The sequence below is a fragment of the Periophthalmus magnuspinnatus genome, chromosome 1 (genome assembly GCF_009829125.3).
Source record: "Periophthalmus magnuspinnatus isolate fPerMag1 chromosome 1, fPerMag1.2.pri, whole genome shotgun sequence".
NCBI classification, from domain to species: domain Eukaryota; kingdom Metazoa; phylum Chordata; class Actinopteri; order Gobiiformes; family Gobiidae; genus Periophthalmus; species Periophthalmus magnuspinnatus.
The window spans coordinates 15,407,943-15,552,121 of record NC_047126.1 but is presented as its reverse complement, the minus strand read 5'-3'; the positions used below and the strand labels follow the sequence as shown (position 1 = coordinate 15,552,121).

Genomic DNA, 144,179 nt, shown 5'->3' with positions numbered 1-144,179 from the left:
TGGTTAAAAGCTTTGAGAAGTCGATTTTGCAAAATAGGTCTGCTTTAATGGTTAAAGCCAGGTGGTTGTTGCCACAAAAACATCTGTGTGGGTTTGTCAAAAAAAATTGCTAACCAGAAAATAATACAAAAATTAGTATCAAAACAAGCTACTCATTTGAGCAAGTACTGACACCGAAAAAATCCCATAAAAAGGACAAAATTTGATATTTCCTGAATAGTTTTTGAATCTTAAGTTTAAATCAGAGCTAATGTAAGACCACATGGTAATATTAACCGAATGGTGACAACACTACATCTATGCAGGTTTCTATTCAAATGTTAGATAATATTACAATTTATAATATAACAAATTTATGAATTTGTAGACAGAGATTCTACAGGAGTCAAACCACAATGCTAGTGAAACTATTGCGTAGGGCTTGTTAACAAAACAGATACACTACACATTTCTGTACGAGGAAAAAGTAACATATATGCTCATATCTTCCACTGTATAAGACAGCATGGCCTTAAACAACTATAGAGAAACAAACAAATAGCTGATAATATAGTATGAAGAAAGAATAATATCATGTAATGATAAAAAAAAAAACTAAACAACATAATCTAAAATCAATTCTAAATGCCACCAACTTGAACAACTATGAGACCTAACTTCAGATACAAAGTGATTTTTCTAAAAAGACAGAATATTTTGTCAAAAAAATTGCATCCTTTGCATTTTTATAACAACTCAGATTTGAACATATTGTGCAGGACTGTTCTACTATAAACAATGGCTTTTTCAGTTACATTTTCCTCACACCATGTTAACCATCATCAAATACACCTCACTGTAACTACATGTTGCTCCAACATGTGACTTACACGTCTTGGACTTTCCCCTAAGAACCACCTGACGTCCCACCGGTCTGCTCCTGATCTACTCCAAAACCCCTTAGCACCCCTACCCCACCCTCTCCTCTGGACTCTGATCCCCCCTTGTGTCCTGTACATGCATTCCTCCCTAACAAGCCCAAGCACATGTCAATACTAACTATACCCTCTAATTCTAGCCCACAGGCACACAGCACAAATCGGACTCAAATCTAATTTTGCCGGGGGGCACTTTGGGGGTCCTGATTTGTCAGCGCAGGCCAGCCATTCTCAGCTATTGCGCCCAGGTAATCTCCCTTGTATTGACATAATGGGTTCAGGCGCTGTAATAGAGGTCATTTAGTGCCATGGCAGAACATTACCGCGTAGAGTGGGGCTTACCAATCCTTACGTTACATTTTAGCAGCAATTTGGGGATTTTTACGCCTTTTCTGCCAATCCCAGTGGTCAGACCCTTTGCTGGACCCCCTGAAGTAGCACTCAAACAGCCCCCGGAGACAAGAGATTGGTGGGATCATCTTCTTGTGTTCAATGTGGGAGTGGAGCGAGTTTATGGACGGCCCGGAGCATCGCGTGGTTTGAGGATTTTTATTTGTAAGGATTTGACACACAGCAAATCTTTAGCTCTTTTAAGTCTCCCTCGTTTAGATGTCTTTTTTTTTTTTTTCTTTTTCATCTGGCACAAGGAAGTGATTAACGGACACTCAAAATCCCTGGATGGATTTTGTAGACAGAGAGCGGGGGGAGAGGGAGAGAGCGGTACAAGGCTGTCTCTGTGTTCTGAAGGTTAACACAGCCACTCGCAAACTAATTCTGTCCCAGAGAATTCGTAGATTGGTTTGGGAAATCTCTGCTCTACACTATTTCAGCTGCACTAATGCTTAAAGCTGCTAATACATATTAAACATTGAGGCTTGATTGAAATATTAACCGCTTGTGTCACAGCCAAAACACGTTGTAATCCTATGTCTTAATAAGCAGATTTTCATGTTTGTTTTGAAATGTCATGACAGAAAACAGATTAGCTGTTCAAATGGTCATATTTCTCTATAGTGAGAGTTTATATCGAGAGTGGGATTTGCACCACCAACCTTCAGATCAGTGGAAAAACACCACCTCTACCACCTGAGCTACTGCCGCCTCAATGTAAATCTATGAGCAATATTTTTCCATTCCTTATATTGCTTTGCTCCTTGTTCACACGTGGGGCACTGAAATGAAAAGAATATGTGAATATCAAAAACAAAAAAACACACATAAAAGCACTGTCACTCAAACGGAACTAGTAATATTTAAATCAATGTGATAATGATGTGTATATGGCTCATTTGCCTTCATGAGATTCAAAATCATCCTGGTTTATGTGGCATGTAGGCCTAATCTGAATAAAAATGTCCCATCAAAATGTATTTGCAAGCAATTATTTGCAAGCAATTATAAACATTCCATATGCTAATTATAGATAATACAGCGTGCAAGAATTACCAGACTCAAAATAACAGCCAAGTGACAAGCTGCTCCTTTTATCTTATGAAAATGCCAGAAATTCAATCAAACCAAAGTTATAGGACAAGAGAACATTTACAGTGACATGACAGCAGAAATATCTGTGTGAGACTCTGAGCTCCACATGAAACAAAACCAGACCCATCTCGACAGGATGTAAGAGCCATACATCAACTTCCTGTTGACATTTCTCCTCGTGACAACAGGAAGTCAATAATGGCTTCATTACTGTCCCCTGCTTTTACACGTCAATATCAGACACATCAGACACTGCACATCACATGACATGTTTACTGTCATCGCACCCCGCCAGCAACCGCAAAGGAAAGAAACTCACTATCTTATCTGGTCAACTCATGTTAGTCAAGACCTACAATCCCCAGTGAAAAAATGTCATCTTTACGTCAGCATTTTAGTTGTGTTAAAACTGCATAATGGCTCCAAATTGTTTAAAGGGCTCATATTACACTATTTTCTGATCTGTTATAATGTTGTTTCCTCATCACAAACGTACCTGGAGTTGTGTTTTGTTTCAATATGCAGGGTTTGTGTTAGACACACAAACCCTTGTGATGTCATGAGGTAATAAAGGAAGTGCTCCACTGTGTTTTTAAACTGCATATATACCTTATACCTTAGGCAAGACACTTCACCCACATTGCCTAGTATGAAAGTGGTGTGTGAGTGAATGATTGGTGGTGGTCGGAGGGGCCGATGGCACCACCAAGTGTGGAAGTGAATGAATAATGACTATAGTCTAGTGCTTTGAGAGGCTTTGACAAGCCTGTAAAGAGCATTAAAGTGTAAAGCATTATTATTCCTTCACCAGAATCCTGATTTCAGCCAAAATTATAACATGGCTGAAAAGTCACAAGAGTAAATTTTGTGTAATATAGAACCTTTAATGATCTTATAACATGGCTACAAACTAAAATGACTCACCTATGAATCTGTAAAGCCTGTTCACTCTCTGTAAATGTATGAAGTATTAGGCTGTGTCTGAATGTCCACCCTAGCCCCTAACCCCTCACTCACTACATAAGCCCGCACTCTTTAGTGCACTATTTAGTCCCTCATTCACAGAGCGATTCAGACACTCAGCGATCAAAAACTCTGATCAAATTAAATTTCTGTCATAAATAATGATCAAATTGGACTGCCACACAAGTATTTATGGACTAATAGTAACCATACAAGCTTTTTGTCAAGCTGGAGCCTACATTCTACTTAGAGCAGGCATCTGTTTACCCGCTGCTATGGTGATGTCATGGTGATGGTTGCAGACCAATAATACAGAATGTGCTTTAACTGTTACCGAAAGCCTTATGCATTATGCAGTATTAATGCATAATGCTGTTTGCCACTGGAATTCTCGCTGACCCTGGTATAAAGCTCATGATTCCACAGATAGGAGTCTAGAAGTCTTTTACTATTCTACAGTTGAAAAAGCAGTGAAAAAATAAGAAATACTTCTGGGTTATTATTGTTAGATTATATTGTATTGTATTATATATTGTATTATTGTTATTACATACAATATTCAATACATTTATATGAAACGCTATACAATGTATGGAATATGGATCTAAATGATTTTGTGTTTTTAAACTCCATCCACCTTCACTAGAATCATTTTGATAGTTTTAGTCCTGGAATTTCTAATCTCTATTAAATAAAAGGTAAAGGGTAGCTGTAACTTGAAAACTTCTGCTTCAGACTAATAATAAAGGATCACTCAAACATGTGTCAAGTCAGTTTTGTTTACTATAGGACCTTCAATGTACATAGACACTACAAAGGGGCAAGTGAACGTCAGGGATATGGTTTATAAGGAAAATGCTGCAAAGAGCTGATTGAAAAAGGAAATATAAATGGTACAAACTTATGTTATAACCTTTCCAACAAAAGTTTAAAGTAATATTTTTGGACTTTAATGGGTAATTCTATAGTCATTTGTCTGATACTAAAACCCCAACTAACTTTAGTTTCAACTCAAAGTTAAAAACAACCAAAACGCTTCACAAGATAAAATCCCTATCGCATTATCCAACATAGCTACTGCACGTGCGTGTCTTTCTAATCGGCAAAGGCTTCCTCTTGGGCTGAAGGCGGTGTCACATGTGTCAGTCCTCACAGATCAGATGTCCTCAGAGCTACACACATATCAAACCACACAATAGACCTCCTGCTACAGTCTGCACCAGCACTGTCCATCCCAAGAGCTTTTATTCCCCTTTGCGGGTTAATCCTACATCCCAAGAGAGACACGCGGGAGGTAAATGAATACAGCGCCAGGAAATGTGAGTCTGCAAGGTCCAAAGTGCTGCTCGCCAAAAAATACACACCTTGTTTAGCCACAATATACAGCCATTGTGAGAAGAGATGTAACCGTGCAGGGCAAAGGTTTAAAATAACAACAGGATAGAAATGTATGCTTTCTTTGTTAAGGATTTTTTCCCCAAATAAGATGAGAGCAAGAACAAAACAGTTAATTTTGTATCAAGATCCGTGAGTGATTCAAAAATGTTCTTATACACTTTATAATAACTACAGTTTTTATAGCCTTAAGAAAGCATGAGAAAAGATTTAAATCATAATGAACAAATAGTATATTAAGAATGATTCAGCTCCTTTACTAATGCCCTAACCTCTTAAGTAGTTCCTAGGTCTGAACCACTGTTAAATCATTAGGAATTAACGCATTTCATCATGTTCCGTTTGCATGACACCAGTTTTGTTCATTAAAATGTAGGGATGAAACTCTAACAGACACCGCAACAATATCTCAATATCTCTAAATCAAAAGTCAATAAAACAAATTGCAAGCTCCTTTGATCCTTGTCTTAAAGCAACAGTACGCAAAAAAAAGATTTACATAGACTGTGATGTTTTTCTTCTTAATACTGTCTCAAATAAAAAGGTACTGTTCTTAAAGATGCACTATGTAACTTTCCAGGTGGGATAGCCGTGGTTGTCTCAATGTAGAGGTTATTGCCTTGTCTGATGTGTTTCTGTGTATGCAACTAAATACATTTATTTAATTAGCTGTTTTCACTGGTAAAAAAATAAAGAGTTGACCTTTGTCACTGTGAATGCGGTTGCCTCTCCACAGATCTGACCTGTACTTAACCTGGTAGTGCCATCTACTTGTCTCCATGGAGATAAGTGAACTATGTAACCTTTCAGATGATTGACATATTATTGCTTTGCCTAAAAGGTTCCACAGTATGACATTAACTTGTGTACTTTTTGCACTGAGGGACATATCAAATTGCATTACGAGTAATTGATTTTCCTGTTTCTTTAATTCCTATTTGAAATTAGATAGTTCATGTCAGATTATAATGCGGATTTATCTCCACATTCAACGTCATTAAAACACCGCATAACCACAAAAACAGGATCTCTGCTTCGATAAGATCTGCAGTTACAAAAGACATTATAAAACAGACAGGGCTGGCCTATTTCCTTGCCATACACGCCTGTTTCATAACCTGTGCATATCGAAGTATTCACTGTATCAACAAACTCACCACAGCCTCATGTTTATGGGTGCACTGAGACAGAAAACTTGCACAAAAATATTTCAGCATGAAAATTAATGAAGGACTGGAAAAGTACTGGCAACGACTTGTTTACATCTAAAATCATTACTGCGAGTAGGCCTGCCACAGTAACACATTTTGAATTTCCATATAGAGTTATATATAGAAACGATAAACGATAATGTTGAAACTAATTTATGACAGTGACACAAAAACCCAAGAGCAGATTTAAACCACAAAAACTATTCTACATCTACAATATTGTCAAAATGAAACACTTCAGTACTTTGCTTGCATCTGTAATGAGTCATAGAAGTTACTGATCAACCTTTGGCGGTTTAAATCTAACATTATCATATAGCAAAAAAAGAACACAAAATTTCCCAGTGGTACAAAGAAAAAGTACACACAACAAATAATGACCGTAAAAAATATAGTTTGAAATACAGTGATAATGCACACAAAACTTTATTTTAACACTTACACCTGCACATAATGATTTTTTTATATTGGTTTGGACTGTAGGAAACATCATGTATTGGACATGGGGACATTTTATTGTATTTAATTATTAATGTTAATGATGTAATGAAATGTGTATTTTAATGTGTGCTCACCAACCCAAGGAGATAAACAAGATAAACAAAGATAAACAAATAAAACACTAGTATTAAATTTAAACAAATTAAATACTACTACCACTGCTACTGCTACTACTACTAATAATAATAAAATTCCTTCTGCCACAGCAAACCTTTTCCAATTCCCAGAGATGTCTTCAAAACGATGCAAAACCCGCTAAAGGAGCATGTTTACAAAATGGAAAGTAAAATTATACTCAAATATCTTTCCAAATAATGTACTTTTTAAAACCTTTTCCAACCAATCTTTTAAATAAGTTACATGACGCTTGCCCAAGATCACAACAACAGTGCGCACTTCAAGATGTAGGGTCACACTTGTTTTTACCAACAAATATTCGGTATTTAAAAGAAAAAAAAACTCCATCATTTCGTCATTATTCTTATATGATAATCACAAGATACTTTGACAATAAACATAAATGTGCTAAAACATGTCTTTAAATGTGTTAGCTGAGGTTTACACAAATGAAAAGGCTGCAAAACTACCCACAAAACTCCTGAAATATGACTTTATATATACAGGCAGGCCTAACCTTGTAAAATATAACCACAGAAGTTTTTTTTTATTTTATTTTCATAGTATAACCACACTTTTAACAATATTTTAGATAGATTTTATTAACAATATTGTAATGATGTGGTATTTTGTGTTTAGTTCAGAGTCGTTCTTGTTACTGTTTATGTGACACTTGGTTGCTATGCCGACAAGTTGATGTAAAGGTCCTATACGTCAGGTTTTTGGTTGGTTTTGGAGGCTGGCTCTAGTGCATTGAGACTGCTGTTGTTTTGCTCTTGTTTTGACATGGATTATGATCTACAGCAGCCCTTATGTTCAGAAAATAAACAACGAGAAGAAATATGCAGTGTTTTCTGGCATATCAACATTCACAATACTATACATAATGTGATAGTTTACCATCCTCCACCTTGTATCCTTCCACCTCTAAATATAGTCCCACTCTTTCTACGTCACTTAACAGTACCTGGTCACATCGCAGCACTAAACACATTAACAATTTGCTCACTGACCTAGATCTAAACCACTCCCCCTGATTTTCCCAAACCCTGTGATTTCACATTGAACCAGGATTTAACACTGCTCTTCACTTGTCATCTGTCTCATATCTGTTTGATGATATCATTGTGGTACTTTAACAGGAGGTGCACAGACAGAGACAGCCCTGGATATTTGACACATGAATACTTTTTTCCACAGCCCCAAACCTGTAATCAGTGACCATCATGTGTCTGATCGGAGATATAAATACCTCCATTACCGCGCTGTGGCAGATAGAAGGCTAAAGGACGTCTAAAATGGCCGCTGCCTCCGAAACTCCAGATGTCCTTAAAATAGAAGAGACGACGCACGCTCTGAGCCAATATATAGATCTGAAGTGTGGGGCTTTTAGGTCTAATGTAGGAGGTGTGTGTGAGCCAGGGTCCAAACAAATCAATTTCAAGAGCTGTTTTTAGGAGGATGTTTTAAATCAGCGTACATTAAAAGAGGGCTTTCTTCTTCTGTCATGTGAAGATATAAAACAGTACTGTAAAAATATAATATGAATTGAAAACATGAATTCATAAATGAAAAAAGAAGCCTGCTGTAACATTATGTACACGATGATTACTATATTGACTTTATCATGGGGACTTTCCTTTGTAAAAGTATTGACCTTTTTAGTATTTTTCTGGTCTATGGTAAGATTTGGCATGTGTAGGGTCGAAAAAAATAAAAAATAACTTCTATCATTCGTTATAAACAAACTAACTACCAACGTGCTTCATTCTGCTATTAATGTTTGTAGCTCATGTTTTTAGAATAGTTTTTGGGTATAATTCTGCTCTGGGGTTATTGTGTAAGTGGCAAAAATTAGTTTCCATATTATCGTTTGTCTATATCGTCTTCACTAATATACTGCACTTCAGAATTTCATACTGTGATGGGCCTAGCGTTATGAAACCATTTTCTTCCTGTAATTTCAGAAGAAGAAAGAAAAGCGGCAGAGATCATTAGCGTTTTTTTTTATTGTGTTGGTGGATTTTTCTTTATTCAAAATTATATGGTTAAATGTGTAGAGTTTAAATGAACAATCCATTTAAAAACTAAATAAATAGTTGAATTTAGATACCTCTTTTTATTAAACTTTGCAAAACGGTAGCTTCTTTCTAAAAAAAACAAAACAAAGTACTTTAGACATGTTTTTACAAATGTGATAAGCAATGAAAAAAGAAAAAAAAGGCCCGAAGCTCAACCAAAACAAAACGCAATCTACAACCACTTTAATCTATCAAAGTGACTATTACGGCAGCCTCAGGGGTCCAAAAATAATCTTATATTTCCTTGTTATTGCATCATTTATCTTGAAAGCTACGCATTTCACATAACATATGATATAGAACTATTGCAACACGGTATTTGAAGTCATTTTAATTAATTACCTCATTTCTTCAACTGTAAAAATACCAAATATTCTCCCTATTCTTCTTTGTTTTGCATTAGGGAAAAGATACTGTATTGTGTCCAGCTCCGGCGCAGACAGATGCCTCCTGACAGATGCCCTGGCTCCGATCAATAGGCCTCACTCTAGGTTTTAATTAGCTAATCAGTGAAACATAGGCTTTTAAGCGTACTGAGAGCGCGGCTAAAACCAGGAGTCAATACCTATTAAAAATGTGGTAGTGCGGGCAAGGCCAGCATTGACTCTGGGCCATTGTCTTTTATGGCATTGAAAGCAGCTTAATGCAGTAATGAAACCAGTACAGCTCAAAAGGGCAGGACTCAAGATCTGAACTGGTGTCAAAAGCCCACACCGGACCACTTTCACACACATGGTATCGGCAGAAGAGAGGTTTAACGATACACAGATCATTACAGGATTACTTCTTTGTTCAAGGATATAAAACTGGTGGTATAAGAAAACTGTACAGGAAATACAAGTTGACACTGGGGGTGGGTTAAGTGTCTTGCCTAAGGACACAATGGCAGGGTTAATGTATCTGACTGCTCAAACAATGACATTTATTTTGAGCGTGGGATTTGAACTGCCAGTGGACAAATGCTGTGCCAACTGAGCTACTGATTAGTAAGAAGAAAAAAATTATATTACAAAGATTTCAAACCAAAAAAATAAATAAAAAAATAAAAAAAAGTGATTGTTACTATGGCTTTAGGCTGGGCTTGAAGACACGGTAAATTACTTGCGAATAGTGTTGACTGTAAGTTGTCAAAAAATGTGACAAATGTATCCACTGAAAACTTCAGTGTATGTTTTCAGTTTGTGTTGAGTTTAGCAGATTAATCATACTTCAAAATGTGTTGACAGTGTTGTTGTTACAAGTAGATCAGCTCAAAGATTAGTGTCAATGGGAGGAGGATATCTGTTGACTTAAAAAGAGTCAAACTCCAACGTTTAAATCCTCCCAAAAGAAAACACAAGGGACATGGCCGAGACCTGAACTCGACACATGCTGAAAACACCAAAATGTTAAAACCAAGGATATGACAGTCATGAATAATAGTACTATGTGTATATGTATTGTGGCGTGACAAGAATACATTAAAAAAACTACATTATTACTGTGTCTGGTGTTGCCTCTCCACAGATATGACCTGTAACACTCATGTGGTGGTGTCTCCTACTTGTCTCTGTAGATAAATAAATGTTGGGCAAAGCAACAAAATCTCCAGTATTTCAGTATTAATATATAATATTGTCTCCTGCCAAGTCAGTCTTCAATAAATCTAAATGAAGTACTTAAAAGAAGTTCAAAGGTTGTACTATAAACACTAACTCAAACTTGTTGCTATAAAACACATTCTTCTCATCATTACTGGTAGCTCATATTTACACTGTACTTAGTGCATTGGTGTCATTCAGACAGTGCTGCGTCTGTTGCATGTTGCAGGTGTTGGGTTGCGTGTATTGAGGGGTTGGGATGACGCCAGAATGTCTTGACACGTATTTACAATGGGACAAGGTCATGAGCAGAGCAAACACACACAGCTTTGTTTCACTATTTGTTCATAGTTGTTGACACAGTGTAGCGTGACCTTTTCAGTACACATTTTATATATATATATATATATATATATATATATATATATATATATATATATATATATATATATATATATATTAATAGCATTAAAATACATACCCATTTGAATAATTATCAATACTTAAATAGTAAATTGATTTTTCTATCAGAGTCACTATAAATCCACATAAAAATACATTTAAAAATATATATTTTGTGTTGACAATTCTGTGTATTCTGGTAATAATTCTGTATTGAGAATCAATACTTTTCCCTAGACATTTTATTTGAAATTGTAATATAATAAAATAATTGATTAGAGTTTTAACCCTCAGGGCTGTACACAGGGGTTGGACCCTAACTCTAACCCTCACCCAATGGCTAAATCCTGAACAAATACAGACGTGAATTTCAAAAAGGTTGGTTCAAAAAATATGATGTAATTAAAGTACTTGCAATTTAAGAGGCATTAATTTACAAGAGAACATGATCTTATGTCAAGTTACATAACTGTTTAATAATACACCTGGAACAACAACGTGTGAGTCAGTGTTGTAACTTCTGTCATGTTATATGTAGCTCAGTGTCTCTTATCAGTAAAGAGCAGTGCTGTGGTATGTAATAAAGTAAAAGTAGTACAAATTTATACAAATTTGAGGTATTGGTAAGTACATTTTAAAGTGGATACTTTTTACTTTTCCTTTACAACATTTGAGAACAGGCGTCTGTACTTTCTACTCCTCTACAGTTTAGAACAGAACTGAAAAGTAAGTAGTAAGTATTTTTATTATTGTTTGAGACCAGCTAAAATGTCTGAAGGGTTCATAATTCATTGTTCATAATTTGAACAAACAAAAATATACAAATAAAAACGACTAGGAAAAATGACTGATACAATAATTGTTTCTGTTGAACAAAATTCAGCACAAATCTCTACCAAAATCACTACATTTAAAGCGTTATTAGATCTGAAAATTGCACAAAACACTTTTACTTTTTACTCTTTAAGTTTTTTAATTGATGCTTTAATACTTTTACTTAAGGAGATTTTTTTCATGTGATACTTTTACTTGAGTTTTGTTTTGCTCTGTACTTTTACTTTAACAAAACTGAATACTTCTTTCACCAGTAGTAAAGAGTAGTATATTGTTGCTTCCTATAATATCACAAATGTAGATAAGCCATTAACTAAAAATAAATATAAGAATTAAAATTAAAGCTGTCTTCACACTTGTCTGTTTGAGTCTAAGACAGCCTCAATAAATTAATAACATGATACATATCAGCCATAATAAATTAAAAAAAAAAAGTTCTGCTTGTCATGTCTTTTTTTTTCTGGGAATACCTTTTGCTCATACCCCCAAGAGGTGTTGCCAAACTGAAAATATCATCTTACTTTTCAAATGATATGTTGTAGAGAGTGATGAGTTGTATAGTAAAACCTGATTTACAGACCCCTGGATATTGCCGTTTTCTGCTGACGTCAGAAAGTGAAAGGTGAACTTGTTTTATTGAGACATTTGGCTTCCACTGTTTAGGACAAGTCCATAATTAGAGTTTGATTTAGCACCGCAGTGATAACACAGTTCTGAGTAAAAACAACACTCCTGGTGCAGCTCGGAGCACTTCTAACATAAAGTTTATGCTTCAGTGTGAATCCAGCGCAGCTCTCGAATAACACAACGTTTGCCTTTTGATACGCTCATATAATCTGTCACTTAAACTAGAACATGTTACGCAATAAGGCTTATGTAACACAGCAGTCAAATGAATACTCACTGCCCCATAACTGAACTGGCTTCACAACTATGTGCTTTTAGCCACAACAAGGGAGGGGACGAGGCTCAAAGACAGGATGAAAACAACATCATTCATAATAAAATACATGCATACATATTTACTGAACATTTTATATAAGGGATAGATTTTATTTACTTCTTTATAATGATTACACTGGACAGTCTAATGTTAGACACCTGTATAACTTATGGTGGCTGTTTGGTAGTAAAAAATAAACAGACAAACATTTTTCTACTGGGACAAGAAATCTTGATCCTGTCCTGTATCTAACTTTGTGATTCTGAAGGCACATAGAAACAGTTTTATTAACCACAAGGAATAACTTGTTGTTGGTACTCCATTTAATGAGCATTAACAAGGTGTTCATTAGACATGTATCGGTGGGCCAATATATCGGGCCGATTGAGCTTTTAACACATTGGCTATGGGCCTAAAGAATACACATAAAGCTTAATTTGAACATTTCAGTGTGAAAATATAACTGCACAACACGTGACTACAAGGGTCGCTTATAGATCTGAGGTACAAAAAAGGGCTGTGGGTGAATTAAATTAATTTGGGAAAATAATCTAAATCAGCCCCACATATCAGTCCATAAATATCGGCAGAGTTTATCATCGGTTCTTCTGCATCGCCCATGAAAAAACCTATATCGGTCGCTCTCTTCACATAATGCCATGATAACAGTCAGTTAAATAAAGCATTGACAGTATTTGAGGTGTACAAACTTAGGCCTAAATAAAACATTTGTAATCCTCCAATAAGGATAGAATAACAAGATTTAAGAGCAACAGTACGTCATAATAACAGACTCTTCCAACTACACACTTATTTGAACGAGTTTATACTATTACTGAAAAAAAAAACCCCCAAAAAACCAACCCATAAATCAGACTGTGCCTTTCCTGAGTAGTTTTCGAATGGTCTTTGTATCAGACCAAGTATAAAACAGCATATCAGTCAAGAAACTACTCTAATTTGTGTTGACAATTATATCCTGTTATCTGAGAAAAACGTTTTTTTTGATTTATAATCACAGTGTAATTGAGCCGTTTCAAAATCAAGCTGGAAATTGTTTGTATCGTGACTCATATAGTGCACCTCATCTGTCATCTGAGCTGAATAAAGCTGAAGTCCAGGAGGGGCCACAGAAGGGAGGGGTATTGACAGATTTCAAACAAACAAATCCTGTCAAAAAGAACCCAGAAATGAAACCTCCAAACGTCCAAACCTTATCACGTGCTGGAGCAATAACTGCCTCTGGGGCTGACACATGGAACGTAGCCTGGGTTTTATTAAAATCTTTCATTTTCAGTTTTTTACTCTAAGGGTTCACCAAAGCCATTCACCTGTATCTCTCTTATCTCATATGTGTGGGTGTAAGCCAGATGCCCTAACTCAGTGGTTCCCATTCCCAACATATTTTCCTTGAAGTCCCACCTGCTTGTGCCAGAGCCTGGCTGGCCAACAAATGCACTGCATGATAAAATAAATATTCTCAGACACATTAACAGCATAGGTCCCAGAACCATGGATTTTGCTCTGATACTCTCTTTCAAAGCATTACTTTGAGATTTGAACTCATATATGACATATACATTAAAGGAAATAGTTGTGTACATGTCTTTGTCTTTTACACTGTATCTTAAGAAGACTCGCTCCATTTGTCTCATTTCAAGACAGAATAATTTTGGCTTGTCTGATCACAGATGTATTTTGAACGTCTTTCAAATGCTTTAAATCTTCTCTAGAGCTTGAGCACAAAACTAAATCACAAGTTGCTATGTCAACGAGCACAGCTGTGTTTGTGGCAAAAAGGGGAAAATGTTTCTCATTTCATTCCAACATTATGATTTTTTCAACTAAAAGATAAGATCTCTGAGAGTGGAGCCATTTTAAGAGACCTGAGGGGTTTTGTTATCAACGAAAGCTTCAGCATTATGCCCACAAAACTCATACACAGAAAACAGGGACTTTAGGGGCCTAAAGATTAGCATCTGTTTACTTGAAATTTAACATACAAAACCTTTGATAAATCTGTCCATGGGTTTCAGAGTGATGAAAAATTTGCACTGTTGCTATAGCGATTGAGGAGGCACAGATGCAGCTTTTTCAGTTCCTATACCGATATCAATACTTGGACTTTAAGTATCTGCCAATACCCAATATTAACCAATACCAGTGTAGGGATGGCATGTTCAAACCTTATGAGATGTTCTAGGCCAGAATCAGCCTGTAAATATTTGTATTACATCCAATTAAAGGTCCAACCACGATAAAGATATTTATTGATGATATGAATAAATGTAGAGGCTGGGTTGAGACCCCCCTCTTTCTCTATAGATGGAGGTCTTCAGGCTGAAAGATGAACAAGAGAAACGGGGTGTGAGGGAGGGGTCGACAGAGCAGAGACAGGCGGTGTTGCCGGGATAGGCTTGTATAAATAGGGCTTCTGGGTAATTAGAGGTGTGGTTGAGGTGAGCTGTGGTTCGCTGGAGAGAAGCAGGAGGAGGCTGAGGCGTGGTCCTGCTCCTGAATCTCAGTTAATCACATTAACTCCATTTATGCAAACCGTACCTGATCCGACCAATTGTTCTGTATCAGTGCAGATATTCAAAGCTAGTGTCAGTATCGGTGTAGCCCTAATAGCGTTTAACAGTTCAGAAATATTTTATCTTTTAAGTGGTCAAATGTCCTCAAAATGGAGCTTATAAACAGGACGCTGGAACCCATGAACAGACATTATGAAACATACACAATGGATCTAATTTTCTGTTTCTAAAGATTTATAATATCTTGTATCACTATTTTTACTGCAATATTAAAGAAGTAAATTAGTCCTATATAGCGTTAATTTTCCATTTATATGCCCCATTTTAAACTCCATTCCCATTACTACCATTGTGCATTACTGTTACCCGATATCAGTTGTGCCCTTGAATAACTTTTTGTTTCCTCATTGTAAATAATCGTTCCTTTATAAAGAAATCCAGAGCAGATTTAAACCCTGTACAGTATATATTCTCGCAGAGTCGAAATGTTTAGCTTTGAGTCATCCTCCACCTGCCACAGTGAATGAGATCACCACATTACCGCTTTTATGAGGAGCCTGGCAGACAACCCACGGGAATTAAAAGAGACTCACAAATCTGGCACAAAAGGAGAGAATACAAAATTGAAATGAGAGCTATAAAAACATAGATTTTTTTGACAAGTATTTGGAGAATTTTGAAATGTTACCACACACGCATGTCAGATAAAGTGTAGCTTAACCTTAATCATGTTCGTAGGGGTCTCAACAGGAAAACATAGCAGATTTTAAATATAAACACCCACGGGTCTGTCAGTATTAATACAAAACTGAATTGAAATTTTCGAGTAAATATATACATGTAAATATTTAAAACACATTCAGGAGCAACAGCATTTGAGAGAAGTGATATAAACAGCCGAACCGATGGAAAAACACAAGCTTTTCTAAACCAAATTAACTTATTTTTCATACACGAACCAAATTAGGGCTATTTTTTTTATTTTTTTTGCAGAGGACAGAGAGTTTTACTCAACATCTGGCCAATTGCAACATTTCAATTTTCTCTTTCAATTCAAATGCAGCTAATCTTTCAGCCTTACTACAAAAGTGTCAATTTCACAAAAAAAGCCAAGCAGGTGAATCCTAAGGGACTTGCACGGAGCAGAGGGGGTGTGTAGAGGAGAATAAGTCAGGTTTAATATGATGACACCAGACAGACGCCATTATAAACCCTGTCGACGGCGTGAACCCAGAGACCGCCACGAGCCCATCCCCACTTTAATAAAGAGCCCCTCTCCTTCATCTGATTACAAATATCATTTCCTCATGCCTGTCTCCTCCATTGAACGGGTGGGAGCTGGGCGAAACTGTGTAATAAACTAGAGGGAAGAGGTTGTGAAGAGAGGTGAGGGTAAATGTAGTGAAGCCTGTATGTAAAGTTAAATAGTTTCTTTAACTCAATAATCCACACTGCGAGAGTTAGACTTCAATGCACTTTAACTGCAGCTCTCAAGCTCAAGCGGTCAGCCCCCAGTCAGCAGTTATAGGTGCAGCCACAATATTAAGATGAAAATGCCAATATACTTAAAAGGCATGCAAAATAAATACTGTACATCACCTGTTAACGTCATGGTTGCGGATCTGCTATCACAAAAAGTACAGAAAAACCTTTTTACACCCTTGTTTGAAAGATGACACTGCAAACTGTTATATTTTTACTAAAAGAACACATATTATGCTTGAGCTTTTATAATCTATGACACCCGTAGATCATTATGTTATAATTTGCATGTTTTAAAAGGCAATATTTGTCTAAAATGCCTTAATAAAAGAAACATATCCGCTAGAAAACTGAAGTGCCAGTGGGAGCTGATGTTGCCTTAAACGTGATCACAACAAAGAGCTGATGGAAAGCTGCAGATCACACTAGCAAGTAGCAGATTTTTCATTTATTTGTGCCTAAATGACTACATGACACTGCCGAATCCTACGCATATACCGCCAATTAAGAAAAATGGGTGAAAACGGGCAATATGACGGGTTGACTGGCAATATGGCATCTTGAAAGTGATTAAGGATTGCTCAAACATGCACAAATCACTCCAAAAACAACTTTAAGAGGCTAAATGAGAAGGGGAAACAACTAAAACATGATTAAAATCGCTGAAAAGTCAGTTCTTTTTGCTGTGTTTTTATATACACCAGCCTGTTTTAATACCCAGTCATAACAAATATCCTTTGTTTAATAGTCATGTCAGTGGAATTTCTGCTACACTTAGAAAAAGTCCATATAAAAAAAGAAGTTTCGTCAGTCAGTCCCAGGGCATTTGTAGCAATAGAAGTCGCACCACCGCGCCGTGAGTGAATGAATAATGTGAATGTTGCTCATGAATGTTGCTCGTGAACATGTGATCATGCCAAACCGCCTTTTCACACATCCTTAAATAGGTCGGGGCTGAGAGACACTAGACATTCATAATACACTAGAGAAATGAGAGCTGGGGATAGTGAGGTGATAGACAGAAATGCCAGTGCAGTGGTGGCATAGACTAGAGATCAGTGAGCGCTTTCATCTGAACGGGCCACTGTAATCTGCCTCTTCAGAAAACCCACACACGAGGAGCAGGTGACCCAGATAAATGATCATTACCGGCTCCATCTCGAGGCATTAGCTCTGTTTGTGTGGCTCTTACGGAGATGACGGATGCATTCAATTCCTCTGTGATTGTTGCTGTCAATTAGCTGCTTTATACTAGTCTGTGAGGCTTGTCATTATGTCCTTCCTCGTGTGTTTATTTACCCTCTGAAGTGAACAGATAAAAATGTGCGTTATTAAAAGCATATGCCTGCTCCTGCGTGCATCATCACATTGTGGAAAGATATGGCCACATTGGAAGCACTTGTAGTATTTCACAACCAAACGAGGTATAGTGTGTGAGAAGAGAAAGAGATGGTTATGATGTGAACAGCACTGGGTTTGCATAATATATACTGCAAATAAAAGATACTCATTGCAACTGATGAGCAATTTTACATTATCAAATGCTATTGTTATTTATGACTTCAAGATCTCCTAATCTGTAATATAGATAATCTGGTCATTGAAGGAGTTTTACAATGGTTTTGGTCATCGTAAATCACAATATTGACTTAAAACAGCTTCTGAGATTCTGCAGAATAACCTTTTCAGGCTTTTAATCATGTTATAGATGTCTCCCCTCACCATTTACCCTCTTCTATTTGGAGTGATTCGTGTATGTTTGAGTTATCTTTAATCACAAATTTTCAAGATGCCATATGGCCGATCAATCCCCGTGTTCTTCGATTTTATTTTAATTTAAAAGTCTTATCTGCAGCTATCCACAGGAGCTACACGGCTCTTTGTTGTGATGGCATTTATGGCGATGTAAGCTCCCGTTGAGCAATGCAGTTTTCTAAAGCGGAAGTGAACGGACATGACTCTTTTAAGCTGAATACTGCAATTTAAAATGTGCAAATGATAACATAATCCATGGGTGTCATAGATCAGAGCTGTAGAGCAGACACAAGCAGAATTGGCTCTTTAATAATAGAAACTGATCCATTGCCTTCCTGTTAAAAAATGCAGAATAGGCCCCACAGGATTTCACTGTGACAAGCAGTAGTTTATATAGTGGAAAATGGATATGTGACATTTTTTATCTCTATGTATAAACTAGAGTTCAATTTTTTTAACAAATGCAAGTAAGTACAAAGCAGCAGGTGGAGATAGGTGTAAACTGTGCAGGACAACACAGGATTATTCAAACATGTATGAACCTATTTGGATAGATTCATACATGTTTTAATAATCCTGTAGAAGCTGTCCATTGTGATCAAATCATGATCAAAAGTAAAATCTAGATTATTTTTTCACAATAATGATGGCCTACTGACAGAAAATACAGTTACACTTAGGTTCTATTATAATGAAATAAAATCAAATGTATGATGTTATTGAAGGACCAAACCTTTTTATAATATGAAAGGATAATTTACTATGTCTTTTGGTGTTAACGTTCAAAAGACATATTCACATATTTGAAGTCAGTATTCATCAAATATCCCCACTTTGTATTTCTCCAGCATGCTCACTTCAACTCACCAGAGACTCTCTTCTCTCTCTCTGGACCCTGTGGCCAAACCGGCATCTGCTGCACAGGCTGATGTCATCTGGAGGTAATAACAGGGCCCAGCATGGCACCAGGCCATAGGCAGCCTCAGACCCCCTCCGCACTGCATGGCTGTCCCAATCTGGCAACCGGTCTCTGTGGGGGGTAGTGTGGACCTGGCAACCCACAGCTGGAGGTGGTCGGGATGTCCAGGAGGTGAAGAGGTGGGGGCGACATGCAGAGAAGCACCGCTGGGCTATAAACAACAGACAACAGTGATGTTTCAGTGTAGGAATAAGCACTTTAATCCAGACAAATGGTATTTATTTATCCATCTTTATTTATACAGGGAGAGACTCAGACAGAGAAAAATAAACAAAACAAATAATTACCACATAAGTCGAGTTAAAACATTAAAAGGTGTGAGTATAAATGGTGCTACAAATGCAATTTAATAATCTGGTGACAAATAATGCATCCAGTTTTGCATGCCCTTGAAATATATTACATTTTTTGGCAAAACACTGCACTTCAGAAGGCAAAAATAAATTAAGCAAAAGGAAAAAGCTATTTGAATTTAAGATATTTAGTATTAACAAAGCCAATCATTTCTGAGTACACGATCATTACCGTTAAAGCTGAGCTACCCGATATTCAAAATTGTGTTTTATTTTAAGATCGCATGATTTATTGTCACTCAGGCCAAGCTTTGTCATTGTGTCGTTAAGCAAGACACTTCCCCACCATGCGTGAGTGAAGTGAATGTGATGTATGTGAGATTAACTGCCGGTGGTCGGAGGCGTCAGTAGTGTAGATTGCCCACATTGTTTTCGTCAAGCTTCCTCAGGGCAGTTTGACTACAATAGTGCTAACGCCTTATGGACAGAATGAATAATGTCTACAATGTTTTTGGGCAAATGCTGGACTACAAAGTAAAGTCATTATGGGGAGGGTAAAACTACATTTAATCCTTTACAAGAGAAATATTTGCTGAGGCATCTTTGCTTCCTGATTCCACACAGGTCACAGACAGATTGAGGCGGACATCTTGCCACTTGCAATACTGTCCATCCACCATCTGTAGCACCATCTTGTGTCAGGCGCGAGTCACATGAGCTGCACACTGCCACGCAACACCACAGACATCCCAGCACTGAAAATAACACACTAAACTAGCCATTTATGATTTACTACTGGCATACATAATCTAATAATCCAGTCACAATGGGGGCTCATAATCCCATTCCCAAAACCTCAAAAGGGGAAGAGGTTGCATTATTATATCACACAGCGCACTTGAAAGAAAATTCCAAACTCAATTTCAATAGGACAAGGTTTGATGCCAATTCAACTACAATAATGATGATGAAAATATACACGGAATAACAGCACTTTCTATTTAATTACCATGTGATACTAGTTCAGTTATACATAGATCAAGAGCCATGTAAAACTATTCAGGAAAGGTTCAAATGTGACTATTTTTTAGGTATTATTTTAAAAGAATACTAGGCCTGTCATGATAAATACTGTATCGACTTATCAATCAACACATGACAGATGGGACAATCATTTCTGGGGGGTCAGTATTTATCCTGGGGACATTTTATTTGTACTAGTCTGGAAATTTTTATCATTTTTCGTACTACAATGAGATTTGCACCGTACATGGTTGAATTAATAACGTCTATGATTCATTATAGACACAAACTAACTACTTATGTGTTGCAACCTGTTATTTCCTTATTGCAGTTCATATTTATTTATTTATTTTACAATTTTGTACATTTACAATAGTTTTTGGGTATAATTCTGCTTTATGGTTTGGTTTAAGTATTATCGTTTATCGTCTATATTTACTTCAGCAATATATCGCAGTATCAATTAGTATCTGGGTATTGACTTCAATGGCAAATCTAGTAACTACAATGTTTAAATCCAGGCTCAAAAAGGTTCTGTTTCGCTGTGAATATGACTGAAAGCTTTTTATTCTGCACTCTTCTCTTTTAATGTTAATTTTATGATGATTATTGTGATTACTTTGACTTTTCTATTATTTCTTATTCTGTAAAGCACTTTGCGTACAAATAGTGTTATACAAATAAATTCCCTTGCCTTGCCTGGCCTTGCCTTAAGAGAATATTTAATTTCAAATATCATTCTCACTTCAAAACACGATAAAACTGCATAAAAACAACTAATTGGATATTCTGAATGAATAATAAACAGGGGTCAAGATATTACATTTAAAATAGCCTGTTACCATTGGCCTTTTAACACAACAATCTCTGTGAATGTATTATTTATGTTAAGTGTATTGATGTGGGCTCATTTAAATACATGCCCCAAAGCTGAGTGTCCAACTGGCCTTTTGTACTTTCCTTTTAACACAGCACCAGCTTCTCTTATACACAGAAAAAACATCAATGTATTTCACCTGTTTTTGTTGCAAAATAGTGAATCTTTTTTACATTTTTATCTGAATAAAAATGTGTTCAGAAAATGTAATTCTTAAAAAGGCGGCTAATATATTGTCTAAAAGAAAAATATATACATTAAGAGAGATAAAAAAAAAAGTACCAATATATTACGTTTCACTATTGTCCACCTCTAACTCTTAATCCTAATCTGCTTCCAGGGATAATTTGGTTTATTTCAATTTTTATGTTTCAAATCACATGTTTATTTCATTTTACCATGCATCGACTACACACTACACAATCCAGTGAGATATAAAGGACATTTATTTTATTGGAGGTCATAATAAAAGCATTTTGACAGTGTAATTTCCTGTCAAATGAAGCTTTCTTTTGTTGTTGTTCAAATAGTGTCCAGCCCTCTCCTCGCCCACCAGAGCAGCAGTCCAGTCCATAACCCACATAATGTACAGTGCCCACACAGCTCCCACAGACATTACTCCACCACAAGGTCGACAGCACTACCCATAATTCACCTTTGCGCTCCTCTGTGGCTTTGTAAATCTATCTGTGCGCGGGAGCAAAAGGCTAAGAGCTGCATGTGTGCGATCTCTGCGACCTGCGGAAAGAGGCTGAAAGGAGAGACTAGAAACCCCAGAATTGAGTTACTTTGGTCGGGGTGGCTCTGTGTGTCATCGCCCACTGAACTGCGGTCCATTATGGCGGCCATTAAAGGAGCTAACAGGCGTCAATCAGCCCATTTGGACAGAGCTGAGTGGGCGGACTACATTAAGTGACTCCTCCATTGTCTTTGCCTTTTCTCAGACTCAAGTAGTATTTCAGATGTTTAGTTTAGATTCTTTGCTGTTGCCTTTCCTTTCTGATTTTATTTCACTGTTAAAGATTTGGCTTGAGTTTTAGCGGGTCTATGGCAATCCTATAACAAATATTTACCTGCATTTAAATTGGTATATGATATTTCTTATTGCGATTTAGTCTCATGTGTATGGGGAATATAGACAAGACTTAAGTAGATTGACCTAACTAACATCACTATAAATCTGTAAGCTAAAGCGCACATTTTACAGAACTGGTTTAGACTCAACGCATCCATGAGGTTTGGAAGGGTCTGTGCAGTCAGATTTTGTTATTTTCTGCCACACAAACCAGATTTTCTGTATCAGAGACACTGGATAATGTGTGAAAATATGCAGAGTTCGGTCCATCTGAAAATGAGTGGGATTCCTTAGTAGCTTCTTTTGATTTCTACCATCTGCAGCTGCACAGTCAAACTATAAGAACAGACATCTGGGAAGTATAATTTAAAGTGTTCAAAATATATACGTTAAAATAAGTTAAGTGTTGTTCTTTTATGTCTAGGAATGCACAGAAAAACTAATACTGCACTTACTACAGCCCCCACACTCCCATAAATGGCATTAGACTTCTCTTCGACTTTTATGTCAAATTCTCATCTTAATTCGTCTCTGGCATGTCTCTATTAGCCCCGATATCATAAATCCAATCTTGCCCTGTCTGTTCCCTTCTCTCTGCCTCTAAAACCTGCTCATATCCCCGCTGCTGGAGCCTGTGCAGTCTGTGGAAGCCTTGAAGACTGAGAAATCAAATTGTCTGCTAGCATCTAATTCCCCCCGACATGCACTTGAGCCTGGCTGTCTTCTACATCCTGAGGAAAAGTAGAAGGAGGGGAGAGAGGGAAAGAGGGGGAGGCGGTAACAGAGAGGGAGGGGGGCAGAGGTGAGGATAGGCACCTGAATGCGTGGGGGGTTTTGCTGCGGGCGCTTTCCGACTTTCTTGGTGCTCCTTGTCAGATCGGGCGTAGATCAACCGAAGGCTCAGACCTCGACACGGCTCTGGATTTACAGCAGCTACAAAAGACAGGAGCAGAGGGAGATGCAGAGAACAGGCTCACATCAGACAGAGGAACATCCACAAGACTAGAGCAGCACAGGGAATCGAGAATCATTCAAACTGTAATTACATTTGCACCACTGTCACAACTTAGTCCTGTTTATTTGCGTTCACTTGTTATTTGTAGGTTACCTGTATTTAGACCACTACTATACAAACTATCACAGTATTACAGTCCATTACACCCATTTCAATTTGGCAAACATGGGACTTTTTAGAGATTATAATTTAAAATGTACACATAGAATATTGTGGACTTTTGAGTAACAGTTTATGTTTTCTGATAGAAAGCTGTAATGTATGTACAAGCAGGTGGCCAAACTATGAGATACAGTAGTACACATGTGCCAAACTCAAGGCCCACGGGCAAAATGTGGCCCGCCATGTAATTTTATGTGGCCCACAACAAGTCAGTTAAATGTATGACTGTCTTAAAATGTCAGTTTATCAGGAGATGGTAAGTTATGCAGCCATATTTTCACATATATGGAAATGCATATAAAAGATTGGTAAATTGAATAAGTAATAAATATGTACAGTTTATGAACAAGTTAAAAACCTAGTTACATTTATTTTACATTACATCAGGCCCTTTGAGAGCGACTATTTTCCTGATGTGGCCCTCAGTGAAAATGTGTTTGACACCTCTGCAGTAGTATATAATGCATTTAATAAATTACAAGTGTTTTACTGCATTAAAAAATATAAAAACAAATAAATAAATAAAAATACTGAGAAGGTTTTGTGTCTCTATAAAAAAACCTACATAGCGCACCATTATTTCATTTAAAATAATAGGCAAAAGCTCCATTTTATTTCACAGTGCAAATTCATTTAAAGTGTTTCCACCCAGCCAGCCTTGAAAATACACTTTTAAGAAGAAGCAGCAAGACTAGGCCTGGTTGAAGTCGTTCTTGTGCTTAAAAGGAGAAAAAGCTACTGTTTTTCTAAGTGGTGCCAGTAGAGTTACCGTATATAAATATCTGCTAAATGACATGACCACTTCTTTCATTGTGGCAGTGCGCACAGCCCAACAACACTTAGTCGACTCACTGCTGGGGATTAAAAGCACTGAATATTCAAGTTCATGTAAAAGTCAAGCTCTTGGAGGTCTGTCGGTATCCATGGAAACACTGACTCATTCTGAGGCACTTATTTGAAAACTCGGTTGAACTAAATGCCTTATATCTCTCTACTACAGCAACTATGACCACAGAGACTGAACACATGCACTCTTATATTATGTATAGAGCTGGATACCCTATAGATGATCCCAAACATGTTTTTATGTGTTCTGCAGTTCATTTTTCAATCTCTTATCAGATGTTACTGCTCCTGGATGTGTTTAAAATGTGCACTATACCTAAACTATACCTATAAACTACAATTATACTAATCAATAGTAACACTAGACACTTAGAAAACATATTGATGCTGAAGAAAATCACATAAATAGGACAAAATGGAACCTTTCCTTACTAGTTACGATATGGTCTTGATAAATACCATAATATGACAACTTCAGAGAAAACAATACTATTTTGTGTTGAACATTACATTCTATTGTCAAAATAGTTCTATTGTCAATTTTTTTTTTTTTCACTGAAACCAGTCTATATTTTTTCTTAGTATCAAGTTTGAAATTTAAATATCGTGACAAAACAACTAACAGAATTTTAGATTAGTTTTACAAATATTGCAAATCAAATCTACTCGCAACAATAGAAAGTAACCCAGAGACCAACGCTGTGTGTGCCCAAACCCATCCCTCCAACTCACTCACTATAATGTGCGGTTTGTGCAAATGACGTCATTATCTTGGCTTTTCAATGGTTACTGCGGGTGACGGCAGGTCGGGTAATAGATGGAGCTTATTCCTGTAGCGTCTCTGTTTATAGACCAGAGCGCTCCAGACCGGCACATTATCACTGCAGTCGCGAAGGGCACTAAACTGAGTGATTATTATTGGACATTACCTCCACGTTACAGCTCATGTTTTTACAGGGCCATAAAAAGACCGCTCTGCCTGCACCAAAGAGGAATTCAGTGTTTCATACCTCTTTAGAATAACTACACCTTAATTAGCCTTAATAAAGCATGAACAAAGACCTACTCTATAGTGAACACACTGTTTACTTAGAAGGATTCAGGTTTAGGTACCAACGTTAGGGTTATGAGTTGGGGTTTGGCAGTGGTGGATGAAGTACACAATTTTGTTACTTAAGTAAAAGTACAGATACAGGGGCAAAAAGTTACTTAAGTGAAAGTAAAAGTATCACATGAAAAAATCTAGTTAAGAAAAATTATTAAAGTTACTGTTTAAAAATGCATTTAAAGAGCAAAAAGTAAAAGTATTTCACAAGTGCCATTAAATTGTATGTAGCGATATTTATAAAAAAATAAGAATAAGAAAAAAATAAGAAATAAGAAAAAGATGCATATTTTGGTCAACAGTAACAATACAAATCAATTTCTTCATTTTTCTTATGAATTTTGTGTATTTATTCTTGTTTGCTCAAAGCTGAAGCTTGAACTGGAAAACTTTAGTTAGAATGTTACCACGAACATGGTCAAAATAACCCCTAAAAACATATGAAGTACTTTTTACTTTGCAGTGCAGTTAAAAAATGTAGTGGAGTAGAAAGTAAAAAGTATCCACTTTAAAATGTACTTAAGCAGAATTAGTAGGTATCTGTATTTTACTTAAGTACAGTAATTTGCTACTTTTACTTTGTTAGCTTCCACCACTGGGGTTAGGGTATTAATTTAGTAGTTACTGTCCTCGTTATATACTCTGTCTTTGTTATAAATAAATAAATACATAAATAAACAAAGCCAGAATCATTCTTAGTAAACTATGTGTTGATTATATGTTAAGCCTTTGTTCATGATGTATTATAGCTATTAAAAGTGTAATTTACTTTTGATAGATTATTTTCTCAGACCAAGGCTTAATTTGTTTTTTCATACCTGACAGTCGTCCAGCCTCCACCGGTAGGAAAACCACGCCAAAACCTGTATAAATCAGCTGAGCGGATACGTCACAGCAACATTACGTGCCACTCTGAGAAAGACTGCAATAAAAACTGTCAGGGATGAAAACAAACTAAACCTTGGTCTGAAAAAATAATCTATTAAAATGAATTAACGTAAGACCAGACGAACCTCATGAACCTTATTGGACTAAAAGTGTAGTTGTTATGCTAACTTTTTAATAATTACAAGGGTAAAAAAATATACTACACTTTTGCGTTCATTAAATTTCAAACATTCCTTCACCAATTTGGCATTAACTCACCATTTTTCTATATACTGTTATTATTATTTTATATGTGCCTTGAGCCAGTATTTCCTTAGTTCCTATTTACAAACATGCATAAATGATCTACGCTTCACTTGTGTTGAGTGCTGTGTTGCTCTGTGTGCTCTGGCTGTGACCCTGGCTTTGTGCATCCTCGACCCCCTCTGACCCCTGCACACAAAGACCCCCTCTCAGTGCGGCCTTGGCTCTAACACTCACGCGGAGAATGGAGGGGGCAAAGGAACGCCGGGGGAGGGATGCATGATGGGAGTCCTGATGTCGCAAATATTCTGTCCAAAAATACATCTCATTCAAACTGTCTTTTTCCTTGTAGATTTTCAAAGCCTATGTTGAAAACTGGTCAGGCGTATCAGTGTTTCCCGTTAATAGAGAGGATTGTGGTGGATTTGTATTATGTAATCCACCCCAACCCCTCTATAGTTTAAAAAAAAATAAAACAAAAATGCCATTCTTCTTGCGTAATCATAAACATATAACATTACTGTTCAAAATTAAGGCAGTCACACACAAAATATGTAATAAATGATTGCCAGTATTGATAGTCTCTTCGGGGGAGGAGCAACATGTACTCCTTTACCTTGTTTTTAACAGGCTGAGCAGTAAAAATACAGGATATCTGGGTCCCATTAGAGTTAACTATATTTACCAAATATTTGACATGTTTCAGCAGTCAGACTTCCACCTTCGTCACACCACCAGTTGCATAGTTTATATTCAATTTACCCTACAGTACAGATTCTTCTCACAAAAGACGAAGTTAAATCTGTCAACTGGACAAATAGTTGTAGGAGTGAAGATGTTTAGCTGCTCATCCAAGCCGCTTCTTGAGTTCTGGTCAGATTACTGGTGGACACTGCCTTAAATCTGTCTGAAGGGAGAGGCTAACTACATAGAAACTGTAAACAGGTATTGTTTACAGTTACAGTCTTAACAGCCCTTTTCAATGTTAAAATGTTGTTTCCACCTCACAAAAATACCTGTAGTTGTGTTTCGTTTCATTCACATATGTTTAACGCGCAAACCCTGCATGTTTGGGCTGAGTTCTTCATGCAAAAGGAAAACACTCTGTTCCACCTTGTGATGTCATGTGGTGATACAGGAAGTGCTCCACTACGTTTTTAAATGCCATAGACCTTCACTAGAATCATTTGGATAATTTCAGCCCTCTACTCTACTCTCTACTGAACAAAAGGTAAAAAGTAGCTGTTAATTTGAATACAACCACTTCATGACATCACAAGGTGGAGTAAAGTATTTTGAGCTTTGTAGATGTGGACAGATACATAATAAAGGATTACTCAAACATGTGTGAGTGAAACAAAACACAACTCCAGGTATGTTTTTGAGGAGGTAAAAACATTATAACATGGCTTAAAGCTCACAAGAGTCAACTTTGTGTAATATAGCTGGATATCTAACTCTTGTAGCTAAATTATGACTTATACAGGTTTCACGTTGAATGCCCTTCTTGTTACAAACTTCTGTATTTTTGATTGTCCAGGTGTATAATGTATGTACAATTTTTAAATATAAATGCTCTTAATTCTCACAGTTTTGAGATGCAGTATTTAAAGCAGCAGATAAACTATAGCCTGCATATTGCTGTCACCATCTGCCCCGTCTCTCACCAGGGTTGAGCTTATTATTAGACAAACACAAACGCCAATAATGTAGGTCTAAGTGCACGTTCTCTTATGAAACACGCAGGTTGACAAGTATGTTGATAGTGCAGCCGTGTTGTGTTGACCGAGTTCTCATGACGACATAATCTGAGCTGCTGGTACAAAGATAAAGCCCAAGTCAAGGTGAGCCCTTTCTCTGTGCTGGAGGGGGAGGAGTCACTAGGGCTGTGCAATATATCGCAATCGAACTGAAATCATAATTCTGTTTTCTGGTCTGTTAGCTGGATTTCTAACTCGGGAAGCTTAACATTTGAGTTATTGTTGTATATTGTCTCTCTCACTTTCTTTTATTAGTGACTTGTTGTCCATTGATTTGTGTCTTCTGTGTTTTTGAGGATTGAATGAACTGATGTGGTGTTACAAATGATTGCTTTTGGGGATTAATAAAGTTTTCTGAAATCACAAAGGCTGCAATTAGTTGGATAACAGAATGTCCTCTGCAAAGAACAATCTGTCTTTTTAAAGTAAAATCTTGTTATTCCTATACTTTTAGACCTCTACAAACATGTTCTGAAATGTATGGGATTCTTAAATGTTGTTTGTGCTCGTGTCTGCTATATAGCTATAATCTATGACACCCGTGGATCATTATGTTCTAATTTGCACATTTTAAATTTCAATATTCATCTAAAATGACTTGAAAAGAAACAAGTTTGCTGACTTCCGCGATAGAAAACCACGGTGCTCAATGGGAGCCGGCGTCGGCGTAAACGTCATCACAACAAAAGGTCGGCACCTCTGATGGATAGCTGTCGTAACGGTCCTAGAGGAGAGGGGGTGAGGTGAGGCCACACTCACATGTAGGTTGGGTGCTCCGGTCTGATGTTATAGCCCTCACAGCTCCAGGTCATGTGGCGGTCAGGGCAAACCAGCTGGAGAGTGAGAAAAAAACAAGATTATCAGATTAGTAGCAAAAGTGAACTTAAAAGCAGGTTTAATAGAGCACACATCATGTATTAATATAGTAAGGCTGCATGATATGATAAAAACAGTCATTCAGTACTGCTTCATGCACTCCTCTGATTGGTCAGCTTTGTGTGAATGACAGGTGGAGTCAACCAATTACAGTGAAGTAAGGCTGAACAAGTGATAAAACTGAATTTGAGGTTCAATCATTTCTAATCATCAATACTATGCTTGGGTCTTTTAAATAGTTTTACAGCCAATTCTCTGTGAGTAAAAGCATGAGGATTGTTTTTCTTTACATACCAATAATTAAAATTACTTATTGATTATTGATTAAGATGGAGAAAAAAGGGATAAGAGGTGGGTTTTCAATCTAGTCTTCAACTATATTAAATATCTGACAGATAGAGGGCGCTGTTCCATAGTCTGGGCGCTGCCACAGAAAAGGCTCTGTCACCTCTGGTCTTGAGTCTGGCTTTGGGCACAGCAGGAGCTCAGCTGACCTCAGGGCTGTGTGTGAAGTGTAGGGCCACAGTAACTCGCTCAAATAAAGAGAACCCATAGAGTGCACACATTTAAACACAATCAGTAACATTTTGAAACAGGAGTCAGTGCAGGCTGCACAGCACAGGCCTTAGGTAGGAGGCAGTGCTCTCATCTAGTTTTAGTCTTAGTTTTTGTCAGCAGAGAAGCTGGACATTCTGTAGGAGCTGGTCCAGAATCACTGGATAACAACAAATTCATGGATTGCTTTTTCAAAATCCTGTAGAAGGTGGAACTTTACTTTATTAAGGAGCCTCAACTAAAAGGAGCTAAACTTTATTGAGAGAGCCAATCCAGTTTGAACATAGAATCCACAATCACCCCATAAATAAATAATTAATTAGAATAGCATAAAAAAAATGTAATACATGTAAGGATGAAAATAAGAATAAGAAGAAAAGTGACAAAGTTCATGAATGCTAAATACAGTGTCATATCAGCATCATCTGCTTCAGGGGAGGAACAAGCTGGTTGGTTTCTGTAATATAAAAATACCAATCATTACTCGACTAGAATTACAGGCTGGTTCTTACATATAATTAAACACTCTTTAGTCTTAGTTTACAATGCTACATACGGGCTTTATTTAGGTTTACTTGATAGTTATAAAATATAAATTAATCGGTTCATTAATATTGCACCAACTGTACATAACTTACTTACATTTACACTATTTTGATAATGTATGGAGAATGCAATCATGATAGACCCACAGTGTTTTATGTGCACCTGAAAAAAATACTAAAACAGAACAATTAAGCTGTAAACATCTTGAAATTCGGATTATTGTGGTTGAGAATGTATTTTTTTGCCTTACATTTTAGTGAAAGTGACAATTAAATACCTAAAGAGGTATTATTTGGCAGCGCTTTAAACTTGAGTACAAAATCGTTTATCGAAACATTGTTGAGAAAAGATAAAATCTAAAAATAAAAAGAGAAAGTGAAACACACATGGCCTGGATGAGTATAACAGCAAAATAAAGACTATTCTGCTGAACACCCAATGTGCCAACCTCAAACCCTCACACACTAGACCAAGGAATAGCGCCTGCAAACACAACAGCAAAGTGCCTGGCTGTTATAGCCTGTATATGTTACTTCATTTTATCATTTTCCCAAAACAGACATTTCTTTGGAACAGGGGAAGCTGCTCAAACATCACCCACATACAAGTACAACGCACCAGACAATACTGCAGTCATAGTGAAACATACAAAAAGCCAAACACACAAATCATTTCCTCCGTTTGCTCTCCAGTTCATCATTTATAAGTTTCACAAAAACAGGTACAAACAAGTCCCTGTACCGATTATGCTCGCACAGTAAAGTTCTGTATCTCATTCCTGAGTGCATAAGCGTGTAATCAGAGAGTAGGCTGTGCATACTGTCCATGCGCATGTAATCCTTCCCCCTCTCTCCCTGTCACTGTCGATAATTCGAGCTGACAACACACAATCACTGAAGGAGTTTCCCAGCAACAACAATAATGACTGCCGGTTTGGCGAAGAAGAGGAACAAAATATGAATGTCTTTTAAAGGTGCACTATGTAACTTTTCTAGTGGGGGCTTCGCTATCTGCCTTTCTCCAGGGTTTTTGCTTTGCCAGGAATATTCCACACTCTGCAGTGTGGGATTAAATTTATCAAACATTTATTAACTTGTGGGTGTTGGAACATACATTCTTACTGTGAAGGGGGGTTGCTTTTCCACCACGAGTGTGCAAAAATATCAAAATGTCGTATTGTTTAACTTGGCCAATATGTCCACATATGGCCAAGAATATTTTTTGTATGTTTTACCAAATTATTTTGTGAAAGTGTCATGATTTTGTTGCTTGTTTAAAGAAAAGAAACTCTTTTATGCAACAATTTTGTCATTTTTACTGTGTATTTAATTTCATCTTTGCACAGATAGTGGTTTAACAAAGACTATTAGTATGACAGCTATAATTTAGAAGTGACGTGATGAGCCTTTAGAGCAGTTAAACTGCATGTGTCAACTTGGTAAAAGTACATTCGTATAAGCTATGACCAATGTAACAGTTTGATGGATTCTTCCAGTGAGTATCATGCACTAAAGAAAACACATGTTTTTATGATGAAAATGAGGTTTATCATTAAAGCGCCGAAAGCCTTTATTTTTTTACAATTGATTTGAAATATATTGCATCGAATTGTATTGAACTGAACGTGCACTGTATCACGATACACATCATATCGTGGCCAGTGTATCGAGGTATATATTATATCAGCAATTTCTTAATGATACCCAGCCCAATTCTTGTCAGATCTAACCTGTAACTTGGTTTTACGGTATCACCTGCTTGTTTCCATGGAGACTGATATGCTAAATGCCATACTGTGGAGCATTCCAGGCAAAGCAATAACATCTCCATGGAGACAAGGAGGTGTCAGACCCTCCACGAGAGTGCACCTTTAAGAAACTAATTTGTCAGGATTAGAAAAAAAGCTTCGAATGTGGACAGTAATAATCATGTTAAGTCAAATATATGGAAAAAATGCAGCACAGATGAGGCATGATTCTGTGGAGCCGTCTCAGAGAGACACAGTGAAAAGACTGTGGGGAGGAGAGCCGGAGGAGAGCCAAATAAGAGCCAAATAAGAGCCTGACAACCGTAAAATGCGCGGAGGTCAGAAATATGAGAGAGGAGTTTCCTTTCATCTGTCTCTGCTCATCTTCGTCTCAGCACGAACAATGTGGTCCTCCTCCAACAACCACTCCCTGCAGCGCATCGCGTCTCTCTGCTGCCCCCATGCGGTAGAACGACCATGTGGCTCTTTGTGTTTTATGACCAAGAGCAGATATTGTACATAAAAAATAAAGAAAAAAGTTTTCAAACACTGGACACACTCACATCATGGGGACCTGCTTCCCTTAATGTCATAAATCATTTATTATTAAATAAACATTAAGCTTTAAAGTTCATACTTGGCTTCAAAATAGTTAAGGTTAAGGTTTAGATTAGGGTTAGACAAGTATTATAAGATTAGACTCCAGGAAATTAATGCAAGTCAATGTAATAATGTCTCCAGGAATCATGGAAACCCAACATGTGCGAACGCAGCCTTAAACTCTGTGCCTAAAGGCCAATACTGTAAAAAAAAAAAAAAAAAAAAAGAATATATCTTACGTATTCTTCTCGGGGTTGACAGGATATCTCTGGAACAGGCCCGGGCGTCTTTTGAGCCACTCCAATAAAGCCGAACAGGTGCGTTACAAAAGTGCTCCACAGTGCACCCAGGCCTGCGGAGCTCTGTCACTGTGCGCCAAAGGGCTAAACGCGAACAGCTTTGGGTTACAGACATTCTCGTGCAAACTTACATAACGCCATTAGGGGAAATCTTAGCTGACATTCCCCCGCTTTCAACAAACTCAAGACCTGGTGAAATCTTTTGGTCAGAGTTGATTTTAAAACTTAAACTCTACTATCAGTCAGAACATTTTCAAGCATCGTGTAGTCTACAGGTGCATGTTCAAACATAGGCCTAAACCCATTCGTAGCCTGTGCACGTGCTTTGTGATTACGCATGCGCACTCAGCTGTAGCTGTAGCAGTGGTCAGGTTGTTGAACAGTATTATTTTTATAATTATGTTATGTAACATTGATAGTGAACACTAAACAGAGCAGAGGATAATCATTACAGTGAGTAGGACTATTGATGTTTTAAATGACAGGTTTGCCTTACACTTAACATAGTCAATGCCTTTGCTGTTGAGACTCTTTTGTTTACCGGTATAACAGACTCCCCTATTTGTCATAGGAGAAGTTGTTGTCTGGTTATGGTCCATAACGCCAGTGGTGTGGAAATGCACTGTCTAAAAAAAGAAACTGCTGCCACATGATAAACACATTATTTTAATGCATGTTATGTACCTTTGTATAAAGTGTTAAGACAGTGCTACATTGTGCTGCTGTAAATATAAAAAGAGAAGAAGCAGCAGTCAGCTGGTAATGCTGAAATATCCAAAAACGGTAGAGAAAATCTTAGATGTGTTACACATTTAAGCTTGTCACTCTATAGTGATGTAACATTATGTTATATACCATGTCACAAGTATCATAGATACATACTGCACTTTACAAACATGTTGTAAATCCTATTCTAAAAACTAATAAATATTTTCCTTTTGGTCCCTGCTTTGAGTTCACCATAGGTCAGGCTCCACCCACACAATCTTCTTCTGCTCCTCCCAGATGACAGTGCGCAGGTGGGTCAGCAGGGAGCTGTAGTCGCACCAGGAGTCTGGGGCCATGCTGTGGTACAGACAGGGCAGTTTGTCCAGAAGAGGCTCTTCACTGCGAGAACAGGCCAACAGCTGCTCCTCGGAGTGTCCGTGTCTGTGCAGTTTGGACCTGTCACACATTTACAGTCAGAAACAAGGGCGGAGCTGTCCTCTTGTTCTAGTATGTCAGACAACCTGCTCATCCAGATACCAGCACAACAGAGCATTAGACTAGCACAATAAAAAGATGTGCGCTAATTCTCTATTAAGTGCGTGACATAGCTAAGTTAAAATAGCATCATTTAATTAAACAATTACAGGAATTTTTATTGCACTCCAAGTGTTCAAGTAGGTAATCTAAAAGCATTTTAATTAGTAGATACCACTAATAGATACTAGACACATGATACATCTGAAGAGAATATAGAGTTGAGTTTTATACTTGAGCTTGTGAGCACTGCGGGAACTTTGTCCAATGAAGATGATGATTGGGTAAATGTCGGCTCTGTGCAGTCTCCGCACACAGTCCAGACCCAAGGGCAGCACACAGTGAATGCCCTGTGGAGAAAAAAATGCAAATGAAGTAGTTAGTGGAAGTGAAATGGTTAATTTTTGTATTGGATCAAAGTAAGAAAGTCATAGGAAAGTTTTTGAGTACTACTGAGGGTTTTGTCTGAGCCATCCAACCCCCTCCCACCAATCTAAAGCTTTCTGAGTTTGTGAACCTTATAAGTAGGTATATCCTGTCAGGTATGTAAATCCTATCTTATTAGAACAACATCATGATTTAAAGTTCACAAAATAGGTTAAGGTTTAGGGTTTAAGGTTAGACAAGTGGTGATTATGGCCAAGGTAGGATCAGTCTCCAGAAATTGAATGTAAGTCGATGAAATAAGGCACAAGACATGTAAAACTGACTTCTGTGAGAGTGAGTTTTGTGAAAGTCTATCTCCTTCTCTCCATGGGTACACATTATTAGGCTGGAGTAAAGGGTTAAGTGCGCATAGTAAAGTAGGCAAAGTGAGACAAAAACCCAGGTACCTTTTTCATAATTTTCTCAACACTCTGGGTGGTATAGTATGAGTTTTCTGGTTGTTCACACTCCTCCAGTATTTCAGACTTCTGTAGTCGGGCGGCATGCTCACTTGGGCTCAGTATCTCTGAAAAACAAACAGTGGAAACAATGAAATGAGGGCAGTAAACACTATGACGTCATACAAGAAAAGATAAATGTGCTAACAAAACACACATGCTAAATTTAATACATTTGATTTATTTAACGCTTTTGTAAACACTGAAAGCCACTGATAAATGTATGTACACACTTGGTTGTCTGATATTTTTCTCTTTTTTCCGTGTTATTAGTATAAAAATAGCCCATACTAGATAAGCACTAGGAGCAATGACAATGTTTGCTCTATCAATAGGTCCTTTCCTTTCTGTAGCTGATTTATTTCCCGGTAAAGCCATAAATGTTTAACAATCTGCAATGTGTTTACAATGGTAGGAAAACATCCTTTTATAATAGAGAGGAGTTGGACGGAAAACCAATATAAAACATTTACCACATTTGAAGCAATATGACATTTTTGTGTTTATATCAATGGGTTAAAATGAGAATTATAAAAAAGACAAGAACAACTTAAGTTCAAAACCAGGACTAATGATGGATTTAACTATTTTTAACTGAGAATATAATAAACATTTAAAAAGCACTATGTGAAACGAATGTATTTCAGGTATTACTAATAACACGTTTAGTCATTTAGGGTGAGTTCACACTTGCACATAGACTATCAGGACTAAACTGAGACTAAACCCGGGACGAATCATGGACTAGAACCGGAATACTAAATCAAGACTAGACTAGGATCAAACCAGGACTAAACTGGGCACAAACCAGGACTGAATCACGACAAATGACCCTTACTTTTGTAGATTTGGTTTGGTCCAAGTTTAGTTCCGGGTTTAGTCCCATTTTTGTCAATGTGACAATGCATTTAATCCACTACCACGCCAAGAATAAAAGAGGCCTTAAATTGCTTCTAAATTAGTCTTACCAGGCTTCAGAAGCTGAAACCCCTCCCATCCAATCAGCTTCTTTTCCAGGACACGCCCGAAAATGGAGGGCAGGAGTAGTATGGGTCTGCACACAGGAGGGAAGTGTGGAGTGACCAGGGTGTAGGGCATGAGGGTAACACAACCTTTGGCTGTAGTGTCACCTAGGAGCACAGAAAATATATGATAAGTCTGGAAAATGCAAGCGTAATTCTTTTGTATGTTTAAACGTGCTGTGCCTGATTTCTATGATTTCTAGTGTCTTAAAAGCGTGAAAAACAGAACTAGTTCACATTCAACAATTTGCATTGGTTCAAAGTTCCAAGCCACTTTCTAATTAGATACAGATAGGACGCAACTGATTTTTACCCCAAGAGCTCCTTATACAATATCTTTACTGGGGCAAGACGCATTTTGCTTAAGTACATCGGAAAAAATCTGGTACATGCCCATAAATATTTTATCACACACCAGATTCTGGGCCCCCTTCGTTTTCAAAGCTGACCCACAGAGGATTCCTCCCCTGGTGACCAGTGCTGACAATTCGGACACTTGGTTTCTGGGGCACTGCACGTCCAGACTAGAACACAAAATATGGATTATAGATGATGGTCACTTGTAAAGAAGTAATGGTGATTCAAGATGTTACCTTTTGAGACTTGGTTTGGAAAGTCATATCCTCAAGTGCCCGGATCAAAAGTCCTTGTGCTCTGTGTGCCAAAAAAAATTAGAATTTATTATTAAGAAATTTACTTTTATTAGATGTGCTGTCTAAATATAAAAGTATATAATATAATGGAAAGAAAGGAATACAACATGGTGAATCAAGCATGGTTATGATTGCATTTTAAAAACAACCATGGCAGAAGAGCAGGAGAAACCCAGAGCAGGGTTTTCAACATTTTCAACACTTTTTCAACTTTTTTTTTTTAATTGAAAATAACTGATATAGGGTCATATGTTATCACCCCATAGCAGATTAGCCTGGACAGTGCCTTTAAATCATTAAAAGCACTTGGAATTATTCAGAAAGTTGAAAAGATATTTTAGTCTCATCCTGTTTACGTTTACCAACCTGAAGTAGTTTGGGACGGTCCCGCTGTGGAGGTGCAGCAGCTGACAGGGGTGCACCTGACTGGCCTCCCAGGAGTCAGGAGCACCTGTCGGCCATGTGTTTGTGACATGGAGGATGTCGTTACATGACACAGCCAGAGTCCCGCCGCAGCCCGAGGACAGGGACATGTTCACGCGCACGTAGAAGGAGTCTCCAGAGGAAATCTCATTGCTCTGGAGCTGCTGGACTAAGGCCTGGTAGTCTGAAGAGAAGGAGAGACCTATTAGGTACTGTGTGTTAATATAATACACAATATTCATGGTGGGTTAAGTGTCTTGCCCAAGGACACAATGAAAGTAATCATCTGTAGGATTACACTGCCAACCTGTAGGTCAATGCATCTGACTCAGCCAGTGAAGTTTATGTCAAGAGTGCGATATGAACTGACAACCTTCGGATCAGTGGACAAACACTCCGAATGAGCTTCTGTCGATATTAAACCGTTTTAGATCAATATTATGGTTTGCAATGAACAAAAGGTAAATTAAGGATTTATATTTAATACTAAACGCATCCAAAACCATAATCTATCTTCTTAAACTACTAAATTATACAAAACAATAGTCAACAAAATGCAGAAACTTTGTTGGAAATGTGTACACAGTAATTATTTTAAAATATTTCTACAAAACCAGTTCTAATTATATTATCCTTTCTCTTTGCATTCTCTTTTACTAAATCAATTGTATTTTTCTTTAGTGTTGTTTTCATGTGTGGTTTGAAGGACCAAAAATGCAGTCATAAACCCCGACATGCCTCCACTCCCATGAACAGTGTGCTGGAGTTGGCATGCAAGCCAACTGCTAGTGCCAAAAAAATGGATTTATGACAAGTGTAAACACATCAATCATATGAATCCAGCTTTTGTTTGAAGAAGTCTGTGTGAAAGTACATTTTGTTCAAGAGGAATGGAGGTAATACTGCAGTTTTGTCACTAGAGTAAAACTTATCTGAATTATTTTATGTTGAGTTACTACCATATAGTACACAAATAATCTAAGACTTTATTTACAGAGCACATGTCATAAATAAGAACCCGGGCAGTGGATATGCTTTAAGAAAGTAGTAAAGGTAAATGGGGGTACCATCTGGCCTGGGACGCAGAGAGAGGTGGCAGAAGCCTGTGACTTGACCCAGGGCCCAAACCGCCTCCTCTAAAGTGGAATCCTCCAAGACCATTTTCAAGGCCTTTTCCTTCTGCTCATATTTCACCTGGAAAACATGAAAGAATATTTAGAGACTGCGGTGTAATGATTTCTCACTTGTGTTCACAGCACTACAACAACAGGGGTCAACTTGTAGCTTGGGAGCTACCATTAGCTCTCCACCCACTTACAGGTAATTCGCCAGGGGATTTCTGAATTATATGTATTGTGCTGAATAACTCAGATTTGATGAATTACCATCATACATGTATCATTTTGATGTTTGACTTTCTGAACTAATAAATGGATAATGGTTTATGTTTTATAGAATCTAACTATCCCCATCTAAGGCTTGCCGTGGCTCTTGTATAATCTCAACTTTTTCTGACTGAAATAAGCAGCTCTCTGACATTTCCAATTTGTAAGTTCACGGGAGGAAAAAGGTGAGACCCCTGGAATACAATGTCATAATTTAAGAAAGATGAGTGTTTTAAATAACACTAATATTAAAATTATATTTTGTTGTTGGGGATTAGGTCCATTAGTCCACCTTTAAATAAAAATGAACTTTATGTCAAATTTTGTTTCATGTGGACAGATATAGAAATTAACTATAATTCAGTTAAACAGCAAATTTTACCATATGATTCTCACCAGCCCCCACATTCATTTTGAAATATTTGCAGTTAAGAAATCCATTCCCACGTGTTTATACAGTCCTACCTCTACTATCTGAGCTCCAGGGTTGATCCCGACCATGTGAGCGGGGCTGTCCTCGGTCACCTGGTGCACAAACACTCCGGTCTTGTTCCCGCCCACCACAGACAGCTGCTGCAGCAGAGTCTCTCCCTGGAACGAGATGGTCAGGACACGGCCGTTGATGCGGATGGCTTTGGGACGAGAGCGCAAGAGGAACGGAGGGGCCGAAGTCTGAGAGGGACTGGAGAAAAAAAAATGTTTCGTTTAGTGGCTTTGAACAGTGCATTGATTTATTTAATTAAAACTATAATGATTTCCGCAAGCAATGGTTATGTCCAATAACCTCATCATGTAGTTTTTTGGTTTCTCTGCATCTTGTTTTAGTATCACTGAGTATCTGGGTATTGAGTTTTTATTACCCTAGTGGGGACAGGCCATTGCAGTGATTTGTATTGTGATTACACAGGGTATGTACTGGCATTAAGGCCGGCAAAGTGGCTCCATCTTGTCTAATACACCAGGCTCACACAAGTCTAGCAGGGTGGTAGCAGCAGTAAGAGGATAATAATAATAATTGTATTGGATTACATGTTTACAGTCAGTCATTAGAGGGCATACCTGTCATCGCTGGTGCCATCCTGAGAGGAATTCTTACACCTCTGCTTGCCCTCGGGGTCAGCTAAACAAGAGACAGCCTGTTTAATCATTTAGCAACACGTTATCATACACGGGAATTTACGGATAAATGTCTGACTTAAAAACTTTGGCCAAGTATCAAGTATTTTCCAAAGCTAAAAATGGTAAGGAAGATATTGCGACACCCTTCACTCAGATAACCATTTTAAAGTGATAATGCAAACACAAACTGCACACATGACAAAAAGTAAGGAAAGAAAATACATGCTTTTGTATCTATAATATCTGAAACACATCTAAAAATATCTGGCTTGGTAACTGTATTCTCTTAAAAAGTATACTGTCTCTTTATTAAATACTTACTGGAAGGCAGGAAAACAAAGTCCTCAAAAAGAGAATCAGTTTCAGCATTTTCCAGGCTATGGGGATCAAAAAAAACAAAAGTCGTTGGAGATTTAAACACAATAGTTGTCATAACTCTTTTAATCTTTAACATCTTTCCACATTTCAGTAATCAGATGATGATTAGATTTTTGGTGTCCATGTAAACACAGACATTGGTGTATTTGGGACCAGTTTCCTGAATATTTTGTTATCTAAACACAAGTAAGACAGTAAATATTTGAGTCTGGCTGAGCAAATGATGTTTAGACATGAAGACTGACCTGTTGTCCAGGTGAAGTTCCTCCTCCCTTCGACGAAGAGACTCTGAACAGGGGGGCTCTGGATTTCGAGAGCGAACACTGGACGCTGCCAAATCTTCACCCTTTAAACATAATCACATAACACATAACATCATACATACAATTTCAATGACCCCACAATGGTTGGTCCCATATCCCACCTCGGCTGCATTTGTACTCACATACCTCAGAAATGGGAGAGCTCATAGAGATTGGAATTATTGCATCCATGCGCCGCAGTGGTCTGCGTCGACCTAAAGATGGAGAATCCTCACTGGATGACAGATTTCCCCAGCTCCCCAAATCCTGGAGATGAATAGTAAATAGAGTAGGTAACAATGTTTTACAACATGGACAGTAAGAAGTATGAAATGAGGGAAGAGACATAAGGAACTGCTGCTGGAAACCACTTTCAAATAAAACTGGGTGATTATTGTTATTATTATTGTTATTATTATTATAAAATATATATATATATATATATATATATATATATATATATATATATATATATATATATATATATATATATATATATATATATATATAATTTGACAATGCATCAGGAAAGCGCTCAAATCTGTTTGCAAATATATTGGTTGAAAAAATGGAATGGATGTGTATGGAAGTGTAAAATTAATCAGCTCTTTTTCCTGTATTTTTAAATCATTTTAATTATAGACGATATATTCAATATTCTAATTTTGCAGATCCCCAGAGCAACAACTACAATATCCATTTTTAAATATCAGTGATGGAAGGTAACAAAGTAAAAGTATTAAAGTACTATACTTAAGTAAAGCATTTTAGTTTCATTTTAGTTTCATGTAATACTTTTATGTAAGTAGAATTTTTTTTATGATACTTACTTTTTACATAGTATTTGTTTTTGTTTTTTTACACAGGTATCTGTATTTTTACTTAAGTAACAAATGTGAATGCTTCTTCTACCACAATATATCTCCCACCTCTACTCTCACAAAGGTGATACCTGCACAGAGCCTTGCTCATGTATGGAGTGCCTGATTGACAGAAATATTATAATGCAATTATCTCAATAAGAACACTTCACAGTGCCCACTCTCTAACCCACACACTCACAATATCACACACGTATACAACCTCTCATCTCAGCAGTGCTGTTAATGTTCACATAAACATTACATACACCGGAGCTCTTTCTCCTCTCTCTGGAGACATGCACGGCCTTCATAGACAACAGTCTCTCCTGCAGCTCGACCAACTGTGACCTGAGGCCGTCCTTCTCCATCAGGATACGAGTGATCATGGCCTGGGCCTCGTCTCTCGACTGGTATGCCTGAAAACACATAAGGCACAATGTCAGTGTAATCCTTCAGTCGTCAAGGTGTGATCCATAGAGGAAGAAAAATTGAATTTCCTCAACTGAACAAAAAGTTTGAAATAACTTTTACAATAAAATTAGAATATAAAATTAGAATGTAACTTTTTATTCCGTTAAGAGCATTTCATTTTTCTTTTACCATACGGCATAATGTTAACGTTATAGAGCTATTTCCTCATCACAGACAGACCTGGAGTTGTGTTTTGTTTCCTTCACACATGTTTAACACATAAACCCTGCATATTTAGGCTCAGTTCTTTTCTCAAACAGAAAACTCGCTATTCCACCTTGTGATACAGAACGTGCTCCACTGTGTTTTTAAACTCCATACACCTTCACTAGAATCATTTGGATGATTTTGGGCCTGGAAATGCCAGTTTCTGCTTAACAAAAGATACAGGTAGCTAACGTGAAAACTACTGTTTCATGACACAAAGTGGAACAGAGCATTTTGAGCTTTGACGACATGGACAGACTAATAATGCAGGATTACTCAAACCTGTATGAATGAAACATAACACAACTTTGGGTATGTTTTTGATGAGGTAACAACTCAATATAACATGGCTTAAAGGTCAAGTATCAATTGTGTGGCACTATTGCAATGGTCCTAATTACTCATTATTCTGAAAACTAGAACGTGCCACATTAATTCATATGACCGAGGCTACTTTTCCTAGCCACAGAAATGCAACATTGAAAAAGGATGTGGGGTTGCTGTACAAAATAGCTATTATGGGCAGTGATAGGTTTCTCAAAATGCATTATAAATATGCAACTGTTTGTTTTTTTTTTGTGTCAAACTGTGAAATTCATTACTCCCAAGCTTGATCACATTCTTTGGTATTGCAATAATGTGAAAATTATTTGTGGACCCTAAACTGCTCACAATGTTAAAACTCGCTGAAATTGTAAGAAAATAATAATTATAAATCCAGAACAGCCTTATTGTTGTAACTTGTAAACTGCATAGTAAATGTATGTAAGTAAATACTGCAGATGTAAAGATTTGACCCTTTTCAAAGTTAGCAATTTTCTCCACACTAACACAACAAAGACCTGAGGTGTGGGAGTCGTGCAGGGGAACATGTGAAACCCGACGCGTGAGGGTAGGCTAGAGGAAAAAATGGGTGTATGCTAAAGTGACGTAGAGGAGAACCTGCTGTCGCTCTTCCTGTAGCTCTCTCATCTGTTCCTGTATCACCGCAGCCTTCTGCTCGTGCATGGAACAATCCAGACTCAGCTGCTCTACTTGCAGACCCAGGGACTCCTTCTGCTCCAACAGCTAAGGACAAAAAATGCATAGAATATCAGCAATAGTGTTATCAAAATCCAACAGCAAAGTCAAGCGTTTAAAAGTTCAATGTCAAAAAGCTAAATTTGCAAAAGCTAAATGTGGAGTTCTCTTTTTCAGACGAAATTTGCATTGATAAAGCTATTTCTTGTGATAGAACAGGGCTGCCAGATCCTAAGCTTAAAACCAGTTAAGAATATACTGAGAGTGATAAGGCAAAGTCTTTATGTCTTGACTCCTGAAAATGACACAGTTTAAGGCAACACTGAATGCTTTTATTTCACAAATTTAGTCATTTCCACTATGATTAATCTATAGCCTCATAGTTCTCATAAAACTGCCAGGTTCAAAATGCCAGAAGACTCAGCAATGACCTCCATTTAGACCTACAACATCACAAGGCTACAAATGTGAAGCCATAGATCTCTATATCACACCGTTTGGTTTTCTTGATGAAGCTGCTCGTTGTCCTCTCTGTAGCTCTGGAGCTGCTGGGCCAGTTCTGCCTGACTCCCAATGGCTTCAGCTAAGTCCTGGGCCAAGATGTCATTACGGGCCTTACACAAACATTCACAACATTAGTAATAAAAATAACATTAACAATGATATTCTTTCATTTCATGATTTCTCACTGGGTCTAGTTTCTCTGCCTTCTCCAGCTGACAGCGCAGACTCCGCACCTCCTCTTGTAGCTGGGGGGTGTTTAGCGATGACATGCACCTTAGCGAGCACCTCCTCTGGTATTCATTCTCACTTTGAGCTTTCTGCAACTCTGTTTGAAGTTGGTACATCTGCAAGAACATGTGACCAGCAATGTGAAAATCATATGTTATTGTTATTATTATTATCATTATTATTATTATCATTATTGCCATTATTGTTATTATTATCATTATCATTATTATTACTATTATTATTATTATTATTATTATTGGGTCATACTACAGTAGAGGCTATTTGTATTCACTTCAATATGATGCACAATTGGGGTAACTTAATCTTGAGACTGTGGCCATAGTTAATTAACATATCAAAACAGTGAAAAGTCCTCAACATTGTGTCTTTATCAACAAAAGGTCCATCCACTAAATACTACAGTGTGTGTTGGGTGTTATGTAATATGTACAGGTCCCACAGAAATGAGAAATACACTTGTAATGTGATTTCTGAACTACTTGATTTGTCTTTTGTATGTATGAAAATTGCTAATGGAAAAATGTCTGACTTGATTGAGATACTGAGGTAAGTGATGAGTTTCCAGACACAAGGTTGAAATTACACGCCACTAGATTGTATCGTAAGTGTTTCAAGAATAATCTTTTGAATATAACCCAAGGGATATTCATCTTTGTGTTTACTGCAGGGAGGAGACAGATTATTGTTGTATTATATTGCATTGTCCATAGAAGGTTCACCTGCAGAGTCAAGTCATGGAGGCGCATGTTGAGAGCAGACTTCTCCTCTATTGCAGACGTGTATCGTACATAAAAATCACATTTTTCATCTTTCATTTTGGTGATCTCTCGTTGTAAGGTCCTTATCTGCCTCTGCATGCGTTCATTTTCTGTCTGGAGGTATCTGGTCTTCTCCTCCTGCTCCATGATTTCTTTGATTTCTCCTTCCAGAGAGGTGCATCGTGCGGTCATGCGGCTGGCCTCTGAACGCGCCTCTGTGAGCTCCTTCTGCATCCCAGTCATGGCCCGGACAAGGTACTCTGTCAGCTCTGAGTACTTGATCAGACCTGTGTAGATATAAGAAAAAGCTCATAAAAGGTTTTTGTTCCATAGTACAAAAACATAATACTAGTGAGGTTGGATCAAGAAATTCATGCGTGCCAAATCACTGTGCCTGACTGAAGATAGTAGCTTTTCTTTCTTTTGGATAACTTTAATTTATCAAAATAAGGTACGACTTGTTGCCCCTTTTATCATTTATTAGAAATTAGGGCTTCAAAACAAACAACTGCATCTCACTTTGAATGGTGGCAATTTCCAAAAATCACTGAGCCTCATTATAAACTTATAAACGCAGAGCAGGACAAAGGACAGCAATAGTTGTAGTTCAACAATATTTCAGTTGTTGTGGATAAAAGTTGTGCGTAAGCGTATGTGACGTAAGTAGTTTGTATATGTTCCATCATAAACATGTGACCGTGTTATAAATTAATGTTATATCGCAGGAGGTGATGGGGTCATTGCAGGTTTATGTAAATCATCATAAAATACAGTTAAATATTTGCTGATGACGTCGCTGATTTAAAGCCAGTTTACCGGCAAAAGTTAATTATGTAACATGTCTTTAAAGGCACACTATAGAACTTTTCAGGTTGCGAGCACTGCCACAATGGAGATGTTATTCTTTTGCTTGGAATGTTCCACAGTATGGCATTAAACTATAAATATTTTTTTTCATTCACAATAGTTTTTATTGTTAAAATATCTTGAAAAACATACATTCTTACTGTGCATGGGGTCAGCTCCGCACAGATATGATTGGTGGTGTCAACTGCTTGTGTTGATGGAGACAGAGAAGTTTAATGCCATTTTGTGGTACATTCCAGACGAAGCAATAACATCTCCATGGAGACAAGTTGGAGCAGCAGTTACATAGTGCACCTTTAATGCCAGTCTTGTTAGTTGCTCTTGTTAGTGTCAAAAGTGCACTGTGACACATGCCTTTAAAGCATGCAGAAAAAATTAAAAAGTCATATAAATAAGACAAACCACTGAAGCGTGAGGGCTCGATGCTGGGTTTGTGTCCGGTCACTTGGGTATACAGAGTGGGATAGTGGATCATCAAACAGTCCAGTAATGCCACCGCTCCATTTCGGCCCTGGGTCCGCAGCAGGTCCAGCATGTAGCCTGGACAGAAGACAGAGTATGACTATTGACCCTGTGTAGGTACAATAGAGGTACACTGTGGTGCAGTGGCATGAGTGTTTACCTATCAACAAAACACTAAATGAACAATAAGCTTTTAAGCTTTTGTTCTTCTGGTAACTGTTTTTGTGTTGTTGTTGTTAATATAATTTCTTTTTATGTAACATTTGGCTGCTATACCGATACATTGATGTGAAGGTTCTATTAGTCAGTTACTGTTTTTTTGGGAGGCTGGCTCTAGTGAGTTGAAAATGCTCTTGTGTTTGGAAAATAAACAACCAGAAGAAATTCGGAGAGTTTTCTTACACCAAAACACTACAATATTTTTATATGTAAAGCAGCAGCTACAGTGTACTAATGTATAAAAATAGAGCATGGCTGCTGCAAGCGAACATGCATGTCTGAACTGGTATTATTTATATAACCTATAAAAATACATGCAGCTGACATTTTGTTTTGTATTGCACAACTGGAAGATGTTGTATCTAATTGCTATAATTGTTGTTGTTGTAACTAACTACAGTATGAGCTGGACAGTGTGGTTGTCAGGGGAACAAGACATTTCCTAAAACTAAGGTCACGCATGGCAGACATTTCCTTTTGTGTAGGCGTAAACAAACTGGAGTAGACCAGGCCACAACACAACTTCTCACTTTTTTTCCCAGCTACAACCACAGCAAATTTGCTTTCCGTTATGATACAAGAAAGATAACACAGTTTGCTGTTAGTATAGAGATCCCAGTAGTGTCCCCTTGTAGTTTTACTTTCTCCCCTATGGCTAAAAAGGGGAGAAAGTACAAAAAGTACAAAATAAATAAGCTGGTTCAAAATTCTTTATTATCATTTATGTGTGTGGACACCCAGGGAGGCCAAAACACCATTTCTGTCCCTCTTAATCAGTCTCAAAACCATCATAAAAGCTTGCATATATAAAAAATTGAAAAAAAAAGGATCTAAAAATATGATGCTGTCTAAGTATTACAGATTACCATTGTGATAAGTTGCCTATTCAAACTCTGCAGCCTGGCAGAGCGAGACAAAGATAAGTTGTTTAGAAAGTACCAAGTTGTGGTTTGTAGTAAATTTGGAAATCTGCCAGGATCAGTCAGGCTTTGTCCTGTGAGACATGGTTTATTTTTAGTTCCAGATTTAGTATCAATTTAGACCTAATTTAGACTTGCAAACTCTTTAGACCTGGTTTAACACAAGCCTTCAGTCACTGATGCAGAACTTCTTAATGTCACAGCTAATTTTACGTGTTTAATCATTAATAAAAAAACCTGAAATAAATTAGGTGTGCAATGTAAATGAAGTAAAAAAATATTATTATGGGACAACACAAGGTCTTGTCATAAAGTAAACATACAACATAATATGAACTTTGAAAGACCACCAGACGCCACTGGATAACGCTCATAAAATAGTAAACAAAATGATGGTATGAAAAATGGTATGAACACTGTAATATGAGTCTTACTTGTTCTCATTGAGCGATTGGAGAGTTTGTGGCATGACAGAATCTCATCTTCATCCATTTCGGTCAGCACCCTCGCCTGCCTCAGATACGGGATCACACGGCATGGGTGCACATCCAAAGAAATCTTGTGCCTGTTGTCATTGATAAGTTCCCATAGCTGTTCCACTGTCATGTCCTTCAAATCCCGTCTCTCTGGTGCGCACTCCCCCGACATACTTGGTCTGTGTTAAGCCAGCAGGACACGGCCGCAAACTCACTCTCACCTTCTCATCCCTGGAAGTAGACTGGCTGAGAGTTGAAAGAGGTACAATAAAAAAGTTGTTCAGTTGTTTCCACACCTTCTGTGGGTGTTTACATGGCTATGTTTATGTGTGGGCGTGCTGGGAAACCTGTCTGGTAAGAAGCAAGACAATAAGAGAGTGAGTGAATGAATATGAAAGGTAAACACACGAGCTTAAATACATTGTACATTAATCAAATAACAGCTGCTCCTTTCATACCCTGACCCCCATTGGAACGACTGTTTGACTCCACTGATTGTTTAAGAGCAGATTACATCATAAAACAGCTGCCTGGTGTCAATCAATAATATAAATTGTTTGCTCAGTGTAGTTCAGTAGCAGCCAAGATGTATTAATTAACAAATATAAAAAATAAAAAATAAAGTTTGTCTAGATAATTAAACTACAGACAACATACATACCGGACCAGTGACGTGAGCCAGCAGAAAAGTGCAACGAGTGCAAAGTCCTCCGTGAGTAGCAGGAAATAAGAACATGTGAGTTGCTAAGGGGAAGGAGTTTTTTGTACTCAGTGGTTAACTTATTATGTGTGTGTGTGCGTGTGTGGGTGTGTGTCTGCGTGTGTATGTGTGTGCGCAGACAGGTATTTATCACATTGTGGGGATTAGTGCTGCACTCCATTAGTTGTTTTGTGTTTTGTTTGTCAGTCGATGTGTAATACAAGACAAATCGTTTTATTTCAGTTATAAGGATTTTTATGGGGCAGCAGCAGAAAGGAGAAATTAAGGAGTGAGTGATCTGACAATTTGGTATCTATTCGTAAAAAAAAAAAGCAGATTCAACTCATAAGTTTATATAAATACATTGTTTCCTGGTATAAAATCAAAAAATCTGGTTCCTATCAGGTCCTCTATTGTTCAGATAAGGATTCAGATAAGGGTTAGTGTAAGTTCAGGGTTTTAGGCAAATAGTTACTATGGTTAAAGTCTCTATAAAATTCATTATAATGTTCCCAAGAAGCATGTAAACCCAAATGTGTGTGTGTGTGGCTTTGTGTTTGCTGCAGTGTAAGGGCTCTACACAAACTGTAAATGACATAACAGTGCGGCGATGCCCAGGGGATGTGCGTAGACACTAGAAAGGAAAAACATGACATTGAGTTTACAATAAAAAAAAAAAAAGATATATTTATAGGAACTATGTCACTTGTCTGGAGGTGGCTTGTTGCTGTGTATATGTCTGTGTTTTTTTTAACCTGCATTAAAGTGTTCCAATTTGCATTCATTCCTTTCACACATGGTTGACCCTGGTCTCCATGGAGATACTAGATAAGTTTAATGCTATACTATGGAACGTTACATGCAAAACAATGGCATCTACCTGCGACAAGGAGGTGGTGCGTCCTAGAAAAGTTACTAAGTTAATTACAAACAAATATATTAATAAAAGACTTGCAAATTTGATTAAGAGTTTGGATACTCTGTAGTGTATTTTGCCTTTCATCCCTGTGTCAGTGGACTACTCCAGTGGTCCCCAACCTTTTTACCACCGTGGACCGGTCAACGCTTGAAAATTTTACCGTGGACCGGGGGGAAGGGGGCTAATGCTAGGGCTAATGCTAATGCTAATGCTAATGCTTACACATGATACAAATCTGACCCACAATTAAGTTAATAGCAGAATAAACCACGCTTACCGATCAGGAACAGCATCCAGTCCATCAAAACATCAGGTCCTCTGCTCCTGACTCCATCATGAGATCTTCACTCGGTTCCACGAACCGCTCCGGGTCCGAGATGCCTCTAGTTTAACTTGTACAAACATCCACAGTGTCCTCGGTCGCGTACTTCCTTTGTTTTGTCCGTTTCGTCATGTTTAAAACACAAAACTGCTGCGTAAAATTACGCAATACGCGCGCGTAATTTCTTTATAGATCTTTATATCCAGTCTCGTGTTTTTACGCGGAGAAGTGACGGAACAGATTTCACTTTCCTGCAGCAGATTGGACATGGAGGCTCTAACTTCCTTTGTGGACATAATTTCTTGAATGGATTATATTCTCTGGACCTTTACGGAACGAACGAGACCAACTTTGTGTGAATATGTTGATGTTTGACAGAACCAGAGCGCTCAATGGTAAGTGAAGTCCAAATCCACATTTCTGACTTCTCTGTAAAAACGGCTTTCCTGTCAGCACTGTGGTGATTAGAGGTGTAAATGGTTTACATATTCAGAAAGATGAATGCCGTAGCTTTCATTTGATGTGTAGATTGTTTGTGTGGGTGACGCAGAAATACACGTACATTGCTGTAAAGTTGTAACGCGGGCGGGCCGTCGGAACGCTAAGTGGTTACGTTGTCGGCGCTCAAGTGACGGAAATGTAACCGAGAGAATCCGGTCATTTTTCAAAATAAAAGATTTTTCAGACTCAGATAATAAATACAACGGAAATAATAAATTATTTCTTGGACGGCCGGTGGCCCGGTACCAATTGATCCACGGACCGGTACCGGTCCACGGCCCGGTGGTTGGGGACCACTGGACTACTCCATCCTGAGTATGGGGAATGTCTGTGTCTGGATTACCTGCTGTTTAAAAAAGAAAATGAAACCTCACCGAGACCTCACCGAGACCTCACCGAGACCTCACCCAGACCTCACCCAGACCTCACCCAGACCTCACTCAGACCTCACCCAGACCTCACTCAGACCTCACCCAGACCTCACCAACACCTCACTCAGACCTCACTCAGACCTCACTCAGACCTCACCAACACCTCACTCAGACCTCACTCAGACCTCACTCAGACCTCACTCAGACAGCACCCGGTCCATCTGCGATTCCTGTGTCTGACCGGCTGTCTGTGTAACTAAATCAGTCCGACACACGGGTTGCAGATGGAAGGTCTGAGTCAGGAGGAGGACGGCCTATAAACCAGCTAAGCCGAGGGCGAACCCCTACCTACTGTTCCTGTTGATTTATTTTCTTGAATGTGTGCAGTCGACCCTTGGCTGACTGTATTCCGCAGCATTGTCAAAGGGGCCATGATGCTGCTCTGAGGTGGGTCAGAGGAGGAGACGAGTGAGGGCCGGACGCACAGAGGAGAGAATGGAACCAGGTAATCCGGAGTATGGTGTACAGATCAGCTAAGTGAAGGGAGGAGACTTGGCTACTGTTGATGTGGTGTTTGTGTTTGGTGTATGCTGTCTATCGACCCACTGCTGATGTCTAGAGCTCCTCTGAGACTTGCCGTGCCGTGGCTCAGCCGAGTAGGCAGATGTGAAAGCACACAGGCGAGAGGACGAGTGACTCACAGGGAGGATGAATGCAGCTCCCAGAACAGCTAAGTGAAGGGCTGACTCAAGTCTGTTTGGTTTACAATGTCATGATCCAGTTGCCATTGGCTGTGCTTGTTTTCTAGCTTCAGCTTCACTGTGGAGGCTGCAAAGTCCAGCCTATTGGACCCAATGTGCAGCAGAGGATTGTGGTCGAGGTGCATAGAGCAGGCTGGTGACATCCTCTTTGGCTTTGGAAGGGATTTTTAGAAATGCCTTTTAGTAAGTTATCGTCACATCTATGTGGGGCCCCACTAGTTTCCCTGCACTGTCTTTGTTTCTTCTCTAATGTGACCGCTCTCACCAGTTGAATAAGCTCACTCAGCTCTGAGGTCTCTGATTGTTTAGTATGTGGCATGTGAGTATAGGTGCAATGAACCAAGCCTTCAATGTCATTTGCTTTAATGGCACAAGCAGGGGCCATTTCAATGTGTGGAGTGAAGTGTTCTTCTCCAGTTTTATCTTTTGTTGCACAGACAGAAACATATACAACTGTTAGCTCAGCAGAGTAGAGGTTAGCTTAACTGAAACTTCATTGAGGCTCATCACTTCTGGCATCAGTGTAGAGTTCTATTGTAAGGAAATACACAAACTTTCTTTTGGTTGTTAATTTCCTGAAGAGAACAAGAAAACAAGGGCAAAACAGCAGTAGAGTCAACTCACTCCAAATCAGACCAGCAACTGACAAATAAAGCTTTCACATCAACTAACATGTCATAACAACCAAGTAAGTTCCATTAACAACAACACATAAACTGTCACAAGAACAACAAAAGGTGTCAACTCTAAGCTAAACACAAAATATCAGATTCTATTCTAAAATAGTGGGCTTATAGTAGAACTAGATCATTTTGAAAGTACTTTAAGTCACTTCTAAGTTTATATCTTTACATAATTATAGCAGGTTACATGTGCATGAAGACTGGTTTACCAAACGCATACAATGTCATTGTAAACAGTATCACAAGGAAAGGGAAACCACACCAGCAGGTTCTTTGCCATTTGCAAACTACAGTTGTTATAAATAGACTGCACTTTGTCTTGTGTGTGTACATTATGTTTAAATGTGATTGTGATTTGACTATATATACCCTCCTAAGAGCCGACTCTTGCATGAAAAGCTTTATTAATTTCTCTTTGTTATTTAGGCTGATTGGGACTTGATGAGTGTAAAAATAAACAATTATCTTTTCACATTATGTAATTTCTGAGAAAAGTGATGTAAAACAGATATCCTCATCTGTGGACATTTTAATCATTTTGATAAAACATTTGAATAATGATTTGCAAAAACTATTTATTTAAGTGCCTCAACACAACAACATTTGTCCTGAATGTAAAAACTAAATGAGAAACAACAATTGTGCCTCTTTGAAAAATGTGTCTCACGTGAAGTGACATTTTTACATTGTTGCTGTTCTTGTATGTTGTTCTTCTTCTAAAAAATTGTGGCCTAGACAACCCAAAATGTGTTGTCCACATATGTGGATGCCAGGTCCTAGGAGGTTAAATGGGGTTTAGTTGACTAAAGACATGCCCAATGCAGCAATTTGTGCACTAAAATGGGTGAGGTGTGGCACTAAAAATACCTTTCAAAACAACCAATTATCTTAATCACCTGAGTGCGTATCTGACCCAGACTGAACAATAAACAAGCTCACAAGCTCTGAGAGGTTTATGCTATAACAACAGAGAAACACTAAAAACTGTCCCTTTATATGTGTAAAAAAACAAAAAAAAAAAAAACAAAACTAAAAACTTTGAAGTTCTTACTCCATGTCTTCTCCTTACTGCTATGGTCCACAACTTCTGATAAACCTAATATCAAACACCAAAATGAAACCCAAAACACAGTCAAAGCATTACATTGGAATTTCAAAAGTTTATTTAGGTTTTGATTCAAGAACCTGGCAGCAGAAAATTCTATGCAAGCTATGTTGTCATAGGTTAATGTGTAAGCAGTGTGTGGTTTATAATAGAAGTCATGTAGATGTCAAATGGAGGAAATGACAATGAATATATGTCTCACACAGTGTTGGAGGAGGCCACACTGAAGCTGGTTCTACAGCTTTGTAAACCAGCCACACCAACACCTCCTGATGTCACATTAGAAATAAATGTACTGTGCTTAGCCTTGGTGTGTCCCGAAAATAACTCATAATTAGTTTTAAAAGTGTTATATAACTAATAATTAGGTTTAAAAGTGTTATATAACTAATAATTAAGTCACATGAAAAGCAAATATTCTAAATCTGGTAAAATATTTCACAGGCACAAAGTCATAATAAAGGAGTTAAAACATGCCTTGCACAGACAAAAGGGAGGTGGTTGTGTTGGTGGTAGCTTGAGGTAAATAGTAACCATTAGAACTTCACCAGTCAATGTCAACTATTTTAATGAAAGCCTTCGTTAAAAATACAGCATTGATCAGTGAGTCATTATAGGAACAAAAGTTAAATACACACTACAAATATAACAGCGTAATCCACCCACTGACACTATCTTACCTTGAAGATGGGTGTGTGAAGAAACTCTATTAATTGCATCTTATTAAGAAAAGACTCCACAGTTCTGATACCAAAGCGTAATTCATGTTTTCCATTGGTTCTCTTGTCCATTACTCCCAGTCAGCACACCTCTAGATCAGGGACTTTTTCCTGTAATTGGGTGGACAGGGCCAGAGTCAGCCTCCGCATTGCTCCCTGGTGTTGGGGGAAGTCGTCACACATGCGCTGCAGGATGGTGTTGGTCATGTGCACTTTCTCTACCTGACTGTGGAGGGCTGCTCTGATGGACTCGCTGTTGGACAAAGGTTTGTACCTATTGTCCTTCACGCTCTGCAGCTTCTTGGACCTGCTCTGGAGGACCACTAGCTGGAACAAGTTCTGCCCACAAATGATGACAAGTTTACTGAGGGTGTGGTGTAAAAGAATCATGGCAGTTGTTTTTATTAATACATTTTAGAAACACAGACGAAGAGAGAACTTTATATTGAAAGACTGCTTCATTTTAAAAAGAGGACTGGCTGTATCACATTTATTTGTATATATTAAAATCCCATAGTCTTTACCTTTTCCTTACTGTCCTGGAGATTGGCTGTGTCCTGCTCCAAGGCAAAGCTGTTCCCGCTGAGGTCAATGATCTGCTGCTTCTGCTGAGAGAGGCGGTGGCCCACACTCACCCGGCTCTCCTGCAGCTCCCTGATCACCTGCTCACTCTCCGTCACTTGCTTTAGACAAAGATCACAGAGAATACGATTTCAGTCTTTTAGTTCAAATACAGATTCTATAAGTTAGGGCTGCCCAAATATATAGCAATCGAATTAAAATCACATTCTATTCTAACATTTAAGTGAACTTATATAAGTTATTCGTCGTAAATTTAGTCCAGAGGTGTAGCTGAGGGCCCGGCTCTGCAGACCTCATCACCTTCTGCTGTGGGTAATGGCACGTCCCCCTGTCTGTGGTGATCGGTCTGTGGGCATCACTGAGCATGGCTGAAGCAGTTTGTTTAAACTGTCAGCTTGAGAATGAAATACTTCAACCAGCTATACATTAATGTCACTTAATTCTCAGGTTACAGGGTTTGAATTAGCGATCTCCTGGAGTGTATTCTGCTGTTTTGCTTTCACCTTTTTGTTCAGTCTTGCCTTAATATCAAACTGAACTTTAAAATGTACATTTTCTGATGGAATGGCTGGACAGTAATTGTAACCTGTGAATATAAAGAACCAAACTGTTCTAGTGAGTGAAATTAGACTGGTCCTTTTATAGTGAATGAAATTATAGCAATCAGAAGTTCTAACTCAAGCTTTATGTAATTTAAAATAAATGACACTATTTAAACTGGAGCTCACTTGCCTCCATCACCTGTGGACCTGTGTTCCTTTTGCATTAGTTTAGTTTGTTTAGTTTATTTATCCACATTAAACCTGGTGGTGTTGCTGGTTATTATAATTTAGTTTTATTTACTTTTGCCACCCACTCATAATGCCACAAAAAGAACAAAATGGCCTGTCCTGTAGGAAAAAAGTAGATTACACCTCTACAAACTTTTTCTGAAATGTATGGGATTCTTGTGTTTGTTTTATCAGTTCATATTTTAGTCTTTCTGAAATGCTTAAGGCCCTATATCAGAGATGTCCAAACTGTGGCCTGGGAGCTAAATGCAGTCCTTAGACCAATTTTTCTTGGCCCTCAAGCTTCCAGGTGAATTGGCCCATATTACCTTAAACAGTCCTCTCTGTACATTTCCGAAAATCTACTTACTGCCAATACCCAATATTTAATGTGTCCCATTGAGGATGTAATCATGAATGGTCTAGTGGTTCAGTCTAACTTGGAATAGTAACACAGATTTGAAGTATCCATTGTATTGGCGACCAGTCTGTGGCCCTCAGTTGCCCCTCAGCTTTGTCTGTGTTTTTATATGTGGCCCTTAATGAGAAAAGTTTGGACACCCCTGCCCTATATTATTGAAAATTGACTCTTTAAGCCATGTAATAATGCTGTTACATCCTCAAAAACATACCCGAAGTTGTGTTTTATTTCATTCACACTTGTTTGAGTAACCCTTTATTATTCTAAGCTCAAAATGCTCTATTGCACCTTTTAATGTCATGAAGCAGTTGCTTTCGAGTTAAGAGCTAACTTTTACCCTGTTCAGTAGAAATTGGCAATTTCAGGGCTGAAATGATCTAGTGAAAGTGTATTTCATATTTTATTTCATGTATTACCACTTAATGACATCAAAATGTGGAGTGTTTTCTGTTTCTGAGAGGAGAACTCAGCCTAAATATGTAACAACAAAGAAAACAACATTATAACATAGATCAGAAAATATGGCTCAGGGCCCTTTAATGCTCCTGGAGTTTAGATTTAGATTTCTTTCCAAAATGGTGCAGACCTACTATGCACCCACAAATGGAGTACCTTGTGTGTGTTGTTTATTTTGCGCTGCAGACTCTGGATCAGCCTCTGCAGCTCTCCCTTGGTGCTCTGTTTATTTGGTGAACTATGGAGGATAGATTCTCGCCGTAACACGATGGTCTCACGTCGAGCCACTGTCGCCTCACTCTCTCTCAGCAACCTCTCCCGCTCCTTCATCAGCTGAGTCAGACGCACCTGGGGACACACATATAAGACAGTGCATTTTCATTTCCACTGTAAAAAGGTCAAGATGAAGCTAGGGGTACAAATTTACCCCTTACAGTTCCTATTTTTCCTAAAACACCTGATTAAAATAACCAAGTAACTCAAGTTTGACTCTTCAAATTCTGTGTCTGAACCCTCTGGAGTACAGACAAATGGCTGGTTTCTTTGTGAAGCTGAGACTCTGTGCTTAGCTTGTGCCCCCTTATAATGAGAGTAAATCAGAAAGCAGAGGCCTAAACTACAAAGGAGCATCAGATTTCAAATCCCACCTACATTTTTAGGTAATTTTAGGGACTGGTATAGTTGGTGTCTGGAGGGATTGAAAGTAAGTAAAGCATTTGTCAATTTTATTTACCTAAATGTTTTTTGTTTTTTTAAACTTATTACTTGTATAATGTATATTTTTAACACAATTTTAGCATCAGGATTGCTGTGCAATATATGCAGAATTGTGCTTTCTACTTTTCCACACCTATTAAATTATCTATTATATTTTATAAAAGTGGTGCGAAATATCCTGGTTGTTGCAGTCAGTGGCAATTATGTCCACTAAAACACACTTGTGGTCTGAATAACCAACTGGTAAATAATCCCCAAATATAATGTTACCTCCATACGGTGAATCTCTGCCTTTAACCTCTGAATGTCGGCCTGCTCTTCCTCCCCTTGCACTGCGGAGTACGTCTCTTTAACTATCTGAATCTTTTTCTCCCACAGCATGATTTGCCGTCTATCAATAATAAAATAAGTATCAACAACATCCATAAGAGTAGTGTTATTAAACATGTGTGAGAAACAAAGATGATATTGAGAAAATACAAACTCTGCTTCAACAAGACAGTTGAAAAGTCTTTCTTTTTCTTCTGCTGTTTTTTCCCATTTCATTCTCATCTTGATGGACTCTAGCTCCTCATTCTGAAAACATTAAACCACAGTTAATTATTCATATTTAAATCCATGCAATGACACGTAATTAATATTATCAAATGAATACAGTAGAGCCATGCCTGTAGTATTTTGGTGAAGTCCGTCTGCATCAGTGCATTATCCTGCTCCAGTATCTGGCTCAGCTGTATGTTCTTACTCAGGAAAGTGTTCAGTCTGGTTAAATCTCTTCTCAGCACCCTAGTATTCTTCTGCATGTTCTGCTCATCTCTGTGTTCTCCTTCAATCAAATCTGCGAGAGGGCAGTGAACCACAGCAAAATATAAGTGGATGTAATAATATTCAAACCAGTATGTTTAGCTGCTTATAATACCAGCCATGCATGGAGAGAGGCAAGCAAACTTACAGGATGCCTTTAAAATATATCCTTTGAAGACACATTCTGTCTTCATGATGATGAAGTAACACTAATGTATTATGCAAATAATAAGAAAACATGTATAAAAATGTTTTGCTTTTTCTCTTTTCTTTACCAATTTGGTTACACTTTATAGTAACAACACCCCAATGGGCATTATTAACTCATGAAGAAGACTTGATTCATAATAAACAAACTATTTATGACTCTATTTTAGTAACTACTTAACTCAGGGGTTGTGGTATTAATTAAGCAGATAATGAATTATTAATAATAAGTAAGTGCTATTATTATTATTATTATTATTATTATTATTATTATTATTATTATTATTATTATTATTATTATTTCAACCCCTAACAACTATTGTGAGTGGTCTTAGTGATGCCTGTACAATGCAGAGTACACTTACTTTCTATTCGTACCCTCTCCTGCTGCAGGCATGTGTATTCAGTCTCTAGTTGGAGGATGTTCTTGCTGGTTTTCTCCAGCTCCTGGGTCAGTCCTACCAGAGTGACTTGTTTCTGGATCCAAAGTCGGTGGTCACGGTTTTTGTTTGTCTCCAGTTCCTCTATCTGCGCCTTCATTGCATCTGCTTTGATTTGCATTGGGCTAAGATCCTCAGTCTGGGAGTAAAATCACAGAAATTATTATAGAAATGATTACCAACCAAAGTAAAAATGACTTTGCAATGTCTTACCCCGGTAACAGCTGCAATCTGATCTATCTTTTTCTTGATTTTTGTGATAATACTTTGCTTCTGACCAATTGAAAACATCAATGAAGATATCTTGCTCATTTGGTCAGAAAGCAATTTGTCCATTTTAGCCGATTCTTCATTCAGTTTCTTCTGGGTGAACTCCAAGTTGTCCAAATTTTGATCAATTTCAGTGCTTTCCAAATCAGCGGCTGCAATTTCATTCTCCAGCTGCCACAACTGAGTAATCTAAAGGGATGAATAAACATGTAATTAAAATAAAAAAAGAAATACAAATCACCAAAGAGCTTAGTTCTTATATATATAATTCAATGATTTCCTAATTTCAGACGGAGGTCGAGACCCTGCATAAGTTTGTAGGAGTACTGATCAGTGTTTAACCTTATTCATTAGATATTGGCTCCACAAACCTGTAATATTCATAGTCATAACTTGCCTTATTTTCATTTTACTAATACATTATCATAGTTTAAAGTTCTTTCAACTGACAAGAATCATGTCTTTGTGCTTAAATAATGGAACCATTTCTGAAGCTATTGTGAAAAAGATGTTTTACTTTTGCTCATGGTTAGTTTCAGTAATAACAGAGGTATTAACTATTCCACCATCTAATTCTGATCTGGCCTCCAGCTCAGTGTTAAACTACAGGGATTGTAGAATGTTGTAATATCACATTAACCCAACCAACATAAGCCTTCTCGTATAGAGTTGAGGAACATTGATTAGTTTTTACCTTTTCCTTCTTGAGTGCAAATAGCTTCTCGGAGAGCTTCTGGGAGCACTTGGCGGCCTTGTTGTGAGTGAGCTTCTGCTGTAGGGCACTCACGATCTTGTCCTCTAACTCTAGACGGAGAGCACTCTCTTTCTCCATCTGCCTCCTCTGGTCTTTCACTTCAGCTTCAAGTTTACTGGTTTCCTAAATAAAAAATAAAAAAATCTAATTGCAAAATGATTCAAGCATATTTACAAGTAGTTCTGCACTCAAAAACATTATCAACATTATTGACAATTCATATTTATATAGTATAAAATGTATTCTTTTATATAATATGTTAATAATATGAAGTTACATATGAGGTTTTTCTGATTGCTTGTGTATATGTATAAGTATATCTGTTACTTAAAGGAAATATGCAATATAAATACATTTTCTACTTCTTGATAGTTCCATCTCTTACATTCATTCAGCTGGGAAATTGTGAACAAACCTTGGTTAACTGTGCCAGATTGCGCTCTGTCTCTTGCAGCGTTCGCAGGATGGTGCTATAGTGAGTCTGCATAGCCTCTTCCTGGGCTTGTTTCTGATTTATGAGCGATTTGGTGGTAGCATTGTCCATCTGCGCCCTGTTCAGCTGCATCGTAAGTATCTCATTTTGCTCCTGCTCCCCTGTGATGGTTTTCTTATAGCCTTTAATATCCCTGTCCAGTGAAAGTAACTGGTGCTCAAGCAAGCTGCAGGGGTAAAGAGCACGTGTTGGACAAATGTAATAAATATCCACATAGCTTTAACGTTATTGAGTTATAGAGTAATAAATGTACCGCTCAGTCTCCTGCATCGCTGTGAATGCCTCCCCTCTTCTTCTCATCCCGACCAGACTGCTGTTCCACTGCTGCAACAGCTGCTTATGGTCCATTAACAACGAGGCCATTTCCATCTCAGCCTGTGCACAAAATAATAGATTGAATTCAAAAGTGTAAAATGATTATTCTATTATTAATAAATAATTGTCACATAAAAGTAAAATTATTGTGCATTTGACATGTTTACATGTTTTTGTAATGAATGCCTTATTTGATGGGATAGTACCTGTGGTAAATATTTGTTATAGTTTCACATATGTTAAGTTGAGAAGAAAAGTACAAAAAACCAGGAAGGAGCAGTGACTAAATTGGAATACCCCTTACCTACGTATGCCACCAACATCAAAAACTCCATCCAGAAAGTGTTCATTTATTTTTAGTGCCTTAATACTATTATTTCTATTATTGCAAATCATAATTATTTTGGAATTTAAACAAATTTTGGCCCTTATGATTATGATTCCTAGGAAATATTTATTAAATTGAAACATATGCTGCCCTTGTCAAACCAAGAAGTAAAATTATAAAATTATAAGATCTTTTGGAAAAATAAAAGATGTCAACCATGTTTTAGTGAAATGAATAGCCTAACCTGTCATGTACACTTTAGTTTAAACCAGTTACCTCTGAAAGGGCCTCTTTAGCGGCCTGCGTCTCATCTGCCTGGGCACTCGTCTGAGCGTTGTACAAAGCCACCTGCTCTGTCAGTCTCTCCATTTCTTTGGTCAGACGTTCCACATATAAATCCTACAGGAAACTACACTGTGAGTAAAACCCGTAGTACTTTTTAAAATATTGTTGTTACTTTGAAATCACCACATTGTGCACCTGCTTTAGTTTCTGTTCCTCAGCCTGGAACTTCTCAGCTTCTGCTTTATGTGTGGCAATTCTCATTGCTTTTACATTGGAGTGAAGTTCGTTACTGACGTCTTGAGTGAAGGTAAGATTACGCATCAGACTGTCCATCTCTGACTGGAGCCGGGACACTACAAGAAATTAAAAAATAATTTTGATATATTTTGATTCACGATTTCTCTATTTAACTCAGCTGTATCCTCAAACATCAACCCTTTTTTCCACCCATCCACTCTCCAGTTGATTGACCTCGGTAAGTGTGAAAATAAAAGGCAACAGAAAAATACAAAGTGTATATAAATTGTGATAAAATAAAATAAAAAAACAGTAAGTGATTTTTTTGCCACATTATCCACCCCTACCTCATCATTATTATTATTATTATTATTTTTACAAATTTCACACAGCCTCACCATTGGACTTCATTTGCTTGTGCTGGTTTGTAGAGCTGGAGAACTGGCACTTTTTGGACTCCAGCTGCTTGAGTGTCTGGTGGTGTTTATTTGCAGCCTCGGCTTTGGTCTGGTGAAGATCCTCTAATTTGTATTGTAGCCTGACCAGATTCTCATTGACTCTGTAAATCTCCATTGAGCCATCGTCAATCTCAGACTCATAAGTTTTATCCAAGGCAAGCTGCCAATGACAGAATACTGTGATTATTTCTCAACAAATATATATAGACATTCTTGAGTCAGTGGCACCACCTACTGGACAAATATGTTTAGGTTTGAAAATGATAAAAAGAATGGATTGTAGGCAGAAAAGAAGAAAAACAAATACCTTCTCTTTCAGTGCAGAGTTAATTCTCTCCAGCTCCTTCATGAGCTGAACATTGAGAGCTACTTGATGCCTTTTCACCAGTTCCTAAGGAAAGATGGGACATAATTACAAATGAATACAGTAATTGATGGTGTTTCATTAGCTACCACATGATGGATTCTAGGTGCATACGTGATCTGGGCCAAGAACAACAAATTCTTTCTCCTCTTCCTCCTCATCACCATCATAATTGTTCACTGGGAGCCTTTGATCCTGCATCGTTTCCAGGGTGTCTGATGGGTCAGGAGACACAGGGACATGGGTATCATTCTCTTGAACTGAGGAAAAACGAAAAAAATAAAATAAAATAAAAATCACACACTAATCACTTATATTCCATGCGTTACAAATAGTATGTAGCCAAATTACCATATTTCTGGGCTGTAGACTCCTCCTGCCATCTCCCCTTGTCCTCTCGCCCTGTTAGGTCCACAGGCTCTGAGTCTGACTGCTGTCCCGCAGACCTACGTTCAGTTGTATGAACACCCTGGGTGAGCCAGTCCTCTGCAGTTTCATCCAGTGAGTGTGAGCTAGTCTCCTCATGACTTCCCTCAAGCTCCTCTGCCTCAACGGGGCTCTCCATTTCACCTGAAAATGTATTAGTAAAAGGAAAATAAGGCAACCCACACTACCTACCCACACTAAATAGTATTCTGAAAGATCAGACGTTTACAGTCAAATATAAGTGTAATAATATTTGGCTGTAAATATAATTTTATATACATTAAACAGCTTGCTAAAGCAAACAAGCCTGTTAGCTTGATAAATTAGCCCTAGAAAACATAATAAGGTGACAGAAAAGACATTAAAATATAAAATACTAAGTGTAGAGTACGCATATCATACATACCATGAACGCACCCTGTAAAAAATTCTTTAAATTATTAAAATTAAGAGAACTTCCCAGCGCTGAATTACCGACAGAGGCGTTGCTAAGCAACCAACAAACTTCCGGTGTGGGAGGGATACATTTTGACGCATTTATTTAAAAAAACAAAACAAAAAAACATTACGATGGACTCCACCCCACACTGAATGTAGCGGTACTATAAACTGCACAAGCAAGCATATGCCTTTTAAGAACAGTTGTGTATCTACGTTTTTTACATACATGCCTAAAACATGGAAGAAAAAAATAAATAAAAATAAACGAAATACACTTTATTGACCAATGTTTATTGAGCTATAAATAAGGCAACTGCACATATAATAATCACCATTTTGGCCATAAAATTACGTACACATTTTAAAAAATAATTCACAAATATAAAATCATTACATCTTCTTCATATATCCTTAAATGATTTTCTTTTCATTGTTTATTACAAGAAGAGGACAAAAACACAAATACAATCTTTCTTGTATGATTACTGAACATAATTTTTTACACATTACAGTTCAAGAAGGTCAAAGGGAACTTGTATTATTGTAAACAAAAGGTTGATGTGTGAATTAAACATTTGCATTAACAAATGAAACACTGGATATGTACCTTGAAAAACAAACAATGACTAATTTTGTCTAGCTCAGACATTACACTATTGGAAACTATAACAACAGAACTTGAACCTACACTTCATATAAATTCAAGTGCCTTCAATTACATTATAGCAAGTAATAGTTCTTTTTCCTTTTTGAAAATGTATATAGTGAAAAACTGATTTTAGAGCAAAAAAATACCACCTGTTACTCAAACACACCGGCATTAAATACAGTATAATAAAGTTTTTTTTGTTGTGCAAACCGATTGCATACCCCAGACCAAAACAAGGTTTCTTTGTACCATAAATCGCATACATTCAGCAGCTGTATTAAGAAGTACTGTACTCCTCATCAAGCATACACATAGCATATTATTATAAAGATACGCTTACATACTTTTTTATCATCCTATAAGCTAATTACATTTTTAGTCATTGCACTTTTTAGAGTGAGCGTGACAGAGGTTTAAATGACACTTGTCTTATGGGCATCAGTGGCATATTAAGGGGTTATTGGAAAAATAAAGAGGTTCAGGCCTCAAGGTGTGATCACAGCACAAACGAATACTGTTCAGTTAACACCTGATCAGCTTACAAAGATGCAGAATTTTATAGTCAAGTATTATAGCTTTATCGGTAGAATTAAATAGGAGTAAATAATAGTTACTTTAAGCTGAAACTCAGTTAATAAGAGACTTTTGTGCTTTATCATAATGTACCTTGGCATAAACTAGTCACATGTTGGCTGTAAGGTTATCTGGTGAATGCTGCAATGTTAATAGGTTCAGAAATTGCACCTGCTACCTACTACCTCAAAACTTTCAATTTGGAAAAATATTACCCAATCCAAGTCTTTCTAAAATTATTTTAACCATTATACACCTCTATTTAGTGTTACCTCCACTATTACAAAGTTAATATGCTCTTCTGGTGGCTTTGTGAGAAAACACCCACTAAAGGAATGTATTTGACAAAAGTAACATGTGGCCGATCCGGTTCCAGTTCACATTGTGACTTTTCATAACCTACAGGAATACTGTAAACAAACTTCACTGCTAACTCTCACTGGCTGGGTCTGAAGTTTCTGAGTCTTCCACTGGGCCAGCTCCTGCAGTGCGCTGGTCCATGGCAGAGTGCATGATCGTCAGCCACACGTCATCCATATTTGGCATTACAAAGATTTTCTGAAAGAAAAATAAAAAAATGGTGAGTTACTAATATTACTATCAAAAAGTAAACATTAAATGTCTGCTCATACTTGAAATTCCTGGTCTAGTTTTTTCTCTATCCAGTCTGTCACATGGGCTAGAGTCACCACTCGCTCACCCAGTTTGGGCCGAGCTTTCAGTTCAAGGTGAGGTGGTGTTCTAAACCCATACCTGTACAGAAGCAGAAAAGAATTTGTTTTACGCAGAGCACAAAATGAAAACTATCATCTGAGAGAGCTATAGACAGACATAATAATGCACACTTAAGAGCTCACCATATCCTGTCTGTAGGAGGAGGGGGGATATTGACTGCCAGTCTTCCCCTGACTTCCTGTAGTTCCACTGTGAGAAGGAGGGGTGTGTTAGAAACCTCCTCCATCTTCTTTTTAATAAACTCTGTCTCTGTTGCTTTCTGGAAGTACTTGGACTTGGCAATCTTGTCCACGAATCGCATTATTTTACTTGGTCTATGGCCACCAACCAAACTGCAATTCACAAAAAAAATATTCAAATTAAAATTCGGCATGTTCAAGATAGTTATGATTAGCCAGTAGTAAGAAAGAAGAACAAGAAAGTAAAGTAAGTTGGTAATTCTCTATATTAACTACACTATTTACAGCCTAAATTAACCCCTCAATTAAGTACATCGCTCAATGTCTCAAATTAATCATTTGTTTATGACTTAGGTCTTTCTTCATGTTTTATTATGGCTAATTAAAGTGTATGCATTTAATTTCTCTGTCTCTCTCTCACCCTTCAGCTCCAGTGCAGTCATTTGACAGTTCTGAGGTGTCCTCTTCATCTGATGAACCAGCACTAGATGATTCCTCGTCACTGTCAGCCAAGCAGTAAGTCCGAGGTCTGTATCTAAACACACAAATCAGAAAAAAAGTTAAATTACTTCAAATTCTACAGGAGATGTGACCAAAAGAATGAACAGTGGATGATGATGGAAAAACGTCTATAAATAATGTAGAAGGAGAGATGAGTATTTCCAGAGATGACTCATGCATGTTTTTTCCATGAAGTATCATTTAGAAAGTCTTCTTCTTAAATAAAGACTTTCAATTCATGTTGACTTTTGTATTTTCTCCTCTTGTAAAAATTCAGTTATACAATGATGAACTCTTTGATAGAATATGTACATACGACAGAAAATATTTTCATAATTGTCAAGGAGCAGACAAAGAAAAAAATGTTTGTCTTAATCGTTTTTTAGTACTATTATTGGAAATATATAGCTTATAGTTTAACATGGCACATGGAGAATGATGATGATTGTAGAGAAAAGGTGAATTTGATAAGAAAAGAGCCACTCACCAGAAAAAGACCCAAGATCCACAATAAGAAAAATCCAGAGGCAAAAAATACAAAAGACAAAAGAAAAACAAGTAAATGACAGAAAGTAGGGCAGACTTCAGAGAGAGAAATATACATATCACACAAAGCAGAGAGGGAGAGAGAGAGATAGAGAAAGAGAGAGAGAGGCCTTAGAATCAGGGGGCCTTACCCATCTTTGCCTGGCTCCCCGAAGCGTAGACTCTCCTCCTCTTTCCCCAAACGAATCAGGTTCATCTTTGTTTCTAGGGTCATCAGGAAGGAGCCGCTGTAGGAGACATCCAGATCAAACCACAGACCTGGAGGCACACAGGGACAAAGGATGTTTACCAAACACAATAGTAAATCTATTCTCTCATATGTCACAATAGGTTGTATAGAACATTTGCACTGGTATTTCAAATATAATACCATTATTAGTAAGAAGGTGTAGAATTCATTCCTCCCAATATCAAGATTCTCTTGTTGTAATTGTGTTGTCTCTGTTTGCAGTGCTTTTTTCCTCTGCTTTGATACTAGATATTAGGTATATCAATACAAATTTAACCTTAGCAGTTTTAGAATGACTGAGAGCTAAATTAGAATTTGTATAAGACCGTAAGGTAACACAAAGAACTATTATTTTGTGTTGAAAATATAAATCTGTTGTCTAAAAGAGCATGTTTTTAGGCATCGGAGCCTATTCCCTAGTAGAGTCAATATCAAGTTTGAAACATTTGTATTGTGACAACACTACTTTTAAATCCATGATTCTCTGGATTGTATAAACAAGACCTGAACGGACCTACATCCATTTTCTTGCCCATAAATGTTTTGCATTCACACCACTAGGAGGCAGAAAATCCTCAATGGTAGAAAAGATTAATCTTTCACTAAAAGGCACAATTTTGAAAAATATTTATCTTCCATTGACCTCACTGAGTACATACGACTTAAACCCCATTACCAACTGTAAATGGTCGGCAAAGGACCTGATCTGTGCTTAATTAGGGAAGTATTACATTAAATGTAACATCTTTAATGCAATTAAACTTGACAGTTTATTTCATTTCTTTATTTGTGTATTGTGGTAAAAAAAAAGGACAAAAATCCTTCCTAATTAAAATGGATGCACATGGTGAAAAGACTGGGGTGTGTGTCCAACCTGTTAATAAGAAATGCACTGACATGGACTAAGCAGAAAATATATTTGAGAAAAATACTGTATGAAAGTAGACCAGTGGTTATGAAAAATAGAAAATACATTTTAAGACAACTGCTCTCAGTGGGAACGCTTCATTGATCCACTGCACTCTGCATGGGTGTACCAGGAAACAGCAGCATGAGGCAAGGTCAGACTGAGCCCAAGAAGCCCCGAGGTTACACTCACAGAAACACAAGTTCAATTGTTTTACAGAGTAGAGATACAGAAAGTGTAATTTCATATACATTTTCATTAACATTTTATTTAATTTTTATCTTACGTTATTTGGGACCGCTAGTGGCCAGTTCTGCACAAGCTGATCATAACATACTCTTTAGTGCCCTTCAATGCCTATGGAATAAATGTAGATGGATGCTGTTTGTGCAATCCCTCAGTCGTCCAGGTCTGATCCATAGTAAAAACTGAAGTTTAATCTGTCAACTGGTGGACACTGCCTTACATCATATATAAGGCAGTGTCCACCAGCAATCTGACCAGAACTGAAGAAGCAGCTTAGATGAGCAGCAAAATGTCCTCGCTCCTACAACGATTTGTCCAGTTGACAGATTTAACTTCAGCTTTTACTGTAGATGGATGCTTTTAAACTTTCCAAAATCAGCAGAAAATGTCTATGCATTTCACTGTGGTCTTTAGAAGTATTTTTGCAAGAAACTGTGTCAGGAAATGCAGCTTCCGTCACAGTTGGAGGTGCAATCAATCCCTGCTCTCATTATGGCGCTATGTGAGAGTGATAGCAACAAGACTGTGACTCACTGAATGGAGCAAAGCGAAGCAAAGAGTGAGGAGAGAAAACAGCAGTAACACATGTGAACAAAAGTGAAAGTGTAAAATCGCAACATTTCAAATTTCTTACAATAGCAATAAAGCTAAAGAGGGCATATTTATAGTTATAATATATGAACCCCGTGGATCATAAGGTTATATTATGGTTTAAATATTCAACTAAATCTATATTAACTTCAATTATAATCAATATTGATCTAAAACAATGTAATTAAAAGAAACAAGTAAGCAGACTTCTGGGTTGAAAAATTGCTTCATGGTACGTCGCTGTAAAGGTCATCACAACAAAGTGCTGCATGCGGTCAGCCCCTCCTATGGCGAGCTGCAGATAACGCAAAAATGGCTAAGCCCATGTGTATCACGATTAAGAAAATAAAATTGCTGAACAAAGAAAGTAAAGAGCAGTGGGCGTGTATCATAGTAGTGAAAACAGATCAGAACAATGACGTCCTGAATACAGATATTATTATTATTATTATTATTATTATTATTATTATTATTATTATTATTATTATTATTATTATTATTATTATTATTATTATTATTATTATTATTATTATAGATTTGAATGCTGGGAATGAATCGAGACTACGGAGGTCTGGTGGGAGTGATTTCCGGAGCAGTCAGTCACCCTGATTCCCATGGTGACGAGGCGGGCAAGAGCTGGAGAATGAAGGAGCACCGAAGGGAGTGGGAGTGTGTGGTGATATGGAGTAGATCACAGACAGGTGGAGGCCAGATATTATGAACTCAAACATGCACAAATCACTCTAATATAACTTTGAGTGGCTACATGAAAAGGGGAAATCATTATAACATGCTAACATTAAGGTTAAATAGTTAAAATAAGAATCTAAAAAAGTTAAAATAAAAATCTAAAGCAGGGTAGGCTATAAGTTGTTGAAGTTGTGCAAGATAGTTAAGGCTGATCCTCAGATAACCTCGTAATGAGCTTATTTTCACAAACCAGTGCATGTTAGCTGGCTCCACACGCAACAATGCATTTACTGTTCTATGCTAGTTATGGAAAAACACATTTGGGGTTAAAGCGGGTCACAGATGCATGTGTAGTTCCTACTTGGGTTGGGACATATTGACAAAAGGAAATATCTTAAAGAACACATATCATACATTCTTGTGTCTTTAACTCCCTTTTAAACATGCTTTTGGTCACCTTGGGATAAGTATTTCACGTTTTCTAAATAATGTCTGCATTTGAAAAATATACTCTCTCTGTCGTCTGCAAAGGGAATGAAGAATGCCAAAATAAACAAATTAAAACTTAATCCCTTGTGAATGTTATGCTAATAGAGCCATGTGTTTGTTGTGAGCATAATTTGACCCCAGAATGAGTCAGGCGTTTGTTTATGGTCTTAAAAACTGAGCAGAAGAAGTTCGGAGTTTTAACTATAATGCAACAAAATGGGAAAAAATGCAGAACATTTTTGAGTGATAAGACGAGATGACTTTGAATTGGACTGTAATGTGCTAAGCCGTGCAGGTAAATGTCTTGATTCCAGTAAAAGCGAATAGTGAATTATTATATTATAAACAATATCAGCATATCTCCAAAAACAATTGCGATATTATCAAATTTTCAACTCTAGTTCCTAGCCTACGCTGCTTAGCCCTTAACTCTCAGACATGTCTTGCTATCCCCAGGGGTACCACCGCCTTGCAATCTCAGTAGGAGTAAGTGTGTTTTCTAGCCTGATCGACAGCAAATCTTATTTTGGCCCTACTCTGTGAAAATGAGGATATAGTTTCAGCTCCTGACCAAGTAAAAACGATGCCTTTGCTTATGCATTTTCATTTTAAATTGTGGTTACTTGTTAACATGCATTACAAAAATGTTCTATCAACTATGTGCTAACTATTGTATTTGAAGTTACAACACAAGGAACAGCCTGATAAGAGGGTTTATCTTTCTTATCGCTAATGTGGACAGGGCTGACCAGTACAGGGAAGATTGCTCAGGGTTTGTGTGTTCTTTCTCTTACCTTTGTAATCGATGTAGGGTTTGGAACCGCTGAGGATTCTGGGAGTGGACGAGCCCATGTCCAGTTCTGTCAGGGTGAGCTCATTCATGAAGTAAGGCAACTAAAAGAGATTATGGGCAGTAAAGATGACAGTTGAGGTATGAGCTATGAGAAGCATATGAGAAAATATTTAAGATTTAAAAAAAAGTTTCAAATTTAAAGCAGCACAAATGATTTCACACCAAATACCAACTGAGAAGACCTGGCTTTCAGCATGCCAGCAGATTTAAAGCAGGTCTATAATAGTACTATCCTAAGTCTAGATTAAGACTAAATGAAGTAAAATATGATCATGCCATTGACAGGATATTTCTCAAAGGAAGGCAAAAAGATTATAGGATATAATAGACTCTTAATTAGAAAAACATCTGAACATCTGACTTAAAGAAATAAACTCACTCGTATTTTACTAAGCTTCATCTGGATCTTCTTTGAGACCATGTCAGCCCAGTATGGCTCCCTTAAGAAGTCCCAGAAGATGCGTCCAAGGGCAGCGTTGAGCCAGGCGACAGGGTCCTCCTCATCCCCCGTGTTCTGCTCCGGAGGGGAGGGGCTGGAACAGGGGAGCTAAACACAGAGGAAAAGTAGTGCTACATGTGTATGAATAAATACATGTCCCCACAGCAGGTACAGGGTGTTCTCTTTCTCCTCAGGGCACACTGTGTACTTGTCTGCTTAGCTAAACACTGTTATAAAAGGAGTATCTCAATGTCGATGTTTGAACGAGATTGTAATTAAAATGCTGAGTGTGTCACTAATGGAAGAGGTGTTGAAAAGGGAACACTCCGGGATACACAGTTTTCACAGAACACAATCAAATAATAATCAAATGTAGTATTCCCAACTTTTACACTAGATAATACACTAATAATTCAATAATTTCAAGGCCTAATTCATGGATTCATTATAATTTTAGTAATAAAGTGTTTTTCTAGAGTTCTAGGTACTGATATTCCTTCTTATACTACATAACTGTTAAACACATACCATACCAAAAGTAGATTTCTACAGAATTTGAAAGACCTGAATAGTGACAAAAAGTGGAATGTAACAAATTACTGACTATTTTTTGGAGGAAATTATACTTTTAGAGTAGATTTTTAAATGGGGTTTTGTACAAAAGACTGATCTAAAATGCCACTAATAGGATATTTTCCATGTGTACTTTATCCTGGCATTTAAGTACAAAATAATTAATTAGAAATTAGACAATTGGGACAATGCATGCTAATGAACAGACATGATACAACATGAATGTAAACACACTGCATTATAGCCAAAGGCTAATTTCCATCAGTTGTCCCAAGGGCTGTGGTTACAAAAGGGCCAAAATTGCACAGTTACCATTATTGCACCATACAAAATATTGCTCATTCCATTCATTGGCCAACCATTCAAGACAATTACATTTTATACTCACCCCCTTCATATTTTTCCCATACATGCAAATATGTCTGTATAGAAAAGTTAAAATCACATTGCCACTATAGATGAGTGCATGTTTGGTTTGACCATTTAAACACAACTTATAATTGTGCATAATTCTAGTCATGCAACTTTGATTGAGTACAAATTTTCAATACTCTTTCCCACACTGGATTTTGACCACATACAATTCTTTTCTCCTTGTGAACACACTGTGAATGATGTAACATGACAATATTGTACCTTCTTGTCTGCCCCTGGACTGCTCATGGGGCTCTGGAGGGAGGAGCAGACAGATGGGGGGCTGTGGGCCTCTTGGTTTGGCAGGAGGTTGGCCATGTACAAACTGTAGTCGAGCAGAGGGGAGGGTTTGGCACTGCCCGCTGTCGATGTGGAACCATCTTTAGGCCTTGACTGAGTCAACAGAGCCTCATCCAGACTGCTGCGGCTACCACTGCGACTGTGACCGCCCCCAACTATGTTTAACAAAGATTGAAACATTGAATAAACAAAAGAAAATCAAGAATTAAAATGCCTAAATATATATATAACAGTTTCAGTTCAGAGTACAATTTTTAAACAAGACTTGGAGCTATTTGGCGGAAGTGCATTTGATAAACTGCTAAACTCATGCAAGAATCCACATTTCAGAGCATCATTGCAAAGGTATTAACTACAGGGTGAGTCAGTTTTATGCATAATAAGACAGCAGAGTTTACTAGGAGATTCCTGTACACTTCTGTACCAGTTGTGACTATTAAAACTACAACTTGTTGATTCAATTGTTATTAATCTTGCAGCCCTACTATGAGACAAAAGCCAAACAACAACGTACTTTTAAGGACAGTAGCACTTGCAGACTTCTTCATGTCAACTTTGTGCTTGGAGGCCTCCAAAAAGCGCTGGAACCAGTCCTCCTTCTCTCGCCCCGTTCGTCCAAACAGATACAGAGTCACACTTTGGGACAAGGTCGCATTTCCTGTACTTACTGTCCCGTCTGTTTTATCTTTTGTTAGTGACCCCTCGATGGACTCCCACTTGTCCCCTTGGGTCCTGGACATAAAGTCATCCTGCTTTCCAAGTTCAATACATATGGGATATTTTTTGTTCCAAATTCTCTTTCTGGCCAGGCCTTCAGGCACTAGATGTATCTGTAGATTGAACAAAACCATCAGAAATCACACTACTATATACCAATATTTCCACTTTCATAACTACAGAATATGGAGTATTGGCCTTACTTTACTATAGGCAAGGTCATAGATTTTCTGGCTGACAAAGGTGACATCAGGTTTGAGGTCGTTGTGCGCGGCTCTCCTAGAGATGTTGTGGTTGGGTTTGGACAGGCGAATGGTGGAGCCCTCTAAGCGGACATACACTGAGTGGGTCAGAGTGGCATGGTACGTCTCTGGATCATAGTTTGAGATCTCATTCATCCACCCCTACGAAAGATGGGCAAATGTTTGTTTACATTTTTTTGTTTTACTGAACTTTTAGGCATTTCCTTATTATTAAGATAAAAAAGCTGTTCTATTTACACATGAAACTAAGAATATTGACAAATGGTTCCTGTGCTGTAGTCCTTAAATATTCAACATGAGGGACATTTTAAACTAAATTTCTGTTATCTTTTAAAGGGTTGGCAAATACGTAGTAAGTACTCTTAGCAAATATTTTAATGTGAAGGTTTGTAGCCTGTGCTCATAGTGATGGTTCATAGTTTTATGTTTGAGTCCATGGATAAAATTGAAACTGGCAACCCAAATAAGCATTACAATAGCAATATTTGATTTTAACATGTTTACCTGAACTTTACCTGTCTTAAATACTATCCTTTTAAAATACTATTATGAGCGCCTTATTGACATCTTCTTTGTGTCTTATTTTAGAAGCTTTAACAGCTATAAACCATCCACAACATAAAATGTTTTATAAAAAGAAAAGGAAAAAAAAAATTGTGATATGGCATTTTAAACACACAAATATTATTCTTACTTTGTAAATTTCCGGTTGTTTAATGTCCAACTTCCGCACCTTGAAATATCTATAACCACTGGATGACTTTGGCCCTGTGAGCCAGACAACTCCAATGGCCAGAAGAAAACCCAGTCCAGTTCCCAGCAGCATTCCCCCAACATATGTGGGCCAAGGCAATATAAAGTACCCATACACCAGCAATGTCAAAAAAATTAAAGTATAATATGGAACATTCTGTGCAGGTTCAAAATATTCAGACTCATCGTCACTTCCTGGTTCAGTGCTACCACTCTGGGGCACTTGCGTCTCTTCAGTTTGGTCCCCTCCATCTCCCTCTGTGTCTGTGCAAGTCTCAAAATCTTCATTGGTTAAAATACAAAATTCTTCGTCTTCCTGTTTTGCCAAAGTGGACATAGACAGGTAAGACGTTTTAGTCGGACTTTTAGTATCACGAGATGAAGAAACAGGAGATTCAGCTAAAATGGTGGGTTCGCTATTAGGATTATCAGCTTCCAATTCCCCACTCTCCTCTTTGATGCAGTAGTTGTTGTTACTTTCAAGTTGACCGTTGAGTGAAGAAAGATTTGAGAGTTCAGAGGCACTAGTAGAGATAACTTTTGGACGATAAATACCGCCGGTACCTTTGCTACCACTCTTTTCATCAATCATTTTCGTCAAAAGTTGAAGGGGTTCAGCTATAGCCTCCGAAAAGCGCCGTTTGGTGTCCTCAATTCGTGCCTCTACTTCTGCGACTTTGAAGAAGCTACGGTTTTCGGGGGAGGTCATGGGGGAGGTGGGGGCGGTTTTTGAGTCTCCTACTGTGGACAGAGAGGCACTCGGTAATCGCGACTGAGTGAACTGCCTGAAAAGTTGAAGATTGAGGCGAGATTCGGGAAGGCGGGAGGTAGAAGAGGAAGGTTGGTCTTGGGATGAAGTATCAGAGGAAAAGGATTTAACCAGGTTTTTTAAGTGTCTGTGTCTAATTGAAGAAGAGGAGGAGGCAGAACCATCTTTAGATTCAATATCAGAAGATAAGGACTTGACCAGGCTCAGGAACGGTTTGTCGCTGGAGGGAAAGCTCAGAGATTTTGAAGGTGAAGTGGTGTTTTTTTCTGTATGAGATGCTGCAGGAGTAGTTAGTTTAGACTCTGCTGAACATCCAGTTGTTTCAGGACTGACGTGACTCCCTGTTGAAAACTCCTGGAAGGCATCTTCAAACATCTCCTCGCTGGCCTCCAAACCTGTCACTATACTTGAGTCATCCTGAGGGGCTGAGGTAGTAGATGTATTTGTCATGGTGATTTCCCCATCCTCCTCTTCTTCATCCTTCCTCTGGGCAGAGAAATGGATGGTGACGGTCTCTCTAGAGGGGGGCCGAGGCAGCTGGAACTTGGGGGCCACAGTGAGCAGTGGTCTGGTTGTGGACTGAGCGCTCTCTGCATGGCTAGGGGGCTGGCTAGTCATCGCAGTCAGATGACCTCTGCAAAAAAGGGAAAGAGGAGAAGTGGTTACATAAGCAGCATATGGTCGAAACAAATCAATTACAGTAAAAAATATTTCATAAAGTTGCTTCTTTTTTTCCCTTTTTTTCTCTATGGGAAAAAGTACAAATTATAAAATGTCCAATAGTGCATTAAGTAACTATTCTGATAGAGCAGGTCTAGTACTTGGAGATGCTATTGACCTTAAACATATCTATAATAACATTTTTTTTCAGGTAATCATTATATTACACTTAATTTCTACAAACAGGGAAGACGTTGAACTTCAGTCAGGCAAAACCTAAACATTTTGATTGTATAAAAGGCAAATTCCCCCAGAAGTCTTAGCTCTTAGTCCTCTCCCTTGTTTTTAAATACAGGCTCTTTAGAATGCCATGACTTCACAATGAACCCAACCTATTGATTGTGGTAAAATAGACTGAGCAATTTACAGCAATCAATAAACCAAAAATAACCCACTACAAGTTCACAGTCAGGACCAGAGACATGATTAAGATTATTTCTTGGTAACAGCAACGGCTTGAATGTGAAAGATTCTTGTGGGCTGTATGTTCTCACATCGCTACATAAGCCTTGAGCAATCAGGAGTCTAATCACTACTTACACACATAACGTGATTAGAAGCCGGAAGCCTCCACCACCTGCTGACAGGCCATAAACACCTCCCACAAAACATGTTAAAATATGCACAAATCAGGAAGCTATGTCAAAAACAATTAAAGGTAATGTCAACTGTAACAACTGTGGTTACATACAGTAAATTGCAACCTACTGTACATTACATCATCAGCTGTAGCAAAGGCTAATCCCATTTTCATGTGAGATGTTTTAATGTGTGAATATATATTTTTATTGTACAAGCTAGCAGTACAAAGAGGTGGGTGCAGTGTCAATGTTTGCAATTTCTTCTTTTGGTTATTTGTTTTGTTAGAACTACTGTCATAATGCAGCCATATTTTAGGTCTATAGTCTTTGTTTAGACCTGGAATAATCTTGTGGGGGGGGTGGCAACAGTTCTTAGGTGAAATTCGGTGTAAAATGCTCGAGAATCAACAGGTTAGAGAAGAGATTCAGAAAACAGAATATGCCTAAATGTGGGTTGCAACTATATACAACAGCAGAGACTAATTAATGCTTTACTAAGATTTCTAATGCTATTTTCGAAGTCAGTTTAATAGTACTAATTTTGCAGTGCAATTTAGTAACTTCATTCTCTGTGACATTTAAGTTCTTTAGTAAACAACAGAAGTCAGGACCTCCAGCTGCTTCTAAGACATTTAAGATGTAATTATCAACTTAACGGGAACAAACACCTTCAGGTTTTAGCTTGGCACACAAAATTATGCAAAACATTTTCAGTTATGCAAAGTTCAGGGTTAGTGTGGGCTCAGAACTGGCATTGGCAGAACAGTAAAAAGACTTTCTTTAACTAAAACAAACCCAAAACTTTTACAAACAGCAAAAGGAGTTTTAATTCAGAGGCACAAGTCTGGATAACAATATTTAACAATATTTGTGCAGTAAATTTTATATACATGCATCATATATAATGGGTCTACAACTGTTAGCTTATTTTTAGACTATGAGGGACCACCACTCTAATAGGATTGTCAAAAAACTGAAAACTAGACTCTGAAACTAGATATGTCAATACTAACATTAGCCTAGGATTTTAACTTCTTCATAATGCCAAAGTTGGTCAGATCATTGTGGTATTAAGGAGTCTTTTCCTTAAAAGATGTACTATGGGGTATTCCATCAAAGTCGGTTAACAAGTCCAGGCTTATTCTGAAATCCTGAGCTGAAACTAGCTCCATCTCCAGCTTAAGCCTGAAGTTGTTACACGAAAGAAATAAACCTGGGTCTAACCAAAGCTGATTCAGGCCTCAAGTTTAAGCTGTGCTTTGTGCGCGCTCCCAGTGACTCTGAGATGGCCAGATCAATGGAGCAACAACATCAGTGAGAATGGGCTCAAAGTGTAATGTTTTTTATGATCTGACAAAAGGAGAGAGGAGCCAGAGCTCGCATGGACAATAGTTTGATTTAGGACACAGAACTTCCTTGTTCATTCTGCTCTGAGGAGCGAGAGAAAAGACGCAACACCCCCTTCCTTCTGTTTGCACACCCAGTGTCTGTGTCTATGCACAAAAGCTGCACTGCCCCTCACAACAGCCACATGTGCAAGATCATTTTAATGAAAAAAAATGGCCATTCGATTTTATATTATTTGTGCCTTTTTGAAGAGTGCAGTGTCCACACACGTGTGCCCAGTGTGTAGAAGGATGGGGCTGGTGGTCATTGAAAGTCTCAGGCAACACGCCTGTCATTTTTAAACTGTATTCAGACAGAGACAAGTGGATTTAACACAGATGGGGGAGTGCATGTGCTGAAACTTTTGACTGAAGTGTTTTTTAGACATTCTTGGAGACAAAGCTAAAATAATCTTGACAGTTAACCTGGACGCGACCACATTTGGACCCGGGTGCTTGTTACTATGCCAAATCAGCGTCAGCTCTAGTTAGCCAGTTTGATGGAACAGAACTAAGGATTTCACAAGCCTGGATTGCCCAAATAAGCTAGGCTTTCACTTTAGCTCGCTTCATAGATTACCCCCTTTGTGACTTGTTGAGGTTTTGCCAAATGCTTGTCTTCATATTAGGTTTTGCCTAAAATGTTTCAGTGTATCGCATTAACAGTGATTTTACTGTCAAAAAATGCCTATGAAAAACATGAAATGTTACTTTGACAATAGACACCTCTTCAATATGTGGGTTTGCCCAATTTACAGTAGTTAATTTTATACACTTTGGATGATTTCTTGTTTAGAACTTCACTTGAAGTGATGTGGTCCACTTTTATACCTGATTTAGCCCTAGATGGAATGGTCTTTTTATATACTTTGTTAAGGTCTGATGGTACTGTTCACACCAAGTACCACAAAAGAAAGATTTAGCTTGCAAAGTTTGATAAAGGTTTTTTATATTTAGTTGGCTCTGTTTTGTTCAGCTGATATCTTCATGCGACAGCAACAAATGTGACATGAGGTCATACAGCTGAACGCAGACTCATGATGTCAAATGGGTCATGGGTCACACTGCCCCCTCTGTGACACCTAGCCCATAACCTCTCCCCCACTCATGAGAACAACCACAATCAAGTCCTTTCTGTTGAGGCTATATTATGACAATGATTTCCAATCCAAGTCTCTAATGGATCAAGTGTTGTTTTGAATAGAGACAGAAGGATTGTATAAGTAGCAGACGCCACATGCTTTTGGCTGTCCATCAAAGAGAATATACATGCATACAATGCACCCACTGTTTCTCATGACCCAGAGCCTCATAAAGACACACACATTAAGGAGAAAATGCAATGACCATGAATCCCATAAAGTCAATTATAGAAGGCGCCATGTTGTATGTTGTGCAGTCATTAATAAAGACATGTTCACAGCTTGTTTCTTCTCAATAAAAGAACATGTTGTCTAAGGAACACAGTGCATTCAAGATATATTATTAAAAACATTCTATTCTATATGACAATGTTGTCTTGCATGGGATCCAGAATACACACTTCAATACTTCAATACCACAAATATGTGAATTTGGTCACCGGTCTCTAAGATCTGATGGGCGTGATTGAGAGGTGGATGAAACAATTAGGGACACACACGGTCTGTCCTTCCCTATCAAAACAAATACGGCTGCTTACGAGGAAAAAAGAAAGAAAAACACAACAAGGGATGGAAAAACATTGCGGATTTGAGCAGAATCAATGAGTGAAGCACTAAACTGTTAATCTGATGGATAAAAATACAAATTTACAATACAGTTTAACAAGTTATTTCTTTCTACTTTAGCTACACATTACCAAGTCTTTTTGATTTAAATTACAATACAATTCCTGTAACTTAACTCCCATATTTGAGCAATATGGTTCTTCCAAAACTGTGTTGATTTGTTCATCTATGACCTAAGCAGCCACATGTCCACTGACCGTGTCACTGGGAGAAAGGAAATGGTGACGCAAGACCAAAGGGAAACAACTTTCTATAGAGTTCATTGTCCCTTTTTAATTTATCAATTATATTATTTTAATTTTTTTTATATTAGTTTATCAGCCAGATCTTATTTTTTTCCTCAAAACGTTGGAGAAATACTTTAAAAACTGGCAAAATAACATTGTCTTAGGTTTCTCACATGCATTTAATTTAATCTTATTCATTCCTATGGGTCATTCACCTTAATTAAAACTATAATACTCAAACAAAGCAAATGTTTAAGTGGGGATTGGGGGATGAAGTCAGCATCATTTAATAAGTGATCATCGTCATGATCACATGTTAAAATATGAGCAGACCGTTTCCTGTTTCACATTTACAGCTCATTCACCACAGCGCAGTTATTTTTGCAAGTCATCCTGCTTTTTGCTTCTAACCATTTTGCGAGCACATCCCCAAAGAGTGTCAGATTTCATCTACTGTACTGCTTTAGATCAATGCCATTAAAAAGATCCCACTTTATATTCATATGAAACACAACATTCACAAACAGGTCTTCTTATATGTTCCCAATGGAAGAAATGCAACAGTCCCCCAGCTATTCGCCTCATCTGTTGCCTGGTAAGGGATTACAACAAGCCCACTCCATAATATCCTGTTGTTTATTTGCTCTAATAATGGCCCTCTCTGTGCTTGCGCTCACAGTTCAGCTAAAGGAAATATACTAATAAATATACTAATAAAGAAAGCCATACATTTGACTCATCTACTTTTCATATTCCAGATGCCAAAATATATACCAGCCATAGCACATAGTCAGTGTTTTTTTTGTCATCCTGTTATATGGTGTCATTTTGATGATGGTTAATCCTCTCTCCAATATTCCCTTGGCAAATAGTGTAGCAGTAGGCACACAAACCAAGGTTAAATGTGAGTGCTGTCTCTAAGGTAAGAGGGTGATGTCCTTGTAGGCTTGAGCTTGTGGGACAATAACAACCAAAACAAAACAAAAGCACAACTGTTGTGAAGAATGCAGACAAACTGGTGAGACAGCGGGCATGGCAAAGCTGTGAGATCATTGTGTGCCAATTCTCTCTACAACCAAACTGGATAAGACAACTCAGCAATATATTGTTTTTATGACAAATTCGGTCCATCAGGTGACTAACTATGTGGGATCTTTGAGCTATGAGGCTTTGCTTGATGAACTGGGTGAGGCTAATATACTATCACCACATAACTGTATTGTAAAAGCTGCTGTATGCAACTTTTCAGAGGGTCTGACAGATGTTTGTTTCCACAGAGAAGCTATTATTTTTACTGGATTGTTTCACAGTCTGGCAGTAAACTTATACATCACCATAATAACAAGCAGGTCATGTTTCAGGTGGAACAGCAAGAAATCATGTTTTTTGAGGTATTTTAGAACAATAAAAACACTGGAAGCTATACAAATTTAATATCATACTGTGGAACATCCCTGGCAAAGCAAAAACCAATATGCATGGAGACAGGTGGCGTACCCTGTAACAGAAAAGTTACATAGTGCGCCTTCAAGTTCTCTCTCAAATAAACTAACAGACAAACAACAGACTGCAACACAATGGAATATTGTTGTCTTTTTTTTTTTTTACATGGAAAATGATTATGAGAAAAAACCATCTGTCGTCAAATAGAACAGAGACATTACCCAGAGAGTCAGCACGCATGATAAGAACACGGCTTTCTATAGCTTTGCTGATAGAGCTCTATCTGCATTTAAAACAGGATCCATGTAAATTTTCAACTGATACCAAATGAGAGTACCTGCACTCGAGGGTCAACCAGGGCCAGTGTCCATGTCCATATGGCTCATAACTTGTTACATTTATTATCAATCACAATCCAATACCCATGTCATTTTCTCAGTTTCATTTTTACATGTTTTTCCTGGAATGAGTTTATTTCAATTTAATGCCATCAGTATGGAATAACATCCAATAGTTACACATATTTTCTAAAGCTAGTGATTCACCGATATGACACTGGTTTCGAATATCGTCCCTGATACTGAAACATTTGCTGGATTTTGTATTGGTTCCATTTTTGTATATAAACTGGTGGTTTTCATATTCTACAATGTGATGATGCCATACTCCGAGATGGGGGCCAAAAGCCGTTTTTCCCTACTTACATTGTACTTTTTGTTGAAAAATCTAAAAAGCAAATTCACAAATGTTGAACCTGATCATTTCTATGAGTGACTGGACCCTAAATTTTGCTATGTTACAACAAAAATCAGCATTTTAACTATATAAATTTGACCTGTCCCATCTGTATTAAATATGGTAGGGCTTTATAATGAAACACAGCAATTGGTGCAAGACAGTCTAGTGATCCAGGGCGAGTCTTAAGGATTAATATAGTTATATATTTACAGAGCTGTTTTGCAGTAACTTTAAACGATAAATAACAAAACCCATTCAGATCTGTTTTGCTTTGTATTATATATAAATAAATTATATTTTCAGCCTCCACCTTGTATCGGCTGATATCAGGTATCGACACAGGTATCCAGAAAAACCTGTACATTCCTATCTAAAACTAAAATTAAACCTAAGCACCAGTAAATATGTTTATAGCTCATCTTCCCTAAGGCTATTCTTGTACTCAAAAAGACAGCCATTTTAATTTGACTCTATACTGGCTATAATCAATACAGAGTAATAAATAAGACCTAAAAATAAAATAAAATAAATAAGAAGATAAGATGCATTACTTGCTTACTAAACCTTATTCGCCCTATTTTCCAGACAAACAGAATAGATATTGCCAATATTATAGTTGTGTTTCTTCATCTTGTGAGGGCTGCCTAAGCTGTTCTGGATTACAACAGTGAGAGCACAGTGGCTCGTGGGAAGCATATGACTGAGCAAACTGACACAAGGAAGTAAAATAATAAGAGCTCCAAAGCGACCTGACATTTATTGTACTTGATGCCAATAAAGTTTTTTATTCAAACAACAAAGGGCCCTGTTAAACTTAAGGCTAGGCTAAGGCACTGTCACAGACTTCCACAGCAAATAATGCAGCCTCATTTCACCACTTAACCTTATCTACTGCTGTGACAAACTCTGATACAAATCAAATTCTGCCTCACTGTTTACGCTCACAAGTTGTAAAATTAAAACTAACATTAATATCGTTCTGCTTTTCTAGAACCTTTTATGCAATTAAAATATGTCCCTTTTCTGGAGAAAGGTACACCACTTATTTCCCTTGGGGAGATGATATTGCTTTGTGTAGAATGATCCACAGTATGGCATCTCCATGGTGATGGATAAGTTTAATGCCATATTGTGGATAGTTCCAGGCAAAGCCATAACATCTCCAGAGACAAGTGGCACACCTTCCACCAGAAAGGTTCAACAGATCATGTATGAAACCAAATAAAAAACGAAGACACACTGTTTAATATATGTGTTTCAAAAGGTTCTTTTGGTTGTCAGTGTTTTTACCTTCTTGACAAATTTCAGTTAAATCATCGGAGGCTTCACACTAGATATGATTAGATTTAAATATAGCCTAGAGTTGATTTGAATGTATTTTTAGCAACATCATGTCATTGTAAAAAGAGTAAAAAGTGGGCTTGGTAGCAATCATAAAAGCATGGCCTGTCCCTATATCTTAAGGCCTTCGGGGAATGTGACTTCACCTGGGGTTGACCTGATATTTTTGGAGACAAAGACTGAATCTCCAGATGTTGCTCACCATGGCAACCATTTCCATCAATAATTTTGAATTCTCACCTGCTATTCAACAGCAAGGCTACTTTATGTTATGTCCACCAGATGTTATGTCCACTTACTGCCAAATGGTTTTGCTAAAACATATTAAACCAAAATGAAAAAGGCAACAAAAATAGTGAAAGTTTGTGTTGTCAAACTTCCTTCTCAACCAGGCTATGACATGAAATCATTATGGCAAAAGACTATTGCAACCCCTGAGTCTGCTTCATGGGAAAAACACACATACACATCTATTCCAGTGAATACTGAATGATAGGATTCAATCCCTTTATCTCAGTGTGCTACTGAATCAATTTACAAATTGTGTTTTGCAAAAAGTCAGCCTCTACTTGATGTACCCGTGAAACTATTATTTATAGTTGTGCTATATTTACCTCTGCTCCTCCCACCTGATGTGTATTTGAGGCTTTGGGTCGCGGTGGAGAAATGAACACACTGACAGAACTAAAGTCTGAAGTAGGAGGCATGTGGCACCTGTGACAGCTCAAATTGGTCATTATTTCAGTAGGTTGGACAGGGGCACCTGGCCACAGACACAAGAATCACACACACACAGGAGGACAATATTTTCCAGTAAAACAACAGCAGCTCATACTTGAACATTTATAAACTATTTATTCATAAATTCAGTAGAATCAGTAACAAAATACAAAAACTAGGAATTTCAATTGAATCTACTTTAAAAACAAAGAAAACTAATGTTAACAACTAAACTAAAATGAGGTTTATCTGGGTGTTTATGTCACATTAACTTTACTTTACAATACAGAACAGGTGATTTCACAAAGCTGGTCATAAGAGGAGTTATGATCCATTAGACAGCATGCAAGTGTAAAGGGTATGAAATGTTTGATTATAGGGTTAATAATCATGAAGAAATAACTGCAAAATCTTTTGGACTTGATCAAATGGTTAAATGACAATAAGTAATAAATACATAAACAACAAAAATCAAATGACTTATCCGTCTCATCTTTTGCACTTGAACGCAACTTGAACATAAACCATACATTTACAAGTTTTTAAAGCATTTATAATTAGTGGCCTGGATGTGTCCATCAGTGAGCTCAGAGCCTTGATAATCACCCACTCATGTGATAGAGGCTGCTCTTTCACATTAAACTGTGTTAAATTAGGACAAAACCAGTAACATCAAGAAGATTCAATAATCTGCAAAGTTTGTGTGTGAACTGGGGTTGTCAAAAATATCATACCAATTAATCAATAAAACAAGGGCTATTGATTGAATTTGAATCAAGATCAAGATTCAGTAATTTGTCAATAAGTCTCCAGTCTCTCCTCAGTAAAAGTGTGGTTTTAAACATAGATCAGACTTTGGAGGAAGACATTTGTGTTGAATGGCAACTATTAAAAGTCTGTATTATTTAGTTTTAGTAATAGTTTTTAATTCAAATGAAATATAATACAATTGAAAATAGTCATGCCTCAATATGAGAAAAAAAAAAAGATTTCTTCCCAGCCCTAATTGAAAAAAATACTGAAAAAAAATTTAAAAAGGGGAAAAAGTTGGACCTTTCCTAAAACATCACATGTGAACTAATGTCTTTTTGGTTGAAAAGTAGCATCTGTTGTATAAAAAGATGACTATTTTTAACATAATTGTGGTATTAAAATCTGTATCAAGTATGGAGTTTTTCTTTGAAATGTTAACATTGTGACTAGACTGTGGACTAACAGTTGATTGAGCGTGAATTGGAAACCCCTGCAGCTCGAACCACAGTTACATAATTCAATCCAAAAGCACTTTGAAGAGAGAAAGGCTAGTTTTGCATTACATCAATGGCTCAAAAAAGCCTGTATTCACCAAGCCCAACACTAGACTATGCTCCACTAAAAGGTTCTTTTTCAATGTGCGGAGCAAAGTTTCATTTATTTTTGTCTCCCTGCCAACAAAGGATGTTATTTAAAATCCAGACTGGTGAGATTTTATGGAGGCATTGTGAAAGACGCGGGTCGGTGTGAAAGCACAGTACTCAGTTAATGCTTCTGTCAACAAACTCACACTGTCATGTTATTAATCATGTTTTGACAATTTGACTGCTAAAGACCTCGTATATTCTCTGGCTTGGTACAATAATTTTTTACTACTTTCAAAATAATCTTACTTGCTCCAATTTTCTACCAATTGGAAAATAGGAATTGGACGAATCAAAATAAGAATACATACACTGAAAACTGCATAAATGCCTTCAGACAAACAACTGATCAAACATGTGCTTCAATTGGTCAAGAACTGCAATAAAATCACAACTGAACATGTATAAATATAGAAAACGCTTTTAAAAAATCTAAACTGGTTTTAGTTGTAGTGTCTAGCTTCTCAGTGTGAGAAGCTCATTCTGCTTTATAAAACTGGGTCATCTTAGACATAGACAAGTACACATTTCATTACCAACAGAAAATCCAATGTAATACCTTCAACAGATAGATTAGAGCTACCAATATATTGTGATCGAAACAAAATCAAAATTTAAGTTGGTGCAAAAATTGAAAAGGCTGCATTTATTTTAATGATAGAATGTCCTCTACAAATGTTATCTTTTTTATACAAACATTGTTGCACTTGTAGTCTAGACCACAACAAACATTTAATTCTTGTATTAGTTTATCAGTTCATATTTCAGTCTTTTCTCACATTTTAGCACTTCTGGAGTTTAAAATGGGCTCTCTGAACACATTTGTAAAGAAATAGCAAAACTAACTGAAATCACAAAATGTGTGAGAAAAATTGAAATTCTTTTCATTTTTCATAATTGTGCAATCTTAATGGAGATAATCTTTGCAGGGTACCAATCCTTTTTCATCCATACAGCAATAAAGAAAGAGGAGTCTGTAGATGAGTCAGGTATAATTATTCATGTATGTACAGTAATCTTTGAGCAAACACGAGTGATAAAAATAGGTCAGTCATAGAGGGAACTTGGACACAGCCGAAGTGACTCAATGCTCAGTGCTATGAGCAGGTGGACAGCCAACAGGGTGTAGGCAAAGTAAGATGATAAGCTAGGAAATCATGACAAACATGTAAAGGAGGAAATTACTTTTACCAGTTTCACTGCATTGCAAAAACATGCTCTAATACAACTGAAGACTATGCACTAGGATAGGAAGTAGGAAAAACTTAAAGATGCTGGGTGATATAAAAGTGAACCACAATTTTCTTTCTCATATCGGTGAATCATGATTCATTTGTCCATAAAATGAAATAAAAATGTATTTGAAATATAATTTCCAAACCTTTTACCTTTGCCATCATTCCTTCCTGCCATTTCTTCCTTCAAACCAACTGCTTTAACCAATAGACGACACTCCATTAAAAAGACCATTGACAACTAGATTTGACTGAATCTGAATGAAATCTTGATTAAAAATTCCTTAATTTTGTTGTTTGTTTTCTGTTTGTGTCCATGGCAAGTGCTTTGCCTGGAATATCCCACAGTACTTCATTAAACTTGAAGAAAAACACTAAGCAGGTGGTGCCACTAAGTTAAGTTCGGTGGAGAGGTGAGAAAGCATAGTTTTTCAAGGTATTTTTGGTAACAATACAACCACTTAAACATAGATTAATAGCTTTAATGGCATGTTGAGGAAAATTCCAGGTAAAGCAATAACATCTCCATGGAGACATATAGGAGATGGAGCCCCCATCATAAATTTACATAGTATACCTTTAAAACTGAGTGCACTGCAAATTTTTACACATACGAAGGCTTCAGTTATTTTAGATTTGCCCTACCCCCTCAGTCAACTGACATGTGACACCTTTTTTCATCAACTGCTCCCTCCCTGCCTCTTCCTCTTGGAGCAGGTGTCAGAAAAGGTTTCTGCACCCAGCTCCCTCAAGGTACATGAAGGCTGCTTAAATGTCACAAAGAACAGAGCTCACAACTGTAAGAAGTCTATAATATTCACTGCATAGACAAATATGACACCTGATTTTTAACCTCTAGCAATTAAGTCTATTTTGGAGAATAGGTCTGCTATAAGAGTTTTCAGATTTTAACCATGTTAGTTGTTTCCCCTTCTTATGTACCCTATTTGAGATGTTTTTGAAGTAATTCGTGTTTGACCAATCTTTAATCACCTATTTTCAAGACACTATATTGCAACTCTGCTACTCGCTAGCAGGATCTGCTGCTCTCCATAGGAGGGGCCGACAGGGGGCCAACACAGCTCTTTGATGTGATGATGTTTACGGTGACATCTGCTCCCATTGGGCACTGAATTTTTTTGTTGTTGTTTTAGATAAACATTGCAATTTAAAATGGGGAAATTATAACATAATGATCCACGGGTGACATAGGTCTTCTTTAAATAAGAATGGTCACTACAAGCATCCTAAATGTGCAGTGAGTGAGATTTGTGAAGGTGGTTTTGGGGTGTGACGCTGTCCTGGTGTAGTAATTGGTTCCAAAAATAGAGCTTCAGTAAGTTCTATTTTATACTTGTATGGGAAGTAAATAAACAATATCTATCTACCATTGTCAAGAAAATATTCTTTTAAGAAAAATTTGGTCTGTTGCCATAGCAATTTTATTCAACCAAAATATAATATATTTTTTCAAATGGGAGAAATGCTGAATAGAATGAGTGTGACTGAAACCTTTGAATAAACAAATATACAGTACAATGTTGTTGGCTGAATACATCATACTTTAAACATTATAATACACTTCTCTACTCCCACAGAATGTACACAAAACTAATCATGTTTACTGACACATTTGTAGTGTCCTACTTCCTTATCAGTTCCATATCATTAGTGATCAGATCCTGTAACTGCAGCTGTCAGCTTTATACTGTAGACTCCAGCTGTCTATAGCAGAGAAAAGCAATTCAATAAAAATATTTGGTCCAATTGTCAGCACCTTTATTTATCCAAGCAGTGTTATATTTGAGTCTTGGTTGAAGAAGGTGCCAGATCACATTGTAAATTCAAATCATGCTTTAATCCTTCCTAACATGCAGCAAGCCTCTGAAAGAAAAGCTATTGACTTTATCCTACTAAACACTAAAAATCCCTAGTTCAGTTAAAACCCACATGACACTATCACTATCACTACCCATTATCAAACTCTGAAATGACAGAAAAAATTACATTGAATAATCAATGTGTAAACTATTTCAGATAATTACTTTAATATTTGCCAACAATTGATGATGCCTGTTACTGTGTCCTTTAAACTCTTTCTTCAAACATGGGTCATTACGACCCTTTCAAACTGTAGACAAATAAAAACTGTCCAGTGTTCCATTGACCAAAAGGTTACTTAAAAGGTCATTGTGGTCTCCATGTCCAATTGCCTCTCTCATATACTAAAGACAAGAAAATGGTATAACAAATAAACATCTAATTGGATTAAACACTACTTGATTATTAAAAATATCATCAACAAATATAGTAATATACAGACTACAATATCTTTATACTGTAAATAAATAACAGGTAAAGTAATAATGTAACACAACAGGAGGAGTAAACAAAAATAGCAAAAATGGCCATTACAAGCGCTCAGTGACAGATACAAGTAGTGCAAAGTGATCATCATCTGTACCCCACCCTCTTTGGTCATCAATTGATTTTATAACATGCCTCTAACCTCAAGACATTACAAGCTGTGCAATGACGTATAACTATAAAACTTAAAGGCTCCAAGACTAGAAATAGCTGTGTTTAATGTGGCTCTGGGGAAAAGAAACCTGAAAAACTGCTCATTTGTGTTAATACCAAACACTGCAGGCCTTTCAGTTATGTAAAACAAGATAACATTTATTTGAGAACAGAGCATGAGAGGTCACGCTAAGTTTTCCTGGGCTTAAAATGTTGAATTTCTAGTAGATGCTCTTACAAGAGCTCTAACCTTAAAGATTCTTAGATAGATTTGCTAAACATAATTGACATATATGTGTGTTTTTCTTTACTCTAATTAGTCATAGACATGTACTTATTTTAATCATGTTTTTACACTATAATATAAAGCAGACATACCTAGTTCAATATTGTGCATTATGTGGACTATGAGGCAGATTGTGCTTCAAAAATTTCAAATATAATGTGAAATCAAGCTAATCCTAAAAGTAAGTATTTGTTCTACCAATTACATATAGCTAAAATCACAGTAATGTTATGCCTCTATAAATATTACAGTGTTGCCCATGGATAGACGTGCCCCCCATAATCTAATTTCTGCCTCCCCTAAATCTAAAGACAAGTTGAACTAAAAAAAAACTAAAAAAAAAAAAAAACTAAAAAACAAAGACCTGTAAATATTGAATCTGTAGATATATATTTTTAAATCAATAGAGGCAACAAGTGACATTTATATTCCAAAAAAATGTATTAAATAAAATAATTCAAATGTGGATTACCTGTGTGACCATAATCTCAGTGGAAAATACTGCCATCGTGAATGTTTTTAGATAGTTCAGATTTCAATCGATAATTTTGCTCGGTCAGTTTGTGTGCAATGGCTGTCCTTAAACCCCCTTCACTGCTTTCTCTTGTTCGTTTCCCTCACTCCCTCTCTCTCTCCCTTAGACTTTGACTGAGGTCGTTTAGTTACTCAGGGAAAGGATCAATATGGAGTACCAATTTACTGGCAAAGTGCTTACCTTGTATTCTCCGTGCCATTCAATCCAGCCTGGGTCTCGCATCTGTCTAGGCAGCAGAATCAAGTTTCACATGTCCTCTGGAGCTCTGACAGATGCTAGGGCACAAATCAGTGATAAAGTTGGTGAATTTAGATATAAAAGTGCGATAATAATTGCAGAAAGTGATAGATAAAGCGCTTCGTTTTTGTCACACGCAACATTTCGCCATATTGGAGACGATTAACAACCATATGGCACTGAATAGAGCGATTTAGAACAGGTTTAAATAGGTGTTAATAACTAGTTGTCGAGTTTTTAACAGACAAGTAAAACCAGATTGGCTTGTGATGCAAGTACAGCTAACAACAACAGAAAGGCGATCGGATTTGAAACTTAAAAGTGCTGATCGTGTTACGCAAAAATACCCGGAGATATAAAACAAAAAAAACCAAACCAGCGATTAAGTTCTAAAGTCCACGTTGCTTCTTCTGGTCAGGGCTAAAACAGTATCGATAACAAGAGAAGTGACTTACTGTGTGGAGAGGAGTACATATCGGGAAAAAATGGCGGAGAAACAATAGATCTTTGTACAAAGGCAGTCCAGGTTTAACTCCCCTGGATAATTTAAAAGGTTAATATTACTACTTTCTCGTACCAAGTTATTTCTACAGCTCCTTTCGCTCAGAGCCTGTTGACAACTGGCTGCTAAACTCATCTGGAGCCAGTTCCTTGAAGAAAAAACGTTGTAATCTGTTCAGGCTAGAGCAATCAAGTCAAAACGTTTTTATCATGTAGTGTCGAGCAGCGATCGATGTGTCTGTGACTCTACTGTACATGTCTGAGGCAGATGAGGCAGATGTGACAATGTAAACAGTGTAATATGTAAATATGCTTATAACTGTCGTTTGGTTAGTGTGAAAAATATGGTAGGTGATAAAGGAATGTAGACTGAATAAGGAGGAGAAAAAAGTGCTAAAACGTTAATTATGTGTTAAATTTGATTGGTGGATGCCCTATGGCCATAATATCGCCATGTATTTTTCACTTTAAAATGGGCCTAATTAATCTCTGTGTAATGTATAAGAAAACACTAAATAGACGACTTCATAAGGAGAACTTTGTTGCCATCTAGTGTAGCTCCTGTGTAACTACTGAAAAACATTTAGGCCGAAGTAAGTAATTGAATGGTTACCTGATTTTCAATATTTGCAATGGAATGAAAAAAACAAAGTAGGCCTAACTCTTATAATCCATTTTGTGTATCACTCTCTTAAGAGGAGCATATTATTTCAGATGAAAATGTATTGTAAGGCCTATGCCTATATTACATAAAAAGATTTAGTACCTAATTGTCATTATGAAGAATGTAACAAGACATAGCCTAGTTATCCTAGATGAGATCAATTTGACACAATAATAGAGATAATCTGACATTTAAAAATATACAGTTTTATTATGTGATTTGTAATCTCTAGTAGTACTAGCTGTTTGTTTTTTCCCCTGTAATGATGACATTACAAGTCATTCTTTTTACAAAGATCATTTGGATTATGTTTGTTCAATATGATTTTGTTTAACGTTTATCAGTGACCCCTATCACATAACAGTTTTATAGAAAAGGCAAGATCTACAGTGTAGGCTAACAAAGTAATACTTGCAACCACTGTCTCTATAATGAACAACTCCACGACACGTTGTGTCAGGTTGTGTCGCGGGTCTTTGAGTTGCAATATCTTTGTAAAACAGATTACAGCAGCCACCATGTAGAGGAACACTCCCATAAGACTAAACCCAGCCAGAAATCTATCAAAAGGCAGACAACACCGAGCTGCAAAATCACCCAGAATCACCACTAGTGTTATTAGAGACATAGCCAAGCAGGCGGTATAGGAGGCCACAGACACCCATAGTTGCCAGCCGTGGATTTCACTGGGCATAACATGAATGGCCTCGACAATCAAGGGAATCATCTGGCATCCTCCCCACACTTGGAGAGTCTTGAGCAGGCCTGGTTTGCTCCCCATGTACCCCCTTTGTTCATGTGTCTGGCACTGAAGCATCCAAGATTCAAATGTATATCCCAAAAAGGTGAGCCAGGAAGTTATGGCAGTTGCTATGGCACGAGGTGTTGGTGTTTGGTTGTCCATTATAAACCATGGGAAAATAACAGCGGCACTCAAGGACATTAAGGCTCCCAGAACAGCAACAGTGACTGTGAAATTCTTCCATGATATTGGCAAGAGGCTGTGGAACTGAATAGTTGTGAGAATATAGATGAATACTGTGAGGGAGAAGAAGAAGCACCAAATAAACATGCAAAAAGTCTTCAATGTCTGGAGGTGAGATTGGTCCTTGTTTAAATCCACTAAATCCAAAGAGGCAACCAGGCTGAACGTGGCACAGGTAAAGACGATTACCCATGTTCGGACCAAGAAGAATGGGCTTGTGAAATCTCGAGCTTCCAGTACAATCACAGGCATTGTTCCATAAATTCAAAAATAAATGTTTAAAATAGTCAGAGACAAAAGTCTTAACTTTCAAACAATTTCGTAAAAGATCCTGATGGTTATTCCTGACGTTAGATTGAAAAATATAATCCAGGGATGTTCATAATAAATAATAAAAATACAACAAAAACAGAATATGTTTTGTTAACTTGTTCAATCTTTTCTACAAACAGAAACCTCAACAGCTCACCTTATGGAATTTATTTTGCATCACTCCCAAAAAGAAGTACCGCCTACTTCCTTTCAGAGAGTGATGCTTGCTTTCAGTCCCTGCGAAGCAAGCTGCAAAGGCCCGCAATAAAAACCAAACGCAAACACAGCATTGCTTCTCATAACACTGAGTTCCTGTTTCTGCTGCGCTACCTGCAGAACAATCTGTTAAACTGAAGACATATGTGATAGCAACACGCTTCAACCAGCCATTTTTATCTGGGCTGTAAATTATGAACCATAAAAAGAAGTTGGATTCTGAATGCAATAAAATCTGTAATTTTTCACATGCAATTTCTGTGCTATTCAATATACATTAACTCGTACATCTACCAACCCCTTTGACCTCCTCCTAATTGTATTGTAAACTTTCCTCTGACTATATATTAATATGTAATACATTTTTATTCACAATTGCCTAGCAGTGTTTTATTGTTTTCAATAAATTAATTGATGGATAAAACATATATTCATCAAAACTAAAACAACACAGGTGAGAACAGACATGTTTCCAGTTATACATAAATTAATGCGATTTGTGTTTTACATTGTGTTCTTTTTTCTTCCATTGTACATATTTCCTGTGATGAATTTCTACCTCTTTGTGGGCATAAACTAAACTACGAGTTAGCAGATATAAACATTTTGCTCTGCACTGAAAAAAAGGAAGGAAGCTGGAAATTGATATAGTTAAAGGTGCGCCGCATAACTTTTCAGGTGAAGGGTCTGTTACCTGCTTGTCCCCATGGAGATGGCATTACTTGGCTCAGAATGTTCGGTGGTATGGCTTTAAACTTACCATGTTCAGTAGGGGTGTTTTTTATTGCTTTTTAAATTGCTGTACGCACAAGTGTTATTGTAGAACTTTGAGATCTGCTTGGCAAATATAAAGTGTAATATAAATAAAAATGTATTCTTAATTATCATAAGTTAGGTTATATAACCAAATAATAATCACACATTATATACTTTGATTCCACGTTAGATTAGGGCTGGGCCCATATTTTCTGAAGAATTTCACTTCCTCATATTTCTCTCAGAAATTACAGAAGTACGATTTATTGGTTATGTGGGTACAGATGCACATCCATTATGCAAATTAACTAAAGGAGAAGACCACATGTGTGTGCTGCCTCACTCTAATGGGTTGGCCTCTCACAAAACATAAATAATATAATACATAATAAGAATTAAATTATAAAACATAAATATTGCTTTGGCTACCACAATTATTGAACTATATCAGTGGTTCACAAACTTTTTCTCACAAAGCACTACAAGATCAAAATTGGATCTAAAACAGGACTATTCTGTTCTTCTGTATTTACTAAAATAGGACAAAACTAACCAAAATGTGGCTTAAATTGATTTTAAAAATCTGCAAATATTTGAAATGAAGAGTAATCTTAGCACCACCTGAATGAGCTCTCGTACTACAAAACTACTACTTCGAGCGTTTTGAATGTTCTGGACACCATTGCCTTGATGAAGGTTAAAATGGATAAAGATAAGCAGAAAGCGCCATGGAGGAATAATGACTCGGTCAGGGCACAGAAATGAGAGTGCCGGAGGGCCAAATGGGAATGGTGCAAGTCAAAGCTCCAGGTTCATTACAGAGATTCAGATTTACAGAGAAAAGGTGTGCAAGTACAACCACAGTTTATGTAGAACAAGTGAGAGGTATTTTTCAGACATTATTGAAAGGTTCAATAACAACTCTCGTTTCCTGTTTGCAACAGTAAACAGATTAACAAACCCTCCCACTCCGCTGTTGTTAGAACTAATTTCCACATCTAAGTGCAATGAGTTTGCAGTATTCTTTAATGACAAGGTTCAGGGCATTAAAAATGCCATCAATTCCACGACACAAATAACACCCCTTAGAGCTGACTCACTTTGCACCTGTAACTGACAAAACTGTCCAAGAGATCGTCACCAGTCTGAGTTTATCTACATGCTGCCTTGATGTGTTACTCACTAAACTTCTAAAGTCTGTGCTCAACAGTTTGCTATCACTGCTCGCTTGCATAGTTAACATGAAACTTCTGTAACATTTTCTGTAACAAGAGCTTTGAAAACTGCGGTTATCAAGCCTCTCCTAAAGAAGAGCAGTCTTGATGTCACAATATTGAACAATTACCAACCAATCTTAAAAGTTCCAAATTTAGGCAAAGTCCTCGAAAAAGTTGTTTACCAACAGCTTATTAACTTTCTCCAAATGAACAACTCTTTCGATGTTTTCCAGTCAGGTTTTAGCCACCACCACAGCACTGAGACTGCTCTTATCAAGGTGACAAATGACGACCGCCTGAACACTGATGCAGACAAAGTCTCAGTCTTGATCATGTCAGATCTGAGTGCTGCTTTTGACACTGTGGATCATGAGATCCTCTTACAGAGACTAGAGGACTGGGTGGACATCTCGGGTACTGCACTATATTGGTTAAAGTCCTATCAAGAAAACAGGAAATTCTTTGTTGAAAGTGGAAAATGTGCCTCAGATAAAATGTCCCTAACCTGCGAGTGTCCCACGGGTCGATACTGGGACCTTTATTGTACAATCTCTACTTGCTGCCCTTAGGCCAGTTAATACACAGCAATAATGTGTCCAACCACAACTCTGCAGATGACACTCAGATCTATGTCTCACTGGCAGCAGGTGAATATGGACCAGTGGATTCACTGCCACTGCATCCAACAGATCAGTGTGTGGATGCAAAACAACTTTCTCCAGCTAAACTCAGACAAGACTGACACCATCTTTGACCCACAGAAACATAGAGAAAGTGTCAGCAGTCACCTCCAGTCTCTCTCTAAAATCTTCAAATCAGGCTAGAAATCTAGGGGTAATAATGGACACAGACTTGAATTTTAACAGTCATATTAAATCAATAACATCTGCAGCTTTTTACCATCTAAAAACATTGTCAAAACACTGTCAAAACCAAATTTGGAGAGACTTGGAGAGTCTAACCTACTGGAGACAGTGGTCTAGGTTAGACTACTGTAACGGCCTGCTCACTGGCCTCTCCAAACGAGCGTTAAACAGAGCTGCAGTCAGGACCTGCCCAGCCTATAAACAGACGAAGCAGCTACTTATGGCCCAGAGGCCACCAGAGGGCCCCCAAGAGCCCCCAAGAGCCCATGCGTTTATATTGAAAATAATGATTTGGAAGGTTTCTTCCTGAAAACTAAATGCTAAATGCAAACTTCCAAATAATGATTTGGAAGTTGTTGTTTTTTTTTCCTGAAAACTAAATGCTGCTCGGGTGTTTATACTAGTCTACATATCCCTCTTAAACGATTAGATGTGTTTTATTTCCAGTAACTAGATATGTGCTGTCTACGTTTGTTTTTGAATCAGGCAGTGGTGTGGACAGCTAAAATTTACAACGGTGTGAAGGACCCCTCCCCTCCAGGTGCCTCTGGGTGCACTGAGGCAGCAGAGGGACATATGAATGAGTGTTTTACAAACTAAAAGACTAAAAGTTAGTGAAGTTAAGTTCATCTAAGGTACAGGACAATGAATGAAGAGCCCAGAGAAAGAAAGAGGGACTTTTCAGATTCGAGATATGTCCCACTTTACTCCATTGGACCTGCAGATAAAACGGTGAAACTGGACGTGTATAATTGTGCAGACAGGACACACCTCAGAGCGGCAGAGAACAGCAGGTGAGTCCGTTTATTAATTAGGCTGTTTTTGGTTGTGGCTGGTCCTTTTGTCTCTAAACATCAGATGATGTGAGTGTAGTTAAGTCACTGCTCCTGTGTCAGATTAACAACGTTGATTATGGCAGAAATCTCTGTTACATCTGCTGGACCAAAGAACGACCTGAATTTGTTGTGAATGCTCATATAAGGATTCACCGATACCACGGGAAAAACGCTTCCTTTTTGCAAACTGTGCTCCGTGCTAACTGCTAACGAGCCACTGTTAGCATAACAGTGAGTGTTGTGGTTTTTTTCGTGGTTTTTTTTTTTTTACCACGGTCACACTTTCACTCTTCACTCGCTCTAGCTCTAAACCCGCTCCATTCAGTCGCTAAATTGTTTGTCAATTATAATGCGTAACAATGCATGCACAAGCAAAAAAATCGCCAGCCCCACTTAGCACCGTTAGCATGCTACTATTGTAAACACGAGCACTGCGCTGGTGTCCTCTGTGAACTATAAAAACCTTTAGAGTCCTAAATATTTGTATATTTCATGTGACAGTCACATATGATTAGAGCTGTGCTTAATGTGCAGAACAGTGAATGTGCAGCTTCATGCTCAGCTCAGAGCTCAGCTCTGTGGAGAGATGAGCTGAGAGTCAAACAAGAGGCAGCACAGTTACAGTGGTATCGGCTTTTGGTGTCGGCAGCCCATTGACGAGTAGAGTACTGGCACCCCTACTCATTAATATGCGCATTTAGCGTCCAAAGTCTGACAATAAACATACAAATAATGTAATCCTAAAATCTTCTCTTATTTAACGTTCAGTCCTTCTAAATGATCTGATGATTATAAATCTGATGTTATGTCCAGGCTTGTCAATGTAATCCCTCAGTCGTCCAGGTCTGATCCGTAGCAAAAGACAAAATTTAAATCTGTCAACTGGAAAAATCACTCATTCCTACAACGATTTGTCCAGTTGACAGATTTAAAATCAAATGTCATCTTTTGTTATATCCAGGCTCTTTCCCTTATGCAACTCTTAACTTGGATCAGGACTTTGTACTTCTTGAGTGATATGATTTTGAAGTAAGTGTACTGGTGCTTAAGTACATAATTTGGGTTCTTTCTGTCATAAAATAGTTGATAAATGTAAGCCCATTTTAGTCAACTGGAACACATTAAAATGAACCTGGTTATAGCTGGTGATGCTGTGAGCATCTAGAATTTGTAGTCTTTTTATAAGTGGTTGTGTTGATGTCTTAATGCTGTCAAATATGAAGTGGCGAGGGCCTACGAGGGCAAATTCAGCTTAGGGCTCCCTAAAGGCTAGGACCAGCCCTGGCTGCAGTACATCCAGAACGCTGCTGCTCAGGTCCTGATTAGAACCAGGAAGTACGAGCACATAACTCCTGTGCTTAGGTCTCTGCACTAGCTCCTGTGGCTCAGAGAATAGACTAGAATAGAATAGACTAAAACAGCTCTGCTTGTGAACAAGTCTCTCCATGGACCAGCACCAAAGTACATTTCCCACATGTTAGTGCCATATGAACCATCTCACACTCTGAAGCTTTCAGGGCCGGCCTCCTGCTGGTGCCCAGAGTCAGGACTAAACATGGAGAATCAGCGTTTCAGTTTTATGCGGCTAAAACCTGGAACAGTCTTCTTGAAGATGTGAGACAGGCCTCTACTTTGACGATGTTTAAATCCAGGCTCAAAACAGTTCTGTTTAGCTGTGTATATGACTGACAGGTTTTTATTCTGCATTTTTCTACTTTAATGTTAATCTTATGATGATTATTTGTGATTATTTATGTTTCGATTCGTTGCATTGTGATTTTAGTGTATTTTTTACTCTGTAAAGTACTTGAATTACCTTGTGTACGAATTGTGCTATACAAATAAACTTGCCTTGCCTGCTACAGTTTAAAAGGCACTGAATTGCATTATCATTTAGACAATATGTGGAATGTAAAAGCATTGTAACATAAACATGCATTTAAAAAAAATAGTTATCTGATGTTTGAATCCATAGACCAACAAATTACACTTATCAAATATTTGACAGTTTTTAGTGAGGAAGTGAGAATTTTAGATTTAAAGTGTATTTGATTTTTTAATTTAAAATTTTTTAAAATATATTTTCTATTCTATTGCTATTACTTTGAAAGTGAAACAATGAAATTTCCCGTTGTTGGACAAATATATCTTATCTTTTTATATCCATCCATCCATTTTCTTCCGCTTATCCGGGGCCGGGTCGCAGGGGGAGCAGTCTAAGCAGGGACTCCCAGACTTCCCTCACCCCGGACACGTCCTCCAGCTCCTCCGGTGGGACCCCAAGGCGTTCCCAGGCCAGCCGAGAGACATAGTCCCTCCAGCGTGTCCTGGGTCTTCCCCGGGGCCTCCTCCCGGTGGGACATGCCCATCTTATCTTTTTATAGTTGACTAAAATTATTCTTACGCCCACATGTGTTTATGATATAATATTTATATGTATTTTCAGATATGATGAATATTGTCATACATATGTCGTACTGTTGTGTAACTGTGAAGGAGTGTGCCCTATGTGACTCCCTTTATACTTACTGAAATGGAATATAATAATCAAAAAATGGGGCTTAAATATTTGTAATGGATCAAATTAGACACAAAATTAGCTAGAGGTTACATCACTGAAGAATTACCATTTGAGCATGTTTTAAGTTGAAGGAGGAAACAAAATCACCATGTACCACCTAAGAAAATAGTTCACCTTTTGAGTACCACCAGATCTAATAACAGTTAAAACAAATATAGCCTCTATTCCTGGTCTGTAGATCAGAATTAAGACTACAATAGCTCTAACTAAGAACTTACCCAAAAGAATAAAAAAATACGGACAAAATACACTCTAAATAATCACTAAAACTGCAGAGGTACCACCAGTGAATATATTCTACAGTTTGATAAACACTGTTATAATTAATATCAATGGTCCCCAACTGCTCCCCAAAGTGTGTACCTCTATATTGGTTCATGGTGGACATGAGGTAACTTCCTTTAAAAGCCTTTTTTTAATTTGTTGATTTTTGGTCTTAACCATTAATAGAGGAAGACAGCAAATGAGAAAAGGTGTGAAATTAAACATGTGACATTAATGCCAACTCCAAAACTAATTACTATATTTGGTCAGATTTTTGTTGCAAGAAGCAGAACTCGCTGGCAGATGGCCAAGGTAAGTCTCAGCAGCAGAGTCCCTGGTGCTTTATAGAAACTTGAGTGACTCTGTATTGTTTTTTGTGTCATGGTATCCTCATTGTATGTGTTTTGATAGATAAAGTTTTATTTTCCTTGCAGATGAGATACACATGTTGGCTCCTGTTGGGCCTGTTAGCTCCTCTGTGTGAACCATCTACAGTCCGTTATGGTTCTCCCAATGAGTGCCGCAGTGCCCATATGGTCCCCGGGTACAACCTGGGAGGAGAGGGTTTCGACATTGTCACCATGCAGCGCAAAGGGGCATACGTCATTGACAGACACATGGGATTTGGGCAATGGCACTTGCAAACTCTACCACAACAATTTAATGGAAAGAGAGCTGCAGAAGGTCCCTGTGGCTGTGGAAGACTGGAGGGCTCTGTCTACATGCAGTTTGTCCGTCTCCAGTACTTATCCAGTTCTTATGACTCTGTGGAAACCCTGGTCAATCATTCAACTTCTTCTGTAAGGAACAACTGGAAACTGGGACTGGATATCCCCATCCCAGTGGATCCATCTATAATTGTGTCTGTAGGCATGGGACTGGGTGGGTCCCACTCTGAAGTGGCAAAGTTTGCCATCCAGAAATCCAAACAAGATCGCTACAACTTCTACCGACATTCTGTGGACTGTAGTACCTATCGGTAGGTTGTACATTTCACTAACTTAGTTATTAAACACAACAAAATAAAAGCTTCCAGTTTGCTTTAAACAGTGCACATGGTCATCTGGCTCCAGAATTAAATAGTTTTGATAGTGGCTATATTGAGGCAACTCATTGCCAAATGACTGCCCACTGTTAAAGGGGAGCACTTTTTTATTTATTTATTTATTTGTTTATTTGATTGGGACAGTGCATGTTAATGAACATACATGACAAAAGCACGAATGTAAACACGCCGGAATGTAGCCATACGGCTAATTTCCATCTGTAGTCCCACGGGTCAGGGTCACAAGGATCAAAAATCCAACAACAATAAAATTTACATTAAACAATGATCAGGCCTTAAATACAATTTTCCAACCATACAATCTTAGTCACTTTGCACTGAAGCTGTTGTATTTACCCAGCCTACAGACAGACAGCTTATCACATCATTTTAATACGTGTTGTTTTTCAGATACAGAATGGCACCAGAACTACCAGTTAGCAAAAGCTTCAAATCAGACATGAACGCCCTTCCAGTATATTCTCGCCAATCTGCAGAACGGTATCGCAGAGTCATTGAAACGCACGGCACACATTACATCACACAGGTGTTTTTAGGTGGAGAGATTAAGGCCATCACTTCTGTCAGAACATGCCAGGCTAGAGTGAATGGTCTGACTGAATCTGAAGTCAGTAACTGTCTATCTGCAGAAGCTTCAGCCAATGTAGAGGGAAAAGGAGGCTTCAACGCTATGGCGGAGCATTGTAAAGATAAAAGCAAGAAATTAGGTCACGATTATAGCTTTAGCAAATCCTTTAGTGAGTGCTTTACTGAAACCACAGGTGGGATGTTAGCCACTGGCACCACCTTGTTTTCTGAATCTGATCCTTCTGTGTACAATGAGTGGCTGACTAGTTTGAACACTTCCCCTGATGTGGTCAAATACGATCTCAAGCCTCTACATACCATTTTGTCTGATGACCATAGGGCAAAGAACGGTCAAGAAAGAAATCGAGAACTACATTAAGGAAAACGGTCTGTTTACAAAATTCTCCAAATCCTGCAAAATTGGACACAGGTCAAGTGCGAGAGACCCTTGTGCTTGTGTGTGCAATAGTAACTCAAATCTGCGCCCCAACTGCTGCCCCTCTGACTTAGGCAAGGCTACTCTCCTGATCAATCACCTCCATGCCAAGGACTTGTACGGGGATGTGTGGACAGAGACGGACGCTTCGGTCGAGGTGATCTTTGATGAACAAACAAAATGCACAGAAATTATTGAGGATAACAACAACCCCAAATGGAGGGAGAAATTTCAGTTTTGCGCCATCACCATGAACATGAAAAACAAGCTGCAATTTAAAGTGTATGATTCGGATTCGTATTGGAATAGTGATGCTTGGGGAGTGTTCCGTTTATTTACACCAAGGTACACTGACCGGTTCCTGCTCGATTACGGAGTCTTGTTCTTCTCTTACACTGTGGTGTGTGCGCCCAGCCTCGGAGGAGAGCAGTGTCAGGAGTACATGTCATCCCCTCTCAGCTCCCCTGCATCAAAGATTTTCTACACCAGGAATGGGGTACTTAGAAAAGATATGTAATAGAGTTTGCAAACAAGATTAAATCACCAACGACCCATTATCTTAATTGCTCAAAAGCTCTCTCGGTTAAAAGCTTGTTATGATTTGTATATGTAGAAATGTGTCCCTTATAGAAAGTAAGTGAGTATAGCAGTTGGTTCTACAGCCGTATCAGAACTAAGCTATTGGTTGTGTATAAATTATATATTTTACTTTATTTGCCTATCTTTAATTGATTTTTTTAAATTTTTTTTTTATATATATCTTTATCTTTATATTGCGATGATTTGGGGTTTTTATCTAATAAAGCATCCACAAAGACAATGCAGTGTGTCTGTTCAGAATGTAGCAGTAATCAACAAATTGCTTCCTGGAAATGTTTTGCCTTTAGAAATCAAAGTCATCTATTTCACACTTGGTATTTATTTTTTTTACTAGAATGAGGAAGTGCTGAATTTATATGTACTGCCACTTTGACACTACATTAAGCATATGATGTAATTCCAGATTGGATAAGGCTTGTTTCACATTTTTACAGTAGTGGTAGGAGTTAAATATCCTATGGGAAGCTCACAATAGAATAAAATTAAGATTATTTTATCATGATCATATAAACAGAAAGAAGTGGTGAAGAAACAAACTCCATTACCCATCATAATGAAAGAGTTTGCTGTAGTTTTGTTTATCCAGCAGCAGGGGGCATACCTCTATCAGAATCAGAATCAGAAGACTTTTATTGCCATAGTCTGTGAACACAGTTCACAAACTAGGAACTTGATACGGTGAAAAAGTGCAACATAAACACACTGAATAAATACAAATACAAATAAGAGCATGCACAAAGTTAAAAAGATATGCTTAAAAAATCAAATGAAATACTTAAAGGGAAAAAATATGTACAATAGCAGCATCAGAACAACAGTGCAAAGTGGCTTATTAAAGTGACCGGTGTTATAGAGTGTCCAGTTTAGTGCAGATATTATAGAGTGTTCATGAGACAAACAGCAGAGGGGAAGAAACTGTTCTTATGGCGAGAGGTTCTGGTCCCAATGGACCGTAGCCTCCTGCCAGAGGGAAGTGGCTCAAATAGTCCATGTCCAGGGTGAGAGGTGTCAGCTGCTATACGGCCTGCTCGCCCCCGAGTCCTGGAGACGTACAGGTCCTGTATAGATGGAAGGCTGCAGCCAATCACCTTCTCAGCAGAGCGCACAATGCGCTGCAGTCTCTGTCTGTCCCTGGCAGTGGCCCCAGCGAACCACACAGTGATGGAGGAGGTGAGGATGGACTCAATGATGGCCGTGTAAAACTGCACCATCATCTGGACTGGCAGCTTGCGTTTCCTCAGCTGCCGCAGGTGGAACATCCTCTGCTGGGCTTTCTTGATGAGGGAGCTGATGGTCGGCTCCCACTTGAGATCCTGGGTGATGCAGGTGCCCAGGAAGCGGAAAGAGTCCACAGTGGTGATGGGGGAGTCCGTCAGGGTGAGGGGAGGCAGGGGGGCTGTGACTTTCCTGAAGTCCACGATCATCTCCACTGTCTTCTGGGCGTTGAGCTCCAGGTTGTTGCTGCTGCACCAGGACACCAGCCGGTCCACCTCCCTCCTGTAGGCAGACTCATCGCTGTCCGAGATGAGTCCGATGAGGGTGGTGTCATCCGCAAACTTAACCAGTTTGACGGAGTCGTGGCTGGAGGTGCAGCAGTTGGTGTACAGGGAGAAGAGCAGGGGAGAAAGTACACAGCCCTGTGGAGATCCTGTGCTGATAGTCCGAGTGTCCGAGACATTCTTCCCCAGCCGCACGCGCTGTCTCCTGTCTGTCAGGAAGTCAGTGATCCACCTGCAGGTGGAGTCAGGCACGTTGAGCTGAGCGAGCTTGTCCTGGAGCAGAGCAGGGAGGATGGTGTTGAATGCAGAGCTGAAGTCCACAAACAGGATCCTGGCGTAGGTTCCCGGGGAGTCCAGATGCTGGAGGATGAAGTGAAGGGCCAGGTTAATGGCGTCGTCCACAGACCGATTGGCTCTGTAGGCAAACTGCAGAGGGTCCAGGAGGGGGGAGGTGAAGGACTTGAGGTGGTGCAGGACCAGGCGCCAACTAGGAGATCAGGAGACAACTAGCCACATGGAACAGTCTTTGAACACTGCACAATCTACAGGTTTGGATAAATAGACAGTCACTTTCAATTTCTTCACAAAATCTGAGGTCATAATGTGCCGTTATCAAGAAGACATATTTGAATTAACTATTCCTTTGGGCCTTATACAATATTTGATATTGAGAGCATGTGCCAATTGTACTTAAAATACCAAAGAGAAACAGGACAACCCTGACTGTTAGCTCTGCTCCAAATGAAACCAATATGATGTGGTTTATCACATGGTTGTCACACTGTTCTGGTGAAAACATCAAACGAATATTATTAACTCTTACACCGCTGAGAACTGTGCACAGTAGTGTAATTGGGCCAAAGACAGAAGAACTATTTCAAACCAACAGCACTACTAGCACACTTCATCTAATAACTCTATTTGCCTCACTAATACTTGCTATAAAACCAAAACTATACAAAAAGAACACACATGTAGAATGGCTGATACTTCTTACTACTGAACATGCGTGTTTAAGAATGCATGTATTCATAGTATGTTTTAGCAATAAAAACCCAATAACATCTACATGGAGAGAGGCATGTGGCTGACCCTCCTCCGGTTAGTGAAATTGTTTGTATTTTCTGGCTTCTATAACCTGATTTGTTACTGACTTATGACATATTGTAAGAAACAGATCTGTGCTTCTACTCTAGGCTTTCTATTGACATTTTTAGCATTAAAAAGTGACAGATCTCATGTTAAGAAATTTTCACACTATTTATGAAAGTGTAGTTCTTGGTTCTCACCCCCTCCATCCATCCTTTATCAAACACTGACCGCTCTGGAGCTCCATTCAAGAGCCTGGCCCCCACCTCCAAACAGGTCATCTGTGTACGTCAGCCTGACAGTCTCCTGCTGCTTCTGCTTATCCACACCCCATTCCTTTCTCCTTCCCCTCTCTGAGAAGAGAAGAGGGGGATTTGCCTCATGCCGGGGCCCTGTTTAATGTGAAGCGTATGAGGAGGCAGAGAAGAAAGGCCAGAGGTGTTTGGGTTGAGTTGTGGTGGAGAGATGCTGGAGTCCACTGGAGGAGCAGTGGGTTTGTTTGGGGGAAGCCCTCACAACCAAAAGAGGGATTAGTCCTGAGCAGGTTCCCATGAAACCGAGAAGGCAACTGGAGAGGACTTTTACAGGTTATATCTCCGCTACAAAGCAGATAAACTAAAGATTAAAATTACTCATTTTATAGCTGTACAAACAGGCTTTGGGACAGGAAGTGAAGTGAAGATGTAGGCTCTTTAATGAGCAATACATTTGGTATTTGTCAAAAAGAAACAGTGATTCATCATCTGGAGGAGGGTCCATTCCCTGCTTATCCTCATGGAGATGATATTAGTTTGTCTGGAATGTTACAACAATAAGTATATGAATCTCAAGCAGTGGACTGGCACTGGGCCTACAGGACAGATCTGCGGAGAGGCGACCCCTCTCTCTGTTTTCAGGTATTTTTGAGAAATAAATACACCTGGGTGAATAATGCAAGTCAAGCAGGTGACAGACCCTACATCACAAAAGTGACAAAGTGCACCTTAAAATAAACCAAGCCATATTTCTTTGTACCATTTGCAGCATTGGATGAATTTTACATATTCTATATTCTGCATTCATGTCTATTTAATTTCACTGAATTTGAATTAGCAGATTCTTTTGTTATTCATCCTCCAGAGTGCAGCAGGTGTGCCTAAAGCAAACACCAAATGTTGCTGTGGATACTGGGAGACCTCTATTTGATGCAATGATTGTCTTTGGTTTAAATTTAGTTGAAAAGTTCTTGTTGAATGTGTCTGACAGATGTGACAAACATATGTTTAGATTACACAGTTAAGGAACTGCATTTCAAACAACAGATGTGCTATCAAACAAAACTCCTGAGGAATTTACAGTAGGTTCGTAACTAAATGTAAAGTAAAAGTGGCCATGCACACATTTGGGCCTTTTATACAAACAAAAACTAGAAAGGCTGACATCTGCTGGTGATGTGTGGCAAAACAATATAAAAAGTTCAAACAAGTTGACGTGACATTTTTCCTATTTCACAAAGCAGGTTAAACTAACCCAGAATTTAATTCCTGACTCACAGTGATCATAATCCGACAGGGCCAACTCAGAGTTTCCTGTTTCAGAAAACAGGCTTGCAGCAGAGTTAGACCACTCAAAGTTGGTTCAGTTTGAGTTTAGCTGAGGAGAGAAGTCGTGATCAGTAGAGCCCAGAATAGAGGATTCACCACGACAACAGTAAACCACTGGTGGTGTTTATCTTAGTGAGTCATGTGACTGTGCACAGGTTAAATTCAGGTTTAATATTAAAATGGGGTGTTAAGTACTACTTTAAAGAACAATTATGATGCATTAAGCATATTATATTTTTTCATTTGTGCTTTTATAGCTCATTAAACTATTTTGCAACTTCAAGTAATTTTACCCCATCATTTTGCACATGTTGCACTAAAAGGTCCGATATACATTTGAGTATTTGGAGTAGTAACACAAACTGTACTTTTATATGAGACATTAAATACATTTATGAGTTAATATAAAGGCAGCCATAAACTAAATTAATCAGTATATTTATTGATAATCTGATAAACTTAATCAAACTAATTTAAGAAGTTGCAAGCAGTGAGCTGTGTTATATCATAAATTACAAATGGAAACAAACTGTATAAAAGTGGAAAATAAATTCAATTCAAGTTAAACCCTCCTCACTAGCAATTTTAACTGTTCCTTGCACTTCTATCAGAGCTTCAACAGCACACTATGTTAAACTCAGGGTTAGAGGAATACTCAGTGTTTAGGTTAACGATCTTTGTGAAAGTGAAAACTCTTAAGTTGACCTCTTGTTAAAAAACCCTGAATTTGGACTAAACCTGCCTCTTGAAACAATATTAAACAATAAAGTATAATAAACAATACTAATTATACTGTCTGTATCAGACAATATAATTAGTTATACTGTCTGATACAGCTTATACTAATATTAAAATATAAGTCTTCCAGTTTGATATTCTAAAGGCTAGCTCTTAATAGAAAGAATAGAGCAATCTTTACTGAAATAAAGTGATATCAGCTACATGATAAACTGTACAAGACGTCATTATCAGCTTTGATAGTTTTCCATCATGACCAATAATTATAGCCTATTAATATTACCGCCCCCCAGGATGACATCACGTTACAGCAGCTGCCATGGCGACCACCCCTCACACAGCTCGTGCACAGACCCATTTGCAGAGAGTGTCCACTGAAACCTGGGAAAGTCTTTGATGTGGAACTACCCCAGTGCGGCCTGAACAACTGTGTACTGTCAGCACCTCCCTGTACACGCACGGGGAGCTCAACTTAGCCTTGTGGCAAACATAGCACAGATTACCATGCCATCGATGCTCGTAGCAAACATCTCGGGCAGCATTAGCACATGTTAAGTCAAGGGTGTATGCTAGGGCCAGCTGTCAAGTAGAGGGAATTCCTGGTGCTTCGTTCAAGGTCGCTCCCACCATTCAGACCTATGGGGCCTGGTCGCGGCTCCCAGGCTAAGTGTTAACGTGGTATCGCTAACAGTTTAGCTTGGACGTCCTGGCATGTTTAAAAGAGGGTCTTAACTGGTGCGTTACATTCACATAGTGGAGATGGAGAGTGGGGTGTTCACCTGTCGCATAACGCAGTAGGAGTCGTAAAGAGGATGTAAAGATGGCAACGAGGGGGACTAAGGAAAAATCTCAGTGTACTAAATTATACTGTGGAGGTATAGGATAACATCTGCTACCACACTCTGTAACAATAAACAGGCTGTGAATGTGAGCCTTTAAAATGGTGCTGTGCTTTACAATAGTATGAAGAATTACTTGTTAATAATAGTGCACAACTATCAAAATTCTTCCTTGTGACCAAACTGACCAAAGCAACACAACCTTTTTTGCAGTAGTGGCTCATTTTAAGTCTTTAGGACTAAAGTGATTACTGTAAGAACATAGATTAAAAGATACATTGAGGTTTTCAAAATACAGTTGGTGTAATCCCTTATTTTTCCAGATGTGGTCTTATGGGGAATGTGTTTAAATCAAAGTGTTTGGGCTGACGTCCGGAGGCCATTTTTCAATCTGAAGGTACTGGTTTGAGTAGCTGTAATTATACTGCCCTTAGGAGGAGCTTGGAGGGGATTAGTCCTGTCTTAAAGTATGAGTTATACCTTGAAATTTGCCTTAGCCTTGTTTACTTTACAAGTTGAATTAGATTTCACATAAAGTCATTATTGCGTTACGTTATACCTATATGTACGTGCGCTTAATATGTAAATAGTGTAAAATCTCACTCACTCACGGCCTTGACACTGAAGAGCAGAATATGTGAGAATATGTAGGCTGTGGTGCCCTCTGCATTTGACCAAACCTTCATTGAGTCAGACCTTAAACAAAACTTTCTCAGGATTATCTAACTGTGAATTTTTGTCTATTTTGCATGTTTTAGGTTAAACTGAAGCGCCAAAACCCACCTAGACACAGTGTAAACATGCAAACTCCACACATAGATTCCCACCTGGTCTAGGAATCAAAACCAGGACCTCCTTACTATGAAGATTGGATGCAAAACGCACATAGCTGGCATTACAAAGTTGACCAGAGGCAATTTATTTGACAGAAGCAAACACAAGGCAGGAATGATGTCGGAAACACAGTCTTCCTGGTTGAATTTACGCTTCATCTTTATAACATACACATATTCTGGTGTTTCATGCACTCGTCGTCCTTTCTCTGTCAGTGTTCCTAGTCTGTACTTCCCGCTTGTTGCCCCCTCCCTTCCCTTTAATCCAGTGGCGGGATTTTCACTCGACAACTGATCAAAGCCATGTCGCGCGATGCCAGGTGCGCCTCCGACTTCAACTGTTGACAACCACCTCGCACCACCAACCATTCTTCCCCCCTTTCCTACGTCTATTCCTCCAAAAACCTACACAAAAGCCGGACTCACCGCTGCTCCTGTTTGAGTTTCTGTCTCTCTCACTCTCCTCATCCTGTTATTATTTTTAACACTTTTTTCAGAAGAAGTAGAGATGTTGTTTTTCAAGGCGTTCTTTCTCTTTTGACGGTGTTGTGTGCGTTGTACCTTGGTTCCCACTCCCCCCTCAGCACTCGGTGTGGCGGCCGTTTTTGAGGAGTTCTGTGACAGTAAATTATCGTGCTCTTGAGACAGTGGGCCAGCGGGAGACGAGGGAACAGAGAGGCGATGCACGGCAGGTTTTAGACTTTATTAAGGCTCTTGTCACCGGCGATGGGCACAACAACTCAGCACGGTGCAATAGTGGGTTTTTGTTTGTGTGTGTGTGAAGAAAAGGGAAAGATTTCTTCAACCTATAGGAGGTCCAACATTGAAGTAAGATCCGAACTCTAATAGATATCTCATGTCTGAAAGGCTGGCGGTGCTTGTTTAGAGAATGTCCCGGCGATATACCATCATATACCTGGACAACACAAGAGATGTCTGCAAGAACTAAACACCACAGACTTCAAGGCAAAAGTGATGGATGCTTTTATAAGTAAAGTTTGATAATAAAAGGTTAGGTTTAATGTTTCTGGCCTTTTATGTTTAAAAAAATATAATATATATAGGATTCAATCTCCCCATGTACAAATTCTACAAGTTCAGCATCTTCTCTATAGAGGCATTTTGCTGCAGTGACTGTAATATTTGTCTATAAGGTTCAAACTGCATGTTATTATCAATCATTTCACCAGAAACTCTACACAGAGATCATTCTTAAAGGTGCACCTTGGAACTTTTCTGATGGCGGTCTGCAACCTGCTTGTCTCCATGGAGATATTATTGTTTTGTTTTTTCTGGACTGTTCGACAGTATGGCATTAAATAAATCACTGTCACCTCTTCACTGATCTGACTTGCAACTTGACCTTTACTGTCACCTCATTGTTTACAGATAGATAAGGCGATAGATGTTTAATGCCATACTGTAGAACATTCTAGGTGAAGTAATAACATCTTCACGGAGACAAGCAGGTGGTGAACCCTCCACCAGTAAAGTTCCATAGTCCCCACATACTTGCTACTTGAAGTAGCAACACATTTCTGGTTAAAGTCTCTGAAATAGTATATTTAGCCCATTTAAAGTCATAGTTTAAAACATCAAATGAAAGTAGAAGCTTCATCTGAACATCAATCATCAAAGTCTGTGCGGTCTCCAAACTGTTTGCCCTTTGACCTCATTTAAGAAAAAATGTAAATACAGACATGAATACAAGTGTCCTTTTCACAGTATTTCTAATGTTAAATATGCAGGTTCTGTTTGTGTGACAGGTGGCAAAGCTAGTCCCTGAGTCGGGTGCCAGCTGTCCAGAGCCCCCTCCCAAAAACATCTATCACCCACACCCCTGGACCCCCTCTCTGTCCCTGTCCACCCGCGCCCATCCATTACTCATGTCTTAACTGCCCTCTGTCAAATGACCACAGCAGTCCCCAGCTGTAGAAAAATAATGATTGATAAGACCGTGTATACACTACAAAATACATTTTAATGCAGGCATTCAGTAATACAATACTCAGTAATAATAAAAGTACACTCACCATGAAATCCATCTGATGTGGTAACATAAACAGAAACCACTTGGGAGTGGGGCTTTGGTTTGCAGCCACACAACTTTGTTGATCTGATGACACTGGGTTATTGTGTGAACATGAGCAGGGGGACCAAGGGTTCCTACTGCAGCGGCCTCTTCCATTTTTCTTTTTTTCAAGGGCAGGGCATATTACAAGCAGTTCTGTAAATATGCTGACCAATATTTGAGATGTTTATAAAGTCAGCCTAAATTTAAGAAGAAATGCTTTATGAATAAATGTAGTAACATGAGAAAGATGGCTCATACAAACATGTAACTGGGATATGCTATAATGCATATTCAGGATTGTGATTTTGGTCGTCTGTTTTCCGATGGAGGTACGAATAAGTACACTTATTGTGAAATTTATCCTCTGCATTTGACTTGACTTCCTGGACAACCTGTCAGGAGCAGTGGAATACTGCATGTAGTAGAATCAGCCAAAAACCCAAGAAGACTATACTGCCTATATAACCTAAAAATGGCTAAAGACAAAGATGCAAAGCTGTTTCTCTGAACGACCCCAGGGTTAAGAGCTGTTACCAGCCACACACACCTCATTTAGGGTCAAAAACACAAAGTATAAAGTTGAAAGAATACTGTTGTTCTTGAGAGCTGTGGCCTGTTTTTCCCCTTTGAAGAAGTGGTTAAGAGCGCAAATCTGACAGGAAATTACCCGACTAAAAGAATATAACTCCAACACACCAAGCCGCAGCAACACTGATGATCACATTAAAGAAAATCAAGCAAAAATATTCCGCCAATTCCTTTCAAGTTGATATGAAAATGGATTGTTACGAAAAAGAAAAAAGGGGTCCAAAGCAGTCTCTTCTAGCTGTTAAATTGGATGTGCATATGACAAATTTCAAAGGCTGTCAAAATAAAAAAGGGGGGAGAAGAAGAAAGGACAGGAAAAAAATACATTTACATCATAAATGCACAGGTTCCCTTTCAATAGGCCTCTTCAAAACTGTGTCGGGCTTTTAATGGTAGGGAAGTTCAAAGTGGCACTAGAGTCCCACCGCTCACAGAGAGGAGCAGCTTGTGTCTGTGTGTGTGTGTCCATATGCGGTCACACAGCTAACGCTCCCTCTGTACTGTCTGTGGCAGGTCTTCAAACCCCAAACTATCTCACCATAAATGATATACTTAACCACAGCTTCTGTTTTTGTAAGAATGTGTCAATATATATGCAGTTTTCACAAAGTAGACATTTCTTTGAAGATGTCCTTTAGCAAAGTTTGGGATAAGTAGTCCGTTTGTGTTGTGCTTAAGAAAATGCAAACACAAAATACACACAAATGGTAAAATCCTCCAGCTAAAGGTACTACTGACTAAGGCCAGCTCAGGATCTGATGGGACACTACTGCTCTTGACAGGTTGCCCCCGTGACAAAGAATGGGTCAAATGCAGAAGACAAATAACGTGTACATTAAGTTTGAATTGAAAGTGGACTAGTATATATGAAAGTTACAAAATCTAACTACTGCAGCTATAGATTCTACGACTAAAACTCTAGCCAAACCATGCCGTAACAGTTTTGCAGTTGCAGTATTCATTGATGGATAGTTTACGCACAAATAGTAGTTGTTTGTTTGTCGATTGTCATAATTTGTGAATGTTGGTGGCATAATTTTAATATGTCAACTAAACCTTACCAACCCATATCATTTATCAATACATAATAACGTTTCTCCACTGGTTAAGTAGCAAAGTGAGCAAACACTTGTGTGTACTTTACTTATTAACGTCCTGCTAAGTTTTGAGCTCAGGCCCTGGTTATGAAAACAAAAATATATTCTTCAAAAAAAAAAAAAAATTGAGAAGTCACATGAACTGATCATTATATTTGACTTTTTAGTTTTCAAAATCTGTGTCAAATCCTTTTACTTTGTTACTCTTCTAAATGAACACTTAAATACTTGATCTGATTCTGTGTTTACCTGTTTTTTTAATTTTGGAAAGCATCATTTTGGCTTTGAGATTTTCAGCATTAGCTCGTCACAACACCACACTCTTTGATTTGTATTAGGTGGATTCTTCCTTCAAGTACGTCCAGTTCTTATTACTGTCTCCAAATCTCATGTAGTGTAAAGTTTGTGCTCCTTATCCCAGTATCAGTCCAGTCGCCCATGGCCCACAGTAATTCTCTCATCAAAGACCCAAATCTCCCTCTGCCCCTCCCTCGTGTTTGTGCGTCTCTTTTTTTGCGGTGGCACTTCCAGCGGCTCGAATGTTTAAACTTCATATATCAGCCTCATTACGGCACCTCAAAGCTTTCCATCGATTCTAAAGGCGTTCATTTGAATTTTTAATCACACGTATGAACCAGTGCTGCGCTCAGCAACTATCCCACCAACCGCATCCACGGCTCCGCTCCTGCAGCTCTTTCAAAGTGCTTTTCCTCACAAGTTTTCAAGTTTGAACCTATCTTAATAATAATGTTTAAGATCAGAGCAATAATAGACTGTTCATTCAAGATATTACACACAATAAATATTCAGATGCACTGTGTAAGTTTTTCAAATGTACAATCCCAGTAGTTTAAGCAGTGTTCAGAGAGAGAGGGAAGTGGTCACCCCTAAGACCCCTGCTTCAGTCTCTTCGTCATATGGGCTTTCTTAGTGGAGTTTGTAAGTTTTAACTGTGTCTGGGAGGGGACAAATTAGTAAAGTTACAATAGCAATTAACATTTCATAACTAAACATTCTGTCTTTTGAAGTATCCATAACATAAAACCAAACTGAATGAATAAGTGCTACTCCAGTGTCCTCAAGCAACCCAAGTTTAGGGTACATATTATTGTCCCTATAGAGAAATTTGTCCTCTGCAATGGATGCATGTTTCAATACTGCTGGGGCACCCTATCAGGAGCAGTGCCTGTTTTTGGAGCAGTGGAGCTGTTTTGGTTTGATGGGGGAAACTGTAGTGTTCAAAGAAAATCTACTAGACATAGGGTGAAACATGCAAACTCCACATAGAAAGGCCAGGGAAGCTCAAAGCTGGAACCTACTCGCTGTGAGGCAAGAGCACAAGCCACCCACCAACCAAGCTGCTCCCAAACTATGACATGCACAATAGGATAATGCTCCAATGTACAAGATTCTGGTAGAAGAAAGTATAGAAGAAAGTGTGTATAGAAGAAACTTCCCATGGTGTGGATACTGCTCCTTACCGACCTCTTGCAGTTTTAAAATATAACTTTCAAAAAGCCAAAAAGCAAAGTCGTCTGTCATTCTGCAAAAGCTTTGGACCATTTATTCAGTAGGAAATATTGTTGTCTAATCCGATACATTCATCATAATAAGATTTGTCTCTCTATGTGTATGTATTTCTGTGGTATGAAGAATCCTGTTCAAAAACTGATCCATTACTTAGACCTATTTTCCAATAAACTGTCATTGAATCTTATGTTATCAGTTGCTTGAACCACACCCAGACTTTCTAGAAACAGTCATGTAGAGATGGCACGGAAATGATAGCATCACACATTGGCTTCCATACTAACATGAGGCAGTATCAGATCCACAAAAACAACACAACACCAAAACATGAACGTGATGATAAGTAAAAAACATCTCTGATCCCATCTTCCATCTCCACTCTGAACATTACAGTATAATCACAGCTCCAGCACCCCAACAAAGGGCTTCCCTGAGTGGACTGGCAGGCCGCTCCAGCTGGGCCTGACATGACATGAAAGAGGGGCGTGGAGGAGTGCGAGCGTGGGGCCCATGCTGTTCACAGCGGCAGGTGCAGGGGGAGGCAGGGGAGGTAGGGGGGGATATGGTCACGGTGTGAGGGGGAGAGCGAGAATCAAACTCCTGTAAGCCAATGAGAGTAGGCGCGATATGGGGAGCAACACATGCAATTTCTGCTTGATTTCGCACTAACATAAGTCTTTTATTATGATCCATTGAAGTCAGAGCGGCCGTGGTGTTAAAGCTTATGGAAAACAGTGAGGACAAGGTGGTAGGGGAGAATGAATGGAGCTTTCTGAAGCCTAATCCAGGTTCAGAACAGTTTGGTTTAGCTGTGCATATGACTGAAAGGTTTTTATTCTGGCCTCTTCTCTTAAAGCTATTTTATTTTGATTATTTATATTTCTGTTTGTATTATGATTTCTATGCATTTCTTATTCTGTAAATCACTTACAATTGCTATATAAATACACCTGACTTGCTTTGCTTGAGTACTGTGCAGGAGGTCACTTTATATTCTATAGCCAACATCATATAATAAAGTATTTTTTTCGTCCCTAGCGTGTTGGCATTTTCTTTTCAATGATGCATTCGATTTTGGTGGTCAAATGTCATTATTTTTGTTACTTGCACCCATGCCAAATGTCCATATTGAGCCAAAACAATATGAAAAAACTAAACAAAGGAACTGTTAAACGACCCAATACACTGCTGGATCACTACTGATGAATACATTTTTAGTATTTAGCAGATTTTTTGAGTATTTCCATTGTTAGGCTAAATAAAAATTGTGACAAGATAATACAGATCTCAGTAGGTGGAAGCTGAAGAGGACTCACAGGAAGGTGTCCACTAAATTTGAAAAAGCAGCCTGGGAATTGAACCTGCAACCTCCTAACTAATGCTAATGCTGTTTTGAACACGATGTAAAAACCCAGACAACTTAATACTAAAAGTAAAAATACAATTGTTTCGCACTGCATGTAACCAAGGGCAACCTCTTTTATTGGTTTTGGCGTTTTATTCTTTCGTAAAGCAGGATCACTCGCTGTCGCTAACATTACCGACTTCTCCCCAGAGCTAGCATGCGACCTTACAAAGATTTTTTATTCAAAACCCCCAAAAGAATAAAGCAGTTGAAGTTGGGGGGATATATACAAAATTACAGCACATCAGAGTTCGGGGAGAGGCATCCATCTTGAAGACTGGGCGTTGACAGACAGGAAGTGAACAGGCGAGGGGGTAGCTCAAGATCTCAGGCTTTGATGAGACATAACAATATCCCAATCCCCCTCCGCCTCTTATTTAAGTTACTGAGGACTCTAAAAAAAAAAAGCAAGTTCTTCCAAAGTCGCTCTGAAGCTGTGTGCTTTAGGTGAGGGGAGTAAGAATGAGAGGCAAAGGGAGGGAGGAGGGGAGCAGATAATGTTTATGCATAAGATTTTCAAAGCACTTTTTTCTGCAAGGAAATCCAGATTCAAAGGTGTACTTCTTGCAGGAAGATCTAAGGATTCTTTCTCCCTCTCCTGTTATTGCTTGAGTGACAAAGTCGGTGTGTAGCTTAGCCAGGACTTTGTATGCACATGGAAAGGAGCGTGAGGAGGGCCCTGCATAGCTACAGTGTGCTCAGACAGAGATGTGAAACTCTATGTATTATATATAGTATTTTCTGTGCTCAAACGACATATTTAACATCAAAGCGAACAGAAGAGCAGAAGTATCTCAGACGAGACAGTCTAATACAGCGGTGGTTAACCTCACAGATGGGTGAGCTGGGGTTTACTGACCTTTTAGGGGCAGAAGGAGTCTACCAATGGGATTTCAGGCCTTTTAAAGACTTCAGAGTCTCACATACAAAATGTCTTCATATCTGTCAAAGTGGAGTTTGAGGCGATGTGGTAGTAGTAACTGCTATTATTAAAGGAAAGCAAACTCAAGTGTCTTAAATCACAGTATTACACTGAAACTATAGCAATCATCAGAATATACAGCAAGAATATTGAGTGAAAATAGATTACAATGGATGGTGCTGTGCTAAAGTTCAGGGAACATGCTGTTCTTAATTGTTCAATTTCTTCTTTCTAAAACTGTAACACCTACAGCTGCATGTGTTATTTATACAAATGAAAATATTACACTCAACGTTCTGGCAATTTAAAGGTGTACTCATCTGAAACATCTGTGGGGTGGACCTGGCACTGTCTGTATTGTATTGTTTTTGAATACAAGAGGAGCAAGTCTGTGTTCTGTGGCACATGGAGTGGCACATGGACATTTCTTTATGGTGAGATTGTTGTTTCTCATATAATCAGATTAAATATATCAATAGCAGATTCTCCACCAGCAAAAGTTCCATAATGCACCTTTAAGCCGGGTGTCTACTGCATGTTTGGCCGCCTGCGACAAAATATTTATGATTGTGAGGAAAATCTTGAGTCGTAGCAAAAACTCATGGGTTGCAAGTCTCACAGTGAGACTGGGACAAAGATTACATTTAGAACCATGAAGTATAATAAAATCTGAAAAGTGGACCTGAGATGGCATTGTACTGTTTTCAATGGCCTGTGATCATTGGTGCATGATCCCCAAAAAATGTTCTCTTCTGCATTACTTCAACAGGGGCTAGCGCCTCCCACCATGTGATGTCAGAACATGGATCTATTAAAATAATTGGATAGGGTATTATAAGCTTAGAGCTTGGATTAGTGGCCACTCACAAAGGTTGAATTTTGTAGCGATTTTTACCTATTTTCAGATCATAAACTTTTTCTCAGCTCAAAATCCATCTATTGTCTTAAAAAACATTTTTTGATCGTTAGCTTCGGCTACACTCTATGTCTGCTCGTGCCAAGCTCAAGCGCTGATTAGTTAGAATGGTCATGTGGTACGACATGAACGAGCATGGGAGCGATGTGAATGAGCCAAACTGTCATGAACAAGCCGTAGGTTTAGAAAATGGGTCAAATGTGCCCTGGAAGCAGAAACATAATAATTTATCATTTATTTATTATTCCCTCGGCTCCTCCACGGTCGCTCCGCTCACTCTCTTTGCGCAAACTCTCATGGGGTGTAGCTCAACTGCACATGGATGGGCAGGGCAGGACTGGATGTACCTAGCCGCTAAAGACTAAACTAGCGACATGCGCCATTGAGCACAGCCCATTAACTTCAGTGGGCGGCCATGTTTACCCAGAATCAGACCGATAGCTGCTAGAGTGGAGCTAGCATAGGCTCAGAGCAGGGCTAGGCTAAAATCTTACAAAGCTAACTTTTAGGTGCTTTGAGGATTTACAAATTTTAAATGTTCATGTTGTGAAAATAGAGAAGAATCCCTACAAAATCCAACCTTCGTGAAAGCTGTGGATGCCCTGTCAACTAAACACTGGAAGTTTGAATTCCCAAAAAATGCATTGCGCTCTGTGAGTTTTTCTGCAGTACCTATGGAGTGGCCACTAGTTGATCCCGCCCTGGGACAGCGGGGGGAATGACTTATCCAATTCTTATTATATATCCATTTGCCGTACGACCAAAGACGAGCTGCGACTTTTGGAATCTTGGTCTCAAAGTGAACCATCCTCTTTGTGGCCAACAGAAGCCACAAGTACTCCTCAGAAGAGCTCAGCCGTGAACGGGGCCATCTCCCCCCATTTCTCCATTTAGTAATGAAATATGTAGCACTAGCCCAACTATTTGAAATAAAAATACGGAACACTTATGAAAGACTTTGCACCAGGATGTTCATTCATGCGCTGTCTGGATGCCCTCACACACGCTTGTTCACCACAGCAGAGCGCAGTCCACCCCTCACCCTGTCCCTATATCGGCCCAGCCTGAGATTTGTGACTTCTTACCCTGTCTGCAGTTTTGGTTTTTGGTTTTTTAGCTTTGGTTAGTTAATAAAGTTAGTCACCAGTACTATCACACCTGGTATACACTGAACCTCACCAGGACTTACAAGTCATTAAAATCAATGTGCCCTGCCACACTGACCTCGGAGGAGTGCGAGTGTGGATACGGGTGAGGTGCGGGTCTGTGGAAAGAATCCGCAAGAAGTCACCTGTGTTATCACCTGACATGAATCCGCGTTGCTTTGATCAAATACGCACCGCAGTTGTTGTAACAGGAAATCTGCAAGTAACTGGAGCCTGATATTTGCTCAGACAAACTGTCGTCAGAGCCACGACTGATCGCGTGCACCGCCGCACAGTGTGTCTGTGTGTTACCATGCAATTCAAATTCCCCATGTCGTGTAGTGTGACATTCATCGATCTTATAAGTCGAAAAAAAAGTCGTGCAGTGGACACCAGGTTTAAGTCACAGTCGCCCGCTCTATGCCTGCTGGCCACACTCTGCCCCTCTCTTCTCTCACTGACTCCTTCTTTATCACACTTTTAATGCAGCTCTTTGAAACCATTTTAACTCTCTTCCATTAGACTCCAGCTTCATCCTAATTCCTCACAAAACATCTCAGGCTTCTTGATGTTTCATTTGCATGTGCCGAGAAAAGAGGAAAAACATCAAAGTTGAGCTCTCCAACAATCAGCTATCACTCAATTAGCGCTCAACAATTTCTGCCTCTCATGTGGCCCACGTGGAGCGCGAGGAGGGTGTCGGCCGAGTCTTTGAAAAATCATACTTTTCCCTTTATCGCTCCATCTCATAGCAAAACAATTTCTCCCTATTATCCTCACAGCGGGCGGTCCACTGTCCTGTAAAGGTGTACCGTAAATCTTTTATAGCAGTGCAGAAGAGGAGTCCTCTTTTCTTCTCCCACACCTTGTACCCTGGATACATTAAACAAAATCAAAGAGGACATTTACATACCATTGGTGTTTCATGTTTGAGGAGACCGAGACAGAAAGCTCGTTGGTGCCATTTGCAGTGACTTTATGAACTTTGGAGGATGGAAGATGAGAGGAGACGAATGAAATGCTCTCAAAGTTTTCCGCGATCTTCGTTTTGTCGTTCTGTCACTGCCCGTCATCTAACTTTACAGTCAGGAATTAGTGACAAAAGCGAGTTCAGTCTGTTTGTGAATCCAGAAATGCTACAAGGTGAATTATTGTACACTAGACAAATGTATGAGATGTGGTTCAAAAGCATGGATGTCTTTGAAAAATGCGCTCAGTGTGTTGACAGCTGTAGTGTAATTTTCATTTTCATCTATTTATTAAAGGGTAGATCTGCAGATTCAAATGAGATCAAGGTAGCTTAATTATCAATGCACAATCAATGTTTTCTGTATTCAATATCTTATTTTTTCATTTTCAGAAATGGGCAAATAAAAATAACATGCATAACAAAACAGCATAACTTTTCTGTCATAGGGTCCATTACCTCCTGTCTTTATGGAGATGTTACTGCTTTGTCTGGAATATTACGTTAATCTGGCTCTCTTCAGATTTCTATGTGGAGCCCTCTGAATAGAATTGTACATATCAATCTGGGATGGAGCTCACTGAAAGCATTCGGAACCAATGATCGGAGCTTTCAAACAAAGACTTTAAGTTGATTGGTCAAAACTGCGGAACAGAAAAGCGGAGTGGAGCAGAAAAATCTAACTTTAGTTAAATCCAGTTGAGATAAAAGCAGGAATGTTTTGTTTTTTCACAAATACTCAAGTGCTTCCCTATGCATGTTCCTCAAAAACAAAATAGTCAGTATTTCTGCTAAGATAGGACGAAGTACCAAGTCAACGCGCCCATGTATGTTTTGGTTCATTCTGTGCTGGCTTCCTCACGAACCACAGTCCTGCACTGTGATTGGTCAGTTTGGACCTATCACATGCAAATAATTCAGCTGGAGCTTTTCAAGATGGGTCCTCAAGAGTTTGTGAACTCACCAAAATTGCGAGAATTAGTCCTCCTGGAAAGGCTAATATTACATAGTATGGCATTAACCTTCTCTTTCTGTTTGAAGACAAGGCAAGGCAAGGCAAGGCAAGTTTATTTGTATAGCACAATTCGTACACAAGGTGCAAGCAGGCAAGCAGGTGATGCCACTCGGTCAAGTTACAACTCAGATCTGTGGAGAGGTGAGCCCACTCAAACCAAGAATGCAAGCATTTCAGAGCATTTTTGAGCAGGTGTAACAACTCAAATTAAACAACCCATCTGTAAACATGTCTAAATGTTTAGTTAAATTATATAACATTTTATGTTATTGTCACTTTAAGTAGAACGCCACAGCCTAGTATCTAAACAGGTGCACTGAAAGTAAATTACAACTTGAGTATCAATTACTTTGCAGTGTAACTAATCTGAGTGGCAGAACATTTAGCTTGAAATAAGAAAAATGGTCATGAACTAGGCAGATATTTCAGCTCTTTGTCATTGGCACCTCTCACATACAACTTAAAAGCAAAAGGACTTTGTCTGCAGTTTCCATGTGATCAGGAGTTCAGACCCTCGGTGCCTCGACACAGATCACTCTCAGCTCCGTCCTCATAAGTCGTCTCGTGTGAAGTGATCATGTTCAGGTCCTGAGGCTGTGATATTTTAAAGTTTATGAGCACGTCTCTACTATACCTCTGTGTTTACATCCCTCTGGCTGTTTGTGGACAGACAGCAGACAACTAAACAGGAGATCCCTTTAAGAGCATCTATAGGCCTGGTGCCATGAAGTCTCTTTCAAACTCCCACTTGATAAATGAAGTGGTGAGTACTGTGTCCAACTATAAGACTATAGATTTACATGTAATGTTCAAGCTGACACAAACATTCTGTGCTCATTCATTTTTACATGTGGTGATGTTCTTCCCAATGGCCCAATGAAATGAACTGATGACGTACGATTGTTTAATGGTCCTTGTGCCAAACCGACGGCCTTTTAACACGTGTTTATTTTTTTCCCTCATCAAAAAGATACCATTATTATTCATTATTATTATATTCCATGTTTGAGTGTTCATAAAGGCATTCTCCCTCCCTAGAGCTAAAAGGCAGGGTCCAGTGTTATGTTTTTAACGTCCATTAATTTTTACAAGACTCATTCTCATCGTTTCAGTGCTCGTTTTCTCTTACAGTACTATTGTTTTAGCCCAGTTTAAACTATAGTCCTTTCCTCCCTCTGCTGTCGATTTGTGTTTGTAAAAAAAGATGCACCATGTAAGTTTTCTGTTGGATCTCCACATCTCCGCTTGTCTCCTTGGATTTATTATTGCTTCACCTGGAATTTTCTGCACTATAGCATTTTTTTTTCTATTACAAAATATATATATTTAAAAACATGGGGGAAGGGAGTCGGGCTTGGGGGGCATGTCACCTGCTTGTCTTGAAAGATAGCCTTAATGCCTAACTGTGGAACATTCCAGGCAAAGCAGTAACAAAGCAGACCCTCCACCACCAGAAATGTTATAAACTGCACCTTTAAGTTAAACCATGAGAAATTATGAGGCAAATGTGTCCTAAATTGTTTTCATATGATCAAATAAGGGCATTCATAAAAGTAATGAAATTGTGATTTAGAAGAATCTTGTTTAAACTTCTACTTTGATCATTTGACAGTTTTCTTTAACACGCAGCTACACAGTATAACTCACCTGACCCGGCTGAGGGCAGTTTCAGGTTGGTACAGGTTCACTCTCCCTGTGACCCGTCAGAGAGGCACCTGTCTAATAACATTAACCAGTGCAGCTCTGTTTCATTATAGAGTTTCAGGAGAACACCTGGAGGAACGTGAAACCTCACAGCCCTCTGTTTTAAATAAAGCTCCCATTTTCACCGGCACCTGTCCCATCACAGTTAATCTAACCCCTCGACATCTCCAGACACAACAGATAAAGGCGTCTTTCTCAACACTTGTTTAATGAAAAATAAACCAGTCCTTTTAAGATGATACATCGCCTTGTCATGTCTGTACAGATGTTGAACATGCTAAAAGATGCACCGGCCACTTTATACCAGTATGTCGCCCTAGTGATTTGTTTTATGCACATAGTCAGACACCATAAGTTAATTATTGAAGTAAGTTAAGATAAGGATATTAACTTCAATTCAAAGATATAAACCATTGCTGAAGTTCAAAGAAAGAATCAGAACGTCTTAGTGTGAAGATGTGGTTCATAATAGATGCTATTTCTGAACAAGGAAAAAAATATTAGTTAGTTACTATATAACTTTTCTGGTGGGGTGGGTGGTCCATGTAATCTCTCCCTGGAATGTCCCGCAGTATGGCATTAAACAAATCTATCTTGCATTTACTCAATTACATGTGTTTATATACCTAAACATAATTTGAAAAACAAGCTTTCTTCACTGTGAATGCTGTAACATCGACACAGATCTGACTTGTAACCTGTCCTAGTTGCATCACCTGCTTGACTCCACGGTGAAATACATAAAAAACTTAAAAACATCCAGTGAAAAAACCCCAAAAAAACAACAACGTGAGGATGGAGCGTGAGATTGACAGGCAGATCGGTGCAGCGTCTGCAGTGATGCGGTCGCTGTATCGGTCCGTTATGGTGAAGAAGGAGCTGAGCCCAAAGGCGAAGCTCTTGATTTACCGGTCAATCTACGTTCCTACCCTCACCTATGGTCATGAGCTCTGGGTAAGGACCGAAAGGACAAGATACAAGCGGCCGAAATGGGTTTCCTCCGCAGAGTGGCTGGGCGCACCCTTAGGGATAGGGTGAGGAGCTCAGTCACACGGGAGGAGCTCGGAGTAGAGCTGCTGCTCTTACACGTTGAGAGGAGCCAGCTGAGGTGGCTTGGGCATCTGCTCAGGATGCCTCCTGGACGCCTCCCTAGGGAGGTGTTCTGGGCATGTCCCACCAGGAGGAGGCCCCGGGGAAGACCCAGGACACGCTGGAGGGACTATGTCTCTTGGATGGCATGGGAATGCCTTGGGGTCCCACCGGAGGAGCTGGAGGATGTGTCTGGGGTGAGGGAAGTTTGGGAGTCCCTGCTTAGACTGGTGCCCCTGCGACCCGGCTCCGAATAAGCGGAAGAAAATGGATGGATGGATGGACAACAACCAACAAAAAAGAAAATATTAGACTCTTTACCAAATGTAATATTTACATTTAGATTGATAATTACTTAAATAACAGTCTTTATTTTTCATCATTCTGAAACAGTATACTTATAAGATGAAACTTTCCTTAACCCAATTCTCCTCCTGCTTGTATCTGTCCTATCCATGTGCACCCGCCGTTATCTCGTTCTCCTGCCGTCATGTCCACCACCCCCCTGCCCCCCATTGCCCACCCCTCAACCCCTCAACCCCTCACCCTCTCACCCCCGCCTGGTAAGTTTTTAATGAAGTCTATAGTGGTATAATCTGGAGGTGATCGGCCCTCTCACCTCCCTCCTCATGCCTCAGGTGTGTCGACCAACAGTGGGGCATTGTTCTGTGGATCCTGCCTGGCACAAGCACACACCTGCGGCTAACAATGATAGCTTTATTCACCTTTCACACACACACACGCACAGACACACACACGCGCACACACATGCACACATAACTGCAGAGGTATGTGTAGTGAAGTACTGAGCGTCTGAAATCGCATCCTGATATCTCCGGAGTAAAGATCAAGGGTGAAGGGAAAATGCCATAAATAAAATTGGGTTTTTGTTTGGACAAGGTTGTGTTGGGTTTGATTTCAAGCAGAGGATGAACTGAGCAGGAGGCGGGGCAGAGTAAGAGAAGCAGATTTAAACATTGCCATATTTTTTTTTCCTTCCAATTTATTGTCAAAATGAGATTGGATTTAGGTCTGATTTTGTGTTTCACATAATTCAACAAGGGTTTGTTATAAATGAATGAATGAAAAAAATCTCAAAAATGTCTCTTTAGTGTTTTTTATTCAAACTATAGCCCAAAACAAGTGCAGTATTTACAATGTAGGATGGCAGACAAAAAAAATGAAATATTTACAGCAACAGGACTTATACAGACAGCCAATGCTCACAATGTCAGGCCAAGGACAAAAAACAGAGGGAGAAAAGCTCCCCTTAAATACCCCCTAGGCCCTCCCCTGGGCTAACCAATTATCAAACCATAGGATTTTAAGGTTTTACTGAGCAAAACTGTAAACTATAAAGCAAAATGCATATTACTATAGTCAAAATGACATAAATAACTGTCCATCTGGCTGTTACTTTATCAATTTATAAACACAATAAATACAGAAATTCATAGTTACATGATGTCTAAGAGCGTGCCATGAAACACTATTCACAGTGTGACCAGGAAGGGCTCTGGTTTGGCCCGTGAACCCGAGAGCGGCATGAAGGCAGCAGGTAAAGTGTGTGTGGGAAGAACAGACAGAGTCCAGGCAGTGAGGAAACAGTTTGTGGGAGTGCAGGGCCATGGGACACATGTGTGGGCCTGTGGGGAACAGTTTATCGGAGCTTGGCTCCACACTCTCTTGGGCCAGAGAGGATGGGGAAGGCATTATTCCCTCCTCTCTGAGGTTGACGATGTGCGGCAACCTGGAGAGATAGTCTGCCACAACGCTGGCCTTGCCAGCTCGATGCCGGATCTGGAATTGGAACGGCTGGAGGGAGAGGTACCAGCTGGTGTGACGGCTGCTGTGGTCTTTCATGGAGTTCATCCAGCGCAGTGGACAGTCTCCAAGTTGAACTCCCTCCCCAGCAGGTAATCTCTCAAGCTCTCCAGGGCCCACTTAATGGCCAGGGTCTCTTTCTCCACAGGTCTCATGTGGCAACAGCTTGCAGCATTCAGGTACACCACAAGCCATTTACCTAGCACCGCCTTGGGCCTGAACTGCCCCCAGTCCAACTGGCATTGGTCTGAACCAAAAAAACGCTGGTTGAAGTCAGGACTTCTCAACACCAGCGAAGAGCACAAGCTGATATTGAGGGTCTTCTGGTCCTCTGGTACTAACCGACCAAGCCCAAGAGTGACCTCACTCCTTTCTTCATGTGAGGATGTGGGCAGCTGCGGATGACCTCGACCTTGAAAACCTGTGGTCAGACCTCATATTGTCTCTAGTGGGCTGTGTAATGATGAATGGACACTTCCAGGGGTAACTGCCAGTAGCCCAGGTGGTCAAAGGTGGTGATAAACCTTGCTTGTCTTCCAGCAGGTTGTCAATCTGGGGCATCAGGTATGCATCAAACTCTGTTGAGCCTCCGGACGTCAATGCAGATGAGTGAGCTGTCTTTCTTTACTGCAATAACCACTGGGCTGTGCCACACTTACTGCGATGGCTCAGTCAAACCAGACATTGCTTCTCCTCCACCTCCTTCAAGAGCTGTGCCACCAGATGTTGCGGCACTTGGTAGGACATCAGTACATCACAGCAGCACAGGTAAATTCCACCCCAGGATGGCAGCTACAGGTACCTTGTCCACCTCCTCCACAGTCAGCAAATAGGGTTGCTCATCCACAGTGGGGAGTGTAGTAGTGATGGGTAGATGATGCCTCAAAACCTTGACACGGTGTTGACACTGTGCTGATGCATTCTATAGTGAAGGTGGTTTAAAAACTGAACTGCTTCTTATGCAGAAGCAATGACTTAACGCAAGGCTCGTTCATTCAGACACATGAACATTAATTTGTGTTAGATGAGCTCTGATATCCAACAAATGAAAGAACTGACCAAGAAGGTAATGCAGACTTATGCCATTAAAGCAAAAAACAATCTATTGCACAATAAAGTAGGCTATAAGTGATGCATTACGAGGTGAATGGTTGTGAAAAAGATAGTAAAATAAGACAGTGACAGACTTGAGCCTCATGCCTCTGTCTACACGACCTGCTACAGCGCTCCCAACTTGAGCCCTACATGGCGCCCTCTCGGGTCACAGAAAGAGGTGCGCCAGTCGGGGAATGATGGGGTAAATAACCACACTCACTATTTACAAACCTTGGCTGTAGCTTAAATGTTTGACCTATATTTCTATCAATAATACAACTTTCACGTCAGATTTTGTTGTCAAGTTTTAGTTTTAATTTGGCCACACTATTGAGTGAGTGGTCACATTTCCTGACTGGCCGTTTGACAGTAAGCTCTTTCAGGCGACAGGTCTCAAAAATCAAAGGTGATCTATACCACCAAACAAAGGCCTAACAGGGGGGATTTCCAATACACCTGCTGTAGTTAATGTTTAGGGAAATGATTGGCTAATCTGCCCCTTTTCTGTCTGTACCACTGAAACCTGAAGTCAAATGTAGCTTAGGGCCCAACGGGGGAAGCAAGAAGCACAAGAGGTGAAAGGATAAAACGGAGGTGAGGCGTAACATAAGGAGCAGATGAAGGTGTATATAGGGGAGTAGGCTGCGTGTCGTAGTGAGCTTTACCTGTAAACCAGTGCAGGCCTGAGGCAGCAGTTTAAAGGATCACATGTCAGGAAGAAAAACACTCAGACTGTAGTGTCTCACCTCAAGACGACAGGATCAGGTTTATCTGATGGGAACCGCTGTGTGTACTCAGCACAAATGAGCATGTACCGGAATAGTAAGATGACAAATAACAAAGGACAATATAATTTAAAGGTTCACAGTGTATATCTTATTGATAGAGGTCCACCACATGTTCATCTCCTTTATGCTATCGCTTTGCCAGTTTTAAAGCAGCTCAGCTTGTGTACAAGTGCCTAGCACTCCATGGCCTAGCACGAAAGTACATCTCTGACATGTTAGTGCCATATGAACCATCTCACACTCTGAGGACTTCAGGGACCGGCCTCCTGCTGGTGCCCAGAATCAGGACTAAACATTGAGAATCAGCATTTAAGTTTTAAGCAGCTAAAACCTGGAACAGTCTTCCTGAAGATGTGAGACAAGGCTTGTCTTTCTACACATTTGTAATGTGGCTTAGCTTGTTACTTGTCTCTGTGGATATATGCTGAGAGAGAAATAGGCGTGAAATTTATTCTGAAGCACAAATATAGTGATTTTGAATGGATGCAATCTACATTCACTATAATGTGCCATAGAAATATTGTTGATCTGCTTTTCTTGAGGAATGTTTAGTTTATGAATTAGTCCGGGTGTGTGTGGGCAAATGTGAAACACACCTTTGATTAAATTTTTTTTAACATTTTGAAAAATATAACTTGTTTACTTCATTCATATAGTGCATAGATAAAACAAAAATAGATAAAACAAACTAACCTTACACCTCCTAAAGCTCTGTGTGAATATGTGTTTACTGTGTTACTTGAGCAGCTCACGGCACAGCAGCTGGAGTCTGACTGACACTTCAGCCCCTCTGGCTTCACTTTGCCCTGTTTGAAAGACAAAGATAGCATACCATGTTTTTGTATCCATACATCCACTATATTTTGTAGTGAATAGTTTAAGTGTGTACTATTAATAATTATGTATTTCTAGCTATACAGAATCATTTTTAATAATGTTTTATGATAACTGACCATCGACCCTGAGTATTATGACCTTATTGCCTATACTAAATCTGTAATCACATCAGAAAGTATCAGAGAATATAATATGTTCTTTATCAGTATGTTTCAGCATTACATTTTTTCACCATATCTAGTGGCAAGTCTCCTGTAATCATCAGGTATTTGTTAGCATACCCTTAAATCATAACATATAAGATGCTCTCCATCTGAACCATGGCATTCCATTATGTGAATGCTATGTGTTTTTTGTTGCAGGGTCATTCTTCGTATTGTATTTTGAACCATGAGTGACGAACACGTTACGGAATAAACTGTTGGCCCTGTCCAATTAGTCCCTTATTTCACTGAACCGTGACGCAGATACAACTCTCTCGGATAGCAACAGGTAGTTGTTTCCACATGGTTCTCGTCCAGCATGTCTAATTGAATTTCATTTCATGTATCTTTAATAATACAGGGAGAGCGTAATGAGAGCACTTAGACTTTCCTTGTCATGGGCGTCCTTCTCAAATACAGAAAAATACAAACAAAAAACAGAACAACTAAGTACATAAGCCCAACAACATTAATAGGGCAGGTGTGAGTATAAATATTTGTCACCAGATTATTACATTGCATTTGTGGCACCAGAGTATCCAATTTTGTTTGTTTTTGAAATATATTCAATTTTTGGGAAGCAAAACAGCCAAAAGCCATTTTTTCCATGTCTGTTCTGGTGTGGCCAGTCCTTAGACTCATACAGTTATATGTGACAGTTGCTTCCTTATAGCTCTCATTCAAAAAGGCAACATCATTCAACAAATGACTGCTTTTACAATATAACGTATCGAGCTAAATGTGTTTCCTTGAACTTAAAACTTAATAAATAGTTTATGACTTCATTATAAATCATAAAATTGCACATGAAGGACTCATTTCTGCCTTGGAGACAACCTATTAACCCACTTTCTTTAAGGGTCACGTTATGGACACAATAACAACATTTATTTACTACGTTCATTTACATTTTTCAGTAGTTACCCCACAGTTCACCACCTCGTGCTTCAGGTCTGACTTTGTTACCTGAGCTCCACTGTGTCGTCGGGAGCACTGTAAAGTTGTGAAGTATTTTGAGAAGCATCTAAGTGGGTTATGTGCCTCTGTGACGTTAGAAAAAAGGGGGGAAAGGGGAAGGAAAAGGGGGGATAAGGAGCAGAGAGGGAGGGGGTATAAGAGAGGGGGTCTTTTGTGATTTTACATGTGACAGGAGTGAAGCGCGAGATGGAAATAGAACAATGGAAGCAATGCTGAGCTTCTGAAGGAGGCCCTCAAAGACTCCCAACTCAGAGGCTGATAAAAGGGCCGTATACTTCATATCGCTGCACCCTCCTCTCTCTTTTTCTCTCTCTTTCTCTTCCTTCCTTATTCTTTCTCTCTTTCTTTCTTTCTCTCTCTAGAGTAGTGTGACAAGCGTGATGTTTTCAAACCACGGAGACGAGCCACGGCAGTGTCACATCCAGATTGCACGCGGATAAAAGCAGAGTAAACAATGTAAAGATGTCAGGAAATTTTGGTCAGATTCGTAAATTCTATTGAATGTTGTGTATGTTGTGCTGGGACGGACTATAGCTGTGGGTAAAGGTACGTTGTGTGTAGTGAGGAAAACCAAATTGTTGATTGGAGCAAAAGCTAGTCATTGTGAAGTTGGAAATCTTGCGGCACAGATCAAAAGTGACAAACATCTAAAGGGGTATTCCAGTGTATTGAAGTAGTCCTGTATGGAGCGCTTGTAAAAAAAAAACCCTGTAAGATGAAAGTTATGTTATAAAGTATACCAGAACTGGGGGTTCAGAGTTTGTTCCTAAAAATAAATAATTTCTCTTGTTTGAAGCTGCTCCATGGAAGACATGTAGAGATGCACAACCTTTCAGTTATACAGACAAAGGAATTGAAGAGTGTCTTGCCCAAAAACATTATGAAGTATCATTGTTGTCGGTGGTGGGGATCCGACTTTCTGTCAACTTTCTGGTATCTTGGCAGAATATGACAATAAATATAGAAAGGTTGATTTGAAGTTGAAAAGGTCAAGCAACAGGTGGTGGCATAAGAACAGTAGTAATGTTTTTGATAAATTAGTGAGAAGCTTTCTTATGTAGTTTGATTGGTGATGCCTAATGACGTAAGAAACAGGTGTCAACTACCAGGCCTGACCAGATCTAGTGTGAAGATACAATACAATAACTGTCAGAGTAGGTTTCTTCCCAGCCCCCTGGTTTCCCCCGTTAACCCAAAACATGCACCTTACGTAAAATCCATAGACTGTATAAAGAAGTGGACTGAGTGAGTGTGACGTTACCCATACCGTTGTCTCCAGTCAAATGAAGCTCATCGAGGTTAGTGAGGACAATTTGGGGCCAAGTTCCATATTTGGAATTTCGACCGCGGGTGTCATAGCAACCAACAAGCCAATCCAGAGCGAGCCTGTTAAAGTTAAGTATAGATGTTCATATCTTGATTTTTGGACGTAAGAGCGAACTAAAAACACCAGGTTAATACAAACATTTAAAGATCAAAATGATGAGCCGGACAGCAGCAGTTACAGAATGAAGGATATATCAAGTAATAAAGCTTCTTAGGTGCATCAGGCGTATATATCAAAACACTGAGCTCAGATATTTGTTTGATGAAGTCACACATTGATTTGAATACTGTTTTACTGCTTAAACATTGAAATCATTTATTCATTATAATAGTGCCCTTTAAAGGCAACATTGTGTGTTCTGAATAACAGGAGGCAGCTGGGTGCTTTGCAGAAACTTCTTTACAGAGATAAGGCAGCTGGAGATAAACTCAAGGCCGAAAAACAGACCGGTGCAGCTGGAGGTGTCCGAGAGAAGTGAAAGAGGTTCCGAAGGAGGAACCAAGGCGTGTACCTGCTCAGCATATTATTTGCATATTCATGATTGTTGTTTTTTTACCTCTGGGTCTAGGGAGAGGCAGGCAGTCAAAACGCCTGGCTTAAGTCCTGCGTACGTGGTCTGACCCAGAGCCCTGTATTAGGATTGTATTTGACAAGGAATACATTTTTATGATTTTAACTCATTGATTCCAGTTGTTATTTTTGATAGAACACGCCTAAAAAGAGGGATGGGCTCCAATTCACTTTCAAGACAAAGTGAATGGGAGCCAGAGTTGATGGAGCCGAAAGCACAGCCATGATTTGAAACACGGCAGCTCGGCAAAATTCATAAGCTAAGGTAGTACTGATAAAGCCTAACTCAAGATATGTCGCGAGATATGACAATTTTAATTACAGTTTGGTTTGCCTGTTGGTCGTCATGGGAGGTCCATTTTGTCACAGTTAAATTAAAGATGATAACACTGATTACAGCTTACTTCCCAACACAAACATTATCAAGAATTATAATGTCTCAGTTGACAGTTATGTACTGAAACCCATTTTACCACATTTCTCCCCATGATGTGTTAACTTGTCTGAAGTAATTGTTTCCTGTGAATTTTCATTGTCTTGTACTTGATGCCTCTGCTCACTAACTTTCTCTTCACATCTTCCCCGGTAGCTCTCTTCTGATGCATGCGGAGACGGGGAAGCTAATTAAAGTTGTGCAGCCTTGGAAGTTGGTGAGAGGGGGGATAGTTAGCAGGCGGACTCATGGCGGTTCCCTGCCACATGATTGATTTGGACTGTCACTGCGCTCTGCTGGATGCCCTCCCCATGGCCGCAAAAAAAGGATTACATCGTCTCATGCTAAGCCCCGCCCTCCTCCGCACAGACACCCCCCGTGATGTCATTGTTCTGCTCACATCAAAGCAGAGCAGACATATTAGCATTTTTAATCAGGAGCGAGGCTGGACTGAACTTTAATCTTTACAGGCACCACTTCTTTTACTTAAAATAATTACAATTTTAGACCAAGGAAGTACAGTAATATATAATGAGCTAGTTTTTGAAAAGGCAGTATTTTGACTCAACTTCTAAACCAACTATACCTCATAAACCACAGTAATTGCATCAGGAAGGGCATCCGATGTAAAGCTTTCCGTACTATGTCACAGTTATAGTAAAAAACTTACCTAAATACCCTGTGACCTTGTGCCAATCTAATGTGTCCTGTCTTTAATTAACACTCTCGAGTTTGCCCTCATGTTTCTGCACAAAAGAATTCACGTGCTTTCTTCTTTCTAAACTACAGGTCAGCAGAAGGGTCAGAATACAATTGTCCTGTTGTTGAGTTAGAGGCCTCCTGTGAACATGCAGACAGTTAATTAGTGCTATACTCGTGGAGAGGGGACAAAAAAGATGTTAATTTCCTTCATAGAGGGCTTCTACTCATTATTCAGTTACTCTCTCTCCCACCACACACAGACGCTCCTTCTCTCCCTCTGTGTATCTGACTGAACAGTTTTACAGTTGAGTTGTTAAGGTTAATAGGAGCGGTGCCCATGTTTCCTGACTAACAAAATCAGCTTTGATTGGTTCTTCTGGTTCTCTCAGAAATAATTTATCTTAAAAAAAACAGACCTTTTCTATATGTTTAAGTTTTAAGTAAAGAAATGAAACAGAAAATAATGAAATTAGATTGAAAATGATTTGGTCAATTGTTTAATAATAATTATGCCTTTCATTTATTGGACCCAAAGGACTTTACAGTGGATTACAGCTGCCCGGAGTAGACCTACACAGTCACACACTGCACCACAGGTCCATCAACTCATACATAAGTGAAGTGTTTTGCCTGAGGACTCTACCATAGTTTGCACGAAAGCTACTGCCACCCCAATGTGGTACCTGATGTTCCCAGTAAGTGGTTGATGAGTTTATTTCGGTCACAGCCATATTATGACATTATTCCAGAAACAGTTATATACAACAAGAGGAAGAATGAGAAGGTGAAGGTTGAAGCTTAATCTTATTAAGCTGCCCTTTATTCCTCTGTGTCACTGCACCATTCATATTATCGTTGAGTATAATTTGTATATGATTTTGTATTTTTCATTTTGCAGTTCATCAATATCAAACCAAAGCAGTGGTCTCCCGTCCCAGTGTACTACTCCAGCCCCACCATGCTTAGCCTTGTCCAAGGCCACATTTAGTATGGCCATGGGCAATGCCTTACTGTGGCTCTAGTGGATAATGGGTGTTTTTTTAATTTTATTTTTGTTTGTCATCGCCCAGATCTAGCATGGCTGTGAAGCACACAATGAGAATCTGCACCTTAAGCAAGATTTAAACCAGCAACCTCTTGTTGAAACGTTATTGCCATAATCTACGGTGCAATGTCAGCCTTTCCCTTTGATCGATGCCACTTCTGTTACAAAGTCTTGATGCATCACAACACCTCCTAAGAATTCAGCGGCACAATAAAAGTGTTTAGTGTGTAAAAGAAACCAGCCTAATCTGCATGATCATCACTACAGCACAGAGGAGGTGATCAAATAGTGCGCAGGGCTAAATAATAGATCACAATGGGGCTGTCGCTGCCTTTGTTTTGATGAGTGAAGAGAAATGTGACTCGCAGTTTAACTTACACACTGCTAGCGCACCGCGGTTTGCCCCTGTCACCTGAAGCACTCATCGATGGCTAGATTTGGAAAAAAAACTGTCATGAGAAAAGAAAAGGAGATAGCTCCTAAAATTAGACAGCTTTTGCTAGAGTGAGGATCTGAATGAAAGCAGTAGCAAAGGTTGTGTCACTGTGCACGCTGCACCGATAAGAAAAATGTAAGAAATGAAAAAGACAAAAATACAGCTGATTACAATAAGGAGGAACAGCAGAGCTCTCTCTGATGTGTCACTGGTGTACATCATGTGCAGATCTCACATAGTTCAGCTAATGCACAATGAGCAAAGGAGGAGAATAGTAATACATGCCTATACCTACAGTTTGAGAAATAGTTAACCAATTATGATTTAAGAATTCACGCTTAAACAAAAGTCCTGGGCATGAAATGCAAAGACAATTCTTGAAAAGTTATGGCACAATATAATAAAAACATGAAAAATCAAATACATGTGAGTACATGAGCTAATTTAGCGACCAACATCAAATATGTTCCAGCAAACCACCAAGGGACTTTTAAACTCTATTATCCCTTAGAAGTCCTTTATCTTAGCACCACAACCTGCAAACAGGAATGCAGCTACGTCCAAGCACCCTATGGGTCCTTAGTTTAATTTCAGATCTGGTCCAATAAAGGTTATCAGCTAGCCCACTAATGAACAAAGAGTCTGTATATGCACGCGGCGTTAGCATGTTTTCTTAGCCTTTCTCTTCTTCTGTTCTTTTTTGCGTCTTTCATGGTCGCCGTTTGATTTTCTTTCTATTATTTTTGTGCCTTTGCGTTTTAAGTCGTGCATCAAAGTGACTGGAAACAATGTGCGACCCGACTGACTCCGACTCTCTCTTCGCGCTCTCCCGCAGACAGCGTTTGCAATCATAGCGGGGTGGTGCTTTGTTTGATAGTTTGATAGTCATTTGTTTTGATCTATGAACCCTTTGTATCTGTTTGGGTCGGCGACAATAAGAGATTAGACCCTAGACCCCGGGTTTTATGCGCGCAGCCGAGAAAGAGCAAATGCATGTCTTTGTTGTTTCACGCTTTTATGTTTTTTGTGCCACAAATCTTACCATCTCCTTTTATTCGCCTCACAGTGATCTGCCTTTTGCTCTTAAGGCCTCTAATGATAGGGAGATGTCGAGTCGCTAACTTTTTAGGCACAAGCTAGCAGAAGGCAGCAAATTGATTCGTGCAGTGCGGTGATGGCATCCAAATTATGAAAACAGCATCACAGGAAGGACTTGTAATCAAATAGAGGGTTGTATTAAAGATCTTTTTTGCCACGTCTTCTTCACCATCAAACATCAAGGCGAGAGACAATGAGAGAGTTGGAGGACAGTGTACCAGGAGGCAGTGTCTGAAGATGAAAGCTGTCAAGGAATCAAAGCACTTCAATCACTCATTATACTCAGGACGCCTCCATTGCCCCAGCCAGTCACCTCAGTAAAGGAAGATCCTCTTAAGGCGAGCAGCAGGGAAGGGGCAAGAGGCACATCCAAATGATGATGATCCTGTGAACAAACTTTTTTCTACTTTCACTATGGTAAATGGTCGGCTTTTTAAATAGAGCTTTTCCACCTTCAAGGCACTCAAAACGCTTTACATCAAGGAACCACTCACCCATCCACACACACATTTATACACCAGTGTACACAGACACTGGGGGTGAGGAAGTGTCTTGTCCAAGGACACAATGACAGCATTCATCTGTGGGAGCTGGAATCACACCGCCAACCTGTGGATCAACGGATCTAACTGCTCAACCAATGATGTTTTATGTCGAGAGCGTGATGTGAACCACCAACCTTCGGATTTGTGAGCTACTGTTGCCCCTATTAACTTCAATTCTAAGTTTGCTGGAGATTTAAAGTTATTTTCCCTCCATGAGTTACGTAGCAGAACACAAGCGCATCTGTATGATCCTGTGACTCAGTGGTAGAGCTGAAGGACATACGAAGAGCAATGCGTTTAAGGTGATGCCAGAGAACCATTACTGTCAGAAAGCATACCAAGGACCCCCATCATCCTCCATCATACATGCTTTTCATATTATTTTTGAGCAATAAACAAAAAAGAAAAAAAAAGTCTACATTCTCAGACTCAGAGTGGTCCGTCTGAGTCACTCTGGATCTAATTGAACAGCCCAAAACTTTGATTGACCAACCAAATTTAAATAAAGTCAAATACTGTCACAAGTAAGCCATTACTAATAGCACCGAAAAGTCATGCACAAAACTTGAAATCCCAAGTGAGTTACAGTTGTGGTTCTATTACACAGTGTGTGATTTGATACAGACCAGACATTACATAAGACCCAATAACTTTGTTGACCTCAATAACTGTTCTAATGCAGCTCTACATCCGCTTATATTGTCATAGCGACAGTGAGCGCCTCGTCCGGACCCTCACCTACACCCCTCCATCTGCCCCCCTTCTCTGTCCCCTCCCATCCCTCTGTTGTTTCGTTTTATCTTCGTGAAAAATAATGAAAGCAAGCACTTGCAAGAGCGTCTCCATTGATGTTCGAATACACAACCAGCAGATTCAAAAACACATTCTGGGATCAAAGTGAAAGGGGGCGAGGGGGGGCTGCTTCCTTCCAATGAAATTATGAGCGGAGGAGTCTGGGGCGCACATCTCATTTGCTAAGACTGTGAGGCAAATAGTCGTTAAAGAATGGACTATAAGTAGGCATTAAATGGAAATGCCTGCGATTCTGGTGGATTAGCATAAGACCCTTTTCTTGCCAGGCCAGCTAATAATATTCATTTAAAATAAATACATGGAAAAGGGATCTGTTTGAAAAGCGGGCCGATTGCACATATTTACTGAAGGGCCGTCGAAATGAAAGAGTGGAGAATGGAGGAGCGCTCGGAGGGATGTGGACCAGCGAATCATCAGCGCTTTGAAGTCCCAGAGAGTGGAAAATTAAAGTCTTTACAAAAAATTAGGGGAGGAGAAAGGTTTTGTGATTGTGTAGCTGCGGAAGAGCTGAGTCTGGAGATGTCAAGTGCGGACAATGAATCAAAGGGAGTCCAATCCTGCAGTGATGGTGGAGATGGTGCTAATAGATCACCAGTTATGATCTTAAGACTAAGCTAAACCTCTTATGTCATAAAGACCAGTAATATCACCAGTCTGATTCAATTTGATTTAATTTGTCCTCTTTGCATAAATATGACCATGGCTTCTCCAAAATTGCTGAACTTTATCTAATACAGTTTTTTGTTTCAGAATTTTATAAGTTGTCCACAAAGTTGCTTTACAGTTGAGAATAACTGATAAGATTTCTTAATCTGACTTGTTCTATTGTACTCAGTAGTTTACAAAGTTTTTTTTGTTTTTTATTACCTCAATTAATACACCTCTATATGAGCTCCATTAGTCACATGAAGTACATCGGTACTTGACGGCACATGATTTCTTGACATGTTTGCTGTAGCATAGACTCATTAATGGTAGCAGTCACATCTGTTATGTTTTACTTTAGTTCAGTTACTTTGTTTGACTTTAGTTCGGTAATGTCCCTTATCTTTGTTCGATACATGATATCATTAACATAGCCCCACAGAACCCTTGATACACATTGTGTCTTCTCTTGAGGAGCAGTCATTTCTTAGGGTTCATTCAAAAAGACGCCTCTTTAATCAACAGGATGCCTGAAACACAAACATTACTAGTACAATAGAACAAATCTAATTAATATATCTTATTAATTGCCTTTGTAATACAATTTTAAAACTGTAAAGAGATTTTATGGACACCCTGTATTTACATTTTTCATATTGTCTGATCACTTAAACCTCAAACCATGCACATCAAATTTATTAAAGATTATGTTTCTGATTGAGACAGTGCAGTATCTTGCCTGGGAACCAGGAGACACATTTCTTCAATACTCTATGAAGATGTGAGTCTGATCACTGGTGAATGTTGCCGTTTTAAGATGGGTGTGATTGACAGGTGGATTAGCCAACCAGGGACGTGCATGGTCCGTCTGTACTGGAAATAATGAAGAGGAAAAAAATATCACATGGGGCTGAAAAACATTGCATATTTCTGCAGAATCAATGAGCAAAGCACTAGCAAGATCACTTTTGACTGGGCTTGAGACACAACGGAGAACATGGGGACCAGACAATCACCAGATTGAAATCAATCTGTATAAAAAATACAGACATTCTGGATTTGCCAGGCAATGCACTAACAGTAAATATGCAAGAAATTTTGTTTTATCTCCTCAAAGTGAGAGACAAGTTTAAGTGTATTTGCATTTATAGAAATAGTGTATTAGTATTTGGATAACAAAAAAATTGCAATATTTTAATTAACTATTTAACTGTATTTATATGCATTTTTCAGATTATTTTTCCTAAATTTCTCCCACTGTCCAGGTATCACTGATCCAATGACTAACCCCAGACTCAGTTACTTAAAGTTTGTACCAGTCCAGTTATAAACAGTTGTAGAGAAGGTTCCAAATTTTGTATTTATTAAAACAACACGGATAACTTTATTTTGTGGATGCCTTACATCTGACTGGGCCTGTAACTGCAGCTACAGATGTGGAAGTTTTATTTTGCCAGCGAAGTCTTTAAGTGACATGAAAAAGTCAGCTCTCAGTAGTCGTACACATCAGTTGCCACAGTTACTGGTAGGTTTTCCGCAGCTCGTAAGTTCATAGGCCGAGCCAATTAAAATGACCCCCCTCCCCTCTGAAAACAAACACGCAGGCTATAGAACACACTTGTTTATAGCCCCTGTGTCAGTGAACGTGCCCGTGTGTCCTCCTCCTAATGATGTTGCCCCATCACGGTGGGCCCAGGCAGACTCCGACAGCCCGCCGCTAAAGTGGTCCGACTCCAGCCGTTTCTATAGCGACTGCCAAGTTCAAAGGCGGCCATCTTTCTTTTTCTGAACATAACAAGAGAAGAAAAGAGGCCATCACAGAGCGGGAGACCAAAGACGACCTCCGGGTTACACGTCAAACCTAACCCCAGACCCCTCCCGTTCCCACCCCCCTAAGGCCCAAAGCGTCCTGCGTGGGTCTCTGGATCTGGACCTGAGAAGCAGCAGAGAGGTCAGTGCAGCCAGGTAAAGACTCTCCTATCAGTTTTGTACTAGCCCAGCTTCTTAAAGTCAATGCTTTGAAGTGACACCAAAGTCTGATGCCAGTATCTCTCATCTTGGGCCCTTTTTTCTAAAACACTGCAGTGTCGACATTTCAAGCATCTTTCACTCTTTAATGTTTGGTCTTTAATTTTTTTTTAAGACACTAATTTTAACATCTTCAAGGCAGAAGTGACGTTTGTGCGTTTGGGTTCTTTTGTCTGCTGTCTTCTGCCCTTTCTCTTCCTTTGTGTGAAATGAAACACTCTTAAAAGACGTACTTGTTAAAAGGCGGATTTCCATCAAAAGTAATGCACAATGCTCTTTTCTGGTGGTGACATTTTTGCTACTTGGCCGTTTTAACATGAAGCCTGTCATGGATTTCTACAAAAGAATGCATTTGGAGAAGCAAACAAACACTGAGAAAGTCAGACTGAGAACCCTTTGATATATTATTATACAGAGTTGAACATCAACCAACAAAGAACTAAACTAAAAACTCGTGAAAAAGTTGTGTATTGTGAAATGTAGGGTATTCAGCATCGAGTGTTGAACCAATTGCAGAACATCTGGAATTGCATTAGTATCTACTGGGTGAAAGTGCAGACATATGGACTTGCAAATTGTTCTCACAGATGAAAAGCATTTTGAAGCAACCATATATTTCAGAAACTGGTCCAATGGAACAATAGTTTTTATAAGAAAAATAGCTTCATGTGGATTGACGTTGGACAGTATAAAACACTTTTCTAAGTCGTAGGAATTTATGCAGACATTTGGTTTTACTAAATTTAGAAAAAAAACCCCATTTAAGGCGTTAAAGATATAGTTCAGATCATAATACACAGTCCATATTGAAGAAGTGTTGTAATTGTTTCTTTGATGAGTCACAAATATCCTGCTTCAAATGATTTAGCAAAGTAAAATGATTAGATTTAATTCACGCAAAAAGTGCTAAGTATTTAGTCAACAATAAAACGTCAACCATGCAGGCATTAGCCCATCTTATATTTATTCAATTACAGTTTTTGAGCCATAAATTGGTTCAGTGGTGTCACCTGCTTATCTCCACGGAGAAAAATGAAGCTTAAAGTCATTCTACAAAAATCCTTCATTGGTTCTCTGAACTCCTCGAGATGAGCTCAGGCCACACAGCTGCTGTCTTTTATTTTGATGTGTTTTAAATGTGCTTTATGTATGACTCTCAGGATAAATGTTTTGGCTTGTCAAAGAAAAAATCCAATCCATCTATCTTCTGTTGAACATTTCAGGAAAAAAGAAAAAAAAAATATCTCCATGGCACCATATGTGTAGCTGCAAGCACTTATAGCTTCCTGTTATATGGAACATTTTGAGGACTTTTTAATTATAGACAATTTAAAGAGTCTATATTACACTATTTTCTTTGTCTCCTCATCACAGACACACCCAGAGTTGTGTTGTTTCATTCATAACATTTAAAACCTGCATATTTAGTCTGTGTTCTTCTCTCCAACTGAAAACATTCTGTTCAACTTAAAGGAAGTGCTCCAACGTGTTTTTAAACTCCATACACCTTCACTGGAATCATCTGGATAATTTCAGCCCTTGCATTTCCAATCTCTGAACAAAAGACAAAAGGTAGTTGTTAACTTGAAAACTACCACTACATGACATCACAAGGTGGAAGGAGTATTTTTAAGATGTAGACAGATTAATAATAAAGGATTACTCAATTATGTGAGAATGAAACAAAACACAACTCCAGGTATGTTTTTGATGAGGTAAAAGCATGATAACATTTCTTAAAGCTCAAGAATCAGTTTTGTGTAATATAGGACCTTTAAAAGACATAAGAATTTGTTTTAAACTGTCAATTGTTATAGCAACAGTCCTACTTTTTCATAATTCCTAAACCCACGGATACGCTTCCTGTCCTCAGACCTTTTCGATATCAATAATTGAGTCGTCCATTCCCTATAGACTTCCGCAGACACCCCATAACAGGTGTGATGGAGCTATAACACAGGTCCTTATCCTTTCCTCCCATCTGTCCTCCCCTCTGCCCCCTTTTGCAGCCAAGGATAGCAGTTTGTATCTATGTACGGGATCATCAAACAAAAGTGAGCTTCACATCACATCAAGTAAAGAAGGCATGCCTGGGCACTTCTGAGAGCCTCCAAAAAGAAGGCCTGTTTCAAGTCCTCACAAGACGGCTGGCTACGATTGAAGTTCAAATGGATAGCTCTTGGGCACTGGCTTTCCAGGGGGGAGGGAGGAAGGGGGGAGGGAGGCGGGGAGAGGTAGGGACTCAAACTCACACATCCTACCAGGGTGCGGCGCGAGGGGGGAAAATTAAAAGTGCACCTCTTGGGCAAAGCAACTGATTTCTTCTTTAGTGTCTTCTTCTCAAGTAGCCTCCGATCTGCTTTTATCACCCGAGTGAGCCCCACGCCGCCCCCTATCCCCTCAAGCTCTCAACGCAGTGTCAACAGAAGTGGTCCTGCTGAAAGTGATCGCAATGGGATACTTACTGTGTAAAAGTTTTAGCGAGGTGTGAAAATCCTGTTGAAAATAGACTTTTATTTTTAAATGTTCATTTTTAGAAAATATCAAAAGGGGCAGTGTTCAAAAATGATTACTAGTGTGGGTTCGGATTACTGTTCAGATCAGGCGTTTGGTAAATTAAATAAAAATACGTAACAATAATTCAAAAAGGCTTTACTTTCACTGCTACACCGATTATACTCAGGTTTACATCACCAAACCCATCACCCCAGTCGTTCTTCCCGCCTGACATCAAAACCTGGATGGACCGCAACTTTCCCAAACTCAACAGCAACAAAACAGAACTCATCATCACCGGATCCAAAGCTTTCCCCCTTCTGCTCAGAACATCTTCCTCTTCATCGATGGCCACACTGTTACTTCCTCAAGCACATTACGCAACTTCGGCATCACCATGGAACCTACCGTGTTATTCAGAGCTCACATCAGCCACATCACCAAAACATCTCTCTCAACCCGCTGCAGAAATCCTCATTCACGCATTCACCGTTCCTCCATAACTTGGCCCGTCCTCCATCAGTACTGCCCCACGACCTCAGATCTCGTCAGTCCCCTTGGATGGATCAAACTTCAAACCTTTTAGTTAGAGGGACAACTGTTCTTCATCTTCTGACACGAGATAACGAGGGTGTTTCAGGCTTAATCGAGAAGATCGAGCACAATTTCATCATGATTATCAGTCCAGTTTATAAAGCAAGACTCATATGTAGTTTTAAAATTGTGGAATATTGCCGTAAAAGAGATTTATACGTGATAGTCTTTATTTTATGTACTGTCGTGCCACCTTTCTTTAATCATAACCTAACCCTTAGAACCTCACTCTTGCACAGTGCAGTTTATTAAAGGCATTACATATGGCTACATCAATCATTATAAACCCCGTCTATGGAGAGAATGAACTAATCATCTAGTTATTGGTAATTCGCACAGCACCCAAGCTGAATACTGCATCACATTAAGGACCTGGCTTTGAATAACGACAATAAAACTACAAAGGTCCCCATTACGAGCTGCTACTTTGATGCTAGAACAATACTTGCACCCATCCTGGAGTTCCTCAGGGTTCAACAATGAAACAAACGCTAAGCTGTATCAAATTAAGTCAGAAGGGGGAAGTTGGTTTAATAGCTTCAAACTCTCAATATCTTTTCCCATGAGCCTTTGCATGTCGTGCCCCTCCCCCCTCCGGGCCCATGCAGAGACGCCTAATTTTCCTGTTTTCTCCAAGAAGATTTCATGGTTCAGAAGATCAAAAGCCTTGCATAAGCTGCGTGTCTGTTTACATCAGCCAACGCCCAGACAAATAGTCATATGGACAATCTCTTTTGTGGGTTACACTGTCCGACCCCAAACTCCGTGCGCTGTACACGTATGGACAGTCTGGAGTTGTATTTAGGGCAAAACGTATTCACTTTTCTATCGTGTTTTTTATTGACTGGTCCAATGTTTACAGATATCAGGGAAAACGCCTTCAAACGTGTTCCCTTGACATTTTCAGTTAAGTGTGACAAGAGGATTAAAAATGCAGACATTAATGAATAATTTGTTTGGTTTTCAGTGTCCTGGTTCTGTAAAATATATAGACCATCACTGAATTCATTCTTAACTTCATCATCTAGTTTGCATTATTTTTCTTAGATTAGTGGTTGGACCTGGTTAGTACTCGGATGGGAGACTGTTGGGAATACCAAGTGTGACAGTGGGTCTAGTTTGAATGTGTGAGTGATTGGTGGTGTTTGTTGGGGCTGATGGCGCAAATTTATAGCTTTACGCCTCCCAGTCTGTCCCAGGGCAATTGTGGCTACAGTGGAAACTTACTACGACCGAGTGTGGAGAGAATGAAAGCATCTAAAACTCTGTGGGTGTTTTAAACGGGACTATGCACGTCCAATGCATTGTGAATATATCAGCCAAAAAAATAATTTATTTTGGACGTGGTTGTTTAGTTCCATTTTCACACATTACTGTCATGGCAGTCAACTCAGCATTACAATATTTATATAACAAAACTTTTCAGTACCATTTGTGCACTTACAATAATGACAAAAAGCTCAAAAGGGAGTTGGAAGAAGTAAAAACTTTTTTACGCTCACCCCTAATGCACATAATTACAACACTTTTGTATTTCATATATTTGAATTATCAGTACTCATACAAATACTTGCTACTACTACTACAACAACTACTACTACTACTACTACTAATAATAATAATGTGTTCACATCCATATTTGTTATATTATTTTTTTCATGTTTTGATTTGTGTGATTTTAATGTCCTTCTTATTCTGTAAAGCACTTTGAATTACTTTGTGTATGAATTGTGCTACACAAATAAACTTGCCTTGCTTATTGTGGATAACAAATACAAATAATACAAAAGTAAAGTACCAATATTATGCAAAATTGACTCCTGTGAGCTTTTAGCAACGCTATAATGCTGTTACCTCGTCAAAAACGTATCCGGATTTGTGTTTTGTTTCATTCACACGTTTGAGTAACACTTCATTATTAGTCTACTTGTCCAACGCCCTTTATGTTCAGTAGAGATTGGCTGGCGTTCAGGACTGAAATCATCCAAATGATTCTCGTGAAGGTGTGTGGAGTTTAAAAACACAGTGGAGCACTTCCTGTATTATGATATGACATCACAAGGTGGAACAGACTGTTTTCAGTTTGAGAGAAGAACTCAGCCTAAATGTGCAGGATTTGTGTGTTAAACATGTGTCAACGAAACACAACACAACTCCAGGGATGTTTTTGATAAGGACACATTAAAATATAGATCAGAAAATAGCATAATATGGGCCCTTTAATAATACACACAACAACAATAACAGGTATGTACAATATCTAACGTTATCCTAAAGCACTGTACTGGATTACAACTTCATTTATTTGTGTTTTTAGCTTTGAACTGGTTATTGTTGAACATTTATGGATGGATTAAATTAAAGGTGCACTATGCAACTTTTATGATAGTCAGACAGTCTGGTTCTTGTTTGTCTCCATGGAAAAATTTTGCATAGTACACCTTCAACTATTCCCAGTTATTCCTAACTCTACACCACATTACCGGAAAATAAACTGCAGGCATGACCCTATATTTGCCCTGAATTATGGTCCTAGTAAATTTCACTTGACTTCTCCCTAATGCGTCCCACAGCCACACCTGGCATTACCAATCGATTATCTTTTACAGTGTGAGCGGAAGGCCTTCCATTGGTTTGAATCAGAGCCAGAGGTCCAATAAATTAAGCCCTGTGCTTCCCATAGTCGCTGGAAATTACAAGGATCTGACGATAAAACTTCCCAGATTGTGAGTGAATGAGTGAGAGTGGAGCTCTGTGTGGCAGATTACAAGCCTGAGAGGAATGCACAGGGCTGGCGCAACTCACAGAACAACAGACACAAGAGGAGAGCGCAAAGTAGTTAGACGTGGGTTTAGTCCAATCGTGGACGAGGACCACAGTACACTTTGTATTTTTTCAGCATTAAAATAAATAAACACATAATATAACAGGCGAATGCAGCAATGATAAATCAGGTAGTCAGAGGAAACACAACAAAAAACATCTAAGTTAACATTTTTTGAAATATAAATCCCTTATCCTGATTATATTAGATTTGACTGAAGTACAATGATCTCCCAGTGTAACATGAATATATTTATTAATTTGAGCATCTGCTTTTATTCCATTTATATAATTGTTCTTATTAAGTCCAGTTATTTCAAGTAATATTAACATTTCAACATTACTTTTGCTGTGAATTGACCCACCAATCCTCAACAGTACTCAGATAGTTTATGAATACTTTACTATACTACATACTTTTCCACTCAAGATATTGTTATGGTATTGTAGCAGTAGTATTGTAATGATGTGATATTTTGTGTTTACTTCAGAGTTGACACTTTTTGTTGTTCTTGTAGCTGTTTATGTGTTGTTCTTAATGTGACGCGTTGTTGTAATGTGTGAATGTGGGACACTTGGTTGCTATGCCGACAAGTTAATGTGAAGCTTGTATTGGTCAGTTCCTGGTCTGTTTTGGAGACTGGCTCTAGTGAGTTGAGACCGCTGTTGTTTTGTTCTTGTTTTGGCGTGGGTTACGGCCTACAGTAGCCCTTGTGTTCAGAAAATAAACAACCAGAAGAAAATTGACGTGTCTTCTTCACCAGAGCGCTACAATATTATAAAAGCTGAAGGAAATATATCAGTAGTACGGTAGGCCTATACTTTCTGCATAAGTGGTAGTGAAACTGTTGACTGCTTGAATATTTATGGCTAACTTGTATAAAAATAAATAAGGTTATGCAAACATCTGACATCTAGAATAAGCTTTATCGACCACCTCTTCACCCTCATATATTGATGTATTTACATAAGTGCAGATATCTATGGAGAGGCCGTCACACTGCGCTGCCTGGGGAGAAGTCACTTTTGAAGATGATCATAAAAACTCCAACAGAGAAAACAAAGCTCTGAATTTATCCTGACCAAA

The 144,179-nt window shown here is 38.7% G+C and overlaps 4 protein-coding genes and 1 pseudogene across 6 annotated transcripts; 1 reads left to right on the top strand and 4 right to left on the bottom strand.

Moving 5' to 3' along the window:
- Positions 1 to 33,734: 33,734 nt before the first annotated feature.
- Positions 33,735 to 48,205, bottom strand: card14 (caspase recruitment domain family, member 14). 2 transcript variants are annotated; one of them, XM_033966846.2, is made up of 21 exons: positions 48,175 to 48,189; positions 47,472 to 47,759; positions 45,839 to 45,976; positions 44,531 to 44,856; positions 43,748 to 43,906; positions 43,553 to 43,672; positions 42,981 to 43,106; positions 41,627 to 41,776; positions 40,645 to 40,764; positions 40,441 to 40,541; positions 40,139 to 40,194; positions 39,758 to 39,818; positions 39,164 to 39,380; positions 38,381 to 38,507; positions 37,257 to 37,497; positions 36,831 to 36,891; positions 36,653 to 36,761; positions 36,184 to 36,345; positions 35,165 to 35,283; positions 34,566 to 34,681; positions 33,735 to 34,253 (listed from the first exon to the last, which is right to left on the bottom strand). In XM_033966846.2, the coding sequence occupies exons 2-21, from the start codon at positions 47,683 to 47,685 to the stop codon at positions 34,046 to 34,048; spliced, it is 2,931 nt and encodes a 976-aa protein (XP_033822737.1). In that variant the 5' UTR covers positions 47,686 to 47,759; positions 48,175 to 48,189; the 3' UTR covers positions 33,735 to 34,045. The 2 variants fall into 2 exon arrangements, with proteins under 2 accessions (XP_033822737.1, XP_055081303.1); XM_055225328.1 differs by lacking the exons at positions 33,735 to 34,253; positions 34,566 to 34,681; positions 36,653 to 36,761 and having other exon boundaries at positions 47,472 to 47,864; positions 48,175 to 48,205.
- A 5,470-nt stretch (positions 48,206 to 53,675) lies between these two features.
- On the bottom strand, positions 53,676 to 62,448 carry ccdc40 (coiled-coil domain containing 40). The gene is made up of 18 exons (XM_033992076.1): positions 62,427 to 62,448; positions 61,847 to 62,065; positions 61,610 to 61,755; positions 61,439 to 61,522; positions 61,072 to 61,291; positions 60,632 to 60,789; positions 60,428 to 60,550; positions 59,762 to 59,883; positions 59,431 to 59,674; positions 58,956 to 59,138; positions 58,205 to 58,450; positions 57,917 to 58,130; positions 57,209 to 57,378; positions 57,025 to 57,116; positions 56,811 to 56,931; positions 55,980 to 56,171; positions 54,119 to 54,277; positions 53,676 to 53,933 (listed from the first exon to the last, which is right to left on the bottom strand). Exons 1-18 carry the CDS (start codon positions 62,446 to 62,448, stop codon positions 53,676 to 53,678), a joined length of 2,973 nt encoding a protein of 990 aa, XP_033847967.1.
- Positions 62,449 to 62,705: 257 nt separating this feature from the next.
- Positions 62,706 to 89,560, bottom strand: LOC117393789 (testis-expressed protein 2-like). 2 transcript variants are annotated; one of them, XM_033991802.2, is made up of 13 exons: positions 89,368 to 89,560; positions 88,856 to 88,950; positions 72,951 to 74,412; positions 72,197 to 72,397; positions 71,791 to 72,106; positions 71,199 to 71,431; positions 69,930 to 70,097; positions 69,492 to 69,591; positions 65,677 to 65,803; positions 64,920 to 65,033; positions 64,442 to 64,651; positions 64,217 to 64,337; positions 62,706 to 64,142 (listed from the first exon to the last, which is right to left on the bottom strand). In XM_033991802.2, exons 3-13 carry the CDS (start codon positions 74,394 to 74,396, stop codon positions 64,014 to 64,016), a joined length of 3,165 nt encoding a protein of 1,054 aa, XP_033847693.1. In that variant the 5' UTR covers positions 74,397 to 74,412; positions 88,856 to 88,950; positions 89,368 to 89,560; the 3' UTR covers positions 62,706 to 64,013. The 2 variants fall into 2 exon arrangements, with proteins under 2 accessions (XP_033847693.1, XP_055080729.1); XM_055224754.1 differs by having other exon boundaries at positions 64,920 to 65,027; positions 89,368 to 89,559.
- Positions 89,561 to 90,386: 826 nt separating this feature from the next.
- LOC129456579 (myeloid-associated differentiation marker homolog) lies at positions 90,387 to 91,501 on the bottom strand. The gene has a single exon (XM_055224785.1). It carries the CDS (start codon positions 91,312 to 91,314, stop codon positions 90,418 to 90,420), a length of 897 nt encoding a protein of 298 aa, XP_055080760.1. The 5' UTR covers positions 91,315 to 91,501; the 3' UTR covers positions 90,387 to 90,417.
- Positions 91,502 to 98,413: 6,912 nt separating this feature from the next.
- On the top strand, positions 98,414 to 100,729 carry LOC117394046 (perforin-1-like; annotated as a pseudogene).
- The last annotated feature ends 43,450 nt before the right edge of the window (positions 100,730 to 144,179 follow it).

What these genes read in the sequence shown, in the direction of transcription:
- card14 (XM_033966846.2), bottom strand. Translation starts at nt 47,685, where the DNA reads ATGTCGGGGGAGTGCGCACCAGAGAGACGGGATTTGAAGGACATGACA. An exon ending in TTCATCAAGAAAACCAAACG is followed by an intron (nt 43,107 to 43,552) that starts GTGTGATATAGA and finishes TTTTGTCCTTAG; the next exon opens with CTGTTGGAGCAGAAGGAGTC. An exon ending in CTTTGTTTTCCTGCCTTCCA is followed by an intron (nt 39,819 to 40,138) that starts GTAAGTATTTAA and finishes TCTCTTGTTTAG; the next exon opens with CTGACCCCGAGGGCAAGCAG.
- ccdc40 (XM_033992076.1), bottom strand. Translation starts at nt 62,448, where the DNA reads ATGTATCCCTCCCACACCGGAA. An exon ending in GTATCCCTCCCACACCGGAA is followed by an intron (nt 62,066 to 62,426) that starts GTTTGTTGGTTG and finishes ATACATTTTCAG; the next exon opens with GTGAAATGGAGAGCCCCGTT. An exon ending in ACTTCACCAAAATACTACAG is followed by an intron (nt 57,117 to 57,208) that starts GCATGGCTCTAC and finishes TAATGTTTTCAG; the next exon opens with AATGAGGAGCTAGAGTCCAT.
- LOC117393789 (XM_033991802.2), bottom strand. Translation starts at nt 74,396, where the DNA reads ATGACTAGCCAGCCCCCTAGCCATGCAGAGAGCGCTCAGTCCACAACC. An exon ending in TGAAGCTTAGTAAAATACGA is followed by an intron (nt 69,592 to 69,929) that starts GTGAGTTTATTT and finishes AATCTCTTTTAG; the next exon opens with TTGCCTTACTTCATGAATGA. An exon ending in GACTGCACTGGAGCTGAAGG is followed by an intron (nt 64,652 to 64,919) that starts GTGAGAGAGAGA and finishes TGTGAATTGCAG; the next exon opens with TTTGGTTGGTGGCCATAGAC.
- LOC129456579 (XM_055224785.1), bottom strand. Translation starts at nt 91,314, where the DNA reads ATGCCTGTGATTGTACTGGAAGCTCGAGATTTCACAAGCCCATTCTTC.